The sequence below is a fragment of the Bos indicus x Bos taurus genome, chromosome 25 (genome assembly GCF_003369695.1).
Source record: "Bos indicus x Bos taurus breed Angus x Brahman F1 hybrid chromosome 25, Bos_hybrid_MaternalHap_v2.0, whole genome shotgun sequence".
Lineage (NCBI taxonomy): Eukaryota > Metazoa > Chordata > Mammalia > Artiodactyla > Bovidae > Bos > Bos indicus x Bos taurus.
Genome location: NC_040100.1, coordinates 39,174,166 through 39,318,344, shown reverse-complemented (window position 1 = coordinate 39,318,344; position 144,179 = coordinate 39,174,166). Strand labels below are relative to the sequence as shown.

Below are 144,179 nucleotides of genomic sequence, written 5' to 3'. Positions count from 1 at the left end.
GAGACCTTCACAAGGCTGCCCCTCCCCATTATTTTGAGCTCCACTCAGTGCCACGTCTTTAGAGTTCCACCCCAGGTCACATCCACTACGTTATCTTATTTCACCCTTTTTATAACCAGCTAAAGTGACCACTTGTCTTGTTTATCGCCTAAAGCCCCATATTGCTGGAGAGCAGAGCTTTGCTGTGATTATTCTAGGGGCTGGAATATTTGTGGGCCAAATGGCTTCTTGAACATCAATCAAATGCCCTTTTGAATGCTCTGCAGGCATCTTTCATGAAGAATGCTCTGGAAAACCTTCTATAAAGGGAATGAGTTGCCTCCAGACTTTCTAACAGTGGCTCATACCTGCACCATAATCACTATAATCCAGGAAGGCTCTTGTTAGGGATTTTGAAATGCCTGTGTTGTGAGAGGCAGTAAATCTTTCTCTGATTTGGTTCCAGGTAATGTACAGGGAATGAAACACCCTGATTTTTCCCCTTCGCTGGGTTTTCACATGAGTCTGCCTGGCCAGGTGTCTCTTTGCAAGGAGCAGAGGTCCAAGAACCACATGGTTTTCTGATGCAAACCTCTTACCCATCCCCCAGGAGGTCAGGGACTGAGGAAGGAGCTACCTGAAGAAGCCAGAATGTTCTGAGATTCTGGAGGTTGGAAGAAGGGAGGGCACCCATGGGGCAGAGTGGGGCAGGGCTCAGGGAGAAAGACTGGACTGACCACAGGGCCACGACCCAGCAGCTTGGACGGCCATGGCCTCCAGGGCCAACCAACAGAGGACCCTGCTTGTTCCTGCTTCCAGGATCTGGGGAGCCGAAAGGCTCATGGAAGAGCCTGGCACTAACTGGTCTCCTTGCTTCTCTTGGTACCAAGCACAAACAAATCATCTTCTATTAATACAAATGAGATCCCATCATTCCTCTGCTTGAAGGAATCACCCTCCTTATTCTCAAGGCACAGACCCACCTCCCTGCTGAATCTCCACCTCCAGCCCCAGCCCCCACTGCTGACCGCAGTCATGCTGTTCCCAACCCTGGCACAGCTGTTCCCTGAGTCTCAAGTCTGTTCCTGCCTCATCATCTTCTGAAAGAGGCCATGCAGTACTCCCACCCAATCCAATCCCTGTCCCCAAAAGCATCTCCCAGTCCTGTCCCGGGGGGCAGGGGGGCACAGCACTGCCATGCCTTCAGCTCTGACATGGGGGCTTGATTTCTGTGGTCTCTGGGGATACTGCCTGTCCTCCCCATCCCTGCACCTGGAGGTGAGCAGCCCTGGTGCTCAGCAGATACTTGGACCACACTAATTGAGAAAAGAAATGGGAAGCTCTAGGGACTTCCCAGGTGGTCCAGAGGCTAAGACTGCAAGCTCCCATGCAGGGGGCGTGTTTGATCCCTGGTCAGGGAACTAGATCCCACAGGTTGCAACTAAGAGCCCATATGCTACGACTAAATAGATCCTGCATGCTACAACTAAGATTCGGTGCAGCCAAATAAATAATAAAATAAATAAATAGGAAGCTGTAAGGACCAGGCTGTCATCTGGAAACAACTGAAGAGCTGGGTGGAGGCAGTCTGGGCGAGTCTTGGGCTGTGTCTTCCCGTGGGCGGATGTGTGTAGAGAGATGCAGATGGGACAAGGTGTATCCAGGTGTGTCCTGCTGGCCAGTACCTGGGGAAGCCACATCCCCATCCGCCCTTCATCCAGACAGCAGGGGTGGGGAAGGACTTGCTGGATCTGAAGGGAGAGAAGAGGACCAGCAGGGTCTGGTGGTCATGGTACTCAGGGGTCCCCAGCCTAGCCAGTGGGTGGGGAAGAGTTGGGGAGGATGGGGAGGATGGAGAGGATGGAGAGGATGGAGGGGTCAGGAGGAAATGTTGTGACCTAAAGGGTGTCCTGGGAAAGTGGCCAAATGCAGCTGCTTGGACTTGAGGTTTTCTGGTAGCATTTCATGTGGCTGAACACGGGGTACCCTGTGTGTCCCCACTTTTGGGTGTGAAGACAGGGTGGAAGCAGCTTCAGCTGAGAGGCATGAGGTCACGGCAGCTGCAAGGGGAGTACAGGACACTCAGGGCCAGCCATTCTGGTACCCCAGGGGGGCAAGCAGGACCTGGGCAGGTAAGGCATAGGCAGGACCAACGAGAAGAGGCCTGACTGTGGTGGGGGAACAGGATACTGGAGACTCCCTCTGGACCAAGAACTCCCTTTACTGCCTGGAGTTAGGGAGGTACAGGGGGTTCCTGGGGAGAGGAAGGGCTGGCCGAGAAGCCATGAGAATGTTCAGATTTTAATGCCTGAACCAGCCCTGCCAGTGCATGCCAGCCCAGGTCAGACCCCACCTCAGCAGATCAGGCCCAGATCCTAAGTGATTACGTGTCTTCTCCATGTCCAGCCACCCTGACCTTCCATCAGTCCCTGGAAGACACTGCTCTCTGGGGCTCTGGTCTGCACTCTCCATTCTCCCTAGAAGTTTCATGACCCCCAAACCCTCCATATCTTTTAGCTCAGCCATCTCGTCCTCAGGGGCCTTCCCTAGCTGGGAGGCCAGTCCAAGTTCCTTGGCACCCACCAAACTCACCCTTCCTAGGACCTGACTTTGCTGACATGCACCTCTGTTCTTAATTCAACAGGTTTGAGAGTTTCCCAGGGACTCAGTCCAAAGGCTCAGGATCAGAACTACTGTTGTTCCCCACTCTATATTGACATCTCATTAAATATCCACTGAACAAATGAGCAAATGAAAGAGTGGACCCAAAATGCCTGCCCTGTTGTGGATCCCATCACTCCCTTCCTTGGTTTTGAATTCAGGCAGTGGGTACCACTTGTGTGCTCAGGAAAACATGGCTTCTCTGAGGATGCTAGGATCTTAGAGGGCTCCTCCCACTGCAGCAAAGAGAGCCCACAGGGCTGGTTGCAAGGGATACAAGATCCTGCCAGAGAATATGAGAGGCAAAGCTGTACCCCTAGGCACTTTGAAGTACAGCCTGAGTGCAGTGGAAAGTTGCCCAGGCTGTGCACTGCCACACTGACAGGACCTGTGCAGCACATCTCCTCCCATGGCTCACCTGTGAGCACCTGTCTGTCTCACAGCATGTGGTGGGATCCTGAGATCCAGGTCTTTGTAACACAGTTGGCATTGCCACAAACCGAACAACTACTAAATGATTTCTCTCTCCATTCTGTTTGACTATTCTACCAGGATTTTTTTTTCCTCCCTCTAGAAATACTTAATTTTTCCCAGTGGGTTACAAATGTGGTAAAAGAAAAGGACTGATACACAGGAATTTAATTAAAGGCCTGCGCTCCATCATTAAGCAGTGACGTTTTTATTCTCTCCTTAGCCCCTACCAGGGGTTCAGAGCTTCTCTATTGTTACATATTTAATTTTATTATTTATGCATTTGGTTGTGCTGGATCTTAGTTGCCTGTGTTGCTGCTCGTGGACTCACTGTGGCACGTGGGCTCTGTAGTTGTGGCAAGCAGGTTGGTTGCTCTGTGGCATGTGGGATCTTAGTTCCCTGACTAGGGATCAAACCCGTATCCCCTGCATCGGGAGGAAGATTCTTAACCACTGGACCACCAGGGAAGTCCCTGGAGGGCTTCTCTTACTCAGCTCTTCAGTTGCCTAAACTGGGAAGGTTTGGGCCAGATATTTCCCAGAATGCCCCTTCCTGGGAGCTGAACGCAAGTCTGGAGGGGGTGAAGGCACACAAGCTAGCATTTCCTCCGCGGAATTGTCGCAATGGGCGATGCTCAGCTGCCACAAATAGCACTGGGCAGAGCCAACGGGTCCACATGCTGCCAATCACTGCACAGGAAATAAGCTTGCTGGCCGACCTGGAGCACAAGCCTGGGAGAAGTGCCAGAACCCACAGAGTGTGAGGACTGTGAGGAAGGCGGCTTGCAGAACTAGGGAAACCTGTTCTGTGCTGCACGGGGCCTTGCTCAGAGGAAGAGGAGACTCCTGTGGAGGGATGAGGTGGTCTTTGTTCACCTGGTCCACAACTATCCAGCAAGGAGATGGGTAAAAGGAAAATGTAAACTGGGTGAGAGAAATGTGCTTCGTGGGGAAAGCTGGGGAGAGACAACGTGAGCAACTCTAAGTGTTAAAGCACCACCTGTGAAAACTGCCCTTAATGGGAAAGCTGAGAGGGAGAGAAAATTCTAACAAGGATGGAATTAAGCATTTGCCAGTCTTTCTGCAGAATGAGCTCAGTGGGTTCCCCCTCGTCTGGGTGGACGAGGGTGATGGAGGGAAGCTGAAAGCAGAGCCAGAAAGAAAAACAAAAGGTCGCTTGTCATCAGGGAACACAAGTTGGAGCCACACAGAGACACACCTCACACCCACTAGGGTGGCCATGATGAAAAACACAGGTAATAACAAATGCTGCTGAGGATGTGGAAATATTGGAACCGTCACACACTCCTGGTGGGAATGCAAAATGATGCAACTGCTCTGGGAAACAGTCTGGCAGTTCCTTAAAAGGTTAAACCCAGAATCACCATACGACCCAGCAACTCCATTCCCAGGCACAGTCCCAAGAAAATTAAAAACCTTTGTCCACACAACAGCTTGTACTTGAAGGTTCATGGCCGCATTATTCACAACAGCTCAAAGTGGAAACAACTCATATGTCCATAGGCTGGAGAATGGATAAATGAAAAGTGGTCTAATCACATGGTGGAATATAATTTAGCCATAAAAAAGGAATGAAACACTGACATGGATTATAACATGGACGAACCTTGAAAACACGATGCTTAGTGAAAGAAGCCAGACACAAAGGACGGCATGTTGTAAGACTCCATAGAATGAAATGTCCAGACCAGGCAAACCCATGGAGATGGGAAGCATGTTAGTTGCTGCCTAGAGCTGGGGCTGGGGAAAAGGAGGATTAGGGGTATGGAGTTTCTTCTGGGGGTGATGAAAATGTCCTAAAGATAGCTGTGGTGATGGAGGCACAACTCTGTGAACAAACTAAAAGCAGCTGAGCTGCACACATACATGGGTGAAGAGAACAGCACGTGAATGGTATCTCAGTAAAGCTGCTGAAAGGAAAAGGCTTTTGATGGGCCAGAGCCTCTCGTCAGTACGGGGCGGTGTGGGGTGGGAGGGAATCTCCTGTAATCCCTCCAGTCTCCATGGGGTCTGTGAAATGACTGACCTAAGCCAGGCCGGGTGAACAATGAAGGATTTTCTTACTGTAAGCAGTCATGAGCTAAGGGTACAGGTTCCACCCTGAGGCCCATAGAATGTGAAGATTAGAAAAGAAAACCGCACCTTGAGTGTTCAGAACTCACGAGAATCCTCACGTAGCAAGAGTTGGTGCCTGCAGTAACGTAAGGGCCCGGCTCGTCCTGAGAGGCTCTGTCCAGCGGGTTGCATCCTCCCTCCAGCCCTCGAGGCTCCGTGTTCCCTGGGTACTCGCTGCAGCATTACTGCCCGTCCTGCTCTCTGGCTCATGGATAAGCTGAATAAGGGCATCTTCTCTGGGAGGTTCTATGCTCCTCTAAATACATCTCTCTCATTTATTTATCATTTAGTACTTGGTGTCTGTAAAAAAATAGTAACTTAGGACTTCCCTGGTGGTCCAGAGCCTGCCAATGCAGGGAATATGGATTTGATCCTCAGTCTGGGAAGGTTCCACATGCCTTGGGGCAACTAAGCCCACGAGCCACAACTACTGAGCCCACGTGCCCTAGAACCTATGCTCTGCAGCAAGAGAAGCCACTGCAATAAGAAGCCTGCGCACCAAGCTAGAGAGTGGCCCCTGCTCGCCGTGAGCAGGCGAAGACCCAGCACCGCCATAAATAAATAAAATTAGAAAGAAAAAAATCTCTTAATAAAATGGGTAGAAGACGTTTCTCCAAAGAAGACAAGCAGATGGCCAATAAGCACATGAAAAGATCCTCCTCATCATCATTAACTTTGGTTCTTGTTCAGTCGCTAAGTTGTGTCTGACTCTTTGTGACCCCATGAACTGCAGCACACCAGGCTCCTCAGTTCTCCACCAATTACTAGAGAAATCAAAACTACAATGAGGTACCACCTCACACTGGTCAGAATGGTCGTCATCAGAAAGTCTACAAATAATAAGTGCTGGAGAGGGTGTGTATAAAAGAGAACCCTCCTACACTGCTGGTACAGCCACTAGGAAAACAATAGGGAGGCTCCTCAAAAAACTAAAAATAGAATTACCACATGATCCAGCAATCCCACTCACAGGCATATATTCAGACACCCAATGTTCACAGCAGCACTATTTACAGTAGACAAGACATGGAAGCAACCTTTTGATATTGACAGATGAATGGAAAAGAATATATGGCATATATATATATATATATATATATATGAGTAATATTCTGTTGTATACATACAACTGAGCCTTAAAAAAGAATGAAATAATGTCATTTGCAGCACCATGGATGGACCCAGAAGGTAATATGCTTAATGAAATAAGTCAGACAGAGAGAGACAAATCTCATGATATCTCTTTTTATGTGGGATCTTAAAAAACAATACAAATGAACTTATTTACAAAACAGAAACAGACTCACAGACCCAGAAAACAAAGTTATGGTTACCAAAGGGGAAAGGGGAAGATTTGGGTAAATGATGAGTTTGAGATTAGCAGTTACACTCTGCTGCTGCTGCTAAGTCGCTTCAGTCATGTCCGACTCTGTGCGACCCCAGAGACGGCAGCCCACCAGGCTCCCCCGTCCCTGGGATTCTCCAGGCAAGAACACTGGAGTGGGTTGCCATTTCCTTCTCCAATGCATGAAAGTGAAAAGTGAAAGTGAAGTCGCTCAGGTTGTCTACTTGAAAGTTATACAGTCGTGTCCGACTCCTAGCAACCCCATGGACTGCAGTCTATCAGGCTCCTCCGTCCATGGGATTTTCCAGGCAAGAGTACTGGAGTGGGGTGCCATTGCCTTCTCCATGTTATACTCTACTATATATAAAATAAATAACAAAGGCCTATTGTGTAGCACAGGGAACTATATTCAATATCTTGTAACAACCTGTAATGGAAAAAAATCTAAAAAAGAAGATACATACTTAATTACTTCACTGTACATCTGAAACTAAAACAACATTTTAAATCAATTATACTTCAATAAAAAGTTGCTGGTTTTGAAAAAATAAAGCATCTAATATGGGAGAAGTGTAAATGTTCTTTATAAATGCCTTGGTTTTTCTAGGAGAGAAGAAGCAGTAATAATTCCTATTGGGTGATAAGTCAAGGCTGCCATATTGTAATTCCTAAAATAGTCACTAAATAGTCACTAAAAAGAATGATAAAATCCTGAATAAATATCAAGCCAACAGAGGAACAAAATGATAATGTAAAAATTCAACCAAATTAAACCAGGGCAAAAAAGAGATAAGGGAACAAAGAAGAGGTGAGATGAGCAGAAAGCCCATCCACAGGAAGACAGTAAGATCATCACATTAAAGGTAAGAGAGTCAACTGCTGCTGCTGCTGCTAAGTCACATCAGTCGTGTCCGACTCTGTGCGACCCCAGAGACGGCAGCCCACCAGGCTCCCCCGTCCCTGGGATTCTCCAGGCAAGAACACTGGAGTGGGTTGCCATTTCCTTCTCCAATGCATGAAAGTGAAAAGTGAAAGTGAAAAGTGAAAGTGAAGTCGCTCAGTCGTGTCCGACTCTTAGCGACCCCATGGACTGTAGCCTACCAGGCTCTGTCCACGGGATTTTCCAGGCAAGAGTACTGGAGTGGGTTGCCAGTGCCTTCTACAAAGAGAGTCAACTACTCCAGCTAAAAGGCAAAGATTATCACACTGGATAGAAACAAAATCTTATATATGCTAAGTTACAAGAGACATATCTAAAACAGAAGAATCAAGAAAGACTGCAAAGAAATGATGAAAACAATCATATACAAATGAAATACTATAAGGATAGTATGGGTCGCAATCCTGTCAAACAAACATACTTTAAGGTAAAAGCATCACTAGAACTGAAGAGCATCACTCTATAATAATCCTGATGGCTCTGCAGGTAAAGAATTCGCCTGCAGTGCAGAAGATGTGGGTTCAATCCCTGGGTCAGGAAGATCCCCTAGAGAAGGAAATGGCAACCCACTCCAGTATTCTTACTGGGAAAATTCCATGGACAGAGGGGCCTGGCAGGCAATGGTTCATGGTGTTGCAAAGAGTCAAACACAACTGAAGTGACTGAGCATGCACGCACTCTATAATATAAAAGAGTATCTCAAGGAGTCCCCTGGTGGCTTAGGGATTAGGATTTAGAGCTTTCACTGCAGAGACCTGGGCTTGATCCCTGGAAGAGATGGCAAGAATACACAGAAGAACTGTACAAAAAAGATCTTCACGACCCAGATAATCACGATGGTGTGATCAGTGACCTAGAGCCAGACATCCTGGAATGTGAAGTCAAGTGGGCCTTAGAAAGCATCACTATGAACAAAGCTAGTGGAGGTGATGGAATTCCAGTTGAGCTATTCCAAATCCTGAAAGATGATGCTGTGAAAGTGCTGCACTCAATATGCCAGCACATTTGGAAAACTCAGCAGTGGCCACAGGACTGGAAAAGGTCAGTTTTCATTCCAATCCCAAAGAAAGGCAATGCCAAAGAATGCTCAAACTACTGCACAATTGCACTCACCTCACATGCTAGTAAAGTAATGCTCAAAATTCTCCAAGCCAGGCTTCAGCAATATGTGAACCGTGAACTTCCTGATGTTCAAGCTGGTTTTAGAAAAGGCAGAGGAACCAGAGATCAAATTGCCAACATCTGCTGGATCATCGAAAAAGCAAGAGAGTTCCAGAAAAACATCTATTTCTGCTTTATTGACTATGCCAAAGCCTTTGACTGTGTGGATCACAATAAACTGTGGAAAATTCTGAAAGAGATGGGAATACCAGAACACCTGACCTGCCTCTTGAGAAATTTGTATGCAGGTCAGGAAGCAACAGTTAGAACTGGACATGGAACAACAGACTGCTTCCAAATAGGAAAAGGAGTTCGTCAAGGCTGTATATTGTCACCCTGTTTATTTAACTTATATGCAGAGTACATCATGAGAAACACTGGACTGGAAGAAACACAAGCTGGAATCAAGATTGTCGGGAGAAATATCAATAACCTCAGATATGCAGATGACACCACCCTTATGGCAGAAAGTGAAGAGGAACTCAAAAGCCTCTTGATGAAAGTGAAAGTGGAGAGTGAAAAAGTTGGCTTAAAGCTCAACATTCAGAAAACGAAGATCATGGCATCTGGTCCCACCGCTTCATGGGAAATAGATGGGGAAACAGTGGAAACAGTGTCAGACTTTATTTTTCTGGGGTCCAAAATCACTACAGATGGTGACTGCAGCCATGACATTAAAAGACACTTGCTCCTTGGAAGGAAAGTTATGACCAACCTAGATAGCATATTCAAAAGCAGAGACATTACTTTGCCAACAAAGGCTCGTCTGGTCAAGGCTATGGTTTTTCCTGTGGTCATGTATGGATGTGAGAGTTGGACTGTGAAGAAGGCTGAGCACCGAAGAATTAATGCTTTTGAACTGTGGTGTTGGAGAAGACTCTTGAGAGTCCCTTGGACTGCAAGGAGATCCAACCAGTCCATTCTGAAGGAGATCAGCCTCGGGATTTCTTTGGAAGGAATGATGCTAAAGCTGAAACTCCAGTACTTTGGCCAAATCATGTGAAGAGTTGACTCATTGGAAAAGACTCTGATGCTGGGAGGGATTGGGGGCAGGAGGAGAAGGGGATGACAGAGGATGAGATGGCTGGATGGCATCACTGACTTGATGGACATGGGTTTGGGTGGACTCTGGGAGTTGGTGATGGATGGGGAGGTCTGGCGTGCTGAGGTTCATGGGGTTGCAAAGAGTCGGACACGACTGAGTGACTGAACTGAACTGAACAACATGAAACAGAGTAAACGTAGACAGAATTATATGGAGGAACTGATTAAGTCCCTAGTCACAGTGAGATATTATAACATACTTTTTTCAGTAATTAATGGAGCAAGCAGACATGAAATAAATAACACTACAGAAGATCTGAAACATCATCAACAAATTTGATTTTATGGACATATGTGCACCCAACAACCAGAGAATATATTAGTCTCAAGAAGAGTGGATTTTTTTTAATCCATTTAAAAATTTGACTATAATGCTCAACCAAAATGCACATTCCAACAAATTTCAAAGAGCTGAACTAAAGAAGATAATGCTCTCTAACCACATTGCAAACAGGTTAAGAATCAACAGCAAAAATATAATTGTAAAATCCCTGTATCTTTGAAAGCTACACTTCTGAGTAATATGCTTCCCAAATACACTTTTAAATAATGCATAGTCTCTGAAAAAATAAAAATGGAAATTAGAGATTATTTTGAACTAAATTGTATATAATTAAAAAATACAACACAACAACATTTGTGGAATAAAAATAAAGCAATGCTTGGAGGGAAATTTATAGTCTTAATTGCATATTTTAGGGAAGAAAAAGACTGAAGTATAATGAACTAAGCATTCATTTTGAGAGGTTAGAGAAAGAATGGCAAAATAAATCAACAAAAGTAGATGAGAGGAAATAATTTAACAATATAAGTAAATAGAAAACCTACAGCAAACAGCAAAGAGAAGCAAACAAACTGAAAAGACTAAAAATATCAATAAACCCCCATTGAAAATGAAAAAAAAAAAGGTGCACAGAGAAGTATCAAAAATGAAAGAAACTTTGTTGCAAAAGTAAGAGGATATTATGAACAACTCTGTGCCAAAGACTTGAAAATGTAGGTGAAATGGACACATTTATAGAAAAAGAGCAGGGTTTCCCTGGTGGCTCAGGCGGTAAAGAATCTCCCTGCCATGCAGGAGAGGAGGTTTTGATTCCTGGGTCAGGAAGATCCCTTGGAGAAGGAAACAGCTCCCCACTCCAGTATTCTTGCCTAGGAAATCCCATGGACAGAGGAGCCTGCTGGGCTCCAGTCCATGGGGTTGCAAAGAGTCAGACACGACTGGGCAACTAACACACCCATACACATACACACACAGAAAAATACTACCTAACTGACACAAAAAGAAACAGAAAATCTTAGTTTTATAATGATTAAAAAATTAAAGCTGTAATTTTAAAATATTTGATGATGAAACTTAAAGACTCAAATGTCTTCACTGGGGAATCCTACCAAACACTGAATAAAGAAAAGATGCTTACTTATGTAGCTCTTCCAGAGAGCAGGAAATGATTCAACAGCTCACTCTCGGACACTGGTATAAATTTTACATTAATGCCCAACAAGAACAGTATAGTAGGCCCCCGTATCTGCAGGAATATGTTCCAAGCCCCCAGTGGATGCCTGAAACCACAGACAGTACCAAACTCTCTCTATATGCTCTGTTTTTCCCATCTATATACACCAATGATGAATTCTGATTTAGAAATTAGGTACAGTAAGAGACTACCAACAACAATAATAAAATTGAACAATATACTGTAATAAAGTTATATTAATGTGCAGTCTCTCTAAACATCTTATTGCACAAACTGAATGCCTTTTCCATCTTAACTAAGAACTTACCCTGCACTGTGGCTATAATTTTGCAGCCTGAGAAGTGAAAGCAAAAACTGGCACAAATTTCCTTCCCCTCCTTCACAACTTCATGGATAGAAGGTTCAGTCATATCATAGATCTTACCCACCTCAGTCTGCAATTGTCTTCTTCCTTGTTAAGTCAAGAACTTTCATCTTTTCCCTTAAAGGAAGCACTTTCTTACTTCTCTTTGGCATGTCTGAATTGCCAGCATCACTCGTCTTATACTTTGGAGCCATTATTAAGTAAAATAAGGGTCACTTGTACATAAGTCCCACGAGTCGGTGATAGTGAGTCTAATAACTGAGTTGCTACTAAGTGACTAGTGGGCAGGATCTGCTGGAAAAAGGGATGATTCACATCCCAGGTGGTAGAGAACAGGACTGCCTGAGATCTCATCACACTACTCAGAATGGCCTGCAATGTAAAACTTATGAATTGTTTATTTCTGGAGTTTTGTGGTTTTTTTTTTTTTGGCCTCATCCCTTGGCATGTGGGATCTTAGTTTCCCAACCAGGCATTGAACTTGCACCCCTTGAATTGAAAGCGCAGAGTCTTAACCACTGGGCCACCCTGGGATTTTCCATCTAATGTTTTTGGACGGTGGTTGATCCTGGGTCACTGAAACAATGGAAAGTGAAACCGTAGATACAGGCAGACTACATCACCAAAAAGAGAAGGTACAGGTCAATTGCACTCTGAGTATGGGTGTTAAAATCCTAGACAAAATAAAAGAAGTCAAGTCAAACAATACGTAAGAGGATAATGTATCATGATTAAATTGGATTTATCCTAGGAATGGATGTTGATTTAACATTAGGAAATCAATTAATAGAATTTACCACAATAACAGATTAAAAGAGAAAATTCATCAACTAAAGTCTTACAGGAAAAGTGACAAAGCTTGACATCTTTATAAAACGAGAACTCACAGGAAAGAATGAAACTTCCTGAATCTGATGAGGGACATCAATTTAAAAACCTATCTTGGGGAACTCCCCTGGTGGTTCAGGGATTAAGAATCCTCCTGCCAACATGGGGGACACCGGTTGGATTCCTGGTCCAGGAAGATCCCAAATGCCATGGAGCAACTGAACCCGTGCACACCATCACAACTGAGCCTGTGCTCCACAAGAGAAGCCACCGCAAAGAGAAGCCCGCGCGCTGCAAGAAAGGTCCAGGGCAGCCAAAAAATAAATAAATACACAAACTAATAAAATTGCTTTAGAAAAAAAAAAGCACCTATTTTGCAACCTCCCTGGTGGTCCAGTGACTGAGACTGCATGCTCCCAACATAGGGGGCTTGGATTTGACCCCTAACAGACTGGTTCAAAATTGGGAAAGGAGTACATCAAGGCTGTAGATTGTCACTCTGCTAATTTAACTTATATATAAAGTTCATCATGCAAAATGCTGGGCTGGATGAAGCACAAGGTAGAATCAAGATTGCCAGGAGAAATATCAGATATGCAGATGACACCACCCTTATGACAGAAAGCGAAGAAGGGGGCAACAGAGGATGAAATGGTTGGATGGCATCATCGACTCAATGGACTGAGTTTGAGCAAACTCCAGGGAGATAGTGAAGGACAGAGGAGCCTGGTGTGCTGCAGTCCACGGGGTCACAAAGACTCGGACACAGCTGAGTGACTGAGCAACAACAACAGGGAACTAGATTTCACATGTTGCAACTAAAAAAAAAAGACCCATATGCTGAAACTAAAGATCGCCCATGTGGCAACGAAGGCATTGCATGCTGAACCTAAGACCTGGCTGCTGCTGCTGCTGCTGCTGCTGCTAAGTCACTTCAGTCGTGTCCGACTCTGTGCGACCCCATAGACAGCAGCCCACCAGGCTTCCCCGTCCTGGCACAGCCCGATAAATAAACAAATAAAATATTTTTTTAAAGTATGGATTAAAAAAAACCCGATGTTACTTGGTAAATACCATATTTGGTAAAAAGTTGAAATGGTAAGATTTAAACTTATCCTTGAGATTGTATATAAGAAAGCTCACAACCATCATTTCTATTCAACATTTTGCTGGAGGCTTTGACCAGTACAACAGGCAAGAAAAAGAGATAAATGTTATAAGGGTTGGACAGAGGGGGGAAAAAAAAATCTAAGACAGTAATTATTCTCAGCTAATGATTCTATATGAAGAAAATCCAAATGACTCGACTGATTATATTAGAATTAATAAAATATTTTAGTAAGGTAACTGGATATAGAGTCAATGTATAAAAACAAGAGTGTCCCAGTAATAAACATAAAAGAAATTTAAAAGACACCATCTGCAATACTTTAAAAATACTCACGTCTAAAAATAAAACTAAAAAAAGTATGCAAAGACCTCCAAATAGGGAGGAATAAATTAGGAGGCTGGGACTGACACATACACACTACTCTATATAAACCAGATAATCAACAGGGACCTACTGTACAGCCCAGGGAACTACAGTCAATATTTTGTAATAATCCATAAGAAAAAAGAATCTGAAGAAGAATATACATATATGTACATGTTTATATAGGGGGCTTCCCTGGTGGCTCATTGATAAAGAACCTGTTCGCAATGCAGGAGACCTGGGTTCAGTTCCCGGGTTGGGAAGATCCCCTGGAGAAGGGAATGGCTACCTACTGCAGTATTCTTGCCTGGGGAATCCTATGGACAGAGGAACCTGGCGGGCCAGGTCCATTGGGTCACAAAGAGTCAGACAGGACTGAACACGCATGTACACACGCATGTAGATAACTGAATCACTGTGCTGTACACCCAAAACTAACATGACTTAAATCAACTATTTTAAAAAGTCTATGTTAAGTATATTCACTGAAACAAAGTGTCACTAAATGTGCAGTTTTATATACAGTAAAAAAAAAACACACACACACACAATATGAGTTAGATACCAATATTTGTCTTCCTAACTCCCAAAACTTTAAGAGAAGATCTCTAAATATAGAACTAAAAAAAATTACTTCAAATTTTAAAAGACCTAAATAAATACATTTAAGGATAAGAAGACAATAATGTTAATATCAATTCTCAAACTGATCTGTAGATCCAAAGAAATCCTAATCAAAATCTCAAAGGATTTTTTAAAAACTAGAACTTGACAAACTGACTTCAGAAAATGGAAACAATTAAAAAATAGGGAGGGATAAATAAAAAAATCCAAAAGTTTGGATTTTTGGTAATCCAAAAATTTATCAGGAGGGACTTCTCTGGTGTCCAGGGGTTAAGACTCTGTGTTTACAATGCAGGGGGCATGGGTTGGATCCCTGGTTGGGAAACTAAAATCCCACATGCTTCAGGGCACAGCCAAAATATTTTTTTAATCTACCAACAGTAGAATGGGTGAATAAGTTGGGAAATATCCAAAGGATGGGATGAAAGTGAATTAACAACGTACAGCAACATGACTGACTGAAAAAGAAACCACACACACACACAGAGTCATAGGATTTAGGAATGCACGTTTTGGTGGGAAATTATAGGTAAACACAAAGAAGAGATTAACCAAAAATCAAGATGGGAATGGAGATTTGTGACAGAAAGGGCACACGGGGGGTTCTGGACTGCCGCCAGTGTTCTACCTCTCGACGTGGGTAGTGGTTGTGCAAGTATTTGCCTTGTGATTAGCCATTGGGTAGTACATTGTTTTCTTTTGTGCAATTTTCTGTGCAGGTGTCATTTTTCACAAAGATTTTTGAAAGATATAGAATATTTGCTGTCCCCATTTCAGGGTGTCTTAAGCCTCCATCACGGAGGCAAAATGAGAGCAAATGTAAAATCAGCAGTTTTTCAATTAACTGCAACACGAGAAAGGCTATAAGATAGTGGCCTGGACTAAGTCTAGGATTGCCTAAGGCTAAGAATTTGCCATTGTTTATTTAGCGCTAACAATGGCAGAGGGACTCTGGCACAGGATCACCAGCTAGGAATGGAAAGACTCCATATTCCACCCCAGCCTGGATAAAACCAACCTAGCACTGCCCAGCTCCCTGCGCTTGGCCTCTGGGTGTGCCAAGAACCCTTTGCATGACTAACTTGGTTTCTTGAATATTGAGAGACTAAGTCAGGGAGTATGTTCCTTGAATAAAAGGCATGAATATTCAGATTTCAGGAACGGTATACTTCTATCATAAATTCATAAAAAGACACTGATCTAATCGTTTAGTCTCCGTGGGCTTGCACAGTATGATGCAATTTCCTAGGAAATTAACACCATTGGGTGATCTGATAAAGCTGAATTCTTGAACCTGTATAGGAGAAGCTCAGATCTTGGCATCAGCTTTACCCATCAAATGTATGTACTAAATGACCCAGGGGGAACTCTTAGCCAGCATATCTCATCTCACTGACACTGGCTGCTTATTAGGGCATTTCTGGGACTAGAGCCCTACCTGGAGAGAACCTTAGACTTGGAAATACCCTCTGTGGGGAGGACTTCCCCAACCCTTACATTTTACTTAAGGAGGAAGTAGGGCTCTGTAAAAGTTTTTTTAAAAAACTACGGACCAATATCGCTCATGAATGCAAACAGAAAAATCCTCAACAGAATGATAGCAAATAAAATCTAGTAATATAGTCAAAGAATCAGAACCATATGAGGTTTACCCCAGGAATATACGATTAGGTCGACATTTGAAAATCAATCAATGTAACCCACTAAAATAGAATAAAAGAAAAACCATATGATCATCTCAGAAAGTTCAGAGAAAGCATTTGATAAAATTCATCATTCATTCACGAGAAAAACTCTCAGCAAACTAAAAATAGAAGAGCACTTATGAAAAACCTACAATGGACATCAAACTTACTAGTGAAAGACTGAGTCCTTTCCTCCTATAATTGGGAGAAGAAAGAAGACATTTGCTTTCACTACATCTAGTAGACATTGTACTGCAGGTCCTAGCCCCTACAGTAAGGCATGAAAAAGAAATAAAATGAATTCAGATAATTGTTGCTGTTGTTCAGTCACTAAGTCATGTCTGACTCTTTGCTACCCCCACGGACTGCAGTACACCAGGCTTCCCTGTTCTTAACTATCTCCTGGAGTTGCTCAAACTCATGTCCATTGAGTCAGTGATGCCATCCAACCATCTCATCCTCTGTCGCCACCTTCTCCTCCTGCCCTCAATCTTTTCCAGCATCAGGGTCTTTTCCAGTGAGTCAGCTCTTCGCATCAGGTGGCCAAAGTATTAGAGCTTCAGCATCAGTCCTTCCAATGAATATTCAGAGTTGATTGCCTTTAGGATTGACTGGTTAGATCTCCTTGCTGTCCAAGGGACTCTCTGTCCAAGAGTCTTTCCCAGCACAATTCAAAAGCATCACTTCTTTGGCACTCAGCCTTCTTTATGGTCCAACTCTCACATCAGTACATGACTACTGGAAAAACCATAGTTTTAACTCTATGGACCTCTGTTGGCAAAGTGATATCTCTGCTTTTTAGGTTTGTGATTAAAAAACAAAACAAACAAACAAAAAACACCTCTGCTGTCTATGTTTGTCATAGCTTTTCTTCCACGGAGCAAGCATCTTTTAATTTCAAGGCTGCAGTCGCCATTCATTGTAATACATTAGGTAAATGACACAGCCACAAGTGCCATGACCGTTCTGAGGCTCAACTCCTGGAAATCTCCTCTGCTTTCCTAAACTAGTTGGAATAATCCTTCCACTCATTAGCCTATGAAATTACCCAGCTCATTAAAAACTAACCACCCCATATTTTGAACCCTCGTACCTTCTGAGATGGCCCACAATCAGTCTGTGCACTGTGCTTCTCCCAAGGCCATTCTTGCCTTTCGAGACAGACTGCATTCTGTCTATGGAACGCATCTCTCTCTAAATAAGTCCGCTTCTTGTGCTGTGTGTGAAGTCGCTTCAGTTGTGTCTGACTCTTTGCGACTCTATGGACTGTAGCCCTCCAGGCTCCTCTATCCATGGGGTACTTCAGGCAAGGATACTGGAGTGGGTTGCCATGCCCTCCTCCCAGGGATCTTCCTGACCCAGGGATTGAACCCATATCTCTTACATCTCCTGCATTGGCAGATGGGTTCTTTACCACTAGCGCCACCTAGGAATCCCACTTCTTACCTTTCCCTGTCTCTCACTGAATTCTTTTTGAGACATAAAGAACTTCATTAAGAACTTCATCAAGTCCTGAGACCAAATGTGTGAGTTCAATTAAAAGTGAGTTTTCTTCAATTAAAAATAAACAAATTTAATTATAAAAAAGACAGTGAGTTAAAATCCCAATATGAGTTGTGCAGTTTCACCATTTCTCTATGCCAAAGGACTCCCTTTTTAAATTAATTAAATGTATTTATTTTGAAAAAATCTAAACCCATGGAAAAGTTTTAAGTATATTACAATGAATTCTCCTATACTTATTTTCATCTATAGACTCTTTCCCTTTGTGTTGAAATTTCCAGTTACTCTTTCATTGAGATAAGATGTAGTGTAGGTTTCTTCTGGAATCTTAACATTCCTTTTTCCCATAAAAGGAAAGAAAGAAGAAAAACATAAGTTAATAGATGTGGGTTTCTTTTAAAGTGATGGAAATGTTTTGGAATTAGTGGCAATGGTTGCACAGCACAGTGAATATATTAAAAATAGTGAATTTTGTTATATGAAGTATCAGATAAGATCAGTTGCTCAGTCATGTCTGACTCTTTGTGACCCCATGAATCGAAGCACGCCAGGCCTCCCCGTCCATCACCAACTCCCGGAGCTCACTCAGACTCACGTCCATCGAGTCAGTGATGCCATCCAGCCATCTCATCCTCTGTCGTCCCCTTCTTCTCCTGCCCCCAATCCCTCCCAGCATCAGAGTCTTTTCCAATGAGTCAACTCTTCGCATGAGGTGGCCAAAGTACTGGAGTTTCAGCTTTAGCATCATTCCTTCCAAAGAAATCCCAAGGCTGATCTCCTTCAGAATGGACTGGTTGGATCTCCTTGCAGTCCAAGGGACTCTCAAGAGTCTTCTCCAACATTACAGTTCAAAAGCATCAATTCTTCGGCGCTCAGCCTTTTTCACAGTCCAACTCTCACATCCATACATGACCACAGGAAAAACCATAGCCTTGACTAGACGGACCTTTGTTGGCAAAGTAATGTCTCTGCTTTCGAATATGCTATCTAGGTTGGTCATAACCTTCCTTCCAAGGAGTAAGCGTCTTTTAATTTCATGGCTGCAGTCACCATCTTGATTTAAAAAAAAAATACTCTAAAAATGGGCAAAAGCCTTGGACACGTCACAAATGAAGAAACCAAATAAAAATCTGCATATGAAAAGATCCCTAGGTCAAGAAGAGCCCCTGGAGAAGGAAATGCAACCATTCCAGGATTCTTGCCAGGAGAATCCAAGGACAGAGGAGCCTGGCAGGCTACAGCCAATAGGGTCGCAGAGTCCAGACTGAGCAACTGAGCACTCACACACTTGTAAAAAGATGCTTAAGATCATTAATGTTTAGGGCCAGAGAAATGCAAATTAAAACTACTATGAGTAGTAGCACACACCCACCAGAATGACTAAAAAAAATTTTTTGGTCTATCTATCTCTTTTTATTGGGTAAAATGTATATAACACAAAATTTATCATTTTCAAGTGACCAGTCCAGTGGTGTTAGGAACATTCACGTGGTTGTGCCATCATCACCACCTTCCATGCTCTTTTCATATTGTAAAACTGAAACTGTCTCCATTCAACACTCACTCCCCTCCCCTCCCCCAGCCCCATCCCCCACCATCCCCCTCTATGAATCAGTCTGCTCTAGGGACCTCATATGAATGGATCATACATGCCCTGTCCTTCCGTGACTGGCATGTCCATCCATGTCCATCCATGCTGTCGCCTGTGTCAGGATTGCCTTCCTTGTTAAGGCTGGGTCACTGTCATCATATGAACTTGGCATGTTTGCTCATCCCTTCACCCACTGGTGGCTCAGATGGTAAAGAATCTGCCTGCAATGTAGGAGACCTGGGTTCAATTCCTGGGTTTGGAAGATCCCGCGGGAATGGAAACCCATTCTAGTATTCTTGCCTGGAGAATCCCATGGACAGAGGAGCCTGGCCGGCTACAGTCAATGGGATCACAAAGGGTTGGACATGGCTGAGCGACTAACACCGACTAACTCACCCATCAACGCCCCTTTGCCTGCTTCCATGTCTCAGCTCATGTGAACTGTGCTGTTAGGAACATGAGGGTGTGAATTCCTCTTGGAGACCCTGCTTTCAATTTCCTCAGGATATTCACCCAAATGTGGGATTGCTTGGGGGAGGGGGCAGTCCCACCTACTGTTTTCCACAGGCAACACACCATTTTACCTTCCTACCAACGGTGCACAAGGCTTGGTTTTAACTTCTGATTTAAAACCTTTTGCTCAGGGCGATCCACTGGTTAAGAATCCACCTGCCAATTCAGGGGACGACGGTTCGATCCCTCCTTTGGGAACTAAGAGCCCAAATGCTGTGGGGAAACTGAGCCCTACGCAGCAACTAAAACCCGACGCAGCCAAAAAGAAATAAATATTTTAAAATTCTTAAAAACAACAGCAACAACAAACCTTTGCTCAGAAGGGCTCTTCCTCAACAGTCTCTCCACTCCTTAGAGGAAAGCAAAGTCGTCTCGCCAAACACCCTGACCTACCGGGAGCGCGGGGCCGCACGCCGGGACGTCACCTCTTCGGTCGCTCAGTCTCCTCAGGACAGAAGACACGGGACCGACCCGGAGGAAGGCCTCGGAGGAGCGGGACCGTCCCCGCCTGGGCCTGCCTGCAGCGGAGGGAGGCACGGCACTTCAAGGGCAGCGGGAGGACCAGCGGTGGGCTGGGGGCACCTTCCTGCTGGAGCGACGAGACGCCCCTCTCTCCACACGCGGCGTCGGTTCCCGGGATCCCAGGGTCTCGTAATATCTCTTTTGCTGTCTCCACCCACCTGTCTCTGCTTCGCTCGCGGGAGAGCTGCTCAACTTGCACTCTGCTCTTGTGCGGAGCCTTCTGCGTCTGCATCTAAGCTCGGCGTTCTGGAACGTTCTCTCACCAGAGCCGCCTGTCCCTGCTTCATGGGTTCGGGGCTGTGCTGTTGATGCTTCCTGCTCACTGTCACTCTGCCGGATCTGGATGCTACACCTCCGTCCTCCAGACAGACTAAGGGCTGGGCCTGTACCTAGGCTTTCCCTGCGGCAGGCCTGACTCCTGGTCCTGGGCTCCTCCCTGTCCTCCTCATCACTCTCCTCCTCCTCCTCCTGGACTTACTCTTGGTTCTCCTCCCAGTCCTTCTCCCAGGTCTCTGGCCATTTCTGGCCTCGTTGGGCTTCAGAGGGAGGCAGGGGCAAGTTGTGGAGTAACCAGAACTCTCCAGCCCTACTGGTAGGAGTGTAAAGTGGTACACCACTTTTGAAAACCGGCTTCTTTTACTATTAGACATATACTTATCCATGATCAGCAACTCCACTGCTGCTGCTAAGTCACTTCAGTCGTGTCCGACTCTGTGCAGCCCACCAGGCTCCCCCGTCTCTGGGATTCTCCAGGCAAGAACACTGGAGTGGGTTGCCATTTCCTTCTCCAATGCATGAAAGTGAAAAGTGAAAGTGAAGTCACTCAGTCGTGTCTGACCCTTAGCATGGACTGCAGCCTACCAGGCTCCTCTGTCCATGGGATTTTCCAGACAAGAGTACTGGAGTGGGGTGCCATTGAGAAAATGTCCATAGCAGCATTACTCATAATAGCTAAAAAGTGGAAACAATCAGATTTCTCAACCAGATTTCAAAAGTGGAAACAAACAAATCAGTCCCTCAACTAATGAAGGAATAAACATATTTAGGACAGATCCACACAATAGAATTCTACTCAGTAATAAAAAGGAGACAACAGCTGATACAGAAAACATGGTTGGGTCTCAGAGACATTATGTTGAACCAAAGAAAACAGTACACACAGAATAATTCGAGTTATACAAAGCTCTAGAAGCAGCATTAGAAATCAGATCTATAGTTGGCTGGAGCAGAGCTTGGGGTTGGGGAATTGACTATACAGGAGAATGAGGGAATTTTCTGGAGGGCTGCAAATATCTTGATTGATTGTGACGGTGCTTATGTGGCTGTGCATACATTTGCCAAAACTCATTGGACTGTAGACTTTAAATATATGCATTTTAATAGGGAGACTGGATTAAACAAATTGAAAGGAGCATGAGTATCTGGAAATAAATGACCTGGGTTTGAGTTTTCCATCCTGGTTCCACATTTAAAAGGTTGTGTGACCTTGGACAACTTATGCAGCCTTAAGAAGCTTCAGTTTCCTCATCTGGAGAATGGGACTACAGCTCAGATGTGGGAGGGGGAATACTCCTTGTCCTACCCAGGTGTTGTGTGTTCTTAAGAATGGCTCTGTGCTTATCACGTGCCAGGTGGGACGCTGAACAGTTCGAACAAAAGGGCAACAGTTTGGACAGGAAGAAATGTGCACACCAGGCTCCTGGACTCCACCCTTGAATTCCTTGGGGCTGGGGAGAGGGGTGTGTTTGTTTGCTTGGACTGCCATAACAAATTACCCCAGACTGTATTCCTTCAACAACAGACATTAATTTTCTCACTGTTTTGGAGGTTGGAAGTCCAAGGTGAAGGTCCCCTTGGCTTTATCACTCTGTGCTCACATGGTCTGTCCTCTGTGACTCCTACTCTTCTTATAAGGACCCCAGATGGACTGGACTGGGGCCGACCATAACAGGCCTCCTTTGGAATTAACATCTCTTTTAAGATCCCATCTCTAAATGCAGTCACAGTCTGAGGGACTAGGGGTTAGGGCTTCAACATATGGATTTTGGGGGACACAATACAGCCCATAAAAGGGGTTGAATTCAGATTCAGTCCCTCTTGGATAGGAATGTCTAAGGACAGGGCCTTTACCCTTGACTCGTTGAAGGTCAGTTCAGAATAATTGGTAGAAAGAGCATATCCGTTTACTTGTTTCGTCATTTTGTAGGACGGAGGAGCCTGGTCGGCTGCAGTCCATGGGGTGGCGACTGAGCAACTTCACTTTCATTTTTCACTTTCATGCATTGGAGAAGGAAATGGCAACCCACTCCAGTGTTCTTGCCTGGAGAATCCCAGGGATGGCGGAACCTTGTGTGCTGCCATCTAGGGGGTCGCACAGAGTCGGACATGACTGAAGCGACTTAGCAGCAGCAGCAGCAGCAGGTGCATAATAGTGGTCCTGTATGGATGTGAGAGTTGGACTGTGAAGAAAGCTGAGCGCCAAAGAATTGATGCTTTTGAACTTCTCCAAGAGGAGAAGACTCTTGAGAGTCCCTTGGACTGCAAGGAGATCCAACCAGTCCATCCTAAAGGAGATCAGACCTGGGTGTTCATTGGAAGGACTGATGCTGAAGCTGAAACTCCAATACTTTGGCCACCAGCTGACTCATTGGAAAAGCCTGGGAAAATGCTGGGAGGGATTGGGGGCAGGAGGAGAAGGGGACTACAGAGAATGAGATGGCTGGATGGCATCACCGACTCGATGGACATGAGTTTGGGTAAACTCCGGGAGTTGGTGATTGACAGGGAGGCCTGGCATGCTGCGATTCATGGTGTCGCAAAGAGTAGGACACAACTGAGCGACTGAACTGAACTGAACCGAACGGGTGAATTAGGGGCTGGGAGTACACTGTGCTCTTGGACTCGGACTTTTACTGCTAGAACTCCCTGGATGGTCTCAGGGCCACTCCCTTCTGCTTCTCTAGAAGAAACAGATCCTTGAGGACTGAGGCTGGGCTAGAACCTCGTCCCAGCCCTGCTCCCGGTCCAGCGCCTTTCACTGCGCATCAGAAACCCCTGCAGGACGCGGGGCAGAAGCATCGCGAGCGCAGGGCGGACTCGCGCTGTTCCTCCTGCTTATGTTTATCCAGGGACCTGGGACTCAGGTGTTCCGGATCGGGGCCGACTCCGGGCACTGGCAGCGCTAGGTGGCGCCCGCCGGCGGGCCTGGCCCGGCTCCTGGGAATCCTTGGAGCCCCGGGGAATCCTGGCGGAGAGGCGGGGGCAGGGGGAGAGGGCGGTTCCTCGCTTCTTTAGCACGACTGTCGGGAGGATCACGTGCAAGAACTTCTCAAGACCCAGCCCTTGCCCGGCCCCTGAAGAAGGTGGACGGCATGTTAAGCTCATTTCCTCCTGCCTCCTCTTACTGCGGGGGTGGAGAGGGGGTGCGGGGGGACAGGAGGCTGTTTTTTTTCAGGTGTATTGTTCCTCTCTGTTAGCAAATCTGGACGATTCTTCCAAGTTTTCCTGCTCAACACGTGCCACAGAGGACTGCAGATTGGCAAGAAAATCACATTTTTATAACACAGGAAATTTATCCGAACCAAAGTCAAGTTTTCCCTTTCCACTAAAATGTAAGGAGAGGAGCGTTGCAATGAGGACCCTGAGACACTGTTAAGTCCCTACCCCAAAAGGATCTAGTTTTGTTCAGGGTTATTTTCATGCAGAGTGCTTTAGGTGTTGTATAACAGCTTTAGAACCAGGGAACCATCAGTGTGGTTGCTGTTAACAGGGGCCCCTCCCTAATGCAGAACATCCCAGAAAATCCAGCAGCCAAACGCATTTGAAGTAAGGTGTCATCTTGCAGTTCTGAATACTTAAAATATTTCCTTTTGAGAAACTTGAGTTAGCTTCTGTAAAATGGTCTTTCTCTATGTTACCTGTTATTTCTTTTTTTCTCCCTCCCCATTATATTTTAGGAATTTCTTCAACTAACACTTATTTGCCAATCTCTGAGTCAGACCTTGGAAAATACACAATCACAAAACAATAAATAGTAGGAAACTCACCTACTCCATCATCATAATCCAATTCTAGAACATTTCTATCCCCTAAATTTTGCTGGTGATAAATTGCAGTCTATCCTCATTTTCATCCCGAGTCCTCGGGCAGACCCTGACCTTCCTTCTATCTCTGTTGACATTTTGCGTTGATGGCAGTGCTGTATGTGTGGTCTTTTGTGTCTGGTTTCTCTCACCGAGTGTGGTGTTTTCAAAGTTTATCTGTGTTGTAGAGTGTGTCAGTGCTTCGTTCTTCTTTACGGATGAATAGCAGCCTGTTGTATGGATGGGTCCCATTTTGCTTATTAGTTGATGACACATTTAGGTTATTTGTATTTTGGGGCTTTTATGAATAACACATCTATGGGCAGTCACATTCAGACCTTTGTGTGGACAGATGTTTTCATGTCTCTTTGGAAGGCAGCTACGCTCACCACTGTACCACCAGCGCTGCACTTCATGTCTCTTTGGTAAGTATCTAGAAATGGAAATTACTGGATATTATGGTATATTTATGCTTAACATCTTTAAACACTGTCAATTTTTTTTCCCCAAAGTAGCTGTACCATTTTAAATTCCCATCAGCAATATAATTTCAGTCCTCCACATGCTTGCCAACATTGATTTCTTTTTGATGATACCCTTCCTAGTGGGTGTGAAGTGGCACCTAATTGTAGTTGTTTTTTTTTTTCAAGTCTATTTTATTTCTTTTTGGCCATGCCATGGGCTTGTGGAATCTTAATTCCCTGACCAGGGATTGAACCTGGGTCCTTGGCAATGAAAGCACAGAATTCTAACCACTGGACTGCTCGGAAATTCCCACCTAACTATAGTTTTAACTTACATTTTCCTAATGAATGATAATGTTGAGCATCTTTTCAAGTGCTTATTGGCCATTTGAATATTTTTGTTGAAATGTCTGTTCAAATCTTTTGTCCACTTTAAAAAGTAAATTTTTAGTTTTATTATAGTGTTAGATTTACAGAAAAGCTGGTGAGAGTACAGGCTGCTCATATACCTCACTTCCAGTTTCCTCTGTTACTAACATCTGACATGACTGTGGTACCTTTGTCACCATTAACTGAAGTTCACACTTCATTGTGATTTCCTTCATTTTTACCTGAACCCCCTTTTCTCTTCCAGGGCTCCATCCTGGACACCTCATTACATTTAGCTGTCATGTCTCCTCGGGCTCCTCTTGGCTGTAACAGTTTCTCAGGCTTTCTTTTTAAACCTTGATTTTTTGATACCTTAGCAGTTTTGAGGAGGACTGGTCAGATAGTTCATGAAATGTCCCTAACTGGGATCTGTCTGATGTTTTTCTTATGATTAGCATGGGGTTATGGGTTCTGGAGCCGAAGACCTTGGAGGTAAAGGGCCTGTTGCATCCACTCCGCCTGCTGAAAGAAGTACTGCAGAGCGGGAGACTTAAACAGTAGTTTATTCTCTCACAGTCCTGTAGGCTGACAGTCCAAGCTCCAGGTGTGCCCAGGGCTGGCTCCTCCCGAGGCCTCTCTCCTTGGTTTGTACACAGCCACCTTCGCCCTCTGTCCTCACTTGTTCCTCTCAGTCCGAATCTCCTCTTGTAAGGACACCAGTCATGCTGGATGAGGGCCCATCCCAACGCCCTTGTTGGTCATTTAGTTAAATTAATTTAGTTAAATTAAATAACCTTGTTGGTTATTTAGTCACTAAGTCATGTCTGACTCTTTGCAACCCTGTAGACTGTAGCCCGCCAGGCTTCTCTGTCCATGGGGCTTCCTGGGCAAGAATGCTGGAGTGGGTTGCCATTTCCTTCTCTAAGGGATCTTCCCGACCCAGGGATCAAACCCAGGTCAAATCCTGCCTGCTTGGTTGGTGGATTCTTTACTATTGAGCCACCTGGAAGCCTTAATCATCTCCTAAAAGATCCTCTCTCCAAATACATTCACATTCGGAGGTACTGGGAGTTAGGACTTCAACATATGAATTTTTAGGGGTCACAGTTGAGCCCATAAGCATGCCAGTCTCGTCGTATTGAGGCCCATGCTGTCAACATGGCTTATCACTGTCGACTTACCACCTGATCACCTGGCTGAGGTATGTTGCTCAGGTTTCCCGGCTGTATGGTTATTCCTTTCTTCCCATTTTCCATACTGTGCTCTTTGCAGCAAAACTGTGAGGCACAGCCCACACTTAAGAAGTGGGTTTATATTCCATAAAATTCCTAGAAGAAATACAGGGGCAAAGCTTCACGACTTTTGTTTCAGCAGTAGAATCTCAGGACACTAAAAGCACAAGCAACAAAAGAAAAAACAGACATGTTGGACTTCATTGAAATGAAAAATGTGTATCAGTGGACATGATCAAGAAAGTGAAGAGACAACCTACAAAATAGGAGAAAATATTGCAAATTCTGTGTCTGATAAGGCCGAGTATCCAGACTATACAAAGAACATAACAACAAAAAGTCAGAACTCTAGCTTTTACAAATAAGTGCTGTAATGAAGAACCATACACACAAGGTGTTTTGCATGTTTGAGCAGATCCGCAGAATAAATTCTCAGAAAGGTGTATGATTTTCTGATTTTTGCCCACTGTTGCCAAATTGCCATCCACTGAGGGTGAACTGTGGTTTTGGAGAAGGCTCTTGAGAGTCCCTTGGACAGCAAGGAGATCAAACCAGTCAATCCTTAAGGAAATCAATCCTGAATATTCATTGGAAGGACTGATGCTGAAGTTGAAACTCCAATACTTTGGCCACCTGATCCAAAGAGCTGACTCACTGGAAAAGACCCTGATGCTGGGAAAGACTGAGGGCAAGAGGAGAAGGTGGCAACAGAGGATGAGATGATTGGATGGCATCACTGACTGGTATCACTGACATGGTCATGAGTTTGAGCAAGCTCTGGGAGTTGCTGATGGGCAGGGAAGCCTGGTGTGCTGCAGTGCACGGGGTCACAAAGAGTCGGACATGACTGAGTGACTGAACTGAACTGAGGGTGTACCAGTCAGATCCCCACCAGAATTTATTTCCAAACCTGGTCTGACATATGCCAACACTGACAAGAATCCCAAATGAAGTGTTATTCATCAGAGCTCCAAATGGGAAACAGTCCAGTGACCCTCAGCAGGAGAATGGAGAAATAAATCACAGTCTCATCAAACAATGGAATAGTATAAAGCAATGAAAAAGGACAGAGTTCTGCTATCCACGAGGTGGAGGAATCTCACAGGCATGTCAGTGCCCAAAGGAAACCAGATACAAAGCAGTGCTTCCTGTGGGATTCCAGTGAGGTGAATCACCCGTGAAGTTGAAAGGAAGAAGCCATCGACAATGACAAGAGATCAAAACAGGGATTCCCTTGGACTGGGGGTGGGGTTTGATGACATGACATAAGATCGTCCCTTCTGCTGCTCGGAATGCCCTGTACTTTGATCCGTATGATAGTTAGGTGGGTGTATGCCTACATATGAAACTCACTGAGCTGTGTGTGCATCACAGATGCTATATCTCAATAAAAAGAAAAAGATTTATTTTAAAAAGCGCCAACACTGATATGCAAACAGCAGGGCCAGGGCCACAGGGAGGGTCTTTGGAATGGAGGGTTGCACAGAGGCCCTGTGTCTCTTTTGTCCCGTCTTGACCGGCTGCTGGCGCCAGGCGTCAGGAAGGGAGGCTCGCAGTCTCTCTGCTGCCCAGGACTCCCCCGCAGCTCAGAGGTGCAGGGGTGCTGCTGTCTCACTGCCCAGCCTCACCTCCCCCTGCCCGGACAGCTCTGCGCAGCTGTGGAGCAGCTGCCTGGTTATATATAGCCTTGGGCTCCGCATGAAAGGAGCCTCATTCAGCGGCTCCTTCCTCCTGCCTTCAACCCTGCTCCTGAGCTGCCCTCCCTGCACGGCAAGCTTTAATGTTTCTGGAACGTTCCAGGTCCCACTGCTGGGCTACACGTGGCTGTGCGGGGTGGGGGCGGGATCTCCCCCTCAGAGCCAATTCCTGGGGCTCTTCTCTCCTGACATGACCTCAGCTGTCTCAGACTCAGGCCAGGCCCTGGGGTCTTGGGTCCTCAGCTGCCAGGCTGTCTTCTGGGTGAAGGAACACTCATGGGAGGCTGGAGAGCGTTCAGTTGCTTCCTGGGAAACTTGATGGTGGTCCTGGCCCTGCCCCTTCAGGATCTCCTGAGCCTCTGGCTAAAGAGGCTGCCAGCCTGTCCCCCTCACTTCTCTTGTGCCTGGTGCAGGCCCCCGGCCCCGGAGCTCCCGGGTCCAGGAGAGCTTAGTGAGGGGCTAGACCCTCCCGCCTCACCCACCCCTCTTCCAGTGGGCCTTCTGGAGCCTTGAGTCTTTCCTCCAACCTCTGTTAGGCCCAAGTCAGTCTTGTTCCTCTAAGCCAGGGTGCTCCCTCCACCACCCCACATCCGAAGTGGGGCACCTCACCAGCTGCACAGGGAAGGAACCAACACCAGTGCCTTCCGGGGTTCAGCTCAAAACTCCATGAGAGGACCACCCCCGCCCTCCAGGACCACCCCCCAACACACACAGCAAGGTATGAACCCCAGCTCTTCTGTGCCACCAGAGGCAGGACACTGACTGTAGGAGACGTGTTCTGAAAATGGGATCCAGAAATGGATTTAAAAATCAAATCTACTTTAAAAGCAGTGAAAGTATTTGCCTTCTCTTGCTCTCTCTCTCCCTTTCTTTTTCTTTTCTCCCCTGCCCCGACTTTCCTCTTTCCTTGCCTTCTTCTTCCTTCCTTCTTTCTCTCTGAACTTCCTTCCTCCCCACTTCCCTTCCTTCCTTCCTAAACTGGAGGATCCCCTAACTGGGGGGCTGGTCAAGGAAGCCAGATGTACGTGGATGTTCCTGGGTTCAAGCTGAGTGACTGGAGGCCCCCAGGAGGTGGGATCACCCAGCTCTGTGGACTGAGCGGCCCTGACTGGGAAGGGACGGTTTGTTCTGGAGCTGAGGAAGCTCCCTTCTCCGCTGGGGGTTTTCCATGGCCTGTGTGCTGCTGACCGGTCAGGATCCCCCTCGGGCCCGGCCTGTGTGGAGCACGTGGGGGCCAAGGAGTTATTGGCAGAAACACAAGAGCAAAATACATCCTCTGAGTCTGTGGCTGCCGGCCAGCATCTCCTTCCAATGCGAGCCTTCTCATTTTCATTCTGGAAGTTTTTTGTCAGGTTTATTGCCAATGAAAGGGAGAGCAGACAGAAACAAAGTGACATTTGCTGAGCTGGCTGGATTGTTTCTAAATCTATTGTCAAGAGCACACGAGAGTGTGTGTGTGTGTACGCGCGCACGCCTTTCCCAGTCACTCGCCTTGGTGGGCACTTGAACTCAAGTTGCAGATGGGCCTTATTTTAGGACCAGCCTGGGGTCCCCGTGCTTGCGCCTGTCCCTGCGTGCATGATACATGGGCATGAGGCCGATGGATGGCGAGTGCCATTGTCAGCCGCCACTGGAAGCATAATGCAGGACAGATGGGCACTAACTACACTGGATAATGGAGAATTCTAATCAATTTCATTGGCATCAAAATTTTATGTTCCTGTAAACTTATGAAAGCCATGAAATTAAACTGACTGCTTCACAACAGACCAGAGTGAGTAATCTGACTGAGAAAAAAGAAAAAGCCCTCCAGAAAAATTAATTGATAAACCAAAACCCAAACTAATGCCCTTTTAAAAATGGAGACTGGGATCCTTCAGTCTTAACATTTATTGCCAGATCCCTTTGGCTATGAGAGATCGTTATACAAGGTCCTTTCCTGTTTTCCAGAAGAACGTGTGGCCTAGGTATTGCTGGCTGCGTCTCTCCGATTGGTGATGGACAAGGAAGGTCCCATCTCCGAGCGCGCAGGGAAGGTCTGGGGGCCACCAGGTGACAATCCTAATGTCAGGAGAGCCACCGGGCCACCAAAGGCATGCTACTTAAAGGAATGCTTTCTGACTTCCACAAGAGCCTGATAACTGGAGGCGAGAGGTGAACAGTGTTTCCTTCGTAGACAAAACCCTTCTGCCAGCAGGGCATTTGTTGATACAAAACATCTAAACACCCTTCTCCTCTCCACCCGTGCACATCACTTGCTGGCTAGGAGGGTAAGGCTTTTCTCCTAATAGATGGTTGGTTTGAATTTAAAAATGAAAGAAGAGTTCATTCGGTCTTCTCCCAGGAGGTGCGCGGCTTCTCTGGGTATTATGTTTGCTAACCAGGTTCACACATCTGTTCACCCAACGCCGGCTAAAACAAAGTCAAGCTCAGAGTGAAGAGCGACATACTCCATGGTTGGTGTAGCAACCCTGACCCCATCACACGGGGAAAGCACGTTTTATGAGTCCTCGGCTGGTGGGCTGTTTTCAGAATACTCTTACAACCCAGGGAATTGGCTGTTGTGCATCTAAGCAAAAAGATTGGGAAACTGGGCCAGTGAATAAATGCTTACTTTGGATCTGTACTACTGATCAAAAAAAAAAAAAAAAAATCGCTGGAAAAAATGAGCCCCGTTCTATTTTGGCTCAAAACCGTCCAAAGAAAATAATTTTTGTCTCCCTCCTGTCCATGAGTTCAGCTCAGTGTTGAACAAACTTCAGCAAAATCACAGCCGAAAGCTCATTCCCCACTTCCCCAACTCCTCGTATCCTTGTTTCTTACCATGGAGGCCTCCCCGGCCCTTTCTCAGCAGGAGAGACCCCTGGGCGAGGTGGGGGGCACTTCTTTGTCCTCTTTCTCTACTTGTCTGTCTGTACATGTCCTGCTGGAGGGAAGGGGCTCCTGAACCTTCTGATACTGACAATGGCCCTTGAGGCCCTGGATACTTGTAGCCACTCTGCGTTCTGGATACTTGTTCTCAAGCAAAAGGGAGCTGACGGTGGCCTGGTGGAAAGCAGGCTGGACCCAGGCTGCAGCCCCTTCTCCCTGAAATTCCTGAGTCCGGAATAAATTGGAACAACCAGATTTTGACCCCTTGGGCTGCATGGTAAAGCCACACACACTGTGAGCTCTGTGAATGGCATTGCATTAAAAAGAGATCTCAGGAGGGTGGGGAAGATCCAAGAAGCAGGGGATATATGTATATATGGGGCTTCCTGGGTGGCGCTAGTGGTAAAGAACCCACTCGCCAATGCAGGAGATAGAAGACACGTGGGTTCAAACCCTGGATCAGGAAGATTCTCTGGAGAAGGAAATGGCACCCCACTCCAGTATTCTTGCCTGGGAAATCCCATGGACAGAAGAGCCTGGTGGGCTACAGTCGGGGGGTCACAAAGAGTCGGACACGACTAAAGCAACTTAGCACCTGATTCACTTTGTTGTACTGCTGAAACTAACACAACACTGCAAAGCAATTATACTCCAATAAAAAACAATAAAATAAATCTCAGAAGTCTCACAGATAAATTCATTTTCTGGTTGATAATTTAAGGTAAGCACATTTTCCACTTGGAAATTGTGCCATGCCAAGAATAAACAAACAACAAAATTTGAGTTAATTATACTGTATTTTGAATTATTCTCCCAGCTTTTCTGAATGTATCGCATGTTTTTTCTGATACAGTAAAACATTTGAATATACAATAGATTACAAGGTCTGTAGTGATGAATTAAAGATAATGTGCTTTTTAATCTATTTACAGATACAGCTTGATAGTTCACAGATACAATTCTTCCTGTTTTTTGGTTGTTGACAGAACATAAGCAGTTTCTTACATTATTTTTAAAATTTACAATTAGGCTCCTTCCCTTTATCTGGAAGGAGATGGAGTTCCCCTCTCAGCAGTGCTTTCATCTTGTGGAAAAGAGACGACGGGAAAGTGCAGATGAGAAGAAGGTCGGGGGGGAAGAGAGGAAGAACCACGAGCAGGTTCGATAAAACGTGACGATTAAAAAAGTAAACTATCCATGCTCTGGAATGGAAGGACGGTTTACTGCCTTCCATGAGCACTGCTCTCCACAAACACGTGCAGTGTGCAAGAATGCCCAATCTAGGATGGAGCGTGCAACCACCCAAGGCCAAAACACTGCTGGAACAAAACTGCTGTTGCCCCTTCATGGTGATACAATGATGTAAACAAGGAAAACACGCCCCGGCGACCCGTCAGGACAAAGCTGTCAGGATGCGGTGACACTGCCCTGTTGCGCTGCAGAACTGGTTTTGGTAGGAGCATGAGTGCATGGATCGAGACGGTGGATGTTGATTTAGTAACTGGATCACCCCAGGGACAAGCTCCATGCTAAAACAATGTCTGTTACGAATCATGAAATTGACACAGGGTTTCCTAGAGGATGTTAAGGCTTTGGGTTTTTCACTGGTGCTTGTTTGTGTGTTATTGGTGCTTCGGTTGAATGCAGTGGCATGAAGCAGGTGTGCCCAGAGGCCTCTCCTGGCACAACCCACCCGATGGCTTATGATGTGGGGCAGCGGTGGCACCCGAGGGGCTGGGCCCCTGCTGTGTTAGATCACAGAACGCTGGAGTCCCCATGTCGCCAACATCCACTTCTCTAGGTGTTCCCAGCTGGTCCTCTTCTCTGTCCCTGACCACCTCCAGGTCCAAGAACAGCTTTGGGGACTCCAGGACCGTATGTGGCATTGGTGGGAGTCTATTTGGCTTCCACGAGGGCCTGAGAGTCTGGCTTGCTGCTGCCTGGGCCAGCCCAGGACTGGAGGGATGAAGAATCTCTTTGTGAGCCTGGATCAGGCCCCAGCTTGCTGCTCGGGCAGCTTCTTGAGGCTAAAACTGGAAAGGACTGGCAGATGGTCTTCTGAAGGGTGCTGGGTGCCACAGGCCTGCCCCAGACCTGGCAGCAGCTTGTGCTGAGGGGTTTGCAGCATCTCAAGCTGGGCCAGAGCATGGGGCTTCCTTCTTGTACTGCAGAAGGATGAGAGAGGAAAGCCAGTCTCCTCCTGGTGGCCAGACTGTCTCAGGCACGTGGGATGCTCACGCTGGCGCTACAGAGCTCCTGCCAGAGGTCACCCATGAGGCTGTTGCTATGGGAACAGATGCAGGAGGTCTTATGTTTGCGATGGTGACAGAAACCACCGGTCAGGAGGAACACAGACAAACTTTTTCGGAGTCTCGGTAACTACTGAATGGCGAGTTCACAAGAACACTCCAGGTTTTCTCTCAAAGCACACGGGTCTGAGTCTATTGTAATTCTGCCAACATAAAGGACAGCGGCAAGAGATAAGGAAATTTGGAAATGAGCTGCTGAAGGGACTGAAGTGGCACACCGTATTGGCTACATAAGAAAAGTCACTTGAAGGATGTAGATCACTGTCCATGTGATTCATGCAATAAATTCATTTTGTCTCATTTGAAATATTTTTTGCAAAAGGATGCTTTTATCCTAAAGTATCTGGATAAGTGCTTCAAATCTCTTTTTTCTTCCAAGTAATTTTACCTTATCTTCTTAGATTTAGGTTTTAGTTGAATCAATTTCCGAAAGCTCGCGTAAGTCACATTCTTCAGTATTAAAAAATAAACAACCAATGGAATCCTAAAGCTCTCTAGGTATTATGGTAGATTAGGGTCTTTAGGAGTCTCTGGAAGTCCTGGACTGAAATTTTGGGAAAGCGCAACTCGCATGCAATTAATAATACAAACAGGAGACCAACGACAACATTCAGCCATGCTCTTCTGTGCTAAGTGAACACTCGAAGTGTATCTGCGATGCCACCAGAAGTCTTTACTCTTGAGGAAGAAGAGATATCATTCTGGCAAATCAAAATTACCAAAGACAAGTTCCACCAACTCACCATTTTGCCGAGATTTGCTTCCAAAAGGCAAACTATCTGTTTCCTCTGTAAAGAGTCAACAAAGTTGGTTTTGGCATGGAAATTGTGAATTATTTTATAATATTTCAAGTTAAATGGCTAAATAATGTTTTTTTCTTTTCCCTCTAATATTTCCCTGAAATACTGCTGGAGATGTACATACAGATATATAAAGGCATTTCAAAAACAACATAACATTACATATAATAATAAATTTATTGTGTAATCAACAGTTTGGGGGGAAAAAAACCCAGATTTTGTGTTAAAGGGACGTGATCTAGTTCTGTTACGTTAGCAGGACACGCATGACACCAATATAATCTGTGTTTCACACGGACCTTTCTGAAGGCACCCACGTGTTGCAAACTCTGCCTCCATTCCCTGATGGTCTTGGTTAGCAGATGGACACAAGTCCATACAGACACTTGAGTAAGTTGAAAACTTCTCCATTCTAAGCAGACACTAGACAGTAATACCTGAAACATTCTACACATAATTCAATAGCCAGTCTTACAAAAAGAAGGGGAGGGGGAGAGAGGGGGAAACGGATTTACCTTGCTAGTCACTTGCTGACCTACTGACTAATCTTACCATTTAAATGCACAGTGTTTCACCCCACCACCTGGATTCTTTGTTCTTTTCTTGTGAAGGAAGGGGCTGTTAAGCCATGAGATGGCCTGGGTTGACAGGGTGATCTGTCTCTGGCTGTGAAGCTGGGAGTCACTGGCAAGGACTGGCTGAGGATGGCCAGCCGCTCAGAGACTGTGAACCTGAGCTTTCAAACCTGTTGGACAGAAGAAAACTCCCCCACCTTCAGTGAGGTATGGTGAGGACAGAAGGGGTTCCAGGTGCTTTGAGTTCCTTGGCAGAAAACTGTCATAGAGTGAGAGGCTGCTTTATGTGTAGAGGCACATTTGCATATGTGAGAACTTAATTTTGTGGCTGAAGAGTTACTTTCTTTAAATCAATAAAGCATCTGCTCGAAGTGTTGCCATCGGTTTGTCTGTGCTCCTGAGGTTTGGGAGTGAGGCGGCATAGCACTGAAACCTACTTGGGAGGTCAAAGGTGATGGTGGGCAGCGGGTAGGGGCTGCGGGTAGAAGGGAGGGAGGCACAAGTGTCCCTGGAGAGGAGTAGCCTCCACGAGACCGAGACCGGAGCTGGGGACTGGAGGCTGTGAAGCAGGGAAGGCTGGAGATGGAAGCCTTGGGCGCCGGGGTGTCTGTGCCCAGGGGACTCCCAGCGGAGCGTGCTCAGCCACGTCACTCCCCTTCGGCTTCCTTCCCGGAATCACATGGACAAGTCCAAACGGTTCCTGCTTTCTGCGATCACTCCTCTTGCCCTGTCAATCTACAGGGCAAGAATTTTGCTTGCTGAGAAGATGGAGGAAGTCAGAGGAAGACGGAGGAGGAGCAGCTCTGAGAACGCTGCAGCCTGCTGGAGGCCCCTCAGAAGGAGGTGGGATGGGCAGAGGCTGTGGTCCTCTGACCCCCAGCAATTCCCCGGGAGGCGGCGGGGGCATGCTTCACTGAGGGTGTGACTCCTGAAAGGCTGCCCCCAGCCTGGTCCATCCAGGCCAGTGCCTCGTCCTGCCCAGCTCCAAGACCCCAGGCGACATCCAGAGAGGCCTGTTTTAAAAATAAAATATATGACCAATGTGGAGCGCCTCCTCCCTCATGGAGGGGCCAACACAATATTGGGGCAGCTGTTTTCTCTGAGTGGTACCTCATCTGTTGCCCTTTCTTCATGGAGAGACTGAAGACTCTGTGAGACCATGAAACAAAAATCATCAGTAACAGACAACACCGTTTAAAAGTGTCAACAAGGACAGGGGTGTCTCAGAATTCTTTTCCGTTTCCTGTGGGGTTCCTAATGGGAGAGCCATCAGGAAAAGCAGTGACTGATCCCAGGGGCGCCTCAAATGGCCTCAAGTGGCAGCCACCACCTGAGCGAGCTTTGGCATGTGGCAGGTACTCAGTGCATACTGTCTGAGTGTTACTTATCTGCTGGAAAGACTGACGAGCTTCGTCTTTATACTGAAAAGTTCTTTGAGTGGCTCTTCAGATGTACTCAGGTAACTCAGACATTAAAGTCTAAAATATAGTTGGACTGGAAATGCATGTGTCAACAAGCAGCATTCATCTGTTTATTCACATTTCCAATGGAGAGTCCAGAAATGCGTGGAAACTTCACCCGCAGATGCTTGTAATGAAAAATCACCATCCAGCCTGTTATTGTAGATCACGGGTATTTTGGTTTAGATCGAGGAACATGAAGTGAGTTTATTTTTATGTGCATTTTTTTTTTTCTGGAGAAAGGAGTCACAGCTTTCATCAAATTATCAAAGGCTCTGTAAGCCCCCCCAAAAGGTTAGGAATTGCTGCTGTTGATGACTGAGATTTCAGGAAATGCTCAGATTGCTCAATGTCTGACTGCATAATTCCTTCTTCCTTCCGACTTTCAGGCCCAGCAAGGACGTGAGAATTCCCCATGCTTGGGTTACGCTGATGTAAAGTTAATAACTCTTTGGAGTTATGTTATTTAAAAAACAATTTTTACAAAGGAAGAGTATAAAAATAGACACTTGGGGAGATTTTGAGTTTACGCCTATGTGGTGTGCAAGTGTGTACTTTTTCTTAATCACTTCCTCTCACTATCTGCTGCCCCAGTCCGCTTCCTCTCCCTGGCACTTGGGATCCAACCCAGTGGCCACCATGACAGATTTCCACCAGAGAAAAGCCGCCATGTGGAGAGATTTCAGCTGAAAGAGAGAACTTGTCTCCAGCCCCAGCATAAGGTCCACATGACCACCACAGTAAACCACACCACCAGACGAGCCAGTGTGACCCAAGGCCCCCAGTTACCCAGAGACACGTATCAGGCAGGACATCCCGAGAGCTCACAGATCACTTCCCAAGAGACCAGAGAAAAGGTCAGCCCTCAACTTCGGTAAGGTCAATTCTTCGCACTTATTTCAGAACTGTCTCTAAAATGCAAGCTATTTTTTTTTTTTTTTAAAGGGATAGAATAGATGAAAAGGAAAGTGAAAGCGAAACCACAAATGGTAAGACCTGGAGCTTGCTGTGAGAATTAGAGGTTGCCTTTCGAGACTGTTAGAGAAACCTCGGAAAGTCCTTGGGGTGTCCTTTCTAAGAGAGAAACGCAACAAAGACTGCTGTTCCCTCACCTCCTGGAAAGTTCCTGAAGATGCCTGCAGTACAGACTCAGAGAAAGAGCACCCTCGTCAATGAGCGCTGTCCTCACAGGTTCCAGGATCACCTAGACGCTGGGTGCCTCTGAACCGAGGAGCAAGGCCTGGGCCATGTCTGCACCCCGCTTCCCTGAGTCGACAACAGGGTCCTTGCTTTGCAGTTGCACCTAAATACTGCCAGGAAAAACCACAGGGAAGGTGCTAACCCCCAGCAGAGCCAGCATTTGGCTCCAGGTATGGAGGTGCTGTGAGCCCCTGTGACGTGTGAAATGGCATGTGTATTTTCTGGCAAAGACACTCTGAATTTAAACAGATTCTGAACTGGGTTTGTGACCTTCCCCGTGACACAGGCCTCCCAGAACTCTGCAAGGGAGAGGCTATGTGGGCATGTCCTTTTAAAAAACTGACTTTATTTTCTCAGTCAATTGCTTGAGATATTGTGGGAGAAACTCTTTAGGAGGCCTAATAAAATCAGGATATGGTCACAAGCAAAATTTGTGCTGTAACCTGCTTCTGTTACAAGTCCCATGTAGAAATAGATACTTCTCAAAAAAAGTTTACTATAGCAAATACAGTCATTTAACACACACACACACAGTAGGGTTTTTAGTTGCCTTGTTTTCAAAGTCACAGTGTAAAAGACCCTCAAGCCCTACTTCAGCCACAGACGGCTGGCAAGGAGGCTGCTTTAATCTCGGAAGTGGCCCCAGTCTTGTCAGTGAGGAAGTACCAGGCAGCAAATGTTGAGATTTTAGAGTAGTTTAATGTTCATTGTTTTGGGGCGGTGGGGGGTGGGGTGCATTTTGAAATTATCAGGACTAACAATTTAAAAAGGGTAGAACAAAGGAAAGATGGAGAACTCAAACAGTTGGTTCTCAAGAATTTAATTTCAGATTCTAGGCATGACGTGATTTTCCGAAACCACCACCAAAAAGTGCTTACCTCGAAAACCTAGAAATGCAAACGCGGACAGACCTTTGGAAACTACAAATCACGACAGCCCACGTAACGGGAAGCACGCGGCCCTTTGGCTCTCAGTGTCAAGTGCAAATGTGCGGGCGTCTCCATAGCACGGTCAGGGTCACGGAGCCGTGGGGAGCCTCCAGGGTCTGTGAGGGTTTCATAACTGATGCTCTATGTTTGTCTGCATTGGATACAATTCTGTGTGCTTGTTTATATGGATTTGTACATGGAGAATTTGATCAGACCTGAGGCCAAGAAGAAAACAGCAATTGCAACTCAAAGCAACTATATTTACACACATTCAATTCTGAAGTATTGCTTCCTGCCCTAAGTTCACAGGAGGTATGCCACTCTGAAGGATGCCTCCACTGAATCCAATCGGGAGCGCCTGAGCCTGCTGCTCAGAAGCCCGTCTGACTTCAGCAACAGGCTGTGTCGGAGGCCCAGTGCGGCCCCTGCGGACACTCTGTGGTTCTGTGCTGAGGTACACTTCTGAGCAGCGGCTGGGAGGGACCCGAGTCACCAGTGGAACACCCAGAGGGAACACCTGCACTGGTTGCTTAGGAAGGCTCGGGGTGTTTTTTAAAGACAATTTAAACTGTCCTTTGAAGGATCCCATTTGCACAATGCTGAACTGGACCAGTGGGGGTCACCACGCTATCCCTGTATCTGCAGCCCCTTGGCTTCCTAGGAATCACAACCTTTGCAGGAGGGGAAGGAAAAAAAAGAGTTTGCAAGGGAGGAAGTATGTACAGAAATGAGCTTTGTGGAGCAGAACAGCAGAGAATTCAGCAACGGCCCAGCAGCCCCTGGCCACCACGGTAGCTGCAGAGCCTGGAGCCCAGGGGTGGGGGGGCAGGGGGTGAGGGCCTTACATGACACACACCTTAATACTGATGGAAGGAACCCCTGATGTGCCCACAACCCCGATGGACAGGCAGAGCATCAGGTAGTGTTTTTAAGAAAAAATAAAAATTCTGCGATATTTTATAAGAATACATTCTTTAGAAGCAAGAGGTATTGTCACAGTCATCCTTTCTCCGGCATTGGAAGACCAACAGTCTGACAGTAAAACCTGAAGGCAAATCCCCCTGGACGTGGAGATCCTGGCTTATGACTGCGCTGCTGGGGGCCATCCCAGGCACGTCACTGGGGAGCTGGCTGATCCAAGTCAATGCTTGATGGTGCCAGGGAGGGCAGATTCTGTGCAAGTCTGGCAAAGAGGAGTGATAAAGGGACTTGGTGCAGATGCAAAAGCTACACAGAGGTTTGCTGGGGATGAGAAAACGCACAGGGCACGTCGGTGAGGGCCTCACACAGAGAAGGAAGGACCTAGCCCTCCCCTACCGCATGCGCTGCAGCCACCTTAAGAGGGAGGTGTCATGGGACTGTGACAGGACAACTCTGGCCTGAGTTCAAGTCTACATAAACTTCAGACTCAGTGTGGCAAAACAGTTACAAGGGGGATTACGGGATTAGTAACAAAGGGCACAGAAGCCAGTTCCTTGGGTTTTCTGTACTTCCCCAGGTTCCGACGCCTCATTTACATCCAGACGATCCTGCCCCTACTGACAGTGTAAGAGCTCCACCTAAAGAGGACTGGGATCCACTCACCAGGCCCGATCCGCCACAGACAAGTGCTGCACAGGCTGAGAACGGAAAAGCTGGAGAAACTTCCCGGAAGTGGAGGCCAAGCATTGCCTGCCAGCCCTGGTACTCAGCCCAGACCTGCTTCACACCGAGCCGTTCTGACCCAGCTCCTGCCATGGGCAAGGGGGAGGAGCAGAGCTTTTGCATTCAAAGTGGTGGCCGAGGGTGCCCTGACCCAGAGCACGGGCAATGCCCACTGGGCATGTGTGGCTGGAGCTCTGATGCTCCAGCACGGCCCAGTGTGGCTGGAGCTCTGATGGCCCCATCTTCATCCTTCCGCTGTGACCTACCCCTCACTCCAAGCCTAGATCCTTTTGCTAGAGAGAACAGCCCAGCAACCCTCCCCGAGACACACACAGTTCCTGATAAATAAATAAATAAATAAATGCAACCCTCGGATGTTTATTTTGCGTTTCCCTCTGGGACGAGTCACCTTCAAAGACGAGCCCCTCCACTCCAGCTGGAAGACCCCTCAGGACAGGGGCAGAATGGAAAAGGGCTTTTAGATACCTGAGGCCTGGGTTCACAAGCTGTGAGACCGGTTGGCGTTTGGAATCTTGGCCTGCATGAGGAGGAAGCCCTAAAGCTGCTGGGTGTGGGGGGCCAGTGGGTGCAACCATAGCCCCCAAGGGCCCGATCGCCCTGGAGGGTGCGGGTAGGGGGTTGCCGGCTGCTTGCGGTCCTCAGCCTGCACCCCCAGCACCCAGCCCAGTGAGTTACTGGCACTTGATCTCATATTCATGAATACAAGTGTGTGTGCGTGTATGTGTTTACATAGAAAGGTCAGGTCACTGGAAAAAAACACTAGTATGTATACATGAAAAAAAAAAAAAACCTCAAAAACATTATATTAGCAAAAAAAAAAAAAAAGTGTCTCGTGAGAAAAAGCAATAAAAATCTTATTTTAACCACAGCTTCTGCTTTAACGTCCACCAGCATCCAGCGCCACACGCTGGCTGCGCCTCCCTGGACTCCAGGCGCGCCAGCCCCTGAAGGCACTTGTTCTCCAAGCTTCTGACGGTCACACCGAGTGGGGGAAGGGGAAGGAGGTGGATGAAAGTGAACCCTGAATGACTGTGATCCACACAGAGGTTAGGGCTGCAGTGACCACACGACACGCCGTCCGGGGACGGGGACGGTGGCGCCTGGACGGACAGAGCACCGCGGGCGGGCTGGGCCGCGTCACGCCCTCTCTGAGACGTTGAGCTTCGTGAGTTCGTTGGCTTCCTCCATCCCCACTTCTTCACAGTCGCTTTTCTCTATGGCTTTGCCGAACCGACACCTTTCCTCGGCTCTGACTGGCTCCTTCCAGGGTCTCTTAGCAGACGGGTGAGCGTCCCTGGTCTGGGCGTTGTTCTCGGAACCTGGGGGCACCTGGTCCGGGTTCTGAACGGAAGGCACCAGGCTGGCTATCTCGTCTGTGGGGGAGCGTCCGATGCTGCCATCCACCTGGACCCGGATGTCGGGTGAGATGGACAGCTGGTGCTGTGGCACCAACCCACTGTCTGTGCACTTGGGGTACAGGTAGGTCTTCATTTGGCCTTTGCCCTTGACGTTCACCGTCCCTCGGTAGTCGAACTCGTAGCCCATCTTGCTCAGGACGCGGTAGCTCTCCTCGCTGACCTGGATGCGGCACTCCACCCCCGTGGTGTCCATCCTGCTGGCGATGTTGACCGTGTCCCCCCAGATGTCATACAGCAGCTTGGTGGTGCCGATGACGCCCGCCGTCAGGGGCCCGTGGTTGAAGCCCACCCTGAGCTTGAAGTTGAACCACAGCATGTTGTTGTTGAAGTCGTCCACCACACGCATCATCTCCTTGGCGAACTCGAAGAGGATCTGCAGGTGCTCCTGCGGGTGGCTGCCGTCGCGGCACTGCGTGGCGTTCAGCCCGGACGCGGCCATGTACGTGGCCCCGATGGTCTTGATCTTCTCGATGCTGCTGTAGTCCGGCTTGCTCAGGAGCTCGTCAAAGTCCCCGATCAGCTCGTTGAGGACCCTGTAGCACTCCTTGCCGCCCTCGTAGTTCTCCTCGTAGAACTCGCTGAAGTTGACGATGCTGGCGAAGATGACGCCTCCGCTGTCGTGGTTCTTGGAGTAGGTCTGGGACACCTTGAGCTGCTCGGCCACGTGGTAGGGGATGATGTTCCGCAGCAGCCAGTCGGCCTGGTCCCTCATGCTCTGGATCTTGGTGCGGTGCAGGTCCGCCTCCACGTCCCCATGGTAGTGCAGGCGGTAGCTGACTTCGAACTCTCGGTTCAGGAACCAGACCAACAGGAGCAGGAGGAAGAAGACGAGAATCACCTCCTGGCCGATCAGGCTGGCTGGGCTCCTGCCGTCGTGAGGCAGCGAGGCGTTGCACAGCTTCCTGGTGGAGCTGGAGGGGAAAGAGAGGACAAAGGGTGTGCCTCCTGAAACGTATCTTTAAGTAAAGTTACTGCCCAGCACTTCCAGGTCCGAGCCAGCCCTGCCTAACCAGCATCCTGCACAGAGTTCTGTGCAGCTCGAACCTTCCATCACCTGCAGCTGCCAAGTGACCCGTTTCTGTTTAGAAAGATGTGGCAAGGTAGAGTCACTCTTGTAAGATTTCTATATTAAGTGCTCTGTTTTTCAGAAGTCTTTGGCTCCTTGATTTTTAAAATCTTGTCTGTTTTCCCAACTTTCTATTTTGAAAAGTCTCCACCTTACAAAAAGGTTAAGAGACTAGCAAAACACACATTTGCACACCCTTCTGCATCAAACTGTTGTCAGCATTGTGCTACTTGCTTCCCCCCTTTGTCAATACACACTCCACACGTGTGCACAGTGGTACACACGTGCGTGCACACTCACACAGGCACACTTTGCTGAACATTCTGAAAGTAAGCTGCAGACACCAGGCCACTTCAGTCCTGAACTGCTCAGGACCTGTCTCCTAAGAGCAAGGCCATCTCCCCGGGAACCACACCACACCGCCATACCCAAGATATTTCATATCCTCTGATACTTTGATACAATCTGCCTGCCCCCTCCTTCCCACCCTGCTGGGTTAGTTCTGTCTTGCCAAAGTCATTTAAGACAACTTTAACATTTTTTAAAAATATATATAAAATGTATACTTTTAAGAGTAACATTCTGTAAGAAACTCAAACATACCATAAGCAATGGAAAATAAGTGTCTTTCCTATGCGGTGCCCTTTTGCACTATTCTAACCCTTGGCTGTGCTGTCACAACCAGACGCTGGCTGAGGGTGCTTGACTTCGCCCATCTTTGGGCTTCTAGGAAGAAGGCTGCAGCAGGTATTCCCAAGTGCATCTTTGCATATATCCCGTGGGATATACTCCTGAGCATGGACCCGCTGAGTCATGTAGAATACCGCACTTAGAATTCCAGTGGAAATGTCCAAACTGCCCTTCTAAGGGTGGAACCCATTTCTCTTCCTTCTGACGACCGAGTCCGCTAGGACTGTTCTGCGGCTCCACGCAGTGTTGTGGAGGTGCTGTAGGGCCACAGCTGGCGCCCGAGGACTGAAGATGAGCATGGGCTACTGCCTCTTCTAAAGTTTATTCTTTAAATAGAATTTTTTTCCCACTTAAAAATACTACATACTCAGCATAGAAAGGTTAGGGTAAAAGTAGAAACAAAGAAAAGATTCACCATCATTGCACTATCCAGAGGCGATCACTGTTAATGCTTGTTGAATTTCCTTCTCATCCTTCTATCAGCTTACACGGCTGTGATTGCTCTGCTCATGTAAACTGTTCCCTGCTGTACTCTAAAATGCACGGAGCGAGCTGCTGGGTCACTTATAGGAATATAATTATATACAAAACAGATGGATTCTGAGTGTAGACAGAGCCGTGGCACAGAAAGCTCAATTCTGTAATCAGAGTGCTTGAAACGAGTTTTACTGTTAGCAGTAACTTAAGGATATTAAAAATAATGAAATTGACCAATCTGGCCATAATGCCTTCTGTGAAACACAGTCCCCAAAGCCCCAGCCTTGGCGTAATGGCCAGGTTGGCTCCCCCTGAAGAGCTCTGGGACCCTTGGGCAGGTCACGCCATCTTTCAGGTCTGTTTCCTCATGTGTAAATAGAAGATGGGCTGGAGTATGGCTAAGTCTCTATTGGCCCAAGGGCCTGTGCAGAAAGGGCCTGAGGCCGTGTCGTAGAGAGGCCCATGGGCAGGGTGCCCTAGGTCGGCATTGGGAGCTTGGCTCTGGGGCATTCCCACCCGTCCCTGAGGAGAGGGGCTCACTGTGCCTGGACTGTTTGTACAAACAAGAGTGTATGCTGAGCACTTGCCGTTTTTCCAGAAATCTTGGATTTTGGAACATGCCAGGCAGAGGGTGCCCATGTGATGCGCTTCCCTGTCACAGCTCATTGCTGGGGGATTCAGCACATCCTGCACAACCCCACTGGGAGCACTCTTGAACACAGGCATCTGGTTTCCTCCGGCCTTTGTCTTATGCACCTTTGCTCCCTGATGATTGTGCTTTCTGTCCTTTTTGCTATAATAAACCATGGTCATGGGTACAACCATATGATGAGTTCTGAGTCCCCCAAGAGAATGATCACTGGGGGTGCATGGTCTTGGGGACCCTTACTTCATGCCTAAGAACCAGGAACCAAAAAAGACCTCTGTGGCAAGATTCACCACACCTCACTCATTTATTTTGCCAGCTGTCACTTAAATGAATGGCAAAACATACTATGAATCACAAGCACTAAACATAACTATTTTAGGTACTGAAACAGATCCACATGCAGCCCCTTAAGCCCTCTGGCTGGCCCAGAGGAGGGGTGAGTCTGCAGGGAGGAGTCTTCCCTGCGTGAGCTCCTTTCCTTGGCTGAGGAATTGGCCTTTCCTTTATTTCTCAGAAGGGGTAACACTGAGGAACAGCGTCTTTATGAGATGTCACCAAGGCTTCAGGTCATCTTGGAACCAGGCATCGTAGAATCCAGAGGGAGAAGTGGGCAGGGTGTAGAAGTCGACTGCGCTGCGGCCAAAGCCGGCAGCGTGGCCCGAGCCTGGGACGGGCATGGGCCAGTCTGCTCTGGATGGAGCAGGGGAATGTGAGACGTGGGCAGTGGGAGAGGGAGAGGGAATAACAGCACCGCCTTTGCTTAAAAAGGAGGGAGGTTCAAAAGGGAGAGGATATGTGATTCATGCTGAGGTTTGACAGAAAACAACAAAATTCTGTAAAGCAATTACCCTTCAATTCAAAAGAGAGAAAGAGAAAAAAGGAAGGGTCCTAGTGCACAGACTGTCATGTTGTGCCCTGGGCTGCCCTGCAGCCAGAGATCTGCCACCAGCAGGTGAGAGAATTACCTCCACTCTACACCTGTGTTTCTTATTCTACTGCAGAAGGGATAGTGAAGGCAGTAGCTCTACTCCTAAATGCAAATAGTGAAGGTCAGTCCCTAAAGGAGGGATCTGATATGAATAAATGCAAGAGACAACTCAACAGGTGGACAAATGGAGGTTACAGTAAGAGAGAGTAGAGTTCATTACCATGGAAGAGAGGGATTACGAAACAGAGAGAAACAGACAACAAAGACCACTGGTCGTCCTAGCCAGCTCAACATGGGATGTGTCAACATTCTGGTGTATTTCAATGCCATTTAAAATCTACGTCTAGGACGGGTGCAGGGACCCAGGGGGAGGCGTGATGGGGAGCTTCTGGGCTGCAGTACTGTTCCACTTCTTGGTCTGGGTGGCAGTTAAATGGCTGTGTTCGCCTGTGAAAATTCACTGAGCTGTTCTTGTCATCTAGGGACTTCTGTGCATACGTATTCTACTTCTATTGTCACTTTAATTCTCCTTCCCAACATCTAAACATACACAGATATTTAATTTTTTAATTATAGAAATAGAAAAAAATTACCACTCACCATTAGATCATAAGTATTACATATATTACTTTTTAAAATATATAATGAAATACCTACCTGTAGCTATAAGACATATGCAATTTTACATAATAAATGAAAGATGAAAAAATCATGAATGCTTTCCATAACTTCCATATTTTAATGGCTGCAATATTTGGGTACATGTTTCATAACTAACTTCTTTTTTATTGACAACTTAACTTGCTGATGAACTTTCAATATTATAAAACACTATGATCAATATTTGGGGGGATGTGGCCTTTACCAAATGCTGAATTATTTCCTCAGCAGATAAGCTTAAAAAATAGAATTATTAGGCTAAAGGTGATGAACATTTTTAGGACAGTTTTTTATAGATTGTCAAGTTACTTTCCAAAACTATGGTATCATTTTGAAAAGTAATGAAGCATGGCAAAAAAGCATGGCCTGGCAGTGAGGGAGGCAAGGGTTTAAACACTGCCAGTTACTAGCTGTATGTTCACAGGCAGGTTCCTTAACTTCTCTGAGCTTCAGCTTCCTTATTTGGAAAATAGGGACAAAGTCTCCTAATATATCAGCTTATTGTGAAGATTCAACAATATTAAACACCACCATCAATTCATAAATGTGCCATACCCTGGCCTACACTGGGTATCCACATGGTAACATTTTGAAGGAAAAATTTAGATCAGGTCTTAATTAGTTCTTTATGTAACACTCTCAAAAATATTTTTCTCAGTCTGCTGGTACCATCCACTCATTCAGTCTTATTTTTTTGTGAATGTGGTTTTATTTATTATTTATAAGACTGGAAAGTTATCTCTGTCTTAGAGACTTGAGAATTCATTATTTTTATTTTTTCTTGATATTTATATACTTTTAGATAACTTTAAAAATTTTTGAGTTCAATTTATTTAGAATTAAATTTGACATTTATAGTAAGGAAAGGACCCAACATATTTTTTTTTCAAATTTCTAGTCAGTTAATTTAAAATATTTTAGTGAATAAAATACTTTGATTTGTGAGATTTCCTTTGTAACAGTCATATATAAAAGGTCGTATATAAAATTAAACCAAATCTAATACCAGAATCCTTTGCTTTTTGAAAGTTTGCTTTTCGCTGCTTTGCTTGGATGAAAGATCTATATTAGTACCTGTTTTTGCTAATGAAAGAAATCTGAAGGGGATTTTGGCCTTTAGGGAAAAAGGCAAAAGGTAAAAATAGTGTTCTGCGTCTGTCCTGCGGTGAATGTTAGGCAGCCAGCGCCACCCTGAACGGAGCGGGTTCCTCCCCAGGTATGACTCTTAGCCTCGCAGCGTCAGCCACCACAGCTCTGAGCTGTGAGCGTCAGTGCTTTACCTCGACTCATCTTTTGCCTCCGATAGCAAACTGTGTCCTAAGGTAACTGCTTCTTCACGGTGAGGGTTCGGAAGGTTTTCACAGGAATGCCCCACTATCAAGAGAGCAGGAGAAACCTGCCCACGTCTTAGCAGTCATTCATTTTCCCAATAAGGTATCTAAATACGATCTGCTATTTTAGTAAACAGACGTCTTCCGCTTACTCTTCTAAGAGTGCGTATGTTGTTCTTTTTATTCAAGACACAACTTTTTTCAGGAAGCTTAGAAATAACCAGCAATAATATAGTTACTCTCTTTTATTCAGATATAGGCACAATGTTAAAAGCTTACCTGAAATTCTGTACTGCATCAAGGTGTGAAATTACAGTGGAACTGAAATTAAAATGCAGAAAACTATGATTATAAAAAGCTAGGAAGGCAATACACAAAGCAATCTGAGAAGAGTTTAAATAAAAACAACTTTCCTATTTTCAAGGTGGAGTTCAAGGTAGTTAAGGATAGTAAATTCTAATTCTAATTTGATGTTGTACGCTAATAAAGAAAAACAAAATGGTAAAGACAATGATGTAAAAGCCTGTATATCAGGACTTCCCTGGTGGTCCAGTGGTTAAGACTCCTCACTCCCAGTGCAGGGGGCTTGGGTTCAATCCCTGGTCAGGGAACTAGATCCTACATGCCACAACTAAAGATCCCACATGCTGCAACAAAAATTAAAGATCCCACATGCCGCACTAAGACCCAGCACAGTCAAATCAATAAATAAATATTAACAACAACAACAACAACTTTTATATTAGCCATGGAAGGTATGCACAGTCAACAAAGGGCAAAATCAGGAAAGGTCTCTAAAGCCTTCATTTCGTTGCTAAGAACCCATCCACAGTATCTACAGGCTGGAAACTTTGGTCATTTTCAGACACCGAAGCCTACTGACAGAGGATCAATTTCAAAAGGCCCTGCCGGAGGTGCTGCTGAATTATTTACTCTGGAGGCTGAACTTTGCTATTGGTGGTCCCCAAAGCAATCAAATCCCAATCTTAGGGCACTGAAACCACACGTACCAAACAACCTCTCTCTTGGTGCTGCTGGGGAAGGTGCCTGAGACACACAGCCCGTCCTCTCCACGGCTTCCTTTGGGGTCACCTTAGACCCAGCATCCAGTCAGGCCCACAGATCACCTGAACCTCCCCTCTCCCCGGGGCAAGGGCCCTGACACTTCACCCTCCAGGCCCCCAGCCTTGCTTCCTGCAAAGGGGACCTCGTGGAGCACCTGGGAGCAGCTCTCCTGGGCAGCACAGGCCAGTGAGGGCTCAGAGTGGCTTACATGATTACAGAAGCTGCCTTCACAGAGAAGGAAAGTGAGAGCTACACACGAAATGAGAATTCTAAGACTTTATGTCCTCTTCTTATCCAGTCCAGACACGACCGTGACACTGCTATAACCCACGTGTTTCCCCCCTCCCAAAGCTGGAAGAGTCTCCCGTCTCCTCAAAGCTAGAAGAGTTGCCCTGCTTCATAGGAATTCAGTTCATGTTTTGCTCTCCCTACGAACATAGCTAGTGTAGATGATAAAATTCCAGTTGAGCTATTTCAAATCCTGAAAGATGATGCTGTGAAAGTGCTGCACTCAATATGCCAGCAATTTTGGAAAACTCAGCAGAGGCCACAGGCCTGGAAAATGTCAGTTTTCATTCCAATCCCAAAGAAAGGCAATGCCAAAGAATGCTCAAACTACCGCACAATTGCACTCATCTGACATGCTAGTAAAGTAATGCTCAAAATTCTCCAAGCCAGGCTTCAGCAACACATGAACCATGAACTTCCAGATGTTCAAGCTGGTTTTAGAAAAGGCAGAGGAATCAGAGATCAAATTGCCAACATCCGATGGATCATCGAAAAAGAAAGAGTTTCAGAAAAACATCAATTTCTGCTTTATTGACTAGCCAAAGCCTTTGACTGTGTGGATCACAATAAACTGTGGCAAATTCTGAAAGAGATGGGAATACCAGACCACCTGACCTGCCTCTTGAGAAGTCTGTATGCAGGTCAGGAAGCAACAGTTAGAACTGGACATAGAACAACAGACTGGTTCCAAATAGGCTGTATATTGTTACCCTGCTTATTTAACTCATATGCAGAGTACATCATGAGAAACCCTGGGCTAGATGAAGCACAAGCTGGAATCAAGATTGCTGGGAGAAATATCAATAATCTCAGATATGCAGATGACACCACCCTTATGACAGAAAGTGAAGAAGAACTAAAGAGCCTCTTGATGAAAGTGAAAGAAGAGAATGAAAAAGTTGACTTAAAGCTCAACATTCAGAAAACTAAGATCATGGCATCCAGTCCCGTCACTTCATGGCAAATAGATGAAAAAACAGTGGAAACAGTGTCAGACTTAATTTTGGGGGGCTCCAAAATCACTGCAGATGGTGATTGTAGCCATGAAATTAAAAGACGCTTGCTTCTTGGAAGGAAAGTTATGACCAACCTAGACAGCATATTAAAAAGCAGAGACATTACTTTGTCAACAAAGGTCCATCTAGTCAAGGCTATGGTTTTTCCAGTGGTCATGTATGGATGTGAGAGTTGGCCTATAAAGAAAGCTGAGCACAGAAGAATTGATGCTTTTGAACTGTGCTATTGGAGAAGAGTCTTGAGAGTCCCTTGGACTGCAAGGAGATCCAACCAGTCCATTCTGAAGATCAGCCTTGGGATTTCTTTGGAAGGAAATGATGCTAAAGCTGAAACTCCAGTACTTTGGCCACCTCATGCGAAGAGTTGACTCATTGGAAAAGACTCAGATGCTGGGAGGGATTGGGGGCAGGAGAAGGGGACGACAGAGGATGAGATGGCTGGATGGCATCGCTGACTCGATGGACGTGAGTCTGAGTGAACTCCGGGAGTTGGTGATGGACAGGGAGGCCTGCCGTGCTGCGATCCATGGGGTCGCAAAGAGTTGGACACGACTGAGCAACTGAACTGAACTGAACATGCCCCCTATCCTGGTTGGGCTCAGTAGTGACAGGGCAGATGGGCTGAGAGGATCCTGAGAGTATGGGGGTGGACCGGATCAAGCAAAGATTCAACCACCAGCCCCACTTCGAGATCTCCTGCTTGATTTCTGGGTTCCCCATAGCTAATGCTTTCCATATCCAAGTGGAAAAGGTCCATCCCTGTGACTGAATGGCTGATGGGGTAATTGTGATGGACTTAAATAGGAAAAGGAGTTCGTCAAGGCTGCATATTGTCACCCTGCTTATTTAACTTATATGCAGAGTACATCATGAGAAACGCTGGGCTGGAAGAAGCACAAGTTGGAATCAAGATTGCCGGGAGAAATATCAATAACCTCAGATATGCAGATGACACCACCCTTATGGCAGAAAGTGAAGAGGAACTAAAAAGCCTCTTGATGAAAGTGAAAGAGGAGAGTGAAAAAGTTGGCTTAAAACTCAACATTCAGAAAATTAAGATCATGGCATCCGGTCCCATCACTTCATGGGAAATAGATGGGGAAACAGTGGAAACAGTGTCAGACTTTATTTTTTGGGGCTCCAAAATCAGTGCAGATGGTGATTGCAGCCATGAAATTAAAAGATGCTTACTCCTTGGAAGAAAAGTTATGACCAACCTAGACAGCATATTCAAAAGCAGAGACATTACTTTGCCAACAAAGGTCCGTCTAGTTAAGGCTATGGTTTTCCCAGTGACCATGTATGGATGTGAGAGATGGACTGTGAAGAAAGCTGAGCGCTGAAGAATTGATGTTTTTGAACTGTGGTGTTGGAGAAGACTCTTTAGAGTCCCTTGGACTGCAAGGAGATCCAACCAGTCTCAGTCCTGGGTGTTCACTGGAAGGAGTGATGCTGAAGGTGAAACTCCAGCACTTTAGCCACCTCATGTGAAGAGTTGACTCATTGGAAAAGACTCTGATGCTGGGAGGGATTGAGGGCAGGAGGAGAAGGGGACGACAGAGGATGAGATGGCTGGATGGCATCACTGACTCGATGGACGTGAGTTTGAGTGAACTCTGGGAGTTGGTGATGGACAGGGAGGCCTGGCGTGCTGCAATTAATGGGGTTGCAAAGAGTCGGACACGACTGAGCGACTGGACTGAACTGAACTAAAAGGTTAAAAAGTGTATTACTGAATTTCATACTGTTGGGAAAGAGCTCTATAAAGACCATAATTCCACAAGGCTGCACACACCTTCAGAAAGGAAAAAGGACACTTTGTTTTGCTTAAAGTAATTTAACTGTTCATTAAAATTTCCTTTCAAATGCTGAATAGCAGTGAATTCCCTGAATAAAGTGAATACTGAATACTTTGAATTCTCTTTTTGATCTTAATTTGCAGAGAACTTGAACATCTTTCACGTCGCTATTATTTTATTAAGTAAATTGAGGAAGGACATTCACTCTGTCCATTACTGACCACTGCTTTGGTAATATCCCAAATGCACTATGGTGATTTCATCTGGATATTGAGACAAATTAGACCATTTTCTACTTTTGAATTTATGAAAGCAATGATTCTCAGTGGTAATACCACTCCTAGGGGAGCATTTTGGAGAAGGGAAAGGCTACCCACTCCAGTATTCTTGCCTGGAGAATTCCCATGGACAGAGGAGCTTGGCGGACTTCAGTCCATGTGGTCACAAAGAGTCAGGCATGACTGAGCAACTAAGCACAGCACAGCACAGGGGAGCATTTTGGGAATACTGGTGTCCCTTCTGGTTGTCATAATAATTTGGGGAGCCAGCAATGTTAGATGTCCTGCAGAGCACAATGGAGAAATGTCCCATGTAACTTTGAAATACCCTGCTAATCTAAATCCACTGTAAATATAAATAAATGGTTCTTTAATGTGTGCTAACATAAAACATTTTCATAAGCAGTTGCACAAAAAGTCCAACGTTTAGAAACAGAAGCTTAATGATTTGAGACATTCCTTCCAAATTTATGAATAAATTACTTACTACGTGCACTTTGCTGTCCAAGGTAGCATCATATTTCCAACTATATATTTAGTTGAAAAGGTTAAAAGTCACAAAGCCAGTTGCAAATGTACAACTGGTAATTTAGGAGAACCAAAACATGACTTAATTAGTAGGACACATGGAAAGTAGGAGCCTTGATGGGTTCATTAAAAGGCTGTTTTAAACATAGCACCTATCAGCGCTATCCTATATATTTTAATTTTTACATTTTTCATAGCACAGAACAGATTCTGTACCCAGGGGTCTTCACAAAGCTCCTGTTTCTTTTCCCCACATCACCAGTGAAAGAGCTTTGAAGGCCATTTGAGTAAAATGTATTCTTCAATATGTGGAAGGATTTCAAGATAAGAGATGTATTTCTAGTGATTTCTCACTGCCCTAACGTTTCATGTCATAAGGTGGAGAACTGTTATGACACAGTATTTATGAATAGGGCCAGGTCACTCGCGAGGCCATCATTCTTCAATTCCTCCACTCCGACAGTCTGTGACCTGTCTCAGCACACTAGCCCCACTACACGAGGTCAGAACCAGCTACTTCTTTTCATTTGTGTGTCACATCCACCTCTAACATTTCGTTTTCTTGATAGTCTTGTATGAAATGGCTTCTGGTTCTACTTTCTTAAATTCAAACTTCCTCATTGTAAATACAAATGGCCTTCTACATCCACAGGTTCTGCATCTCTGGATTCAACCAACCTCAGATCAAAAATCCCTTCTCCAGTGGATCTTCCTGACCCAGGAATCGAACCGGAGTCTCCTTCATTGCAGGCAGATTCCTGACCAACTGAGCTATCAGGGAAGTCCGGTAGCCACTCCAGTATTCTTGGGCTTTCGTTGTGGCTCAGCGGGTACAGAATGCAATGCGGGAGAGACCTGGGTTGGATCCCTGGGTTGGGAAGATCCCCTGGAGAAGGGAGGAGCTACCCACGCCAGTATTCTGGCCTGGAGAATTCCATGGACTGTATAGTCCATGGGGCTGCAAAGAGTTGGACACAACTGAGCAACTTTCACTTTCAGATTGAAAATATTATGAAGAAAATTTCCAGAAAGTTCCAAAAAAGCAAAATTTAAATTTGCTGCATGCTTACAACTTACAACATAGCACTTATACTGTATTAGGTATCATAAGTAGTCTAAACAGCTTTGTAGGTTATATGCAAATATGGTGCCATTTATAGGAGGAACTTGAACATCCTTGAATTTTGGTATTAGGGGAAGGGGTCTGAGAACCAATCCCCTGAGGATACCATGGGACAACTATGAATTCTAGCATGTGACTACTCCATGACGTCAGCTGGGGGTGGTCACCCCAGGAAGTCTACAGGTAAATACATATTTTGCTATTAAAAATTATTTCCTTTTTCTTTCCTTTGCATATTATTCTTTGGGCATTTCATCAAGTTGTTGACTTGATGAGGCTGAAAGCTATTTCCTGTTGAGACGTAAATGTCTGTTGGGGTGGAGGGCATTAGTACTGATGAGAAAGAACAAGTGACAGACACAATTCAATAGCAAAACCCAGAAATTTAATTGAAAAACAGGCAGAGGATCTAAACAGACATTTTTCTAAAGCAGACATAGAGATGGCTCATAAGCACATGAAAAGCTGTTCAATACCCCCCTAATTATCAGGGAAATGCACATCAAGCAAACCATCACCTCACACCTATTAGCACAGGTATAAACAAAAAAAGGTAAGAAGTAACAAGTGATGCTGAGACATGGAGACGAGAGAACTCTTGTGCACTGCTGTGTTGTGCTCAGTCGCTCAGTCGTGTCCGACTCTTTGGGAGCCCATGGACTGTAGTTTGTCAAGCTCCTCTGTCCATGGTGATTCTCCAGGCAAAAATACTGAAGTGGGTTGCCATGTCCTCCTCCAAGGGATCTTTCCAACCCAGGGATCAAACCCAGGTCTCCTGCATTGCAGGAGGATTCTTTACCAGCTGAGCCACCAGGGAAACCTAAGAATATTGGATCAAGTAGCCTATCCCTTCTCCAGGGGATCTTCCCGACCCAGGAATCAAACTGGGGTCTCCTGCATTGCAGGCGGATTCTTTATCAGCTGAGCTACCAGGGAATCCCCGGTGCACTGCTAGTGAGAAGTAAACTGGTGCAGCCACTATGGAAAACATTATGAGGGTCTCCCCAAAATTAAACATTGAACTAATATATGACCTAGCAGTTCCAGTTCAGAAACATCTGAAGGGAACACAAACAGCAACTTGAAAAGACACCTGTATCCGCATGTCCATTACAGCACTATTTACAATAGGCAAGATGAGAAGGAACCTAAGTATGTGTCGATGAATGAATGGATAAAGAAAACATGGTATATATACAACAGAATATGATTCAGCCACAAAAAAGAAAGAAATCCTGCCATTTGTGACAACATGGACAGACCTTGGAGGCATTAAGTGAAATAAGTCAGACAGAGAAAGACAAATACCATATGATCTCATTTACATGTAGACTCTAAAAACAAACAAAAAAACCACACCGTGAACTCTTTAGAGAACAGACTGGGTTGCTAGAGGCCTGCCTGGGTAAAATGGGTGAAGGTTCTCAGAAGGTACAAAGTTCCGATTATAAAGTAGTTAAGTCCTGGGGAAGTAATACACACCGAGGTCAGTTCAGTCCAGTCGCTCCGTCATGTCCGACTCTCTGCGACCCCATGGACTGCAGCACGCCAGGCCTCCCTGTCCATACCAACTCCCGGAGTTTACTCAAGCTCACACACCGTGGTAACTATAGTTAATAATACTGTACTATATATTTGAAAGTTGCTGAGAAGGTAACATTTTTTTCTTTTTTTGGCTTTACATCACGGCTTGTGGGATCTTAGTTGCCCACCAGGGATTGAACCTGGGCCCCAGCAGTGAGAGCACCGAATCCTAACCAGTGAACTGCCAGGACATTCCTGAGAGTAACTTAACTAGACTTACGGTGGTCATCATTTCACAAAGTACAGAAACAGTAAATCATTACATAGTGCACCTGGAAACTAACGCTTCTGTGTCAATAATATATCTCAATTAAGAGGAAAGGTGTGAGGGGACGAAAGCAGTGTCAGGGCGGGTGACCCCCTGCGTGGCGAGCAGGGCTCACGTACCTGTCCGGGCACAGGGAGACGTAGAGCAGCAGCAGCAGGGGCCCGGCCCCGACGACAGTGGCCAGGGAGGACCGCATCCAGGAGCTGAGCTGGCAGAAGTTGCAGTATTGCACCACGGCGGTCAGCACGGCCGAGCCCGTGAACATGGTGGACTGAAATGAGGGGAGGGCTCGTGAGGACCCCAGTGCGCCCACCAGCCTCCCCTCCACCTGGGAACCCCGAGAGCAGATGACACACTCACTTACCTGTCCTTCTGTGGAACAGAACACCCTCAGTTCAGGGACAGATCTTAAACCATGGGACTAATTAAGTTCCCACAGTTTTCTCGCTTACAGGTCTCACAGGCACTAAGATTCCTCTCCGACGTGTGGGAACCACACACGTCACCTTGGCAGGGAGGAAAGGCAGGCTGCCCCCATGAAGCCACCCGGTCATCAGTTCCCTCCCCAAAACCTGTCCTGCGGGCACCCTGCTGCATGTCTGCGGAAATGAAATCGCGGTGTGTAAGTAGCGAATGCAGCCAGCCCGCCAGCACTCTGTGCTACAGTTGCCGGCACCAGAAATACAATCTTGCAACAGCAGCGTGAATTCACTCTTTATGGGTTTAACTTGGAAGCACCTTCCATGATCAACAGCAGCCAGCTGAGGTGCCAGTGGATGGTTGGTGCCAGCTCTGCAGACTAAGGTTATTATTTTTACTTTTAAAATGAAGTACAGTTGATGGACAACAGTGTATTACCCTGTATCATTTGGATATGTGGGACAGATGCTTCCTCATAAAACATGTAAGGAAATAACTGACTTGGGATTTGGCGACACTCAGAGGGTAGGAGAGCACCCAGCCCCACAGGGCACTCTCCCCAGGCAGGCCTGCTCCTCTGTCCTAGGCAAGTCTTTTAAAAAGACAACTTCAAAGGACTAATAGGGTATGGGCCTTTGTGTTTAAATTCCTGTCCCAAGCCAGCAGACTTATTTAAAAATAAAAAAGTGATCCGTAAGCCCAGAGGAACCTGGACACAAAATCACTGCGACTCTACTTACGTGTATGTTTGTTTCAAATTCAGAGGTGACGTGTGAATACACCGCCAGGGCGGGGAGAGACACCAGGATGGCCCCGATGAAATGGCGCGGGAGCCAGCCGGCTATCCACTCCAGCAGGCGCTTCGTGCACGTCATCACGTCCTCCAGGAAGAACACCATCCTGGGGAGCGGGGAGAAAGGAAAATCAGGGTTTGGGTCTTTTTGGTGCCCCCCAGCCAAGGGCAGGCACGCACAGGGCGCAGCTAGTTTGGGAGTGGGTCCCCAGCAGCTTGGCGAGGAGCTTGGAGCCGAGACACGGAGGCAGGCAGGCCCCAGAGAAGGGCTTGCTGTGGGCAAGGCAGAGAAACCCTTTGGCAAAGAGCTGAAGGGGCCTCCTGGGAGGCTGGAGGTGAGCGTGGAGGGGAGGGGTCACGCACTGGAAGCTACAGTTTCCTGTCCTGGGATGCTGGGGAGGAGAAGAAACTCCAGGTCAGGGCCAGTCTCCCTGTTTCTCTCTGACCCCCAGTGTGGGGCCATCCTGCTGAGAGCAGCAGGGCTGGAGGAAGGGGTGGGCCTGGGGCAGCGATGGCATCGGCAGAATCACTGTGAGCTCCTGGGGCTGGGGCTGCACTTGAAGGCCAGTTGGGCGGGTCCTGAGGGCCCTGCCTCCTAGAGGGGCCCTGATGTCTCTCAGACCCTCTGTCCATTTTTAAACGGAGTGCCTTTTATTATTGAGCTAACATTCTGGACCCTTGTTGTGGACACGACTGCCAATACTTTTCTATTCTGTATGTCCTCGTTCACTTAGGGGTGAAGAGTGATGATGGTGTTCTTTGAAACATGAAAGTTTTAGATTCTAATGAAGTCTAGCGTAGCTACGTTTTCTTTGGCTGCTTGTGTTTCCGTGTCACCTCGAAGAAACCACTGCCTGACCCGAGCCCATGGACTTGGGCCTGCGCTTCCTCTGGGGGTTTAGGGCTTCACTCTTGCATCCAGGAGAGGCCCCGGTCAGGGGCACCCTGCACACTTCCTCTTCTCTCTCTCTGCTCTGCTTTCTTACCCCTTATCTTCCCACTTTCTAAGTGTCTGGTTTGGGAGCTCAAGGGACTTAACTGGTGGCATTGAGGCCGCAGAGGACACTGACCTGCAGATAAGGAGGGGGACCCCCTGTGCTGAGGGGTTCGCGAGGGAGGAGCCTGTGAAGCAGGGCTGGGCCAGGGAAGAGAAGAGGACCGTCCAGAAATGCACTCGCGGAGCCGGCTGGCAGTTATGCCAGCAGAGGGAGCTGAAGGCTAACAGCTGCGGAGCAGCCCGCAGGTGGGCCTTTACCTGACAGAGACCACGAGGGACAGGATCTCCAGCAGCAGGGCCGCTCCGAAGACTGCCAGGGCGGCCGGCGGGGGCGGCGTGGAGGCGGCCCCGTACCTCAGGAAGCAGGTGATGGAGAGAATCAGAAACACTGTTGTTGACAGAAGCACATCCAGGAGGGAGCTGAAGGTGGCACTGGCGAAAGTCCTCACGGGAGAGCTCTTTACAACCTGCTGGGAGGTGGCGGTGGGGAGGTTAACAGACGCTGCTGGGTGTGCGGCCTGGAGGAAGGCGACCCAGGTGGGGAACAGTGGGTGTCTGCTGCACACTTGCCTCCCACGGACCAGGTGCGGGCGAGAAATGCTTCACACAGCCATCTCCCTGATACTACCCCCTGCCCAACAGTGAGGAAACTGAGGCACAGAGAAGTGCAGAAATTTGTCCAAGGTCACAGAGCAGCTGAGTACAAACCAGTAAATTCTCACAGGCGTGTGACACACTGAGCCTGAAATATGCTGCTGACAGGAAAGTCGTGCTAGAAGCCAGGTCCCAGACTCGGGGCTTCCTGACCGAAGCAGAAGGCGGGGCTAGAGCAGCAGCAGGTCAGCAGTAACAGTAATGGCAGGAGTCTGTTCTGGGCCTGGGTCTGCACGGGATGCAGGGGGTACGGACAGACGGGAAACAATGCCCCTGGGGGGCTCACAGCCTAATGGTGGGCAGATGAGCGTCTCAGATGGTGGTGTGGTCAGTGTGACAAAGCGACACGCACGGGGTACTAGAGAATCACAGCAAAGGGGAAAAATGATGACAAAGCCAGAGTCCGAGAGAGAGGCCAGCTCCAAGCACCAGGTAGACCCTTGCAGGGAACAGCCGCACTCCACACTCACACAGTTCTTGAGGAGGAAATGCTCCTCGTCTCAGGGCATAGGTCAGAGGCCAAGGCGAGGGGCCACCCAAGGTCACACAGGCGAGGAGGAGCCCAGCCAGGGCTGTGGTGCCTTGACCACGTCACCCACTGTCCCTGGGCCTCGTTTCCTTATTTGGAACAAGGATGAACTCTGGACCGACACCTTGTGGACGATGGCGATGCTTCACTGGGAAAACACCGAGTGCAGTGGGAGCCTAAGTGGGGACGCCTGGAGCCTTCCGCTGCTCCTGCAGCCCTCCCCTCCTCGACCCCCTGCCCCAAGTTCCAGGGGCAGCACCCCACCTGCACCCTAGACTGCAGGTTCGTCCACTCCCGTCACCTTCTATGGCTCAGCCACGTGACCTTTACACAGCACAGTCTGATGGTGCCACCCCCTGTTCTGGATCCTTCCCAGCTCCCTTGGCCTTTGGCATAACGTCCACCGTGCAGGAAGCTGCCCACCTGCCACCTCCACCCCATCTGCCATATGGAAGCGCCCCCAGATCCCTGGAGGTACCCAGGCTCCATCTCATCTCCAAGGATTGCAGCTGTTGGCCCCTCTCGGCAACATTCCTTCACTGGGTTAGTTGCCAGCCTTCCCACTAACATGGGCTCCCTCTAGGCCCTCAACCTGGGGTCAGTGTGCTCTGAGGGCCTTTCGGGACCCAGGAGTCTGGGTTCTGACTTCTGCCAGGTTACTGCTTCCCTGAGAGCGTCTGTCATCTCTCGGCCTCAGTCCCAGGAGCAGGTGCTCAGGGAGCATCTGGTGACAAGAGGGGTGGGTAGCCCATGCCTGCTGCTAGGGAGGCTCTGCACTCAGCACCGCAGTTGGGGGATGTTCCAGTCTAGCGACGGGGTCTCAGCCTCTCAACCTTCCCTGGCCTTGGCTTTCTTTTGGCAAAATGAGGATCATCATAAACTTGCTTAAAAGGCTGCTGTGTGGACTAAATGAGATGATGTTCTGCTCTCCAGGCATCAATCAACTGACTCAAAAGTCCACATGAGGAGCCCCGCCTGGGGTATTCACAGGTATTCAGGTCCCAAGAGGCTCATGAAACCCAACCCCACAGGCATGACCTGCCCTGTCTGGTTCACCAGGACTTTCGGGCCTGGTCGGGCCCTGGATGCAGCAGACACTAAGGGGTGATCCTCTGGATGAACAAATGGAAGTCGAAGAAGAAACCCTTTTGGCTCTGGGCTGGGAGGGTATGTGTTTTTGACCTTGTAACACAGCTGGGTTAGGTCTAGGAAGACCGCAGGGGGCTGGCTGCTTGTAACTCAAACCAGGCTCTAGGCTACTGCTTCTGTCCATCGCTCCCATCAAGCCCCACCAAACGCTTGCAGGTTTGAGGACTGGACACCACATAGAGTAGAGAATAAGAGATGGGCTCCTGCCTCCCCAAGCTGAGAGTCCAGGGAGGGAGGCATATGATTCAACAGTCCCACAAGAAGAGGTTTCCATACAGGATTCCAGCTGTGAAGACACGGTGTAATGGGCAGGGGGGAGGGGTGGGGGGTGGTATGGGGTGGGTGGGAATCCAGTCTGCAGTCAGGGACTGTTTCTTGAAGGAAGTGACGTTTGGGCTCAGAGTTACAGGACAACAGGAATTAAGGCAGGGGAGGGCAGTGGAGGGGAGCTCAGCCCTGAAGCATCTGGGAAATCCCAGTGAGGTGGCAGGCCTGATTTGTGTCCCATCACAGTGGGAAGAAAGCCAACAGAGAACAGGGAGAGAAGTCCTCCTGGAGAACAGAACAGGTGGGGCTGGAGCCCCCCTCCCCATACTAGGCCTCCAGGGGCTGGAGCATGGCCGGGGAGCCTGGGCACCCACCAGCTGAAGGGGAAGGAGACCAAGAGGTGACAAGCTGAGTTGCTGTAGACAGATTTAGGGTTTTCTCCTTTGTGGGGACGAATTCACATACAGGTGAAATTCAGGGCTTACATACAGACTGTGGGAGATCAAAACGAGCCTTCAAATTCCTGTTGCTCAGGAAAATGAAAAATGGCTGCCCAAACACAAGACTGAGAACTACTGAGTAAAACCAGCACGTCTTTAGTAAAATTATGAGGAAACACACACCTCTTCTTGATAGCTGGTCCTGTAGGCCCGCTCGAGCTCCGGATCCAGGAAGTTCAAGCTGAACTGGTTAATGGGCGGCTTAAAAAAGTAGTCTTTCATCAGGCTAGAAGAGATGATAAATGCAATCAATCAACGTGCAGCACAATCGTCACACTTATTCTATCAGAGGATCACCGTTAGCTACAGAGATGCCGTTTGTGGAGCATGTCACAAAGGCTGAACCTGAAAGTCACGGCACAATAGATACTGCTCAACCACCCCTTTAGAACTCTCTGGAAAGTCCTTCGTGCTTCTACACAGAATCCCATTTCAGGCTGTACCTCCATGAAAGAATGCCTATTCACCATAAATATAACACACAGCAGTAGAACTGTGCTTTTGAAAACATCTTCTGGCATCCAGAATTAGAAGGAGGCGGCAGCTTTTTCTGTTCCATGAAACGCTCCCCTCTGAAGGACCAGCAGGTCCCTGCATGGATCGTGCTTATGTGGATTCGGAGGCTTCCTTGCACACATAATTCAGAACCGGCTGTCCTGTCACTCAGAGCACTGACAGTAATTACCACTGTCACCGCTAACAGGTTGTTATCACAAAATTGTGTTTACAGTCAGTGTAATTTTGGAGCCGTTGTCACATATGCAGATTGCGTGTGAAACCTGAAAAATGATAATGCTCGATGATTTTAATAGCAGAGAAATCAAGCCTGCTTTACGCGGTTCTCTCATTCTTTTACGGATGGCTAGCAAATAGTCATATCCGTTTTATCCTGCAGAAAATTACTATAAATCTAAGGGGATGTTAATATAATTTTTAAATGAAAATATAGCTGTGGGCTGTCTCTCTGCTTCACACAGTAACTGCCAGAATGATTAAAGCAGATTAAGTACATGAAGTGCCCATCAGGCGCCCAGCACACAGCAAGGGCCACTACACGTCGTCCTTTCCACGCTCAGACGACTCCTGGTGATAAGTGCGAGATTCCTTATGGCTCTCAGGTTCAGCAGAGGAAAAAACGCCACCCCCAAGTGTTGACTGCCCCTCCATCTTCCCTTTCACTTGGTGAGTGAGGACAGAGGGAAAAACAACAAAGCAGCTACAAGGAGGAAACGTAAGGCTGTATTTCCGCAGTCAAGAGGCAAAGTGAAAGTTGCTCAGTCGTGTCTGACTCTTTGCAACCCCATGGACTATACAGTCCATGAAATTTTCTAGGCCAGAATACTGGAGTAGGTAGCCTTTCCCTTCTCCAGGGGATCTTCCCAATCCAGGAATCAAACCCTAGTCTCCTGCCCCTGGTGGCTCAGCTGGTAAAGAATCTGCCTGCACTGAGAGAGACCTGGGTTCAATCCCTGGGTTGGGAAGATCCCCTGGAGAAAGGAATGGCTACACTCCAGTATTCTGGCCTGGAGAATTCCATGGACTGTATAGTCCATGGGGTCGCAAAGAGTCAAGAGGCAGGATCCACACTGTAAGCTGTGCTGCTTGTTTGAGATGAATACCGGGCCATCCCACTTCTGGGAACAGGGATGAGCTCATGTTGGATCAATCCTTTCTCAGATAGCGACCACACACCCTGAAGTGTTAGTCACTCAGTCGTGTCCAACTCTTGACAACCCTATGGACTCTAGCCCACCAGGCTCCTCTGTCTAAGGGATTTCCCAGGCAAGAATTCGGGAGTGGGTTGCCATTTCCTTCTCCAGGGGATCTTCCTGACCCAGAAATTGAACCTGAGTCTCCTACATTATAGGCAGATTCTTAACCATTTGAGTCACAAGGTAAACCCTGAACAAAATATAAAAACAACTGAAAACACTGGCGATTAGCCTGAAGCAGTAAGTGGAGCTACACCTGGAAGAAGTTGAATTTGGGGGTTGGGGGGGGGGGGGCGGGTTTCATCTGCAGAGAGCCATTAGTCAGCACCATGTGTAGGATAGCTACAACTCAGATAGAAAAGCTCCAGTCTCACTGACTTAGAAAACCAGGAGAGAGAGTTCAGCATGCCCACAGATGGAAAATGAGGTTGGGCATCCCAGAGGGAGAGGACCCAAGAAGGGAGAGCCCTACATTCTGCACACAGGCTCTGCTCCCATCTCTGGAAGACCCTTGAAACGCACGTGTGTACAGCCAACTCCAAGCAGCCTAATAAAGGCAAAAAGAACAGCTGCTGCCCACCTCAGGGGAGACAGAGTTTGGCATTTGAGTTCAGATCACTTATCTGGCTGCTGAAACAAACAAAAAGTTGATACTCTTCAAAGGAATGTAACAGAATGGAGAGTTTTGTATACAATGTGCACAACATAATCCAAAATTACTAGACAAGCAAGGAAACAGGAAAACATGGTCCCTCCTCAACAAAAAGCAATCAAAAAAGACCAACCTGAGGTTACCAAAAGGTTGGAATTGGAGGTTGTTGTTTATAATGTGTATATATATGTAACATGTGAAAACCATAGCATGAAGGATGAGAGGAGAGGTAATGTACCTATACTGATAGAAGATTTCTACATTTAAAGTGAAATGATACTATATTAACGATAGGAAGACTACAAAAATATAAGACTGCCTAGAGCAACCACTAAAAGAAAAATAATGCAAAGAGGTATGGCTAAAAACAAAGTATATTAAAATATAATAAAAAGGCAGATATTGTCAGAGTGATTTAAAAAGCAAGACCCACAGGAGATGTATTTCAAATAATAAAGACCCAGGTTTTAATTTTTTTTAATGGAAAATGATATAGCATGCAAACAGTAGCTAGAGTGACTGTTAATATCCAGATAATGCAGTCTTCAAGACAGAGTATTACTAGGCACAAAGATGGACACTTCAAAATGATAAAAGGATTAATTACCAGGAACATATAACACTCACAAGTGTGTATGTACCTAAAAAAGGGCTTCAAAATACTTGAAACAAAGAGACAGAGACACAGACAATTCTGTGCGATCGATACAGACAATTCCATAACCACAGCTGGAGATTATTCACTATCTCAATAATTGATAGAAATAATAATCATCTTATCAATTATCTCAATAATGGATAGAAAAGCCGCCCACATTTTCAGTAGAGAGACACATGATCTGAACACTGCTGCCAATCACCTGAATCTAATTGAGGTTTATGGATTGCAACATCCTGAGAATGCAGAGTTTTCATTCTTTTTAAGTGTGTTATCGTACGTTCACCAAAACAGACCACATGCAGAAATCACAGAACACGTTCTAATGAATGTAAAAGGAATGAAGTCACATAGTGAGTGTATGCCTTTGATTACAATCAATCGAACATTAATAACTAACATATCTAAGTACCATTTTTCAATAAAAGGAGCCAGGGCTCTTTGGAGAAATAGCTGATGCCTGTGCTGGGGCAGGGAAAATATAAACTGAGGTGTTGTGCTGGAAAGTAAGAAATGGCTCAAGACAAATGAAAGAGCTATGTCAGAAGGATGCAAGAGCCAGCCTGAACGGGGCTTCCCGGGGCCAGATTCAGGATGACCAGGGCATCACACTCTTTAGGACAGTGGTCAAGGATGCCCTGTTAAGTAAAACAGTACTCCATGCGGGTTTACATGGATCTCTATGTCCACACATGGAGAGATTAAGTGGTAAGTGGGGAGAGGCTGTTCACTGCAGAATGCCAAGTGTTAAGTGGAGAACGTGCTGTCAGTGCTGCGGCAGGACAGTCGCCATGCTGACCAGCACAGTAAGGACTATTACAGGCAAGAGTCATCAGTGGAGATGAGTCAAGTGAAGTGCGATGAAGAACAGGATCTCTACATGATGCCATGGGTGGCTGACTAGTCACAGGGAGAAAACAACAAGCACAGACTGCAGAAGCTGGCAACAGTCGCCCAGATGATCAATTGCACTGCCCGACAAAGGTCATCATAGTGGCGCCTTGGGCCTCTAGGGCTGGAGAAGACGAGTCCCCTCCATTGGGTGTGGACACACCCACAGCCCAGACAGAATCCTGAGGGATTCAACACAAATCCAACTTCAGGAAGATTTTATATAAGAGCCTGGCCTGCATGCTTCAAAAACGTCAACGTCTTGGAAGATGAAGGATGGCTGAGGAACTGCCCCCAGATTTGAAGATGGAAGAGGCCTGACAACCATGACAAACCTGACAACACAGCGCATGATCCTGGATCGGGTCCCGGACCAGAGGAGAGGACATGCTGTCAGGGACGCAGGGGGCCACCCAACAAAACCAGAACAGGAACTGCAGCCTGTAACTATGATCATATACAAGAACACCCCTGTTCTCAAGAAATACAGTCTTAAGGGGTAGAGAGCACAATGTGTCCAATGTATTGCAAATGGTTTAGAAAAAAAAAAAAAAAACACACATAACTTTCACAGGGAGAGAAAAGAGGATGAAGCAAGCACGGTAAAATGTTAAACATTGGTAAACTGGGTATAAAGGGAATAATGGGAACCCTCCGTATTATTCACTCTGTTCGTTTCAAATTATTGACACACTGACACTGGAGGGGGCAAGGGGACTCAGAAAAGCAGCGGTGGGGGCGGGGGCGGGGGCGGTGCTTCTACCTGCAAGCCTTGGCTCCCTCTTACCTGTCTTCCTTGATAACGTCGACAAAGTGGGCATCCGTTTTCTCCCGGATGTTCTTGAACCTCAGCGGAAGGAGAGCTGACTGATCCAGGCTCACGCCTGCCCACCTGCCCTTCTCCTGTAAGATCTCGCACAGGGAGGTCTGACTGTTGGTGAGCTTCTCCTCCGGGGGAGGACTCAGAAGTCCATTTTGCGTTTTGGAGCTGGGTCCTCCGGAGGCCTGCATCAGGACAAGCAGGGCAAAAGCAGAGGCTGGTGTGTGGGCTGCAGTAGCGCCGTCCCCCCGACGCAGCCACACCAGAGGCCCCTGGACTGTGCCCCACACACTGCAACCCGCACCTCCAGGTCTGTGTTCTAACCCGAGCAACCGTTTGCTTCTCCCCGTTCCCCCCAACTCCTCCAGGCAACCAGGACATGGTGGGGGCAGACTCTTCTCTCATCCTGAGGAGGCCCCTCTTCTCCTCCACATCCACCTTCCACCAGCCACTGAGTCCAGCTTCCAGCCCCAAAGAGCCTCCCAAACTCCCCTCAGCCACACGTCCTCAGGTCTCACTGCCGTCAGGGAGTCCCACCAGGTCAGCATCCATCCTGCTCTTTATCCGTCTGTCCAAAACCCAGAGGACTAGAAGGTGTGCAGTGATGTCACCCAGGAGGAGTTTCCCTCAGAACTGAGAAGCTGACCCAACAGGACGTCCCCTCTGGTGGGCACACTGAGAGAGGCGCTGGCAGGGACCAGGGCTGAGAGCCGGTACCTTGGCGCTGTTCTTGGGCTCCTCCTGACAGCCGTTCTGGACCGCTCCACCTTCTGCACCAGCTTCTGGCTTGGGAGTGAACGTGATTCCGCACGATGGGCAGGTCTACAAGAAGAGCACAGAGCATAGAGCTCACTCGGGCAACACAACCTCACTATGTGACTCAGATGAGTCGGCTGCTGTTGCAATCTGTCACACAAGAAGGGCACAACCCAACGGAAAGTTTACCAAACGTCTCAGGACAAGTTACAAAGGAACAGACAGCGTGAAAATGGAAACACATCCATACAGAGGCCTGTACGTGAATGCACCCTAACAGCGGCTACTCTTTAGCAGAAACAACTCAAATGTCCATCAGCGGGTGAGTGGATCAATGAAATGGGGGATGTCCAAAGAACGAAACATTATTCAGCTCTCCAAAGGGATAAAGCCCTAATATACACGACAAAATGCATGAACCTTGAAAACTCGCTCAGTGAAAGCAGCCAGACACAAGAGGCCACATATCATAGGACTCCATCCATATAAAATGTCCAGAAGAGGTGACTCCACAGAGACGGAAAGGAGACTACTGGTTCACAGGAATGAGAGGCACAAGGGGATGCAGAGTGACTGGAATGGGTGTGGGGTTTCTTTCCAGGGGAATGAAAATGTTCTAAAATTGACCATGGCGATGGCTGTACAACTTTACGAACATACTAAAAACCAATGAATTAGATGCTCTACAGGGTGAATTTTATTGTATGTGAGTTATATCTCAATACAGTTCTTGTTAAACTAGCCGCTAACCCACACTTGAACCCTAAGTGAAGGTTCTCAAGCTCCCTGCGAAGGTGGGCTGTTCTTGTAAAGCAGAGGGACGAGCTTACAGACCCAGCCCTTCTCACACATTTGCAGGAATTAGCTGACCTCGAAAAGACTCAACACTGCCGGGTATGATATTGATACCACACAGGGAATATAGCCTGTAGTTTACAATAACTACAAAGAGAAGATCACCTTTAAAAATGTCAACCGCTATACTGTATACCTATAATTCTTGCCTGAGGAATCCCATGGACAGAGGAGAGTGACTAGCTGCAGTCCATAGGGTCACGGAGTCAGATACAGCTGGAGAGACTTAGCATGCACAACTTATATCATATCATACAACAACTATACTTCAATTTGTAAACAAGTACTGACCGGGATAGTATTGTTGGCCAAAAGGCTTGTTTGGATTTTCATACCTTCGTGCAGAAAAACCCAAATGAACCTTTTGGCCAACCAAATAGAAAGGGCAGGGATTTCATTTCTCACAAACTAGAGTTCAAATCCCTTTTCTTTTCTGGGGGAAACTGTATTGATTCTAAGTTTAAAACAAATGAAACAGAAACCTTAGAGAAAAATGTCTGCCCTGATGGAGATGTTCTCATATCTCGACATTCCCTTGATCTCTTGGGGGAGCCCCTTGTGCTCCATGAGGGTCTCACCAGGTAACAGTGGGCGGGTTTGATCCCCTGTCCCCTAGACACACAGCAACTTGAACTATTTGCCTGCTTTGTTTTAATTGGATTAAAACACCCTACATACTGGGTTTTGTCAGGCACACAAATTCCCTCTGTGAAACGTTTGCTAGATCATTAAAGGCCTGTCTCTCCCCTTGAGCAGCTGTCGGCATCTCTGACCCCAAGAAGCCTTGGCTGGGGGCTCTGGGGGCATGCCTGAATTGAGCAGCTGACATGCAGGGCAGCCTCTCTGCAGGCGCAGTGGGTCAAAGCCACTGTTCTAATGACAGCAGCTGCCAAGACATGGAGACACCTCAGTGCCTAGGACGTGCCAGTGCACCCTGTCAGGTGCTTATCCATGCGACACCCATGATCTCATGTGCCTGATCTCTGTTAATCCTCCTGTCACTGCTGCGAGGCAGAAGTGACTGGCCACAGTGGGGGGTCCGACCATGGGGCTCCTGACCCCTGACCACCACGCAGCAGCCTCTCTCTGCCTCTTTTCTTGGCACAAAGGGGACCCAAGAATAATCCTGGCACTTTGATCTCCTCTGCCTTGTTCTCCTGAAGTGACCCGGGCAGTTATAGCCACCTCCTGGCTCCTTTAAGTGCCACCAAGGGAAGCTTCACCAAGACCTGCTAAGGTCCCCGGGACAAGGGACTGTTCGCACCGAGCAGTGTGCTGGCTGTTGCCCAGGAAACCCAAGCTCCCATGGAGAAGGCCAGGAGCAAGCTCTGCATCTTCCCAGATTACCCCTCGGCCACCCGCATCGGGACGAGAGCTCTGGAGGGAAGGTTGTAACTATTTCTCTAACACACTTGGGTGCCTCTGTATTTGTTTTTAACACATTTCACATTTCAACACACACACCTTATATTCTCTTTAGAATGAATGGCACGGAGCTATAAGATAGATTTTTCTTCAAGGCTACTTCTCTTCACAAGATAAAACCAGCTCTAAGCCAACAGCTGTCGAGGAAGGGGAAGGGGACACGGAGACCTCTCTTCTGAGAATCAAGGAGAAAACATGAGGAAAGTCCTGCTTTGCCTGCTCAGTCTCAGCAAGCCTCCTAGGACCAGGAGAAGTGTCCCTTGCCTCCTAAACTCGAGACGCAGGTAGAACATGGCAGATAGGAGCACATACACAGCAAGAGCGCACATGACCCACAGGGGCCTGTGCTGAGTCCTCCCAAGCACCTGGGTAACACTGTGATCAGCCCATTTCCCACTCGAGGGCACTGAGGCACAGAGAGAAGGGACTGGCCCAGAGTCACAGGTACAGACCCCAACCACACATGCGACACCTCTGGGTGAACAGAGGCCACCTGCCATGTGGGGCAGAGGCTCCCCAGGCTGCAGCCTGCCACTGGAGGGCCAAGGCACCCTCCCCAAGCTAGTGGGTCTGCACAGGCATGCACACTCCCAAATGGATGACTGCTGTTAACAAAATCCTAGAGAAAAGTAGAAGCCAAATATTAGAGGAAGACAGAAGCAGTAATTATTACAGAAAATGAAAGGCATCCAGAAACAGTAAGAACAGCAAGCGGACAGCCTGAAAATACTGGAGGCAAAGTAACAAACAAAACACATCTGTAAGAACCAGGCGCAAAACCTCCAAGTCATGGAGTGCAGAACCCTGGAAACCTCCTCAGGTTTCTGAGCCCTAAACAACCACTGAGTTTAATGACCGAGGCTGATAAGGCAAGAAGAGTGTCATTGTGCTATGATAAAGTTCCATCAGAAAGTCAAAGTAAGAAAATATTTGGTATTTGGGGAAATTCCCTACATGTGCGATACTCTACTACCTGATCATGTCAATTAAATGAAATGGACTAACCTTCCCATTTCAATTCATGTGTAGTGTAGTATATAACAATAATAACTATATTTATAACAAAACAATACAAACATAATATTTTATATGTGTATACTTAATGTTTTACTTTGAAACACTTTTAGACTTAGACAATTCAGAGAGTCCCATACAAAAACCCGAGCTGCACTGACAGTTAGTATCTTACATGAACCGTGGTCCAGTTATCAAAACGAAGAGCTTAACATTGGCACCATACTATTAACCACACTGCAGATTAAAAAAAATATATACTGATTTGTCAAGATTCATTCCACTATTTGCAACAGATTTGCTTTGCAATTTATGCAAATTCAAAATAATTGGGAAAAAAATACACGCAAATTCAAATATTCAAAACATTCAAATTAAAATATTTAAAATACACGCAAATTAAAAATAATTTGCATATATTTTACTTAATTGATTTATTTTGGCCATGGCACGTGGCATGTGGGATCTTTGTTCCCTGACCAGGGATCGAACCTGTGGCTCCAGCCGTAGAGTCCTAACCACTGGGAGTCTTAACCACTTTAGGGAAGTCCCTGATGCAGTTTTCATTCAGACGTTCTTTTCCTGTTCCAGGATCCCATGCACATTTAGTCTCCTCCAGTCTGGGACACTTTTGATGAGTTCTGGCCCTTGAACTTGGATTTATCTAATGTTTTCTCAGAAGTTGGTGGAGATTTGGGGTTTGAGGGAAGAATCCCATAGAGGGGATGCACTCTTCTCTGCACATAACATGCGGTAGTGGGGGTTGGTTCCATTCATCGTGATGCTAACCATCATTGAAGGTGGGCTCTGCTAGGTTTTCCACTGCCAAGTTACTCTCCTCCCCTTTATCTGTTCATTTATTGGCTGAGCTGCACAGCTTGGGCGATCTCAGTTCTCTGACCAGGGACTGAACCTGGGCCAGGGCAGTGAAAGTGCAGAGCCATAACCACTAGGTCACCAGGGAACTCCCTCAATATCCTTCCCTTTAAAATGAATAACTACCTGAGGGGAGATGCTGGGAGGCTATGCAAATGTCCTGTTTGTCCCTAAACTTTTATCCACTTCAGTTAGAACTCACCAATGGATCTTGCCTGAAGCAATTATTACTGTGATGCTCTAAAGCTGATTTTCTTTCATTCTTTTTATAATCTATTAGCTGGAGTTCTACAAGGAAGAGCTATCGATTTATACGTGATGTGCTTCCTCCTAATTGAAGGAAACATGCACACGACTAAAACTATAGATGCAACTTGAAAAGTACTTTTAAAAAAAAACAAACAAAACTTACTTTGCATCCACATTTCAGAGCCAGCATTCAGATTACTATTTACTTATTTGTACAGCAGGTTCGTGGAGGTACAATTCATGCTGTATCTATCCAACTCACCATCTAAGGTATATAATTCGTAGTCTTTAGTATAGTCACAGAATTGTGCAACCATCACCACCAATTAACTCAGACAATTATTTACAATAAATACTTTATGTCTAAACTGACGTGAGTTCGATCCCTGGGTCAGGAAGATCCACTGGAGGAGGAAATGGCACCCACTCCAGTATTCTTGCCTGGAAAATCCCATAGACAGAGGAGCCTTGCGGGCTATTGCCCATGGGGTTGCGAAGAGTCAGACATGACCGAGCACTCAGGCACAAACTACACACACAGATAAAGAGAAAAGTCTATTACTTTTTCCATCTATTGATACAATGAAATAAAAGGCCCTCACGTCGGATTGAGCCTATTCATAATGATTTCACATATAAATAACAAGGAGATAAAAGAGGCGATCATTTTCTTAGAGTCATTTAAAAAGCCACAGCAACTGAAACAGCAGGGTGGTCCCAGGTGTGTGTGTGCATGCTAAGTCGCTTCAGTCATGTCCAACTGTGCGACCCTGTGGACCATAGCCCGCCAGGCTCCTCTGTCCATGGGATTCTCCAGGCAAGTATACTGGATTGGGTTGCCATGGTCTCCTCTAGGGATCTTCCTGACCCAGGGATTGAACCCACATCTCTTGCCTCTCCTGCAAAGGCAGACAGATTCTTTACCACGAGAGCCATATAAGTATAATATAACCCTTATGAGCTGGAACAGGTCCTCTCTGAATCGCCCCTACGTGGGCAAATCCACACCACTAGCCTCATTACCAACTGCAAACAGGGAAAAAGGCCCCATGAGAACACGCCCTGGGTTCTGAATAAGGGACTGAGGCAAATGCAAGATCAGCCAAGCAGGTGCCTCCTGGGGAGGCCTTTCAGAGGCGACATAAGATGTTCTCACAGCTCATGGGGCTCAGTGGGTGAGTGCCAGCGCTCTATTGTGGGGAAGGGACAATATGGGATGCCAGAACCTTCCTGAGCAGCATCACTCACAGCCAGTCACTCAAGCCAGTCACACTGGGTGTGAAGGGTTCCCTCTGACCTAAAACCTCAGGGCCGAAGCCCTTGACCTCTGACACCACTACTGTTTCTTAGCAGGTCATCACCGTACTCAGACTATTTTATGAAATATCAGGTGGCGATTCTCTAGCTGTGAACTGGCTGATAACTTACAGACACATGGGGTATGAGTGACAGGAGCAGAAAACAAGAGCTCTGCAGGCATTTGCCTTGGTTCTGTTCAATTCTGCCCAGGCTTCCAGTGCAGCCCTCAGTCTAGCTCTGCAGAGTTACAGGTCTCTGTGCATCATCAAAAAGTTAAAAAAGCCAAAAGGAAGCTGTACTTATCTACTTCATGCTAGACACCGTGCTAGGCACTCAGGAGAAACTGAAGTTATGTAACACACGGGTCCTGCGTGCAAAGAGCTCACAGGAAGGTGCATAAGAAATGAAAGCATACATTTCAGGTTGCGTGTGTTATAACCAAGTGGTATAGACTAACTGAGCTAGACTTCAGAGACAGGGAGGTGGCCTTGCTAGCTGGAGGAATCACGGGAGACTAAGGGGGCTGCAGGGCGACAGCAAGAGGGGAGTCTGGGGGACAAGGAAGCAAGCGCATCACAGGAGAGAGGCGTGACAGGACCAGACGCGTGGATTCACTCCCCAAGAGTTTATGCAACCCCTTTCCTCTAAGTCCTTGGTTCTTCCTTGAAACTGCAGCTGAGCCACTCTAACACTGAGTTCCCCTGCTGAGTTTATGATCAATCTCTCTATCCAAAACCTTACTCCCTTTCCTGTGCCCTCTGACCTCGACGCTGGGCTAACTGAACACGCCTCAGCCAGCATCAGGAGACTAAGACGGTGTTGCCGACAGCATCATCAGCGCGTTGCGTTGCTGCTGTCGGCGTCACCGCCAGGTTGCTTTTTCCAGGGCAAGATGAGCCACAGACCCCAGCCATAGGCCAGCAGGGACCCCAGGCCAGAGAATCACGAGCCAGAGCCATCCTGACTCCTGAAACCACAGTTAAGAAATGCCACAGCATGACGACTAACTCCAGCTTCGCTAGTCTTCCTCTTCAACTCAAAGACCAAGCGGGAGTGGTCTGAGGCTCGTCCCCCACCGCATTGCTTGGCACCTGCAGATAAACCCTGACTCTGCTGCAGACACAGGGTCCTTGGGCTTGGTTATAGAACTCCTTCCACTAGACAAGCAGGCTGCCAAAAGGTGCAACTTGAAAGAAGAAATCTGTGGTGAAGAGGCCAGAGAACTCTGCATACCATTTCTGGAGACCTACCCATGCACGTTACTGTGCTAAAGCTCTGAGCAGGCCTAGAGCAAAGAGACACCTTCAGTGTCACTTAACCCACACTGACTTGACTGCAGAACACTTTTTCCATACTTGACACCTATGCCACCCTGAGAAACTACTGCTCGAGGGAACCTACTTGGGGAAACCCTCTCTCTGACAGGCCCCTTAAGCTGGGCAGGGTTTCCCATGTTGGGCAGGGGTCGGGAGATATAGGGAGACAGAAATGCCCACGGGAGCCAACTCTTGATGGCAGCAGCAACCAAGGGAAAGAAGCCTGTTGACAGAGAGAGTCTGCAGATCCTGGGAAAGGACAGGGAGGAACTTGTCTATGACCCAGCAAATTACAAAAGCTCACGGTAGTGCGGATGACACCAGCGACAGGCCAGGGACCCACGTGAGGCACTGCCCGCTCACAGGAGGAATCCTCCCAGAGGCCTGGGCCCAGTGAGTGCTCATGCACTTGTGCCTCGTTCACAAACCCCTGCTGGAGGGGAGACCTTGCCTGCCAGATCATAATCAACGTATTCTTTACAGCAGACCTCAGCTTTCTGCCTTTCAAGTCTAGGATGACAGTTCACAGGGACTCACTCAGGTCCCCGGAAGGTATGACTCTCAGTCACATGCCCTCACCCTGCTGACGCCCAGAAACCAGGGCCCAGAGCAGGGCTGTGAGGAGGGACCCTGAGTGGCAAATCCTGGCATGCAGACCAGGCCTCCTGTCTCCTCCTGCTCCTTCCACTCTGTGAATCTAGGAATGCTACCTTCAGGGTGTCCTCGTCTCAGGATGGGGATGTCCTGTTCTCTTCCCAAAACTAATTTGAGAGGACACTTCATATGCTCTCATCGTCCCCTCCGGGAAGGGGCATAGAGACCCTTCAGGGATCACAAGATTATCTGGAAAACTTACACATGGCAACAGAGTATGCTAAATTGCTTTTGCCTAACCAGACCCAAAATACGTAAGTACATAAGTAGATTGATAACTAGAATAAAAAATGTTGTCGGGAGGACGAAACACCTTCGAAAGGCAACTGAGTGCAGAACCGCTGTCACCAACGCTGCAGGCATGTGGTGCGCTGAGGGCCCCGCCTCACACACGCGCGCGCACATCATCTTAAGTGGCACACAAATGCAACGAAGCGTCTACTTCTCTGGCTTGAGCTGTTTCTCTACTTGGCTACAGCCCAGTTGGAAGCCTGAGGAAACGCTTTGTCCTCCGGTAAGAAGGCCAGGCTTGGAAGCCACGTTTCGGTCCCCTCCCTGCTCTTCCTAGCCTGGCCTGTGCTCGGTGCTGGCCTCTGAGCTGCAGGGTGGCGTGGGAAGGGGGTTCCTCTCTCTGACTCCTGGAAGACAGCCGCCCAGGCAAAGGAGCTGGCTCCAATGAGTGCAGGCATTGCGGAAATCTCTGCCACACCCACTGTGACACACTCACCAGAGAGCGTCGGGGAGGAGGGGGGCTAACACCCCCTCCTCAGCAGGAGTGACTGCACCTTTCCCCTCCTGCTAGGTGATGCGGGGCTAGGCCTAGAGGCTGGGGCTGCCACCCTGCGAGGAGGGGCTGCTCCCAGCATCCAGTAGGGGGAGGCCAGGGAGGCTGCTTAGCCTCACACAGCGCACAGGGCGCCCCCGTCCAAAGAGTTCTCCACCCAGAGTGTCGACGGAGTCGAGCCTGAAGCTGACACCAGCGGTGTCGAGACTGAGAAACCCTGCACAAGGAAGCAAAGCACACGATGAAAACGATTCGCGTGCGGTCCACGAACCTGAACACGGGAGCCACACACAGCACCTGGAGGAGAGGCACCACAGAGTCCAACACAGTGAAGCAAGCTGGACACTGCAGCCAAGTGCCACACCATGAAACACCGAGACCGCTAGCTTTCAACTGTGTTAATGGACGAGGACACGCGGGAACGGGCTGGGTCACAGCCACACCGGCAGACCATCGTCCTGACCACACATCACAGTGTTATTTGAGAGCACAAAACAGCGAAGTGAAAAGGTTTTAACTGTCTCTTTAAAAAAAAAAGAAAGAAACAGCAAATATGTAAACTGTAAAAATAAACAAAAGGTATCAGTCCGAGGAACGACTCACACATTAGAGTGACTTTGCAGGCTCCGGGCCCATTGTGTTAATTCCTTGGTGGTTTGTTAGGACAGGAATGTGTGCAGCCATTCAACCACCAGGCCATCTCTGTCCCACTGATGAACTACTAGAATGTTCTTGGCATGCCTGCACTCTTCCAGTGAGCTATACAGCACGGGCTTTACCCACACCAACAAAACTTAAAATAATTATATAAAACACGGGATTTCAGGAGACGTATGGGTACTTGAGAAAGTGGTCTCTGAAATAAGATATGAACTAGGCCTCAAAGTAAGACGCTGAGAGAATCACCTTGACTACCATCAAGTTTCGTGAGCTTTCAGAAATCCCCCCAAGACATCGTAGCTCATAGAGAAAGAAAATAGTAATTCAAGTTAGAAGCAAGTCTATGTGTAAAAAGAAAATGGGGGTGCATAAAATATCATAAAAGCAAAGATATTAAAAATGCAAAATGCTGTTAACCTTATACTAAATTTTAAAATGTTAAAAAAAAAATGAAAGGGCATTCCAAGTCTCTGCCACAGACCTGAAGGATGCTTATTATTTCACATGTTCTACTGCAGAATTAATATCATGTTTTAGAAGTAGGAAAAAAAAAAAAACTAACCTTAAGGTTATCAAAGGTTTTGACAGTCTGCGCCAAGTCACTGACACTCCCTGGCGACGCTGTCCCCTGTCCCCTAGGGCCTGAGGACACCCGCGAGCCGTCAAGGACCTCAAAGCCAGAAAGTAAGGCCTCTGAACAGCTGCAGTGAGACTCCTTCGCTCTCTGACCCGCTATCAGGTATGTCTTCAAACCTATGGATAAAAATTACAGTCAGCACAGGTGACACCAGCGGGGGTTGAAACGCAGCTCCGTCTTGCTCTCTACGCGGGACACTCTCCTGGAAAGTTGAGAGTAAAGTGAAAATGAGATAAGGTCATATTTTTACTACTGCACCCATGAGCTTCCCAGAGACACACAGCCTCACGGAGAACACCCGCCTCCAGGACACGCCGTGTCTTCCAGCTGTTTCCTCTGAGTGGTGGCAGCTCATGTCACATTCTGGGGCTGAAATGGGGGTTAAAAGTCCCTCCTTGGAAGGGTCTCATGGCCTCTTTCTGCCAGGGACAGAGCCCACTGATGGTGGACCCTCTACACTTCTGGAGTTTGTTTCTATCTGTATTGTTGCTCTTAACCTTGGCCACTCTAGACGTGAAGGTCATTACAGACCGCGCTACCTACGTCAGGGACTGCCAACCACCCTGAAGGGGGAGACCAGGATGTGCGCCTTCGGAGAACTCAGCACCCCCTCGATTCACATTCATCAAGTTTCTACGGGATCCAGACATTCATGGCAGGAACATCAGCATATGTCAAGCTGCTGTCTATGTGAATTTTATTCTCACCAAATCCTCATTTAAAACAAACAGAAAAAGCTGGTTAAGTGGACACTTAGCCTACAACTTTACAATGCCCACTAAAGGCTGTGGTAGCAGTATACACTCCCCCGGGAAGCCGCTGTGACGGGTGGTGGGCCCTGCTCTGGGTGTGCAGGACTATCTGCTGGGAAGGTAACAAGGAACAGCTTTTCCAGATGGAACCCAAGGGCTTTCTGCAAAAGAAGCAAGCCTGACTGAAAGAAATCCATTGTTAGTCCTTACTGGAATTTGACCCAGACTGTGAATTTATGAAAGGGAGTGACAATGTGATTTAGTCAATAAATATTTATTTTAGGCCTGGTGTATGCTGTACACAGAGTAAAATCAGAACAAAGCAGGGTGCCCATCTTAAAGAGTTTAAGCTGCAGCAGAAGGCGGTAAGGAAAAGCCATCATGGAGAGACTCAATCAAGAGGTGGCCAGTGTCTACACTTCTGAATCCATAGTTTCTCGCAATCAATTCATATTTAATAAATACTCTAAAATTAATCAAATGATCCTGGGACTACTTCCTCAATAATCCTTAACCATTTTATAGTTAAACCATCTTGCCACTTCACCTGTCTTTCTCTCTCTCCCTCCTTGTAAAATACTGTATGGTGTATTTTTGTTTCACGTATGTTTTTAAGTCAACTATTCTGAGAATCTGTCAAGGACACCTAAAGACACCCAGGAGTGCAGCCAACTCAGAGGTGGGAATCCAAAGACTGAGATAAATAATTTTAGATACTGACTGACTCCAAGGAGAGTGTTAAATGCTCACTCTTAACCTGAGGTCCTGAACTTCCATGTACTTTTTCCAAAAAAAATATACATCCCCAATATGTATAGGATTAGCCACAGTCCTGACTGACTGCACATAAACTAGAGAGGGAGCGTTAACTAGAATACCTCTGCCTGGGGATGCAGGGCACGGTGCCAGCTCCACAGCACAAGCTCTGACGCCTGCCTTGGGGGAGACACCCCTGAGGCTTGTTGCTGTTCTCGCTCTGAATTGTGGCTACCGAGCTGCCACTCACCGAGCAAACGTGTATCAGGAGCCTCTGTTTACGATGCACTGTGATCGTGCTGGGAGGGACAAGTGTGAACACAGTGGCCATGGCCCTCCCCACACAGGGCGGCTCCTGCAGGGGGACCTCAGCAGCGGGTCCAGGCCCAGGAGGCACGGGACGTGGTGCACCCTGCAAAGACTCAGTGGTTCAGGGAGGCCTCCTGGGTGATGTCTCCTCCACGCTGAGGAAGACACGATAAAGAGAGGCCAGCCCCATGAGAGCCTCCAGGACCAGGGGCTGGGGCAGCCGTGGTCAGGCCATGGGTGTCGACAGAAAAACTGGGGAAGTGGCCTCCAGAAAGGGAGTGTTTGGCGGGCAGAGTTGGGGGTGGAGGCTGAGTGTCGCGTGGCTGGAACAGAGGACATGTTGGGGAGAGGGGTGGTCACAGAGGCATTGGAGTCCATGCCCTGCTTTGGGCAGGCCCACTCCAGGAACCTTCATGCTGGGGCCATGGGGAGAAGGTGGAAGAAGCGGGCAGGAGGCTGAAGAAAAACCAGGGAGCCCTGGGAACATTGGCCACAAGTGGGTGTGGAGGGACTTGGGACAAGGGAGGTGGGAGACAACGGCGGGGGCAGAAATTGGCTCCCAAAAGCGTGGGGCAGCGGGCAAGGATTCAGGGCTGGCAGGTGTGACGGGTGAGGGCATGTGGCTTCCAAGGGCGGGGGAGCCCAGGGCTTCAGGCTCCGTCCCTCCAACATGTGTGATGGAGTGAGACTCTTCATGACTCTGTGTCCTGCTGAGAACAGGACTCACCCCACAGGGCTGACTCGAGGATTAAATGATTAGCACACGTGCGGCTTCACAGCAGCGCCTGGCACACGGCAAAAAGTCAGTAACATTAGCTACTATTATCAACCAGGGTATTTGGCCTGCTTATCGCTGGGAGTCTTTTTTTACGCTCCTTCTGTCTACAAAAGCATTTGGAGGACTGTTAAATCAATAACTGCTCCGAATTTGCTCCTAACTTGAATTTTCCTCTGGGGAGGCCCTAGTGACCAACCTGTATTAGTAACACAGCAGTGCTAGTATTCCAAAGGACAGACACACGGATGTGTGACCAAATCAATGACCAAGTTAGGCAACTTTCAATTTATGCTTCAATATGAAAAGTTCAAATTTAAAGTGTAACCTTCTGCTGAAACTGGAGTGGCAACAGTGTGATACAGCCAGGCCTGATGTGAACTATCCCAGGGAAGGTACTTGGGCCAGGTGACTGGGCTGCAGCCCCTTTAAAGTCTTCAGTCAGGAGAGGTCATAAGACATAAGGATTTAATGAGTAACCACACAGAGAGAACCAGGGGTCCAAGTTCGTTAGGACGGCTCTCTTTGAGCAGAAGGTCAAAATAAGGCAGCTGAATTGTTTCTTATGTACAGTGTAAACAGGAGAACAATTAATAAGATTTCTTATATTCTTTCCTGGTAATTGACTTTGAACCTCACCAGCATGGCTGCCTTCCATTGGCTTAATTTCACAGCAGCTAGAGAAGGTACCCGGAGCTTCCGACAGGCAGAAGTGCCATCTGTGGCTGCACGTGCTCAAGAGGCTGACGTGGTCAACAACCTTAACTATAGCATCAATTCTTTGAGGAGAAAACCTAAGCCTTGCACACAACTCATGTCTAGTTTTCGTGAGCTGAGTGTATTTTGAGTGAGTGCCAAAGTTCATTTTGGAAAAGAAAGATGATTCTGGCCTCTTTGTTTCGGTCTTTTTCTGCAGGACTTCTGCTCTGGAGGGCGATATCCCAACCCAAGAACCAAGGACATGAGCGTCAACCCAAAAGAAAAGAGGAGACTAATCAGGAAGGAAAGAATGCCTGGAGGCATGACCTTGGGAGTTAGAGGCATGACACAGCAGATGCCTGGGAGCTTAAAACAATAAATGTAAGGGGAGGCCATTGGTTTGGGCTAATTCACAACCAGTCTAAAAACTCACTTCACTTTGTAACAAATTTTTCCTCCTAACTAGGTCTGTGATGACAAAGTAGCACGAACATTATTTAAGTAGCACAAACATTATTTAAACTAAAATGCAGTCAGTCAACACAGAAAATAAAGATTAAAAGTGTTCAACCTTAATCTACCAAATAATCAGGGCCTACAAAATTATAGATATTTCATAACTATCTATTGCTTCTGCTTAAGAAGACCAAAAGTTTTGGTGGGGAAAAAAAAAAAGTATTTTCCATCTTGTTAACATCAAAACATTGTGGATGGGCCTAAGCCATCTCTACTCCTACATGAAACAATTAATTAATTGCAAGGAGGTGATTCATCTTGATTGTCGCAACACTTGACAATAAATCACAAGTTCTCAAGATAGCAAATGGCTATGGGTGAAACTTACCCTCTTCTTAAAAAGTGAAGTGATGGGCACTGTGCCTACGTGGCTTGATCCTGACTACACGTTTAGCCCAACCCGCAAACTCTTATAAGAACACACATGTGCACACACTTGCCCCATACCTGCTCCTGTGGCTGGCACCCCCTGTGCCAGCCTCCATTTTTTTTTTGCAGGAATGGGTACATGTAACGGCCAAAGGTGAGTGACCGGGCAATCATCTGGTGACCATGTTCCCATGAGCTGTCTTCTGAACTTTCCTACTTAGCAAGAGGAAGTGCTACCCTGCTCAATGCTGGAAACCAGCGCAGGGAGAGGCCAGTATAACCACCTTCAAAGACCTACTCCCTCCACCTCTAAGAAGCTCCCGAATTAGGGTCTTCAAAAGCTACAAAATGACTTCTTTGAAAGACAGCATTTGGCTGTTTATGGAAACAGTCTGCCAGGTACTAACCATCTCTTTCATTCATTGGCTCATTCTCACATTCACTTACCCAGCAAACAAAATATTTATTGAGTAACCTACTGAGGGCAGGGACCTGGGCTGAGTGTTGAAAGAAATGGATAAGAAAAAGGACTGCTCCAGTGTTCGCAACAGTGCAGATGAAAACCATGACCTAAAATGGAAATACAAGTCACCTAGATGACCCACTTCACAGAGCTGATGTGAGGATTAAAGGAGTCAGTGCTTCCCCTCAGGGCAGCTCCAGGAACACTCAAGAGGAAGTCAGAGTAGACCGAGGAAGGGCATGCAGTAATGCTCACGAAGAGTTAAACGGGAGGACGGGAGGCTGGCGGTGAGGGGGAGGACAGAGACCACCAAGAAGAAGAGAGAATCACATGAAGTCAAGTCTGTGCTGGCAGGAGGTTCACCAGTGACAAAAGGCATATTTACAGCTAGAAAACAAAAGGAAAGTAAGGGTCTATGATAACTATTCTGGAATACTACACATGACAGAATTTAACAAGCAGAAGAGACTACGAAACAAGACAGCTAGAAGGAAAGGTGTCAGGAACTAAGACGAACTGACAACTAATAAACTGTTATTCACCTAATGGTGACCCTGAGTGGCCATCAGACATAGGCGAGCATGTCGGGTCACGTGTGTGGCAGTTACAGGAGACACAGACTGTACTCTTCCCCCTGGAGACCTGAGAAATACTAGCTAATTCTAAGATTTTAACTTAATAGTTAAACTAATAGTTTAAAAATTAATTTTAAGAGTTGCAGATTTGCACACAGAACACAGACAATGGAAGACAGGTTCTAGAAAATAGATCAACAGAGATTTAATTTAAGATCTGGGAATAAGCTAAATAATTGAAAAATAAAACCCCAAAAGGGGAATATATTGAAATGGAAATAAAGCGATAGGACACTAAGCAAAAGAAGCCAGACACAAAAGGCCGCGTCTGACATAGTCCCACTGATGTGAAGTGTCCAGACAAGGCAAAGCCATAGAAAGTAGCCTAGTGGTGGCCAGAGGTCTGGGGGTTGAGGGATGGGGAACGACTGTTAATGAGCCAGGGTTCCTTTTGGGGGAAATGATGAACATATTCTAAAGTTAGATGGTGGTGACAGTTGCACAACTGAGAACACTCTAAAAACCACTGCCCTGTATATTTTGGAAGTGTGAACTGTACAGTATGCTAATTACACCTCAATAAGGCTGCTTCTTTTTTAAAAAACAAAACCTACACAAACATTAAGATGCAACAGTCCTGAGATCTGAAGGAGAAATGGAAAAAAAAAAAGCCAGTAAGAAATACACTGTCCTTGGGAATTCAAGGTAAAGGAGTGGGCTGTAGCAGGTGAAAGAAAAATACTACAAAGAAAGGCTTGGAAGTAGATAACACAGTAGAGCTAGGGTGGAAAAACATATAAATAAGAAATAAGGCTAAACAGCCTTGAAGAACTAAAAATTCAACATGGCAAGAGTTCAGAAGTCTAGGAGAGATTAAACAAAACACAACAGAAGTTTGACCTTCACGAGATGTCTCCAAGAATCAGCAAATTTGCAACACTCATTGCTACAGGCCAGTCCAGAAGAGCTGGGCTGACACCCAGGTTGTCTTCCTAAGTCACTGACGCAACACCCACCAGACGACAAGTGCTCACCGTGCTGCACAGCAAGCCTGCCCGAGCAGCGGGGCCACAGCCTCGCCATGCCATGGCAGATGGCAGGGCTCTGCCAGCTCCCCAGCACTGCCGCTCCCCTCTCACCCACCGGGACCTTCATCTGCAGAGGCAGGGGAGCCACCACTGAGACATTTCCTGGGAGCATCTACAGCTGGGACGGAAGGCAACGCTGACAGCTTCACCCTGCCTCACCTGGAGATTTCATCTTTTGCAAAAACAAAATGCCACAGTTCTTCCCACTCCTGACTAGCCTTTCCTAGGAGCGACGGCGTGGGGCCGTCACCACCTGTTCCTTCGTGGGAATGTTTATGCAGGCTCTGGCAGGCTCCCAGATCACACTTTCAGCACAATCACAAGCCTGCTGCGAGTGTCCTCACTTTCCAAGTCAACCAGTTTTCAGGTCACATCAAAGTCTTCTCTCTTTCGATGAGTGTTTTGCATACCAGCTGGAATGCCGCCAGAAACGGTTTCCCAGATGGCATTTTCTTGCCAGAGGCAGAGTTGCGCAAGCCCAGAACTGGGAAACCCCAATCTCTACTTCCTGATCAGGAAGCAATATCGCCTTGGACATCTCCGGCTTCTCTAATTTCACTTCAGCACTAGAGGTGGTCTTCCTTTCTTAGATCTTTCTCAGCTGTTTGTGTGGTCTGTTCTTGATAACCTGAAAAGTATTGTTGGGCAACAGAAGAGAAGTCGAGAGAGCACCCCTCCACGGGGTGGGGGGTCACCGGCTGGGGGTTCCTTCTCCCATGCTAGTCTCCCACTATAATTCCTGCCTCGAGAAAATCACAGCTATGCTGTAGACTCTCCCAGAGGCAAACTGGAAGTGAAACCAAGGCAGGGAGTAGTAAGTGCCCACCTGTGAGAAGAGGTCAAGGGACAATGCAGGGGGCATGGACACGCAGAGATGCGCCCTCCATAAAAATGTGGCCTGGTGCTGCAGGAAACAGCCTCTCATGCCCAGGAAGGGTGGGTGAACCTTGACAAGTCCCCTCGTCTAAGGGCAGAGAGTGGGGCTTTACTAAAGGAGAGGCAGATCTGGGCAGAAGGCCAGGGGCTCAGACTTCCTGGGGAGCAGGGGCAGACACTCCAGCAAGCAGGTGTAGAGGTGCTGGCCCCAAACCCCACAGCTGAGTGCCTGGACAAGAGGAGGCATGAAGAGCAGCTGGCGTCACAAGAAAGAAAAGTGTGTTATTCCCAAAAACACCAAAAAATGGGCTTTCTGGGTAGCTCAGTGGTAAGGAATCCACCTGCCAATGCAGGAGACACGGGTTCATTCCCTGGGTTGAGAAGATCCTCTGGAGAAGGAAAGGGCAACCCACTCCAGTTTCCCGCCTGGGAAATCCCATGAACAGAGAGAGCCTGGTGGGCTACAGTCTGTGGAGTCACAATGAGTCGAACACAAAACTAACAGCTAAACCACTATGTTAAAAACACAGAAATACAGTTTGAGGAGCTAATATAAACTGTGGTGACAACAGCTGACAATACCATATCATATAATTGAAATCTATTAAGTGACTAGAACATCTTACACACAAACACAAAAGATAAATACACGAGATGATGAACACGCTAATTAACTAGACGGGGAATCCTTTCACTACATATTCATATATCAAATCACAGTTTATACTTTACGTATCTTACAATTTTATTTGTCAATTATACCTCTATAAAGCTGAAAAAATTTAAGGAAAGAAAAACCCACAGAAATGTACCAAAATATTCACAGGGCAACAGAACTATGGAAAACACTCTCCATATTAGGTTTTTCTTATTTACTTATGTTTTAAATAAGCACGAGGTGTTGAATTTATGACAAAATTTCTCAGACATAGAAACATGTAAGAAAAAGCAGGCGGAAGACTTGCAGTCCCTCCAGCCCAAGGAGCACAGGGTCATCTGCAGCATCCAGGTTCCCTGTAGGCCTTTCCCCTCCAATTCCTTCCCCCGCAGAGCACAGAACCATCCTGAGTGCCAAGGTCAGGGGCTCCTCCCCAAGTGTTTCTTTAGGTTTTCACTAAGTACATATGTAATGCTAACAATACTCAGTGTTAATATATTTTTTTTGCCTTCCCCTAAATGATATTATTTTAGAAGTATTCTTCTAAAAGTTGCTTTTTTTTGGTGCAGCAATATGTTTGAGAGTCATCCATACAGTGATCCACATTCGTTTATTTTCAACACTATGAAATGTCCCACTGGATAAATACATCATTATTCAATAAAGAAAACCTCCAAGTATTACATTACCTAACACCAATGATAAATCCTGTGTTCTATTAAAAATAAAAGAGAAATATGATGAATCAATAAAGATATACTGAATGCAAAAATGCCACTGATTCAAAGAATGCATCATAAATATACATTTAAGACAGAAATGGAACTTGTGAAAAAAATGGAACTAGTTAAAAGAAAAAAAATCAGGAGAGGAGCTCAAGAATGGAAGAAAGTTTGCCCCCAAAAAGTCAAAGAAATCCGATGGCAAGCCAGGCACCACAAAACCATACTGAAACAGAAAAAAACAAACTGGAGAAATGAGAGGACCACAGAGTACCTCAGACTGTGACTTAAGGAGGCTGAGAGGTGACAACTCCATTTCCCTGGTTCAGAGACCCCCTGGGACTGCTACAGAGTTAGGTCGTGTGCCTTCCACTCTTGAGCCACACACAGCTGGGCTGGGAGGAACAGGAGAAAAAGGTCCTGGAAAACTGAAGAGGCTTTCAGGGGGTTGATGAGATAATACAGGAAGAGCACCACTGGGGTAAGAACGTAGCCCTGGCAGTCCAAGAGAACTGTCTTTGATGAAGGAAATGTCCTACAGCCATCGGTTCGGCAGTCACAAGCCACCAAGCACTCAAAATGTGGCTGCACGAGTGAAAAACTAAATTTCTAATGTTCTCTCATTATAAATTATAGACAGCTACATGTGGCTCGCTGCTACCACACCGAACAGTGAAGATCTAGATGCTTCCTTGTTAGAGAAGCAGAGTGAAGTGACAACAGAAAACTCCTTATCTTTATTAACTAGAGAAGAGGGATAAGATTTAAAAATGGCTGGAGAAAAGAGGAAAACTAAATGTGAAACCAGTATGAACTTTTTATAGATGACGTTTAGTAGCAAAGACAAGGGGCACATCACCCTCCACACCAAGAGCAGCGAGGGCAGACTGGAAGAGCAGGTAGAAACAGATACTGTATATAAACAGACGTTGAAAGCAAACAACATGGTAGGCAATCTCTAAGAACAAGGAAACAGGAGAGCTTGGAAATTGACTTCAGGATTCCTAAAAGCAGTTTGTAAAACGAACACTGAGCTCAGTGATCTTTCACACTCATTAAAAGCAACACATGTAGTAAAACACGCCCTTGAACAAATGACCACCCGGCGGGGGGTGGCTTCTCTGACTGCACTGGCCTGAATGTTGAATTAGGCACGCGGCCATGTTGCTAATGGATTTGATACAAGCAGCCAAGGCCAGGCCGGAGAAGGCGTCTCGTGAGCCATGTTGCTGACCGGCCCCTGCAACCCCAGGCAACTTGTGAGGCAGGTAAACTGACTCTGGTCACCTCGGCCAACCTCCCCTCTTTCTTGTCCTCCTGGGTCCCCTCCGTCCTGTCACCTACTGTCCAAACGGCCACTGGCGTCCAAGGGATCAAGGGTCACAGGGGGCCGTGACATCACCTGTGACAGGAGGGAGGGGGGAGCCCCGGGGACCCCACCCTTGCCTCTGCTCTCACGAGGCAGCTGCCCACAGTGTTCAAGAAACTCACCCCTGCAGCTGGCTGACCCTGCATGGTGTGCCTTCCTGGTGCAAACCTGGTGACAATATCTGGTCCCCCGTCGCAGCCCAGAAACTCTGGGGTCACCAACAGTCAGGCACAGATTCTGCCAGGCACCATGGGAAGGGACCTCCAGGCCAAGGGCAAGTCCCAGGTCCCAGCATAAAGCTGAGCTTCGTCTGGAATCATCATGAAGCACAGCATTCCCACTGGATCCTCTGAAATACTTTAAGTTCCCTGAGGACCCATACTGACACCTTCCAGAGACCGGATGGTTCTCAATCCGATCCACCCCAGTGGCCCTGTGTTAGCCCATTTTTACTACACACTTCCTTTGCAGTGCCCTCTTTACCTTCCTGAATAAAACTAAATTCATGGACAATATGCAACCTTCACCACCGAGATCGTCAGCCACACTTCTGCCCATCTCCCACCACATGGCCTTGCATCAAGCCACCTCGGGACACAGCAGGGGGTGTCCAGGAAAGCGGGTGCCAGGCCACAGCAGGGCCCCTGCCCCACAAGCTGCCAGAAGTCCTGCAGTTCTCTTCCCAAACCTCCCCCGGCCAAGAGAGAACCAGCTGAAAGGATATTAAAAAAAACTGAAAAATTCCACAATGCTGCATAAGCATCTATTACATCATTGTACATATAGTGTGTGTGTGTGTGCATGTACATGCGTATCTGCAGCAATTTTAAAAGGAAAAGATTCTGAACTTATCCTCCTCACTCCGTCAGCAAATAATGAGCTCCTGAGATCTGCCAAGCATGAGGCAAGGCCCACGACAAAGGCTCTTAATACCGTACATGGCCTCTCCCTTACTCCTCTGAGGACTGACAGCACCGGCCTGGAGGCCTGGCACACGCGGCATCCAAACGCGGCAGCAGCTGACCGCACCCCTGCAGCAGTGGTTCATTTACATGGCATGAAAATCAAGCGGGGACAGAACAAAGCACTGAAAGTCCTGTACTTGCTCTGAGCAGGAACAAGAAGCCACTTGTCTACTGATTCTATCTGAGCACCCGCTATAAGCCAGGCAAATGCTGATGACAAAACTGTGTGCAGGACAGACCACTGTCCCTGACCCCCTGGAACGGGGAGCGAAGGATGAACGATCAGCTGCTCCTCACTCGAGCAGGGTAAGGGAGGAGTGTGGCCTGGGTGAGGTTGGAGCAGCGGGCAGGGCTGGACCCTGCGGGCGCAGCCTGAGTCAGCGCAGGGGAGACCTTGGCAGAGTTTTAAGTGTGGGTGCACACAGCCATTTTCCCTGTTTTTATTTTCATTTTAATTTTTTAAAACTTTTAGTTTGAAGTAATTTTAGACAATACAGAAAAGTTACAAAAGGAACCAGGAGCTCCCTTCTATTCCTCACCCCTCCTGTCCTGGTGTTACTGTCTTATGGTGCAACGTCAAACATAGAACAAGGGGAGGGAGGTGGGACGGGGGTCCAGGATTGGGAGACACATGTATACCAATGGCCAGTTCATGTTGATATATGGCAAAAACCATCACAATGTTATAAAGTAATTATCCTCCAATTAAAATAAATTAATTTTTAAAAATATAGACCAATAATCAAGAAAAGGAAATCAACTTTGGTATAATATTGCTAACTGGACTACAGACTTTATTCAAATGAAATGTCACCAATGTTGGATCTGATTTCTGCTCCAAGACCCTACCCAGATCCTGGCTGGCTGGGACGGGTGAATGGGTGGAAGGTATTGAGAGCCAGCAGCGGCTCACCCTGACGTTGCTGCTATGACCCAAGCGGAGGGTCAGAGCGGCCCGGCCTGGGGTCACCGCTGGGTGGAAACAGGCAGATTCATGAAACAAGTTCCAGGCAGAACCAACAGGCTGGACTGGGGGTGAGGAAGGGGAACAAGGCCGACTCCCCATGTTCCGCCCTACTCATTGGCTGAGGAAAACCAGGGCAGGCAACGGGTTTGAGGGGTAACATCAGAAGCTCAGTTCTGGACCCTTTAATTGTAAGACGCTTGCGAAATCCCCCAGCGAGGACGTCAAGGAGTCAGTCACACCATCCCAAACAGAGGGGAGATCCAGACCAGAGATGGGATGTCCCTGCTACACCCATGGAGAGGATGACGAGAAAGGAGGGGCCAAGAAGGGAGCCTGAGGACCTCTGAGTCAAGAAGTGGTGGGGGAGGGAGTCCAGCAAAGAAGTCCAAGAAGACAGTCAGACAAACAGGATTCTTGAGGGAAGCCAAGCCAGAAAAAGGAACAGGCCACTCTGTCAGTTCAATTCAGTTCAGTTCAGTCGCTCAGTCGTGTCCGACTCTTTGCGACTCCATGAATTGCAGCACGCCAGGCCTCCCTGTCCATCACCAACTCCTGGAGTTCACTCAAAATCACGTCCATCGAGTAGGCGATGCCATCCAGCCATCTCATCCTCTGTCGTCCCCTTTTCCTCCTGCCCCCAATCCCTCCCAGCATCAGAGTCTTTTCCAATGAGTCAACTCTTCGAATGAGGTGGCCAAAGTATTGGAGTTTCAGCTTTAGCATCATTCCTTCCAAAGAACACCCAGGACTGATCTCCTTTAGAATGGATTGGTTGGATCTCCTGGCAGTCCAAGGGACTCTCGAGAGTCTTCTCCAACACCACAGTTCAAAAACATCAATTCTTCGGTGCTCAGCTTTCTTCACAGTCCAACTCTCACATCCATACACGACCACTGGAAAAACCATAGCCTTGACTAGATGGACCTTTATTGGCAAAGTAATATCTCTGCTTTTGAATATGCTATCTAGGTTGGTCATAACTTTCCTTCCAAGGAGTAAGTGTCTTTTAATTTCATGGCTGCAGTCACCATTAACAGTGATTTTGGAGCCCCAAAAAATAAAGTCTGACACTGTTTTCACTGTTTCCCCATCTATTTGCCATGAAGTGACGGGACCAGATGCCATAATCTTAGTTTTCTGAATGCTGAGCTTTAAGTCAACTTTTTCAGTCTCCTCTTTCACTTTCATCAAGAGGCTTTTGAGTTCCTCTTCACTTTCTGCCATAAGGGTGGTATCATCTGCATATCTGAGGTTATTGATATTTCTCCCGGCAATCTTGATTCCAGCTTGTGCTTCTTCCAGCCCACTGTTTCTCATGATGTACTCTGCATAGAAGTTAAATAAGCAGGGTGACAATATACAGCCTTGACGAACTCCTTTTCCTATTTGGAATCAGTCTGTTGTTCCATGTCCAGTTCTCACTGTTGCTTCCTGACCTGCACATAGGTTTCTCAAGAGGCAGGTCAGGTGGTCTGGTATTCCCATCTCTTTCAGAATTTCCCACAGTTTATTGTGATCCACACAGTCAAAGGCTTTGGCATAGCCAATAAAGCAGAAATAGATGTTTTTCTGGAACTCTCTTGCTTTTTCGATGATCCAGTGGATGTTGGCAATTTGATCTCTGGTTCCTCTGCCTTTTCTAAAACCAGCTTGAACATCTGGAAGTTCACGGTTCACATATTGCTGAAGCCTGGCTTGGAGAATTTTGAGCATTAGTTTACCAGCGTGTGAGATGAGTGATGAAAAGCCATCCTGGGGTGGGCAGCATGGAGACTGGTAGCAGCATGCCAAGCAGGGATGCACCTGAGTGGTTAGACTAGGTGGGCTGAGTGGGGAAAGCACATGTCAATCCTTCAGAGAGGTGTGGTCATGACGTGTGGCAGAGAACTGGGGTGATGTGGCGTTCTGGCGGGGATCTGTGCAGGGCGGAGGCACTCGAGAAAGCTCTGGCTGACGGGGTGGTCCAGGAGAGTAGGGAGGTTAAAGGTGCGGGGAAAGGAAGGCAGCTCAAGGAGCAATGCTGCTGAAAAGGGGAGAGAAGACAGAACCCATAACTCAAGTGGAGGGGCTGGGGAATTACCAGGAGGAGGCAAACGTCTTCTGTAAAAGGAAGAAGAACCAACTAGACATAACCTTTTGTAGGCTTTTCGGGAAGGAGTGGGAGTGGGTGCAGGACTCTCAAGGTTTGGCTGTGGCTGTGAGGATGTCATGTCGGGTTCAGGCTGGCATACATGCTCTCAAGGATGGGTACCTGGAGTCACGAAGGTGACAGTGCTACCAGCCAGACAAACGGCAGCGGGGGCTGGCTCTTTCAGGACAGCACTCGAGGGCAAACAAAGGGAAAGGCACGGGTGATGCGCTTAAGTACCTGATGAGTAAATACAGAAATGAAAGAGCGAACAGATGAGTTGACATGCTAATTCACCAACTGACAACCTGAAGCCTATTTGAAGGTAGAGTAAGAGATGACTGGAGAGGAGACTAGTATGATGGGCTGTGGATGACCGGAGGTGATGTGTGCAAAGGACTCTCATAGTCAACGGTGAAACAACAAATGATCTATTTTCTGTAAAGGCCAAAGGGTCTGAATAAACATTTCTCCAAAGAAGATATACAAATGACCAGTAAAGCACGTAAAAAGATGCTCAACATCATTAGCCATCAGGAAAACACAAATCAGAACCACAATGAGCTATCACGTCATACCCATTAGGATGACTATAATTTAAAAGACAGGCAATAACAAGTGCTGGCAGGGATGAAGAGAAACTGCAGTCTTCATACACTGCTGGTGGGAAACTAAAATGGGGCAGCTGCTGTGGAAAACATGCCAGCAGTTCTTCAAAATGCTAAATATTGGAGCTCCCAGTGATTCCACACCTAGGTATCAACCCAAGAGAAATGATACACATGTCCACACAAACACTCGCGTACTAATATCAGAGCAGCATTCTTCATAAAAGCCCCAAGTGGAAACAACCCAAAAGCCCATCAACTGATGGTCTAGACACACAATAAAATATTCAGCCACAAAAAGGAATGGAGTGTTGATCCATGCTACACCATGGGTGAACCTTGAATCTTATGCTAAATGAAAGAAGACAGTTACAGAAGATCATATACTAGATGATTCCATTTCTACAACATGACCTGAAGGAAAACAAGGGGGAAGGCTCGTTTTACAGGAGTCCAACAGGTCTTAAAAAGCTACATCAGTTAAGCAGAGTATCAACACAGGGGCAGACAAATATTGATAGATGAAAGGGCAAAGTGTTCAGGAACAGACTCACACATACGGACACAATTTATGGCAAAAGCAACACCGCAGAGCATGGACAAGGACGGCCTTTTCCAGAACAGTGCTAACCTCTGAGTGGGTGTCTCTTGCCTCCTTTACAGCCACCCTCGGTGTTCTAGGCTGGTAACTATGCACGTGGAAAGCTACTGAATATCATTAGCTGCTTAGGAAATGCACACTAACACCATGAGCTGGGACTTCTCTGGTGGTCCCGTGGTTAAGAATCCACCTTGCGTTCTATAAAGCAATTATCCTTCAATTAAAAAATTAATTAATTAAAAAAAAGGAATCCACCTTGCAATACAGGAGACATACTTTCGATTTTTAGTAGTGGAAAAATACAATCCCAAATGCCACGGGGCCACTGAGCCTGTGCACCTCAACTACTGAGCCCAAGTACTACAACAAAGATCTTGTGTGCCACAACTAAGACCCAGCACAGCCAAATAAACATTTTTTTTAAATTCATACTAGATTGAACCACGTGAAATTGCCAGAATTTGATCACTGTGATCTCTAAAAATGGCAATTTCATAGTAAAAGGCAAGACCATAGTGGGAGAAAGCATTCGTCTCACATATCACTGACAAAGGACAAGTAGCCTGAATATAAAGAGCTTCTAAAAATCAATATGAAAACCAAACCAAACAAAACCAGACCACTCCATGGAAAACGGGCAAGCTACTCAAGTACACACTTGACAAAAGAACAAAACCAGATGGCTGGCTGACGTAAGAAAAGGCACTCAACCAGGGAAACACGAACCAAATCAGGGAATCACAGATTAAAGCTACCAACAGAAACTCCACACACCAACCAGAGTGGCTAAAGCCAGACAGACTGACAGTGCCCGTGAAGACATGGGGCAACAGGAGCTACTAGTGGGAGGAAAAAATTCAGTAAATTAGCAGTTGGGTGTCAACTGTCTATTAAAGTTGAAGATACTCATATTCTATGACGCAAGACTCCCACTCCTGGATGACTATTTACCCAAAAGAAGTGCATGCAAGTGTCCCAGGACACAGCACAGACATGTTTGCAGAAGTTCAGCAGGAATCAGGATGGACCATCCACACGTCCATCAACAGGACAGACAGATGGCAGTGCAGACCCAGAGAGCACGTCATAGCAGTGAGGATGGACAGACAACAACCACGATGAACGTCTGGATGGTCCAACAGGGATGAGCCCTGGAAGCATAATGTGGAGTGACGGAGCAGCCCCAGAAGAGGACATCCTGCAGATTCTGTCTGTATGAAATGCAAACGCAGGCAAAACCAGTTGATGGAGCCAGAAGTCAGGATGAGGTCCCTGCAGAAGGAAGAGTGAGCAGTACTGAGGGGCGCACAAAGGGAGGTTCAGGGGGGCTGGTACATTCCATCTCTTCCAGGTGCTGGTTGTGGAGACAGGTCCACTTTGTGATAATTTTTCAAATGTACACTTACGAGTCATGCATTTTTATTTATGCAAATTATACATCAAGGTGGAAGTTTGCTTTTAAAAACAGGCATCCAAAATCTTCAAAAATGCCGATATCATTAGAAACAAAAAAGGCTAGGAAATAGTTCTGGGTCAAAGGAGGCCACACAGATGTGGAACTAATGCAACCAACAGTCCAATCCCTGACTGGACCCTGGATGGAAGTAAGAAAAGCTCTGAAAGCTACCACAGGACAACTGGGGACAACTGACGGTGAACAACACATCTGCCTGGAGCACTTCTTGATGTGATGAGTCTTTCTATGCAGGAGAAAGTCCTCGTCCTTAGGAGACACATGCTAAGGAATTTAAGGGGGCAGGGTCATAATGACTGAAACTTATTCTCCAATGGTTCAGTGGCTCAGGAAAGAATAAAGAGGAGATATACACATACACACATAGATACATATAAAGAGCGTGTGTATATACACATACATAAAGGACATACAGATATACGTGTTTGCATAAATATATACATACATACATTTATAGAGCAAAAGAAAACAAATTTGGTAAAATGTTGAGTTGGTGAATCCAGGAGAAGGGCAAACTAGTGTTCACCACACTAATCTTTCAACTTCTCTGTGGGTCTGAAATTTTTCAAAATAAAAATTGGGGGGGGAAAGCAAAAGGGAACCAAAAATCTGGCAAAACCAAACAACCTAATCCAGGTGTTTAAGGAGGCACTCTGGGTAAGAAAGGGCTTCCCAGATGGCCTTAGTGGTAAAGAATCCACCTGCCAATGCAGGAGACGTAAGAGACCTGGGTTCGATCCCTGGGTGAGGAAAATCCCCTGGAGGAGAAAATGGGAAATTCTGGAATTCTGCTATTCTTGCCTGGGAAATCCCATGGACAGAGGAGGCTGGTGGGCTATAGTGCATACGGTCACAAAGAGCTGGACACAACTGAAGCGACTTAGCACACACACACACTTGGTTAAGAAAACCACAAAAAAAGAAGTGGCCCCGGGAGAGGGCAACACCATAGTTATCTCTGGCAGGACGAGAGAGGTTGGGGAAACATGGGCAGTGGCAGAGCTCTCTTTTTTAACTTGGTCAAGAAACATAGGGTGGACACTTTAATCAGGTCGTAGGTGTATCTTATGCAATCTTCTGTAGCTGTGTTGTTTCATGATTTTCACAAAGCTGTGGTTTTACGAAAGAACAAAGAGACTGAGCAGAGTAGAGCTGTGTCTGCAGTGTGAGAAAAGCAATTATAATCGAGCTGGACGAAGAGAGACCAGCTCAGTCGCTCAGCTCCAGCTCCATGGCCTCTGCCACCACACTCTGCAGGCCTCACCGCGTAGCCGCATCTGGCGTGGCAGTTGCTGGCGTGGTTACACGATCATGATAGCATTACTGCCTCTTTGCTGCCAAATGTTCTCACAATTTGGTTGCTATGAAAACACACCTAACTTACACTGAAGGATGATTTATTAAAGGTGTTGCAAGATGGTGGGTTTTTTTTTTTTTTATTATGAAACAAAATTGTTTCCCAGCAAGTCATTTTCCCATAAATTGCAAATAAAAACTTAGCAAAACTATTTAAAGCTCCCATAGGTTTTGGTTCTTAATTCTCTTCTCCGGACAGTGCTATGAAGATAACTAGAAACAAAATGTTTATTGTTTAGAGCTGCCTTGGAATTTAACTCCAAACGAGTTAGTCAGTAGAGGAATTAACTGCAAAGCTAAACCTGCATGATTCCATGTTGAGGATAAACCCTCTCCACACACAGATGGAGGAACCCTCCACTGCCTTTCGGTGAAGTCACTTCCGACAAGTGACGACAGTACCTGTGTTCCATTTCAGCTCACAGACTCCAGCGCCAAGCCGCTTGGGTTCAGAACTCTCTACGTGCAGCCTGTGGCGTCTCAAGCAAATGACTTAAGCTACTCATGCCTCTGTGTCTTCATCTGAAAGGACGTAATACCACCTACCTGACTGGGTTGTTCTGAGAATTACAAGAGTAAATACACTCAGAGGGCTGAGGCTCATGCCGGGTACATATATCACACAAGGCTTTGACCAAAGACCATCTTCACATGAAAAAAGGCAGTGGAGGCATGTGGTAAAAAGCTGGCCAACCGTCACGCCCAGAGAATGCGGCCGAGAGCATCCCATGTGAAGGAATGGGCTCTGGGGGGGCACACACCACTCTGGAATCTGAGAACGCGGGTTCTAGCATCAGGCTCTGGCTTTAGGTACCAGGTCTCCCACCTCAAAACCACCTGTTGTTTAACACTCTTGCTCTAGTTTACTCATTTGTAAAACTGGAGCAATAAAGGTTGCAGGCTTACAGGACAGTTGTGAGGATTAAAATAATGTATGGAAAATGCCTGGCACGTAATAAGCACTCAGGAAACGTTTGTTTCCGCTACTATCACACGAGGATATCTGCAGTCTGCAGCCTGAAAGAGTACAGAGAGCTGTGCCCCTGATGCTCGCCTATTAGAAAGTCATGTTACTGTTCGGTCAACAGTGTGGATGAAGACACAGAAAAGTTGGTTATCACGAGTGCGGATGGGAGGACCAACCAAAGATGCCTGGGTGTCAGAGGACCTCCTGCCCCGCCGACCAGGGCAGCCAGCAGGTCAGGACCACACGCTCCAGGCCCTGCACTGACTGTGGATGTGAGTACAGTGTGGCCGCTGCTTCACCTCTTCCTTCCAGAGCTTGTGCAGATTGCCTCTTGTGGCCCAAGCAGCATACGCAGAGATCCAACTCAGGCAAGCTGACACGGGTCCACTACAGTCCACCTGTCGGCTTAGCATCCATATACACACATTCTGTGTGTGTGTGTGTGTGTGTGTGTGTGTACTGTGTGTGTGTGTGTACTGTGTGTGTGTGTGTACTGTGTGGCACTCAGGATGTTAGTTACCGACCAGGAATCGAACCTGTGCCCCCTGCAATGGACGTGCAGAGTGCTAACCACTGGACCACATGGGAAGTGCCAGCGTGCATCTCTTTTTAACCACAATTAATGAAGTCAATGGTAAAATTGGGCTTCCACCTGAGGTAACACAGCCATCCCTCTTACAGCCAAAACCACGCTCACCCTCTCCTCCAAAGAGAATCTAGGTTCAGGACGTTAGGCGGTGCACTTAGCTCAGACTACGGTGGTCTGTTGTCTCATTGCTGAGGCTTTCTTTCTTTTTTCATTCTTTCTTAACCAAGAAAGCCTCTTTGGCAGGAGCAGGGAAGTTACAAGGTGATACTTTCCTGCTCTGGGTATCTCTGCTTTGAAGACAAACGCCTGGTGAAGTTGCTGGGTGCTGTCAGATTCCTGGTTCCTTCCTTGAAAAGGAACTGCTCGTTAAAATGACATTCAATTAAGCAAACATTTAAGGAGTGTCTACTGAGTGTAAGATATTGATTCCAGGTTAAAGTATTAAAACAAGCCTTTCACCTGCTGATTGAATTGTCTTTAATAACTATACCTGTGTAGTACTTTTCATTTCCATTACCTCATTTGATTTTCCGATGAGATAGGTAAAATAATCCTGCCTCCAATAGAGACGGGTGGGGGGTGTTGGCAGGGGCAGTACTTAACCACGAGGGCCAGGTTTAAGCTGGAGGTAAATATCCATCCAGAATGTCAGGATGGAAAAGACCACGTAAGATAAGGCAGAAAATAAAGGCTCAGAGAGCAAAATCACATACAGAGCATTAAAGACCAGCAGTGTCGTCATACTTCTCCAAGGACAGAGGGCTCCATGAGGACCTCACTCTCACCAATAAGGGAGCTGCCTCTACTTACCATTCTCTATGTTTATATCCAGATTTTTTTCCTTCTAAATGGCTAGACTCTTATCTAAATTTTTAGATATTATTATTATTGCCAGACTCAAGGAACACTTGACTGCAACAGCATATAACTCTGATGTCACAAAGTACTAGCAAACTCCATCTTCATAGTCTATCATTTTACTGCTGTGCAAGTACCAAAAAAAGCAAATGGTGTGTAAAGGAAAAGCTAATGATGATTCATAAGTTTAAAATTTCCTTTTGTTTTTATTTATCTGAATTCATTTTATTTTTATTTTTTGGCCATACCACACAGCTTATGGATCTTAGTTCTCCAATGAGATCAAATCCACACTGCTGTATTAGAAGCTTGGAGTCTTTACCACCGGATGGCTGGGGAAGTCCCTGAATTCATTTTTAAAAAGAAAAAGGAAAAAATATAGGACCCCTCCCCACTATTTTTAGATTACTTTATAATTTTATATACAGACAAAGTATCATAAGAAAAGGAATGTACCAATGGAACAAAATCAAAATCTCATTCTCTTCTGATAATTTGGAGTCTTTGATTCTTCCCTTAGAACTTCTGCTCATTGTAAGAAGGAGCACATTAACAGTGTTGCTAAAAAACCTGTATGACCTAGGGCAGGGCACAGAGGTTCTACGGGCCTCAGTTTCTCCCTTAAAGGGGGAAAAAAAAAAAAAAAAGACAGTTTAACTAGAATCATCTGAACTACAAAACACCTTTTACTAAATCTTTTTAAAAAGGATTTATAAAACTAATAAAATTAATAATCTGATGCAGGCTTTTTTGTCCAAGACAAAAGGAAATCTAAAACAAGGCTCCTGGATAGTAAGACCTGTTTTAGAGACTTGGACTTTTCATAAACCTATGTTATCAAACTGTTCACAATGTAGCCACCAGCAACAGCACAGCTCAATGTCAACAAACATACTGCATTTAATCCTGGAAACAGAGGTATGCAGCTGTTTTTCATGGAAGTCAGCTTTGTCTCTGGCTAGTCACAGATCCCAGGTTAGAAGGCTGATCTGTGTGAAGCACGCAGAGTGTCACTTCCTAACCTTAATATATTTAAATACAATCCCTAGATTGAGCGGGCATCTAAGTCCTACCAATCTTCCAGGACCTCATCTGAGGCCACTCCAGCCCTTCAGCCAGGCAGGTGAACTCTCCATCCCGTCTCTGTCACCCCAGGAACAATCTGTTTCTCCCCAGACAAACACTCCTCTCCCCAGCATTCCAGTGACTGGCTCCCAGATGCCCTAACCGACTATAAATTCTCTGACACTGCGGTGGCTCTGCATTGTTCATGAAGCAACCACGCAATAAACATTTGTTAGAATAAACTCCTATAAATTAATACAATCTTCTTAATTTATGGGCACAAATACAAATTATAAATCTTTATAAGTAACTCTGAACAGAGCCCTGAATTGAAGAGCCCAGTTCCATCTTTTAGACCCTTTGACAATATTTGAGGGGAAGCTGAGAACAGAAATAAAACCAAAATAAAATGGTTACTGAGAAAACATCAAAGCCTAAGTAAGAAGAAGCAGTTTGGGGACTTCTCTAGGGGTCCAGTGGCTAAGACTCCATGTTCCCAATGCAGGGGGCCCAGGTTCAGTCCCTGGTCAGGGAACTAGATCCCACATACCACAACCAAAAAGAGATCCCACGTGCCGCAACTAAGACCTGGTGCAGCCAAATAAATAAATTAAAAAAAAAAAAGAATAAGCAGTTTGTACTCTTTTATTTAAGGAAGAGCCAAACAATTTGATGATGAACTGAGGCTAAGCTTTAGGTAACTGTCCAAGGTCACCTTAGTAGTAAGCGGCAGGGTTTCAGTTCAGTCGCTCAGTCGTGTCCGACTCTTTGCGACCCCATGAATTGCAGCACGCCAGGCCTCCCTGTCCATCACCAACTCCTGGAGTTTACCCAAACTCACGTCCATAGAGTGGGTGATGCCATCCAGCCATCTCATCCTCTGTCGTCCCCTTCTCCTCCTGCCCCCAATCCCTCCCAGCATCAGGGTTTTTTCCAATGAGTCAACTCTTCGCTTGAGGTGGCCAAAAACCTGAACCAAAGCACACAGGTTTTCCTGTATTTCCCATGGTTATGTTAATAGATATACTTTGTGGGGAATCATGTGTGAGCATCGCTACATTGTTTATATTAGCTTTGTAAATAAGGACAAAATTGTATCAGCCAGGCAACTTTGTTGCTTGTGTGTGTTCACAGTGCATGTGTATTTTAAGCACTAATGATACAAAGGGAGAAACCAACAATGTTTCCACCAGTGCAGGAGGAATCAATTTGAAAGGAGAGCGCTAGTGGTTATTTCCAAGGCCATGTTTGATGCCTATACTTCATGGAAAAGGGTTGAAGTTAACTGTTCTAGTGCCCTTTCACTTAAATCTAGGACTTCACTCTCTCCAGCAGAGCTGGAAAGAAAATAAGAGTCTCTAAAAATTCCAAGCAAGTCATCAGTGTACATAGTCTTAAACCAAGATTCTTTACTAGTCTCCTTATCAAGGTAGTATTTCTCTCCAGTTAAAGACCAGGGGATTTATATATCTGTTACAAAGTCACTATGTAAAAACATCAGGGTTTTTGTTTGTGGAGGGGAGGGGGAACTGGATTGACAAAGAGGCTTTCTTTGCAAGCAACTCACTTCTGTGTGGCCCCTGAGACACTGGTGTTCACTCAGGATGGAAAGGGAGATGACATGGGTGTGTACAATCACAGGTCTTTACAGCTTTGCCTGCGAGAAACTGAGAAGTTGCTCTGGGCAGGAGAGTTTCCGTGTGAGAGGAGCCAGGTAACCACAGTCCTACCCCCTCCAACACACACTTCTTTAAACATAAATAGCATTTGGACATCTTTCATTCTTAGCTTTCAACACTGCACACACGCAGGTTCCAGGACTGGCAGACGGCCTGCTTCCCTGATCAGTGGGGTGTGAGATGGGTCCAGGGCTACCCACAGACTTTGCTGACAGTGTCTGAAAACCATACAGTGTACGCTCAGAATACAGGAGAAACAGACCTTGGTTCTGGGATGAACTCACATCCCCTGGTATGTCTGCCATTGTTTAAATTGCAGATCCATCTAACCTCCCCCTGGATCACTCACTGGGTGACAAGGGGGCCTCGTGGCAGCAGCGGCTCTCAAGTCGTACTTCTGTGCTCCTCCGCCCCACCCTGACCTACTTGGACCTGTAAGGCCGTCCTCTCCTCGGCCCCAAGGGAGGACTCAGTTCTCCACCAAGCTCCTCCCGGGCGGAATCAGGTCTGAGGCTGGGGAGTACGCCAAGCAGAGATCTTTACGTGGGTTTTTATTCCCTGCCATTTTTCAGGGAAAAGGAAACACGTGACAATCAGAAACTGTCAGACAGACAAAAAGAGATTTAATTAATAAAAAAATACTCCTTTAAAGTTGTATTTGCACTGCCATTTTAAAAGGAGATAACACTAATAAGACTAGAATGAAGTCTCTATTAAAGGAGAGTGACTGCACATTGTTCAAATCTCAATTACCTCTTTGTTTGACGCTGAAGAACTGTCCTCAGTGAGTTATGCACACTTACTGAGACACACAGCAGTTCATCTTTCTGTCATGTTCTCGCCCTGCTGTAGCTTATGCAACTTCTCTCTTTTCAACAAATGGTGGTACAATGCCAGGATGGAGTTTACTATGAAAACGGAGCCATTAAAACCTACCTAAGAATAACACAACACTACCTTCCATGATCTGAAAAGGTGAAAGAGACGTCAGCATACCTTCAAGCCCAGCTCAGGCTGGCACCTCGCCCCACTTGCAGAGGAGACCAAAATGGGAGCCACAGGGCCGTGGCCACGGCCCAATCCCTGCCTTCCAAGGGCCCACCTCTGTCCTTTCGAGATACAGTAGGAATTCCCTGAAGCGAGGCACACGTGTCGTCATTCACCACCCTCTCTCCTTCAGAGTGGGACTTGGTGTCCTGCACAGGGCGCGTGTTCGGTGACGCTGGTTTCCCGTCGTCTCCACCGGCCATCCCCCACCTCCAGCAGGGCCGCTCCAGCCCCCAGACCACTCACAACCCTGGGGCTCAAGGAGCCATGTGGGCAGGGCTTCCAGTCACTCACGGGATAAAACCCAACACTGTCCCCATCAAATGAAGCCCCTGGTCTCCAGAGCATGACTTGAAGCCCAAGCAAGTAACCAAAAACTCCCCGGGGCCATCAGGACTCGAAACGACCGAGGGGCCTTTGTCAGCTATGAATCCGATAAGGAACAGTAATCCCAGATCAGAAAGGTTCAAATACACGGAAGAGGGGACCAGAGGAGCAAAGGTCAGGAGGAGGCACCACTCACCACAAGGTGTTACTGATGGGAGCAGCTGCGACAGCCGCTGCCGGCGTGCCACCCGCCATGGGTCTGCTCCCAACGCCGTGGCCTACTCAGGGACTGCTCCCCCACCTCGCACAGTTGAGGGGAACCAAACCTGGGCCACAGGAAGGGACCAGGGAAATACAGCTCCAGGCGTTCCCTGCCATGAGGGCACCGCTGAGGGCAAGCACCCAGCTGACCACTCAGCCAGGCCCAGGCACTCCGCTGGAGTTGAGCACCACCAGGCGTTCTTGACCCTATCAGGCCCAAGCCAAGCTCAAGGATATCAGCTAACAAAACACTGGACATTTTCTGCCAGATCATCCTCAAATACAGTCACTGGAATCTCTGCAGTAACTCTCTGAGCCACTTCTGTGCTTAAACTGAGTGCAGACAGAATTTTCCTCTGATGCTCCAGGAAACCCAGCCCATACTTCAGCCCAGCTCTGCCAGGGTGCTGTCATCTCCACGGGCCCCTCATCAGCAGCGCCAAGCCTGATTCTCCCAAGTGTCAGCATCTTTGGGCTTGACTGGGCTTCCCTGGTGGCTCAGATAGTAAAGAATCTGCCTGCAATGCAGGACCCAGGTTTGATCCCTGGGTCTGGAAGATGCCCTGGAAAAGGCATGGCAACCCACTCCAGTATTCTTGCCTGAAGAATCCATGGACAGAGGAGCCTGGCAGGCTACATTCCAAGGGATCACAAAGAGTCAGACACGACTGAGCGACTAGGCACAAGACACAAATACCAATAAACACCTTTTGCTGACCTTATGCTAGAAATGTTCTGTTCAGGGAACCACTATAAAGAACGTCCCTAGACTAACAATGTCTTTTTCAGGCAAGAGTTAGACTTAAAAGTATATGCAGGCAAGAGTTAGACTTTTTAAAAGTATATGTACTGCTTGCTGGCACAGGTTGGAGGAGTCTGCTCAGTACTGGAGGGACAGGTGGGTCCTGGGCTAGGGAGTAAGTGCCAAGGTCTAGATGACCCTGTCTATAAGACGGGTTATATATGAGGGACTGATCAAACAAATGTATCACAGATGATGAGAAGAGAGGGAGGACCAGGGAAATGGGGAAAGAGGAGATGAACCATGTGACCTGAACTGTAATTGTGGTATGAACACTGTGGCTCTTACAGCTACCTCAGTAGATAAAGAACTACAAATGTATGTGTGCACACATGCATGTACAGTATGTACATCCTTATGCACATGTTTGGAGGGGAGTATACACATGCACAAGTTTCCTAATTATATCCAATGAAAAGGCTTAGTTGCCATAATGTCCCTGTGTGTGTGTGTGTGTTAGTTACTCAGTCATGTCCAACTCTTTGCAACCCCATGGACTGTAGCCCACCAGGTTCCTCTGTCTATGGGATTTCCCAGGCAAGAATTCTAGAGTGGATTGCCATTTCCTCCTCCAGGGGATCTTTCCAACCTAGGGATCAAACCTGTATCTCCCATATCTCCGGCACTGGCAAGTGGATTCTTTACTGCTGAGGCACTAGGGAAGCCCCCCTCCCACCCCCTGATACTGTCCCAGTAGCAATGCACATACATAGCACTCAGAACTTGGTTTCCGAAAACTATTTTCTTCTCAAAGGAACCAGAGCTTATTGGAGAAATGACTGATTCCAAGGCTGGGGAAAAGAAAGACCAGGATCCACCTGAGTGTGTTGTGCCAGAAGAGGAAGGATGTACACTCCAGGAATGATGTAGACATGTCAAAAGGACACAGTGGCTCCCACTGGCCAAATCCGGGACAATCGCAACGTCAGAGTAAACAGTGACAGAAATGGATTATAACCCAATGAATAAAGTAAGATCTACGAGTCTGCTACTGGAAAGAGAGGGAGTGAAGAAGGAATAAGGCTTCACCTTACAGAGGGACATCAACCAACAAATGCAAGATAAACCATGAGATTAGAAAATTGCCATTCAGCCACCGTTGCACCAATTGATTCAGGTAAGAGTCATCAAAGGAAGCTAGTGGATAAAAGCTGAAAGACAGTCTCACAGCCTTACACAGCCTCAAAATATTTCTCATCAAGTAGTTATTCAATAATTACAAAATGCTAATTAATTCTGTAGCAAAGAAACCTGGCAGACACCTTCTCAACCAATGATAACTCCTAACTAACATCTGTGGAGATGGGACAAGTCAAAATTGTGTGCGCTTCCATTGACACAGTCAGGAGGACACAGCCCCACTTCTGCAGTCCTGCCAAAAAGGTACAACCTGAATTCCATCACGAGGGAACACAGACAAAACCAAACTGAGGGACATTCTGCCAAAGCAACCGGCCTGTTCTCTTCAAAAATGTCAAGGTCATGGAACAGAGACAAGGAACTGTTTCAGATTGAAGGTGACTGAAGAGCCATGACAGGTGATGTAATGTATGAGCTTAGACTGGCTCCTGGGCCTGTAAAGGAAATGACTGGACAAGTGACAAGATGTGAAGGGGGGCTGTGAAGGGTATGGTGACTGCGCATTTCCTGACTTGGTGGGTGTACGGTAACTGCACATGATGTGTCCTTGTTTTTAAGAAACACACAGGGAAGGGACTTCCCTGGTGGTCCAGATGTTAAGAATCCACCTGCCCACACAGGGGACATGGGTTAGATCCCTAGTCTGGGAAGATCCCACATACCTTGGGGCAACTAAGCCCATAGGCCGCAACTCCTGAAGCCCATGCACCCTAGAGCCCATGTTCCACAACAACAGAAGCCAACACAATGAGAAACCCGCACACCACAACTAGAGAGCAGCCCTCACTTGTCGCAACTGGAGAAAGCCTGTGTGCAGGAGCGAAGACCCAGAGCAGCCATAAATAAATAAAAAGAAAAAAAGTACACAAGGAAGTGTTTAGGGACTCTAGGGACTCTTGTCTGCAATCTGTTCCCAAATGGGTCAGAGAGGAAAAAAAAAGAATGTGTATATGTGGTTTGGAGAGAGACAAATGTGGCAGAACATTAACATTTAGGGAATCTGGGCTAAGGGCTTCAGTGGACCCCAGAGACCCCAACCATGCAGTTCTGGTCACAGCCACCAGGCACAGCTCTTAAGACAGCCACTCAGGCTGACCCACTGGACAAAAATGCATGTCAGTGGTGCCCTTCTAACTGAAAATGCTAATCAATGACATTTGATCATCGATGCCAAGAGTGGAGACTGCTGCTGCTAAGTCGCTTCAGTCGTGTTCGACTCTGTGCGACCCCATAGACGGCAGCCCACCAGGCTTCCCCGTCCCTGGGATTCTCCAGGCAAGAACACTGGAGTGGGTTGCCATTTCCCTCTCCAATGCATGAAAGTGAAAAGTGAAAGTGAAGTCGCTCAGTCGTGTCCGACTCTAGCAACCCCATCGACTGCAGCCCACCAGGCTCCTCCGTCCATGGGATTTTCCAGGCAAAAGTAACTGGAGTGGGTTGCCATTGCCTTCTCCGAGAGTAGAGAGTAGGACATCACAGACCCCTAAGAAAAAGGCTATGTCCCGTATCTCTGAACCCCGCCCCCATTTAGGGTCTCTTGTAAATGCTCAAATAGTGGGTGCTCAAACAATGCATGTTGAATGCAAGCTCCCTGTAGTGGGCTGAAAAGTGTCCCCCCTGATTCATGTCTGATTCATGTCCACCAGAACCTCAGGATATGGGCTTATTTGAAAACAAAGTGTTTGCAGATGTGATTATAAGTAATCACATAAGGTTCAAGGTGAAATCACACTGGATTAAGATGGGCCCTAACTCCGATGAGCATCCTTGCAAGAGATAGAAGAGAACACACGGAGACCCAGAGTAAGCCGTGTGAAGATGGAGAACGCTGCGTGTAGCACCGGGGAGCACCCAGAATGGTCAGTGGCCCAGGAGCCAGGTGCCCCGCCTGGGATGGGTTCTCCTGAATCTCCAGAAGGAACCAACTGCCTAGGCCCTGACTCTGGACTTCTGGCCTCCAGCACTGTACAAGTGGCACTTTATTGTAGCAGCCCTGGGGACTGAATATATGACTCCAAGAATATGTAAAATGGCTTTGTAAACAATACTAAAATCTCACTTAACATATTTATGTAATTAAGGTAAATCATTTGACATATTCATATCTCAGCTAAGTGACTATGACATAGTACCTTATGCCAAGCACTATTTCTTTATGACTCTTTATGAGCTGCTCTTAATCTGCTCTGGAAGAGTGGAGACTGTCAGAAGTGTATGCTGTATTTATTTTTTCTTAAGAGACAAACTGATTTCTAGATTACTGACAGCCAGTTTTAGACATTCTGACATGTTACAAGTTAACTACAATAAAAACTTCCTAGGATAAGGGTGAAAATGTGGGAATGAACACGATATTTAACAGCTGGGCATTCCCAGCCATGAATCACACCACACACAGCACAGTGATATGAGGACTGGAAAGAGTTAAACAACGTAGGGCTTATGCAGAAACACAGTTGCTGTCCTTGTAGTTCAGTCAGTCAAACATAAAATAATATTGATGTCTGAGAAGGGCTTTCGATGGAAACAGCGGCTCACATTCATCAAGAGAGCACTTGCCCTTCCTCGGGAGCGTTTCACGTGGGGCCGCGGGTCTATTTATAACGGCTGGCATCGGGCGCCACAATGGGCGATTGTATCGTGCAGCTGTTTGTGTGTATCGAGAAGGGCAGCCGTGGACAGCCTGCACTTTGATGTTTCCCTTTTTTGGAGATTTAAAATAACATTTAAAAAATTGCCAACCAGCAAGGTCACAAAATATTTTTGGATGGCACGGGAATGAGCGCACAGTCGTGGGCCCTTCAGACCGGCGGCCTGGGACTCGGCCAGCAAGCCTGATTGCACAACCTCCCGCCAACGCCAACTTTGCGAGTTATTTGCCTGGGAGCACTCACAGACCGTTCCTTCCTGGTAAAGAAACTGCACTGGACACATCTGCTGAGGGTCTCCCTGACAGGGAAGACCCAACAGAGCAAGGATTTCCTTGGCGGCCTTATTTCCCGCAGCAACCACCCCCTCTAAGCCTCTTTGTTGCCCTCACCCTGCAGCTCCCCCAAAGCCCGGCCCCCTGGCTGAATCTTCTCTGACACACCACGTATTTCCCTAAGATGCGTGTCCACCTTTTGACGCCCTCATCCTACATGTGTGGTCCACAAAAGCAGGGACAGGCAGAGCGTCTGTTCCCTTCACTGATGGATCTGCAGAACTGAGACGTGGGGCTGGCTCACACTATTTACTGAGTTGTGTTCCTGGGCAGTGACTTAAGTAGCAGACAATGGTTTCTGGAAGCATAATGGGAATTCTGAGGACCAGGGTCAGGTTCCAGAATTCTCCCCCAACCATAAAGATTAGGGTTTTGTTCACATACACTCACAGAATGCAAAAACAAAAATGGACTTCATACATACTTGATGTCCTCAAACTGGTAAAATGCCAAGAAAGACTAAAACCTCACAGGGTTCAATTCCAAAATCGTATTCATTCAAATTGTGTCTCTGACACTATTTGAATCACTGTTTATCCATTGGGCAAACCCTGCTGGAGGTTTCAGACTCGGGAGGCACTGGTGCTAGTGAAAAGCATGGCCCTAATTCAGCAAGTATGAAAAAACATCAACTAAGGCAAAAGGACACTCTATTGTGCACAACAAATGACTCGAGGTTTTAGTCTTTTTCGGGGTCTTACGGCAGTATGCATCTTCCCAGGTGGCGCAGTAGGGGCCAATGCAGGAAACACAAAGAGACACAGGTTTGATCCTCGGGTCAGGAAGATGCCCTGGAGTAGGAAATGGCATGCACTTCAGTATTCTTATCTGGAGAACCCCATGGACAGAGGAGCCTGGCGGACTACAGTCCATGGGGTCACAAAGAGTCGGACATGACTGAGCCACTGTGCACACACACACAGGATGGGAGACACGCTCTAGACCTGAGGTTCACTCCACGGGAAGCCAGTGTGTGTTTCTGCAGCAACATCCAGGTGGTCGCAGTCACTCCAGCACCACTCCACAGCAGTATATCATGAAAACTTGATGAAAAGTGAAAGTGAATGTCACTCAGTCGTGTCCAACTCTTCGCGACCCCGTGGACTATAAAGTCCATGGAATTCTCTAGGCCAGAATACTGGAGTGGGTAGCCTTTCCCTTCTCCAGAGGATCTTCCCAACCCAGGGATCGAACCCAGGTCTCTACCGCATTGTAGGTGGATTCTTTACCAGCTGAGCCACAAAACTTGATTTTAGGTAAATAAAATTCAAATCACCACTGGGAAATTCTGGAAGGTCAGGAAGAGGCAGAGATCAGGGCTCCAATGAAAGGGGAGAGGGCACAGGCAGAGAGGGGAGAAGAGTGAGTGGGGACATGGTGGGGCTACCCTCGGAGCTTCTGCTGAGCCTCCCTCCCTTCCACACTGTGCAGGCACGGCCAGACTCAGAAAGCTGGTTCTACTCAGCAAATTCACAGGTGAGGAAGTCTTTAGAAATCTTTTGGGGTGGAAATTCACTAGCAGAATAAAGGTATGGCTTCCTAAATGTGAGTAACTTCCTATCAAAGACACTTGAGGAACGATAAAGCCCCTGCAGGTGGTCAGCGAGATGGCTGGCTTGCTGAGGACCTCTGGCAAGTGGCTTTGAAGCCACTTCTTAAGCCTGTCGGGCACTGTTTGAAAGGCACTGGCAGGGAGCTCTCAGTCAGGGCTTGGGAATCTGAAAGTCAACAACGGAGAAGCGGGTCAACTTCCCCCACAGACTCCTCTTCCCACACCCACAGAGGTCATCTTCAGAAAAACCTATGACATCCTGGGTTCGTGAATAATTTCTTCAACATCAGAGCTCAAAACATTTATAGACCCGCTGCCTCACGCACAGCTATCTTTCTACCTTCACAAAAATTCTGCATCTCCAAAGCAAATGTAAGTTAGGGGAGGGGGGTGCGGGGGTAGGGGGGGGCACAATAATCCTCTCAGGAGTCAGAACCAGCCCTCACTGTAAAAAGCAGAATTCTAACCGCAAAATTGGTCTCCTGGGACCACCAGGAGGCAGCGTATGATTCACAAGGGCCAGACCAATAGCCACCCCAGGTGATCTCTGCATCAGCAATTTTCAGTGCCACAGCTGCACACAATGGGTCCTCGGGAAACATACTTCCTTGTTACATTTGAGCATGATGAAGGCCAGAGACGTGCAGAGCTCTACATGTGTGTTTTTATTATCGGTTCCCACTGACAAGCAGTCCACACACACACCCCCACCCCGCCCAGTCGCGACCCCTGTGATTTCTGAAGTTGCCACACCTGAGCTGCTGCAGGCCTGGGGTCAGACAAGCGTCAGTCTCAAAGCCCTGCCGTGAGGGTCACGGTCGGTGCCAGTGCAGGGCTGGTTCCAGCTGAGTTCGGCCCAAGACCTCAGTTCTTTCAGGTCACCTGCACTGGTGAAACTTACCTCAATCTTATTCTGCTACTATTTTATGTCTATCATAGGTCTTGGCAGATACAATAACATGATTTTTAAAAAAATGATGTTTGGGGCTTCTTGGTGGTTCAGTGGTTAAGAATCCACCCTGCAATGTAATGGACACCAGTTTGATCCATTACATTGTGACCGTGCCTCACAACTACTGAGCCTGCACTCCGGAGCCCATGAGCTGCAACTACTGAAGCCCACGTGCCTGGAGCCTGTGCTTCAGAACAAGAAAAGCCACCGCACTGAGAAGCCCGCCTACCACAACAAAGAGTCACCCCTGCTCGCTGCAACTGGAGAAAACCTGCATGCTGCAACAGGGACTCACCACAGCCAATAAACAAATAAATCTTTTTAAAAATTGATGGCTGTTTTCTCATTTTAAAGGCAATAAATGTACTTCTGCTGGAAATACCTTAAAAAGTGAAAAGTGTAGTGTAATGGAAAAATAAAGATGATCAGCAACCCTAACCGGAGAGATCAACCACTCTTAACCTCCTTACTTCTTTAACACCATTTTTAAATAGTAGCTTTATTGAGATAAAATTCACACCTCATACGATGTACCCATTTAAAGTACAAAAGTCAGAGACTTTCAACGTGTTCACAGAGTTGGGCGACCACAGGCCGGTCCACGGAGAACATTTTCACCATCCTGAAAACAGGCCCTGCGCCCTCCAGCAGCTTCTGTGTCCTGTGTCCTGTGTTCTATGTGCTTCTGCGTCGCCTGGCCTCGGGCCTCTGCCGTGTGCTCGCCAGCAACGGCCCGCTCCCCCACCCCTGTGCCCCTGCCACGGCACCCCCCACGCCCTGCCCGGTAGAAAAGTCTCAACTCCACTCAGGTTCAACTAAGCTGCTGCGAGCACAGAAGAGGCGCCATTTTAGATACCCTCTCCTATCTGATTCCTCATTAGTAATAAAGAACAACAACAAAAAGATGATGATAAACAAAAGGGACAACAGGAGGAGAGGCGGGGGAAGCATCTGCTGCTTGCTCCAAAGTCCCAAGCGCTGCTGCAAAGCCCGTGATGGAGAATGCTGCTACCTCCTTCTCAAGGCCCAGGACAGCAAGGACTGCTACAAGGCTCACTGCAGAGACAGGAAAACCGAGGTCACACAGGCTCAGAGGATGGAGAGCTGAAATCTGAACCTTCAGCAGCGTGATGCCAGAGCTCAGGCCCTAACCCTGCTCTGTGTCCCCTCTTCTTTCCGAGAACTCTCTAAAATGTAGTCACGCCAGAGTGACATCACAGGGGACATGACTGATGGGCACTTTCCCACAGAGCCTGGGAAGGCATGCACTCTCAGTGGGATAAAGGGCAGCGGGGCGGGGACCTGGCAGAGAGGGGACCAGGCAGGCGAGTGCCGTGAAAGGTGCAGGCAGAACTAGAGTTACTCACAAGCCACAGATCGCACCAGTCTGAGTATTCTGTCCCTGCTGGGAGAGCGGCCCTCGTCTCCTTTTAGTCCAACTAATTATTATTGATTAAGTTTATCTCCTTGGAGCTAAAAGAAGTCCCTGAGTTAAAAACCACTGTGGCAAAGGGTAAGTGAACTGTGTGGAAAGGGGATCCAACCAAACAATGGCTAAAGCAAGCCTTTGGTCTGGAAGCCACTCACTGGCCTATCAGCAGAGGCTGTCTTAATGGGAACAGGGGATGCTTTTCATTTCCATTCTATACACCTCACGCTGCTGTGTTTTTATAACTAACTTAACACCACTTAGGACGCTGCGGGGGGGGGGGGGGAAAGATACAAAAAGGCAGCTTGGTAAAAGGCGAGGGGAGGACAGAACTTCTGGAATAATAAGTGAGAAGCTTCTCCAAAAGCAAAGAGAAGAACTGGATTGTCAAAAGCAACCATTTCAGGAATGGAAATCAACCAAACAACAAATCAAGAAGTGTTCACTCAAAGAGAACTACAGAAACTTGCATTAGAGCAGTGTGGATCCATGGCATTCTAGCCCTGTGGTGCTCCCACCCCTCACCCCAGCTCCATCACGGTTTTGGATCCACGAGGGAGGGCAGGACAGGCTGTGAAAACTGGTGTCTCCACTGCTAGAGGAAATGACTGATGAGGAGCAGAGCACACGCCCAGGGCACTACCATAAACAACAGTGATCTCGGAAAGTTATACAAGGCCAACATCTCAGAGAGCCTTAGGTTGCAATACTGATCAGGGTAAGACCAGCAGATTAGCCAAAAATACATGAGATAGATGCTAAAAACAAGAGAGCTATAGTGGGCAAGGGTAAGCTCCCACATGTCCCTGGCATCCTGAAAGGGCGCACACATGCAGGAGAGACCGGAGAGGGCCCTAGTTATCTATTCCTGCCTGGCTGAAACGAGGTGGTGGCTGAAAGTAAACCAAGCTAGACCTAAATGGCCTGACTCTTGCACATGTTCCTCAGTGTACACACAGATTCACTGCAAAATGATGAAGCTCTGCCAGTTTAAGGTGTTTAAACATAACTCTGATCAATCACTGGCTGACCATTAAGCTATGCTGACACAGGGGCAACCCTTAGGAATCTGGGCTTAAATATAAAAATAAGAAAAGAACAGGATCAGCAGCAGCTGCACACTGCTAAGAAGACACACTCTACAGAATTAATCCAGGCAAGTCAAAAAAACAAAAAGCAATGAAAACAAAGCTGGATTTTTGTCAATGGTGATCAGAATCTAGAGTTGCTACATTATGTGAACTAAAACATCCAGTTTAAAAAATAAAATATGAGACATGCAAAGAAACATGAAAGCATTGTGAATAATACTCAGGAAAAAGAGCCATCAACAGAAACTCTAAAGGGGGTTCAGATACAGAACTTGAAAAAATTCAAAGGAACTACTATAAATACGGTCAAAGAAATGAAGGAATCTGTGTTCAAAGAAAAAAGGAAAATATGAACACAATGATTCACCAAATAAAGAATATAAAAAGAGAGAAAGAGAGAGAGATTATAAAAAGGAACCAAATAGAAATTCTGGAGTTCAATAAATGTAGTAGAAAATTTACTAAAGGCTCAGTGATAAACTTGATTGGAAGAAGAAGAAAAAAAATCAGCAAACTTGAAAGTATCCAATATGATGAAGAAATAAGAAAAGAATGAAGAAAAATGCACAGAGTCTCCAAGACATGAGGGATACCACCAAGAATAACAACATATATGTAAAGGAAGCCCCAAAAGGAGAAGTCAGAAAAGAGCACAAAAACTGTTTGAAAAAAAGGCCAAAACTCCCCATATTTGATATTTAAAAATTGATCTTCACATTCAACAAACTCAAAGTAAGTTCAATAAACTCCAAGAAACACAAACACAAAAAGATGCACTGGACTCAGTACAGTCAAATCTTCAAAAGCCAAACACAAAGAGAAAAGTCTGAAAAGCGTCAAGAGATAAATGTCATCATATAAGATGACCCACAAAAAGATTAACAGCTGACATCACATTAGACATGATAGAAACCAGAAGGCAGTGACAAAATACGTTCAAATGCTAAAAGAAAAAAAAAACCTGAAAATTGTTAACCAAGAATTCTATATCCAACAAAACTACACATCAAAAATGAAGTAAAAATAAGGACATCCCTAGATTCCAGACACTGAGAGAATCTGCTGCTAGCCCTGCCTTACTAATACCAAAGGATATCCTTCAGTCTGGAAGTCAGCACTAGATGGTAACCTGAATCTACACAAAGAAAGAAAGAGCACCAGTAATGGTAATTACATAGATAAATATAAAAAAAGAGTTATAAATAATAGTCTCTTGCCTTTTTCTCCCCACAGGTAATGATTTAAAAGACATGAACATAAAACAATAACTATAGACCTTTACTCCAGACCTCATAGTTCAGTTACATAAAGATGTAATATATATGACAATAATACCACAAACAGAGACACAAAGGGGGAAGAGGAAGAGATTTAATGGGGAAACTTTCTATATCTTATTGAAAATGAGTTAGTATTAATCAAAAGTAGATCATGTGAAATGCATACTGTAATCTCTAACCACTAAAAATATAACTCAAGAAAAATCTTATTAAATTTAATTCATTTAACATTAAATTTATGGATTAAAATAGAACCTTAGAAAATATCTATTTAACACAAAAGAAGACATAAAGGAGCAACAGAAGAACAAAAAAAAATTGTGAGACAGAGAAAACAAATAGCAAAATGGTAGACATAAATCCAACCATATCAATAAATACACTAAATTTGAGTGGGTTAACCACTCCAGTAAAAGGCAAAGACCATCCAATTGGATAAAAAACAAAGCAACAAGCATTTACTGTATATCACAAGGAATTATATCAAATATCTTGTTATGACCTATAGCAGAATGTAATGTGCAAGGGAAAAAAACTGAATTGCTATTCTGTACACCTGAAACTCATGCAATATTGTAAAACAACTATATTCAATAAAAAAATAAATTTTAAAAAATTAAACAAAAACAAAACCCAAACATATGTTGGCTACAAGAGACATAAACAGGTTGAAATAAAATGATGGGGGAAGATACTATGCAAACAAAACAAGAAAACTGCAGTCACTATACTAATATTAGAAAAACTAACTGTAGGACAAAAAATGTTAGACAAAGAGAAATTTTTATAATGATAAAACAATCAGTTCATAAGGGAAATATAACTAGTATATACACATAAACACTTAAAACAGAACCCCAAAATACATGGAGCAAAAACTGACAGAAGGAGAAAAAGACAACTCAAAGTAATATTTTAATTGATATAACAATTAAACAGAAAACTAGCAAAGATATATAAGGCTTGAACAACCAACTTAACCTGACATCTACAGAACACTTCCAGCAACAACAGTGAAATGCATATTCTTTTCAACTGCACGTGTTAACATTCTCCAGTGCAGACAATAGGCTAGGCCAAAAAAATAATTAACAATACATTTTAAAGGATCAAAATCATGTAAAGTGTGTTGTCTGCTACAATGTAATTAAACCCTAAGTCAAGAAGAGAAATTTGGGGGAATCTCAAATATTTGGAAATTAGAAAAATTCTTAAATAATTCAAGAATCAAAGAAGAAATCACTTCAAACTGATTGAAAATTAAAACACAGCAGATGAAAATTATGGAAGTCAGCCATGGAAAGTACTGAGAGGGAAATTTACAATTTTTATAAAAATCCTGGAGGGGAAAAAAGAAAAGTCCCAAGCCAGTAATCTAAGATGCCACCTTAAGAAACCAGAAAGAGCAAATTAAACCCCAAAGAAGCAGAAGGCAGACATGAATAAATATTAAAGTAGAAATCAATGAATTAGAAAAAAAAATAGAGAAAATCAATGAAACTGAAAGTTCATTCTCTGATCAGAAACAAAGCAAGCATGTCCATTCTCATCACTTCCAGTCAACAGTGTACTTACTGAAGGTTCTAAGCTGTGCACCATGGCAGGAAAAGAGAATTTTAAATATATTAACAGATGACTGGAAAGGAAGAACTTAAACTCTCCTTATTCACATATGCCAGGATCCTGTACACAGAAAATCCTAAGGCAACTACAAAAAAAATCTACTAGAATATGTGAGTTTTAACAAGTTCACAACATACAAGATCAATATCAAAAAAACTGTATTTCTACATACCAGCAATGAACAATTCAAAAATAAACAACTCCATTTGTAACAGCATTAAAATTAACAAGTAGTTAGGGATAAATTTAATAAAGAAGTACAAAATTGTTGTACGCTAAAAAACATACTCACCTACTGCCGGATATCCTGGAATGTGAAGTCCAGTGGGCCTTAGGAAGCATCACTATGAACAAAGCTAGTGGAGGTGATGGAATTCCAGTTGAGCTATTTCAAATCCTGAAAGATGATGCTGTGAAAGTGCTGCACTCAATATGCCAGCACATTTGGAAAACTCAGCAGTGGCCACAGGACTGGAAAAGGTCAGTTTTCATTGCAATCCCAAAGAAAGGCAATGCCAAAGAATGTTTAAACTACTGCACAACTGTACTCATCTCACACGCTAGTAAAGTAATGCTCAAAATTCTCCAAGCCAGGCTTCAGCAATATGTGAACCGTGAACTTCCAGATACTCAAGCTGGTTTTAGAAAAGGCAGAGGAACCAGAGATCAAATTGCCAACATCCACTGGATCATTGAAAAAGCAAGAGAGTTCCAGGAAAACATCCATTTCTGCTTTATTGACTATGCCAAAGCCTTTGGCTGTGTGGATCACAATAAACTGTGGAAAATTCTGAAAGAGATGGGCATACCAGACCACCTGACCTGCCTCTTGAGAAACCTGCATGCAGGTCAGGAAGCAACAGTTAGAACTGGACATGGAACAACAGACTGATTCCAAATAGGAAAAGGAGTACGTCAAGGCTGTATATTGTCACCCTGCTTATTTAACTTATATGCAGAGTACATCATGAGAAAAACTGGGCTGGAGGAAGTACAATCTGGAATCAAGATTGCCAGGAGAAATATCAATAACCTCAGATATGCAGATGACACCACCCTTATGGCAGAAAGTGAAGAAGAATTAAAAAGCCTCTTGATGAAAGTGGAAGAGGAGAGTGAAAAAGTTGGCTTAAAGCTCAACATTCAGAAAACTAAGATCATGGCATCTGGTCCCATCACTTCATGGGAAATAGATGGGGAAACAGTGGAAACAGTGTCAGACTTTATTTTTTGGGGGCTCCAAAATCACTGGAGATGGTGATTGCAGCCATAAAATTAAGATGCTTACTCCTTGGAAGGAAAGTTATGACCAGTCTAGACAGCATATTAAAAAGCAGAGACATTACTTTGCCAACAAAGGTCCGTCTAGTCAAGGCTATGGTTTTTCCAGTGGTCATGTATGGATGTGAGAGTGGGACTATAAAGAAAGCTGAGCACTGAAGAATTGATGCTTTTCAACTGTGGTGCTGGAGAAGACTGTTGAGAGTCCCTTGGACTGCAAGGAGATCCAACCAGTCCATCCTAAAGGAGATCAGTCCTGGGTGTTCATTGGAAGAAGTGATGTTGAAGCTGAAACTCCAATACCTTGGCCACCTGATGCAGAGGGCTGACTCATTTGAAAAAACCCTGATGCTGGCAGCAATTGGGGGCAGGAGGAGAAGGGGACAACAGAGGATGAGATGGTTGGATGGCATCACCGACACAATGGACATGGGTTTGGGTGGACTCCGGGAGTTGGTGATGGACAGGGAAGCCTGGCGTGCTGCAATTCATGGGGTCGCAAAGAGTCGGACACTACTGAGCGACTGAATTGAACTGAACTGAAAAAACATATTATTGTTGAGATGTTAAATAACATCTAAATAAGTGGAAGGAGACAGATACTGGTTCTTAGGTTGAAGCACTGAGAATTGTTAAGATGGATTTTCTCCCCATACATACAGATTCAACACAATCCAGTAAGTTTTTCTTATAGAAATGGACAAGAAATGACCACGAGTAGATAACTGAAGCTGAATTATGGGCACCTGAGTTCATTGTACTGTTGTCTTCACCTTTGTATGCTTGAAGTTATCCATAATATAGCGTTTTTTTATTTGTTAAAAAAAATTAACAGAACTTTTTTTCTGCTAGATGAGATGCTTCCCAATTCATGCATCATCAAACAAAGCCAATGAGATCTCAAAAATTAAGTTAAAAAATTAACAACTAATTCAGGGGCTGCCTTAATACTTGTCACTCTTCATCCTCTGCCTACCTCACTCACCTCTAGTGATTATGGCCCCAAGTCACTCTTAGTACACATGGCTAGTGGGTGGACGGGTGGGGAGAACTTAAGAGGGCAAACATACAGAATAACAAAGGAAGGATAAGGGGAAGATCAGAAGTATTAGCTACAGCAGTTCCTGAAGTCTAGTCAGTCACCAGCCTTAAGTTTTTGGCAGCTTCCAGCCAGCCACTCCACAACCTCCTGTGTCAGTCTCTAATGACCTATGTGCTGGACTGGAAGCTGCTAAAGTCTGTTACAAAACGCCCCTCTATTGTTATGTCAATTACACGTAATTTACTTGAATCTGAGCTAAGTACAAATTAGTGGTGCTCTAAGATCAAAGCATCCAGGGTTTTAAAGTTGTCATCTTCACTGCCCCGCCCCATCCCATCCTGTCTGGAACACCTGCACATGCCTTTCACTTTCCATTCCCAAGTGTACACTATAAAGCCCTCGCAGAAAGGGAAAGTAAGCTGTGTTTTAGTTTCCTCCCAAACATTTGGTGCTTTCCAATTTTCTTTCTTTCTTCCCTAATGGAATAATACTTTACATTTGTCATGCATTATTCATCTCCTCTTAAGATCCTTTTACAACAACACCACAACAGAGACAGGGAGGGCATTAAATCTGAAATAATGGTGAGGTCCAATGTCGCAGAGTAGCAATCAGCCTCCTGTACAGGCCCGTGACTTCGACAAGTGGGACGTGTTTTCTACTTCCTGCTGCTGCCTCCCAAGGCATGGGGGCACTTCCAAGCAACAGACAAGTGGCCTGTTTCAAGGATGGGTACGAATTTGCCTGAGTATCTGTGATGGGCAACTGGGAAGTTACATCTACATCTCATCATGGAACGCACTCAAATTTACAAAAATGTACACTCTTGAAGTTTGAAAAAGTATTAAGTAGCTCAATTACAATACATAGTACTACGTAAGTCTTTTGTCTGGAAAAAACACTTGGTTTTCTCATCTTGATCAACTACAACAAACTCCTCTTTCCTCCTCGACTAGATATTTTTTTATGTTTTATTTTTAGAATTTTATTTATATTTTTGGTCACGGCTTGTGGCATGTGCGATCTTACTTCCCAGGAATCAAACCAAACCCTGCATCGGAAGCTCAGAGTCTTAACCACTGGACTGCCATGGATGTCCTTTGACTATATTTTAATTTTCTCTCCCTAAGCTAGATCCAATAGTTTTACTTTTTAATGACAGAGATCATATATCCAATAACATTTCCCAAGCCCCAGGAAGAAGGTGACTATTACTCTTTAGAACAACAAATAATTCATATCAAAAAACTTAGTTTCAAACAGGAGCAATTTCAAAACTGCCCAGTTAAACATAACCTTGTCCATCCCAGCTTTCTTATTTACATACAATTCAAAGAAAGGATTTGCTTTTCCATAAATTTCCATTTTCTTTAGATGCAGGAAAGATTCTTTATTACATCAAAGCAAATGCAACTTTACTAGTTCAATTTCCTTATCTGTTATACGACTAAACTGAAAATCATCATCTGAGACAGAATCAAGAGAAAATTTTTGCTGATGCCTAGCTCTTATGAAAAAGAGTTTTTAAAACTAGCAACTTATTTTTTTAATTAGAATAATGAGTGGGAGGGGAAGGGATGAGAAAAATGCACCCCAAGTTAGAAACTTGAACTCCTGCCCTAAGGGCAGGTTTTTTTAAAAAAACTTTACGAAATAGATTGAAACAGTATTTATAACCAGCATTACTTCACAAGCAGATTAAAAACACTAATTTTTAAAATCCTTCTTCTTGTACCACGGCTATTTTTATGTTGGCCAAGCAAGTCACTTCCTCTCCCCAGGCTTCTAACAACGCACATAATCTGACAGCGTTACACACACCACAACTCCACTGCAGACCAAGATGGTTCTGGGTCAAACCCAAGCCTTATGGTTCAAATTAGGATAGTTATCAAATTAAGATAGTTCTGGCTCAACTGAGTCATCCTGCACACAGGCGGCTGAGTCAATTTCAAGGCTAAGTGCCTACTCTGGGGTAACCCTGCGCATCCCAGAGGGCTGTACCTAGGGTCTGTCCTAAACATAACTGGGTCCCCAGAGGAATTCCAAAACCAACGCAGCCTCCAGGTGACCCTGGAGAGCAGGTTAAGTCAGGGCCCAAGCTGATTGAGAGGATGGGCTCTCTGCCACCGGTAGTGAGATGTCACTTCCCAAAATGCACTCTCCTCCGTGAGCTAATGCATGCAAATATTTACTTTGTGAATTTGTACATCTTCACTAAGTGAGCTTCCTTGGTGGCTCAGATGGTAAAAGAGTTGGCCTACAATGCAGGAGAGCCAGGTTCAATCCCTGGGAGGAAGATCCCCTCCCAGGAGAAGGGAATGGCAACCCACTTCAGTATTCTTGCCTAGAGAATTCCATGGACAGAGGAGCCTGGTGGGCTACAGTCCATGGGGTAGCATAGTCAGACACGACTGAGCAACTAACACACTTCGCTACGTGAACAGAATCAAATGTCTGAACCTGTTTTTGGTGACTGAACTAACTCCACAGTTACACCTTGGGTGAAAAATTGATTCCTTCTTTCATTAAATAGACTAGAGAGAAAAAAGGTAGCAGAAACATTTTTTTCCTCTTTCACTTTTGAAATTTGAAGGTATTTAAGAAGTTTTCTATTTGTGGGGAAAACCAAGTCTTGGATATTATGATTTATAATTCAAGCTACTTAAGAAATAAAGAATGTATAGAATGTGATATTTTCACCCCAGGACAAGTTCACCCCTGATCCACACCCAGCGTACAGCCAGGGTTTATTCTGAAGTCACTTTGCCTCACCTATGCCTTCAATGCACATTTCTACCAGCTTGTGCTAAGTTGCTTCAGTCGTGTCTGACTCTTTGTGACCCCATGGAGTGTAACCTGCCAGGCTCCTCTGTCCGTGGGATTCTCCAGGCAAGAGAATCGGAGTGGATTGCCAGGCCCTTCTCCAGGGATCAAACCCAACTCTTATACGACTCCTGTGTTGGCAGGCGGGTGCCAGCCGGGAAGCCCTGTTTGGCGGCAATGAGCACTTAAAAAATAGGTCAGCATTTCCTTTATTATTATTTCCTGCACTTTACATCATCCTTTCTTTTCTTAGGGAGAGAACACACACACACACCCCAGAGCCATATGTTACAGTAACTCTAAGCAGAGAAAAGGCACATGTGGAGCCTGTACATGTCAGTTCTGTAAAAAGAAATAAGAACTATAAGCACTGAAAAGGAAGGGATTTTAAATTTATATGAATCTGTACCAAGAAAATCTAAAGACTGGGTGAGTTTTAAACATCACAACAAATAAGCATTCAGTTAAGAGGACTGTTACACAGAAAAATAGTTTTATCGTTTTAAAGTGTCATATGAAGTGGTAAAGAATCCCCCTGAAACGCAAGAGAAGGCCTGCGTTGCAGAAGACATGTTTTCAATCCCGGGGTCTGGAAAGATCCCCTGGAGAAAGAAATGGCAGCCCACTCCAGTATTCTTGCCTGGAGAATTCCATGGACAGAGGAGCCTGGTGGGCTACAGTCCATGGGGTTGCAAAGAGTCGGACACAACTGAGCAAACACACGCACGTGAAATTAAATACACACTCACCACACAATCCGGTAATTCAACTCTAGTGTATTTAACCAAGAGAAATGGAATTACATGTCCACGAAAGACCTGTGAATGTTCACAGAGGCTTTACGCATCACAGCCAAGGACTGAGAAGAACCCAAACAGCCACCAGCTGATGAGTGGGCCTTTTAATTGTGGCAGGTCTATCCATACAAGGACTATTACTGCCCCATAAAAAGGAACACACTTTGGATTCATGCAACAACATGGATGAATCTTTTTTTTTTAGTTAGTTATTTATTTTGACAGCACTGGGTCTTAGTTGCTGCATGAGAACTCAGCAGCATATGGGATCTAGTTTCCTGATCAGGGATTGAAATCAGGCCCCCCCGGCATTGGGAGCTCAGAGTCTTAGCCACTGGACCACCAGGAAAGTCCCTGGATGAAATCTTAAAAGTGTTATTCTAAGCGCAAGAAACTTGTCCATTTAACTGTGGCATACACTAAATTCTGTGATGCATCCTGATTTGAGGGATGTCTGGAAAATGCACCTCTCAGCATCACGATATGTAGTAAGACAAAACTAGAAACAATCTGAATTTCCAGCAAGGGAGATTTCCTGGACAAGTCATAGTACACCAGTGATAGAAGTTTACCGTCATTTAAGATAATGATATAGACGTATATAAAGATTAGTGGTGGAAAGACGCTCACGATCTATTAGGTGAACAAGTGAGTTATAAAACAACATGTTTACTGTGACACCATTTTGTTAAAAGATAATTATTGGTATGTATATCCGAACTGAAAAGGTCTAAAAGCTTTGTACTGAGAGGTTCACAGTGGCCATCTCTGGTAAGCATTTTTTAATCTTTTGTTTGCTTTTCTGAAGGTAGACCACAAACATGTTTCATTTTTGTTATTAAAAATATGTAAATATAAGATATCCACCCACCTGGTCATGTGTCTAAGCATAAGTCTTCAAAAGTCACACAATTCCTTAAAGATGCAATACTGACAGGAGGGGAAAAAAAAGGTGAAGCAATCTAACAGCTCAGGCGGAACACCTTCACACAAATCATGGTCATTCGTTTCAAGGGATATTACGTCCTTACAAATAAGAATATGTGAATTAAACAGATGCACAAGAAATCTAAATAAAATAGCAGCAGAAGTAGAAAACCCACATTGGATGACATCGATTTTAACCAAGAAAAAAATCACTGCCTGTACCTCAGGATGTGAAGGAGTTACAGTCTTACAAAGAGGTCACTTCAGGTAATGGGTGTTATATAATTCTTTGTTTTTATCTTTTAGTTCCGTTTTTCATATAAAATTAGACAGAGGCAAAAAATTAAGACTTTCCAGAACCACGTTAGGATTCCATAGGTCTCTAACATTACTCTCGAAAACATTCCATGTAGAAACCAACACACAGCACTCTTTCTGCATCTTCTCTAAACTCCTTAGTTCACAATTTTGTTTTTCTATAACCTGTCCAACAAAACAGCAAATCTCACACAGAAATGCCTATGCTATAGGGAAATGTACCAAGAAGTCTCCTTCATCTCTGTGTGTGCTTTTTTTTCCCCCCTATTTTCTGGTTAAAGAAAACATTTGCAAGTTCATAAAAACAAGGAACTAAAATTAGATAGACGAGAACTGAACCTTGACTCACGGTAGGGAAAACATTATTTTTAAACTGCAAAATATTTATAGGCCTGTGCTCTATGGAAAAGGAAGACAGGCGTGCTAATGTATGTCGACGGAACAGCCCGGGGCCAGGACAGGAGGCTCAGGAAAAGAAAATACTTTCACTGTGTATTTATATTCCAGGGGCCACTGGCACTTCATGTATTTTTTTTTTCTCATGGAATACAAATTAGCACCAATAATCGCAGAGAATTTGAGAACCCTGCTTCACTTAACATTAAAGAAAATGCTGTAAACAGCCCACAGTAAAACCATCTTCGCCTCCTCCTGTTGCCATCCTTGGGACCGAGAGTGCTCCCCAGCTCCGGAAGAACTAGCTTTGCTCTAGACACTTCATCATCCCTACAGAACAACCAATACTTTTCAGAGCTCCCGACAAAAGTTTAAAAAATATGTTTGTTACAGGTTTTTATTGTTTTTTTTTTTTTTAAAAGAAAAAGACACAGAGGTGAAATCCAAGACACTTAGCAGGTGACTATGGAGGAATAAATCTCTTACACATTAAAACCACATTCATTGTGACATTCACAGCATCACTCAAAACCTTCAAGAGTGCTTTACCTCTTATTACATCAAGTCTAAATGTCTTCCTTCATTCATTTACACCCACGGGGTCAATGGCAGAGCACCTGCAGTGAGCGCCCATCCAGAGGGGGAGGAGGGTGGCTATGCTGCAGGGGCCAGCGGGTCAGAGCTGATGTAAGAGGCCAGGAGAGTGGAGGAGGGGGACGTCCTTCCAGTCTGCGGCCTGAGGAGAGGGGCGGACTGCACAGGGGGCCTGCCCTTTGAAAAAACTCAACCGGTGAGGGTGTGGGCTCGAAGCAGAAAGAACTGCTGTGCCAGGTCTAGGGACTGGATCCATTTGGGGGAAATGAAGAGAAGACACGCAAAGTCTGAGTTGGTTGCATGATCCAGTTTCTCCTAAGAACAAGCACTTAAATTTTCATCTTAAAAATACTGTGTTTTCACTGAAATCACAGCCTTAATGCTGTGCATCCCTAGGGACCATTTTCTTTCTTCAGGCCCCACCTCCAACTGTTCTCAACAACAGAAGCCTGATACTCTTTGGGGGATCTCCCACTTGTTCTGGAAAGACACCCCTGGCCCCAGTTGATGAAGCAAGTTAAGTCCAGGCCAATAGGATCTCAGTTCCCTTGTGGTGACTGGTAAGATCATGGACATGCTCCTGCTCTATCCAAAGGAACCTGAGGGAGGTCTGCTTGGGGACACCAAGGAAAAGTTTCATTGCTAATAAAACAAGACATGCATGTGAGGGAAAGGCCCCCTTCCTTGATGGATGTCATGTGTCACCTGGAATGTCTGCAACCACCCTGTGCCGTGAGGGAAGACATCTCCCACACAGCAGGGACGGCAGAGCGCAAAGACAGACAGCACCTGGGCCCTTGAAAATATCATCAAACCTCTGACTTAAGCAACCCTGGAACTGTCACACTTCTCGTTCCATGAGATTGAAAAAAAATTCCACTATTTCTAGCTACTTTTAGTTGAATTTAAGTGAAGTGAAAGTCACTCAGTTGTGTCTGACTCTTTTACAACCCTATGGGCTATACAGTCCATGGGATTCTCCAGGCCAGAATACTGGAGTGGGCAGCTGTTTCCTTCTCCAGGGGGTCTTCCCAACCCAGGGATCAAACCCAGGTCTCCCATATTGCAGGCGGATTCTTTACCAGCTGAGCCACGAGGGAAGCCTAACTTTTAGTTAGGTCTTCATTAGTTCACACACTATTAATTTGAAACCATCTTCATTTTACTCGTAAGCTTTTCTACATATGTTTGCCTCCCTTATGAAGTAGGGAGCGTTCTACTTTATGGTGAAGCTTTGTTTTATTTTGCAGCATCTCCTCTTCTTTAAGGAAAGCACAGGTAAGAGCTCTGGCAGCACCTCACACAGTTCGGGGAAGGCATTCGATCTGGTGGACATGAGCGTTCCAGGTCCTGGTGAGAGGTACACTGTGATCCCCCATGGCTATGTAAAGCGTCTCATGCTGTAAGATCTTCATTCTACACTACCCTCCTTAGCAACCTTGTTCCTATTAACCAGGCCCCACATATCTTGAGTTCATGGAGGAAATGCCCTGGGCAGTAGTTAGGAATATTTTAACCCCTAGAAAAATACAGTATATTCCCCAATGTAAACCAACACATTGGCACCGAGCTTATAGATCAGTCTCATGACCAGCATGAATCAGTCATCTTAAACTTCTACAACTCAGAATGCTGATGGAAATGAAGGTTCTGAATGACTGAAATGGTGAACCAGATCCCCTTGGAGCCCACGGATTCCCCCCAGGACTGCTGGCTCTCCCAAGAGGCTGCAGCAGCACCGTCCACCTCATCTCCCTCCGCTGTGCAGAGATGAGCTACAAAACCTCTCCACTCGTGGGCATCGTAATCCAGCTGCCCTACAGGGCGTTCCAAGCCGTGCACAAGGGCAACCTCCCAGGGGGAGCAATCAACACACCTTGAGGCGGTGACACCACTTCCCAGAATGGGGGGCCGAGGTGGCACTGGAGCATCTGCCCACCCCACCTTCTGAGCAAAGGGCCTCCACCCTGACCCTCCTCACTACGGAGGTGACCCTTGCCTCTTCCTCTGCCCCGAAAAGTCGTTTTCTGATTAGAAACTCACTTGTCTCTTCTTCTGCCCTGAACAGGACTGACGCTTGGTAACACTGACAAGTTCACATACTCTTTCTTGTTTTAACTATGTAAAAACAAATACAAACGAACTCTGAACCAATGACCATGTTTGGGAGCTGAGCTCTTTCAGCGGCCAATGTTTTTTTGGAAAAACGTTCTATATTAAGGCCACACTGTGGGAACACTGCTGGCTGTGCACAGTAGTCCGCATCCCAGCGCTGGAAGGACAGCTAACAGGAGTGTCCAGACGGCACGGGAGGCCCCCGGCTCACTTGACCCGTGAAACCAGAGGGGAAGCCTGATTCTACCACGCTGTATTTAGACAATTTGGATTCATTCAAACAAGAAAGTTCCTAGAGATGTTTAGGGCTTCTTTTTTTTTTTTTTTTTTTTGGTCAATATTTAAATAGCCCTTTTTTTAAAAGCTTGCCCTAGATACCAACTGTTTATCTAACACACAATTCCAAAGTTGCTGAATCCAGTGCCAGCCCGGAGGGGACAGTTCAAACCCATATGTTTATCAGAAAGAAAAGACCTCTAAACACGTGTCATCTATGTTATCCTTTCCCTAATACCACAATACCACTCTAGCTCACAGGGAACAAAGTCATGATTTCAGTCAGGACCCCTCATTCATCACTACCTATTCCAGCTTGGCTCTCAACCTGGAGGATGTTTGCTGAGACATCTGATTGCCAGATGTGACTCATAACACAGTCCTTCTTACAAGTTTCCCACTTTAAAAAGTTGCAGAGGTTTGTCCAAAAGCTAAACATAGAGTTCCTCTATGACCCAGCAATTCCACTCCTAGGCATATACCCAAAAGAACTGAAAACATGTGCTCAAAAAATAGAAGGTTCACAGCAGCACTATTCACTGGAGTCAAAAGGTGGAAATAGCCCAGATGTCCATCAGCAGATGAGTGGATAAACAAAATGTGGTTCATCCACACAGTGGAGTATTATTCAGCCACAGAAAGGAATGAAGTTCTGATACATGCTACAACACGGATGACCCTGGAAATTATTATGCTACATCAAAGCCAGACACAAAGGCCACAGACGGTCAATTCACATGAAGTATCCAGCGTAGGCAAGTGCATGGAGATGAAAAGTAGACTGGATGCTTGTCAGGTGCTGGGGAGAGGGGGGCATGGGGAGCCAACTGCTTAATGAATGTGAGGTTTTCATCTGGAGCCATGAACACGTGCTAGAGTCGGAGGTGACGGTTGTACAACACACTGAATACACAAAATGCCACTGAACTGTCAAGTTAATTTTATGTGATGTGAATTTCATACCAATTTTTTTAAGTGAAGAGAATATCAGAAAACAGTAGGATTACAGCAAGGGGATAGGTGGCAGAACGTAGAAAGTTCTTGTGTTCAGGAAGTCTGGCATCAGTTTATAAAAGCAACAGGGGCAGCACCACCAGGCTTGGGAGCCAGTCAGGTTTAGATAAATCCCAAGTCCCCACTCAAGGACTTTCCATGACAGCCTTACAATGATTATCATTAAGAAATGTTGACCCCCTCCTCCCAGGCTCTGGGCAAGCAGCTCAGGAGGCCCTGTGGAGAAGCATGAACTGAGCACTTGATCTGTGGAAAATACCTTTTTCTCTACCTGTAAAAGAGGACAAATGAGTTGAAGAGCTGCCACCAATGGTCTTAAATCAGCCACAATATTAATGAACGTCTCTTTGGAGAGACGAATGCACCTTCCACCCACCAGACACAAAATCACTACCCGCAGTGACTACGCCCTCACCCTGCTCCGCTCATTCACGCGGCCCCACTGTGTCCAGCCTCCTGTTCTCTGGTTTACAGTCTCCCTGACTGCCAACCATCCTGATCCGCTGTGCCCAGAGCTCACGGCAGGAGAGACGCATCTGCAAAGGGCAGGCGGGCACCAAATACGAAAGGTAAGCTCCACCCAGGTATGAGGGAAGCCTGTAACCGACATTACCATCGACTGAGTGGGTTTCATCGCTGATGAAACAGGTTGTGGGGAGGGGAGCAGGGTGAAAACCAACATCTGCTGAACACCTACCAAAGAGCAGGCATTCTTACATGCACGATGGCATTGGACTGATTGAAGCTAGAACCTCTCAGGTCAGACGACACACTTCCCTAAAGAGGAAACCAGTGCTCAGATGGCATATGTTAGCACGTTGACTACCTGGACAGTTAAAACACTGACAACCCATCCTCCTACAGATGGAGTCTACCTTAGTTTTTAACCTCAGAGAAAAACCTTACTGAACCAGAGGGCAGAGACACGGGAACATAACCTGAGGACTGAGATGTGAGCATGGATCAGATAACTCTGGGGTCGCCTGGGCCTGCACTGGGCACCTGGGCCCTCGCCAGGCCCTTCAGGAAGAACAGACCATTCTAAAACAAACCACCATAGATGAACCTATATTAAAGGCCAGTCAACTAAATCTGGGGTATGTACACCTTCAGCTTAAACCAAAAAGGAAGAAAGAAGGCCTCTCCTTCCTTGGAAGTGGATTTGAGGACACCGGACACACATGGCTTCTATGCAAGGAGCTCTTCTTATCAAATGTTTCTTGGGAAAATCTGCAAAGTACTTTCTCAAAATTCTGGTAAATCTCAACAACAATCAACACTTTCCAAATTTAACATTCATGTTTTACCTTTACAATACAACCAGTTATAGAATTAACAGTTAGTGAATTCTAATGAATTCATTATTAGTTATAGAATCTAATCTATAATTCCCATTTCTATTTCTACACACTCAAAAGAAACCTACTTCAGTCTTGTGGAAAACACGCTCCATTTATGAAGGCACAGATTTGATTCAAATTTCCCTTTCTCCTCCCCTTAAAAAATATACTAAAAATAACTGTCATAACATCTTACTCATCCTGAACTCAGTACCTGGCAACTTATTCAGAATATAGCTGGCAACCAAAAAAAATCACACAAAGATGGAACTCAGTCTTTTTAATCAAAGTATATCTGCAGGGTTAATGAGTTTGGTTATTTGGGTTTTTTTTAATGGAATAAAGTGAACCAGGAGCAAACCTGTCACAGGAAAGCATACTGATAGCTACATTAGCTGACAGCAAGAGAGCAAGCAGAAAAAGTATCTAAAAACATAAGAAATGGAAAAACAGAACAATCTTAGTTTATCTAAAGTAAAAAGCAAAAATTCCTATTTTTATCGGCAAAATGCTATATCAATGAAAGCCAAACAACAAGCAATAAAAATAACTGAGTCAACAAGAAAATTAAATTTTATTTGGTATATTTCATTTTTATGAAGATTAAAAAAAGTATTTCATACATTTCAGAAACATAAAACCAAACACTTAAACTGGTTAAAACAGGAAAACATCTGACTGACTACAGAGGGAAATCCTCAACTCTTCACTTGACAAATTCCAAAAGATATACTATATTTGATATTTATATCTAACAACATATCAAATGAGGCTGGTTTCAAAGTAAACCACATGCTACTCCCAAAGCTGTCTATTTGGTAACTGGCTGGAAAAAGGAAGAGCATCAGAGAATTCAATATTTAGTAAACCCAAATCAAGCTACTGGAGAAGGAAATGGCAACCCACTCCAGTATTCTTGCCTGGAAAATCCCATGGACAGAGGAGCCTGGTTGGCTACTGTCCATGGGGTCGCAAAGAGTCAGACACGACTGAGCGACTTCACTTTCACTTAAATTAAGCTTAGAAAAGAGGAGAATTGTTTTTAAAAAAAAATTAAGCTGATTATGTGAAGCATTTACATTAAATTACAATTAAGCAATAAATCTCATTTAATCATCTTTCAGGAAAACTTTAAACACTAGTGAAAATGAAATAGCTAAATTTTAGTCGAGTTATATTATTAAATTAAAAAAGAGACTTTATCATTTCTATTTGTATTCAGTTTGTTGATTTCAAAAAAGAAATCACTTTTCCATCAACTGATGAATGGAAAAACAAAATGTGGTCTATCCATACAGTGGAATATTATATGACCAAATAAGGGGATGAAGTAATGACACAGGTACAGAACAGGTGAACCTTGAACAATATGCTCAGTGAAAGAAGTCAGACACAAAAGGCTGCATATTGCATAATTCTTTGTGTATGAAATGCCCAGAATAGGCAAATCCACAGAGATGGAAAGTAGACTAGTTGTTGCCAGGGGCTGGGAGGTTTAGGGGGGAAATGGGGATTGAGTGCTAATTTGTGCAGAGGTTCATGTGGGAGTGATAAAAATGTTCCAGGGACTTCCCGGGCGGTCCAGTGGTTAAGAATCCACGCTTCTGGGGCTTCTCTGGTGGCTCAGTGCTAAGGAATAGCAGGAGACACAGATTTGATCCCTGATCCTACATGCCGCGGAGCAGCTAAGCCCATGTGCCACAATCACTGAGCCTGTAATCTAGAGCCCACGTGCTGCAACTACTGAAGCCCATGAGCCCGAGAGCCCGTGCCTGACAACAGAGAAGCCACCACAATGAGAAGCCTGTGTACTGCAACTAGAGACAAGCCCAAGCAGGAACAATAACCCAGCACAGCCAAAAATAAAAATAAATACATAAAATTTTTTTAATAATCCATGCCTCCATTGCAGGGAGCATGGGTTTAATCCCTGGTTGGTAAACTAAGGGTCCTCATTCTGCAAGGCACTGTCAAAAAAAAATTTTTTTTTAAGTTCTAAGACTGATTATGGTGATGGTTGCACATATCTGTGAATATACTAAAAAAAAAAATCACTGAATTGCATATTTTAAATGAGTGAACAGTATGGCACAGTATATGAATCATACGTCCAAAAAAGCTGTTATTTAAAAAAAAGAAAAGCTCAAAATCATCCATCCTAATATTCCTTGTTCAGGAAAGTTCCACACACCATAAGCAATGTTGTTGAAAGAAACAGAAACCTTAGTGAAAACTGGAACGCCTCCAGGGCAGTATATGGAACTGGAAATTTAATAGCTACTAAATAAAGCAACATCATGACTAGAGCTATGAAAGCAAATATTTCCATTTGAACTTCAAATGGCAGAGGGACAAAGTTGTTATCTTAGGATCGTGGGCTCTAAGAGTGTTCATAAATCACCATTTCTTTCAGGAGCCAGAAAGAACACAGGGTTAATTAAGTTACTCCAGCTGAGAAAGTCACTATGAAATGTGTGTGAGAGACCAAAAAAGTCCTTTGAGATGTTTTGCTTGCACGGTAGTTCCACGAGTTTTTAACCTCCTGCAATGACTGACACACTGAGTCAGGCGCTTCAGTCAGTAGGAAACATATGACTCCAGCAGGCTGTGAATAACAGCTTCTCTAAGGGAAGCTACAGTTTCACAAGTTGGGCCTTTGTTGAGGTGAAATTCTCTCTCAGGTCGGATGACACATGTACTCAGTGTCAACGCTAACTTTCAGGACAGAGTAGTAGACTCTCTTTCCTTTTTACTTTGTTTCACCAACCATGCAGATCACAGAAAATGTCATATTACTTTCTATGAGCTGCTTTGCAAGGCTTTGCTATTTTGTAAGAGAGGATAAGAAAACCATTCAAATCTTTTATAAATCCTTTATAATGAAATCCAAGGGTTTCCTTTTATCACTGTGACCTGTAATTTCTAATTAACAGGCCTCAGGTAGACTCTTCCTGGGTGTATTAATTTGGGGCCTACTGAAGTCACACTAACTATAAAGTATATAGAACCCTGGCACCCTAAAAATACAGTCAGCTGATCCAGGAACCCACTTCGGGAGCAAGTGAGTCTTTTATTAATGGAATAATTGGTAAACACGTTATTAACCCAGTATTTGCTCTGTTCTATTAGGGAGAAACTTGCCAACAGAAGTGAAATTCATTTTACTGGCAACTAACCTTTCAATCCGGAGAAGGCAATGGCACCCCACTCCAGTACTCTTGCCTGGAAAATCCCGTGGATGGAGGAGCCTGGTGGCCTGCAGTCCATGGGGTCGCTAAGAGTTGGACACAACAGAGCGACTTCACTTTCACTTCTCACTTTCATGAACTGGAGAAGGAAATGGCAACCGACTCCAGTGTTCTTGCCTGGAGAATCCCAGGGACGGGGGAGCCTGGTGGGCTGCCGTCTATGGGGTCGCACAGAGTCGGACACAACTGAAGTGACTTAGCAGCTTAGCAATCTTTCAATCTCTCTCCCAAATAATGTTCGAACAGGAACTGAAGCACATTTTTTAAGTGTTATTTAATCACCTCACATTTTCTCCAAGCCATTTCCAAAGAATGTCTCAAACTTTCAAAATCAAATTGGGTTCCTCTAATGATACCCTGCTTTATACAACAATTGTGATCCAAAAAAAAAAAACCATGTGTAAATTACACTTCTATAACTCAATCTTTATTTACTTATATTTGAAGGAAGTAAAGAATCCTTTAGAACATTAAGAATTTCACCATGCCCTGCAATTTAGTGGTTAGGTAAATCTGAGTTTCCATATGCTAAATTTATCTAAATGAGGGTTCATAGTTTAAACAAGTGGATGAAGAAGAAACCAGTTCCTCATATGAAGAATGTGTACTGTGTTCCAATCACAGAAGCTCAGCTGTTCTTAAAGAATGGTGAGGAATTTAAAGCACATCTAGTTCAAACTTTACGCTTTACAAACAGGAGGAAACAGAACCAGAGAGATTATTTTCCTGAAAGTGCTTATCTAGTTAGTGGAGAAAACACTTTAAGATGAAAAGCTAATCTACTAAACAAACTTAATTTTTCAAGTAACAAGATAATTCTATAAACATACTTTTCTTTCAGAAACACTCCCCTCTCCTGGTTTTAGACAGCTCATTCACAAAACAAAAATTAACGACCACAAGAGGCATTTCTCATGTAGAAGAGAACACATTTATGAAGTTACAGAATGCAGTGTGGTCCACACTTGTGATGTTAACACTTGATAGAGCAAAACTAACTAAATTCATGTGCAATAGTCTCTTCCACTTAAAATGTCAAAGCCTTAATGGGATATTGTATGTTGATATCCATAAACAAGAAAATAAAATCAACTGCATGCGGGTTTTCTTCCTCTCTACAAACTACGTGGTAAAAAACCAAAGTTGATATTTCCCACACGATTCAAACACAAATATAAATGATCCAAAAGCTGCTTTCAGTAGCACATTTTTCCTTGGAAGGAAAAAAAAATGAATAGAATTTAATAGCATTACATAAAAATCCTGGAAATTATGTACAAAGATTATGCTGGAGCTTTGCCCAAAAAAGGATATGCTGGCTTTCCATGTGCATAAATGATAATCGAATAAGAATTTTAAGGAGCTACAGTATTATTAAAGATAAATATACTTATTGAAATCTCTGTCTTAAAAAGCTTAAAAATTATTGCCTAAACTAAGCCATTCAACCCCACATTTCCTGGGCCCTAAATAAACACTTGGGTTTTCAATCCTCTGCGCTCCTGCTTGGCAGCCTTCCCCACAGACCCAGGAGCCCAGGACCGCCCCCACTCCCCACCTGCGGGCCTTCCACACTCCCAGGCACTCTCCCATCTCGATGTCTAGGGCCTTTAGAGACCCTGCTCGCAGCCTCGACTTAATTAACCACATAGCTATTCCTGAAAGGCCAGTTGCTGCCTTCTCTCTACCTTCCATGTAGATGTCTGGGGCGTGGTTTTGCACACATGTCTGATGCTGGGAAAGATTGAGGGCAGGAGGAGAAGGGGGTGACAGAGGATGAAACAGTTGGATAGCATCACCGACTCAATGGACATGAGTGTGAGCAAACTCAGATTGTGAAGGACAGGGAAGCCTGGTGTGCTACAGTCCATGGGGTTGCAAAGAGTCAGATGCAACTCAGTGACTGAACAACACCCATCTTCATTCATTCATTTGTTCACATCACAAATATTGAGCCTCTGCTGTACACCAGTAATGTTTCCAGCACCAGGAAAACAGCAGTAAATAAAATATGCAAAAATTCCTGCTCTCGAGGCACATTCAAGTTCGGTGGATACAGATCAGAAGTCAGATGCACATTACTATACAGCACAGAGAGGGGAGTGGCGGGGCATCGTTTCAGGAGTCGCCATTCACAAGGGGCCCGGGGAGGGAATTCCTGGAGCGGGGCTGCCCAGAACATTCCACAGGTGTCCTGGGAGAAGGGGCTCGAGAGGTAGGGGGCGTGCACTTCAGTCTGCAAACAGGTGACCTACATTTTGGTCTAGGATTCCTTTCATTTTCTTGTTCTGGATCATTATTTACCAACATTCAAGGGCACCTGTCCTTCAACAAGCAGTAGTGAGAAGATACAGGAGACAGGAAGCTGCGTTGCTCTGTAATTATCAATTGTGAGAATGTAAATTAAAGCTTCTGAGGAGCTTGAAGAAGCACAAACCATTTGTTCAGAAGTCCTCTTTCTCCTATAAACAGGCATATACTATTAATTTTCTTTTCAAAAAGGGAGAGGGTAAAGCTTAGCTCCATCTCGCTCAACAAAAATACCAAACAGAAATAATGAGCTTTTCATGCCTATTATTTCTCTAATCCATAAAAATGTTATGAGGTAAGTACGAGAGCTCTCAGACACTGCCAGTTTGTATGAAAAGGACTCAGGGGCTAACTCAAAAGGGTTTTCCCAGGGGGCCAAGAAGGGACAATTTGAGCATCAAAAAAAAAAAAAAAGATATCTGTAATGGAGTGAAGAATACACCAAAGAAGCTAAAATCCAAGAGTTTACATTAATTCTAGAAAAAAAAAGCCACCAGTCCTCTTCAGAGGATGTTAAGAAACCAAGTCAGCCTGAAAACTGGTGGACAGCGGGAAGGAATCAAGCAAGTGAAACATAAACTTCTAAATATACACAGATCCCAAGATCCTAGGATTTCACAATGGTTGAGATAATAACATGCCTGAAAGCATTGTGTGAACAGGAAAGAGCTGAATGAAGAAAGGTATAGCTGTTTTTCTGTTGCTGCTGCTACTAAGAAAACATTGCCCACTTTTAGTAATGCTAGTTGCTGCTAAGTCGCTTCAGTCGCGTCTGACTCTGTGCGACCCCATAGATGGCAGCCCACCAGGCTCCCCCGTCCCTGGGATTCTCCAGGCAAGGACACTGGAGTGGCTTGCCATTTCCTTCTCCAATGCATGAAAGTGAAAAGTGAAAGTGAAGTTGCTCAGTCGTGTCCAAGTCTAGCGACCCCATGGACTGCAGCCTGCCAGGCTCCTCCATCCATGGGATTTTCTAGGCAAAAGTACTGGAGTGGGGTGCCATTAAGTTAGTGAATCTAATCTCTAATAAGTACTATGTGCCAAGTACATTTCTACGTACTTAATGTTATTTTCTCCTTTAATCCTTACAACAATTCTGTGAAGCAGGTACCAATGTTTTCTAACACAGTCCTTTGGGAATAAATACTGGCCCCACCATTTGGTAACTTCTCTAGCTGGATGGCCACCACAGGTTACTTAACCTTTAATCTCTCAGTACTTCAGTTTCCACACCTATAAGGAGGAAATGGTAAGTCTCCCTACCTCCAGACCTTTTTGTAATAAGATCAGCAAGTCTAGAATGTATTTGTTTAGGTGATTATTTGATTCGTATCTATTTTGCCTTCTAGGTTGCAGGCTGTTAAGGAGGGCATCGTGCTCTATCTCCAGAACCTAGTCGAGCCATTACAAATAGTTAAAAAAAAAAAAAAAAAGTCACTCAATGTTTATTGAATAAATAAAGGAGTTTATAGCAGAACACAGCAGAGCTGAATAACTAACTGGTACAAATCTTATCCAATATCTCCAGAGTCCCAGAGGTGAAGATTTTCCCATAATTTCTCAACTATCAAGGGTCACGTCACCTTAAGTACCTCTAAGCTCTGGGGACAAGAAGCAGCCCAAGAACAATACTGCCTGAACTCCCTTGAGCTTTCAGCAATGAAGCTGCCAAACTTGGCAGCTACAGTTTAACTAGGGCAAGTTATCCATGTTTTTGTATTTTGGACACTTGCCCTTTTTCATTCAAGAAACTGTCACAATCACAGTCCCTGGTGTGTTCTCGGTTTCAGTACCCAATTACACAAGAGCTGTACCAGATAGAGGGCAGGAAAAAACACACCGCTGACTGCAATATGGAACACGACTCCTCCTGGCAGCAGAGTTGGTTATTGTTTACTGAACGCCTTTTGCAGTCACGTCGCTATGCTAATAAGTGCTTTATCTGAATGATCAACTCGTTCAGAGTCTTCCAACAGGCCTCTGACAGAAGCACGGTCATTCGTGGCTTCCCTGTGTTCCACGGTTCAGAACTGAGAACTGATTCCAAATGTATGGGAAACCAAAACCCATGCACCGACCGCTACACTACTCCGCCAAAGAGGGAGCTCGGCAAAAATAAATCAAAAAACAAAGCTGACGTTCTTTATCCTGACCTCTAAACACCAGCAGCAGGGACTTGGCAGAGTCACAAAGGATTTTTTTTTTTTTTTTTTTTTTGAGAAAGAGGAAATGCACGAACTGAAGTCACTTGCTACTTCCACAATAAATGTCACACGTCCATCCTAATTCCAACATGAACTCTACCATCTACATGAGAATGTGTCCGGGAAGTAGGTACAAACTCTCGCTCTTCCTTTTTTACCACTCAGGGAAGCAGTTCTCAGGGCAGTGTGCAGACCCCCCAGTGGTCCCTAAGACTTCTGCAGGGCATCTGTGAGGCCGAAACTATTTTCATACTAAGACATGATTTGCCTTTCTCAGTGCTGACATTGGGCTTCCCAAACAGTGCTAGTGGTAAAAAATACCCCTGCCAATACAGGAAACACAAGAGACACAGCTTCGACCCCTGGGTAGGGAAGATCTCTGGATGGAGAAGGGTGTGGCAACCCACTCCAGCATTCTTGCCTGGAGAATTCCATGGACAGAGGAGCCTGATGGGCTTCACTCCACAGGGTCGCAAAGAGTCAGACACAATTGAGTGACTCAGCACACACGCATATGTTGATATTGGCCTTGATGATACAAAAGCAAACGTGATGATACAGAGCTGACATTCTTCATCCTGACCCCTAAAGAGAGTGCCGGTGCCTGACCATGAATCTGGGCAGTAGCACCAAACTCTGCTGGTCATTAACCAGCTCTGTCGCACCACACACTTGCAGAAGGAAAAAACAGTCATTTGCACTTAAGAATGTCCCCTGATAATGCAGTAAAATCGAATAAATGTGTTAAATGTTGAGTGTGTTCTGCGGGATGAGGTTGGAATGCACCTACAACTCTGCCCTAAGAACCAAAGTGACCGGTTGTCCCCAAAAGCGTCTATACTCCTGTTTGGGCTGCTTTTTTGATAGAACATCGTTTATACTTGATGCACAGACAGACTCTGGTCATTCACTTGAGCATCTGGAAGACTGTTCCTAAGAAATTAACGAAATGAGTCTGTCCCTTCAACGAAAACAACTAAGAGTATTTGTTGCCAAGGATAAAACTCAAACCTTTAAGGGAAAACCAGAATTTTGGAATGCTTTTATCCGCCACTGTGAAGCTGACATTGTCCTAATATTTAAAGATGTTATGCCGACATTTGGAAGATCTGCATAACTCAAGAAACCGTAATTTTCTAAATGACCAATGCATGATGTTACAAAGGCACACTTGGGTAAAAAGTTCGTTCAAAAATCCAACAGGGTTTTGACAGCAGACAAAAAACTGATTAGATATTGTAACTAACCCTCAATAAACTACCACTTCAAAAAAAATAAAAAATAAAATAAACTACCACTTCTTGGGTGTTTGTGTAGTACCAAAGAAAAATATCCACAACTATTTAAATGGCTATTAAAATGCTCCTCCACTTTCTAACTATATATCTCTGTAGAGTCAGATTTTCCACACATTCTTCAACATACTGCAACAGACAATGCCAAAGCAGTTAAGAAAATCCAGCTGACAGGCTTAAAAATGGCTCATATGGTAAATTTTTGTTATGTTGTATGTAATGACCATATTCTCACAATATCAAAATCTAAACAGAAATACCAATACTGAAATCACCCATCAGCAGAGAGATGAAAATTTAGGCCCATGTGCATACACCATAGAAAATTCACTGTGTTCTTCTTTTTAAGATTATTATTCCACAGCAAAGTCCACAGGAGACACTGACCGGTATAGGTAGAAACACAATTATTTGAAGGCTGGTTAGTAGACAAGAACCCTGAAATTTCTTTACCTATTCTATTTGCTTCTTTTCAATTTTTTCCTTTCTTAGTTATCCTGCCTGAAAAGATTACTCTCCTCCCTTCATTCCACCTGCAATTCAGTGAACCATATCCTTAACTTTCTTTGCCAGAGGCTAATTTACTCAAAAGCTGGTCCTCAGGATCAACAGCTGTGTGCTCCTTCTGGAAGCCATACAATTTGGTCTGAAGGAGTCTGAATAAACTGTCATCAGGGGCTGCTTGAGCACCAACTCCACAGCTGTTCGCCGTCTCCAATCCCAGATGTCAAGTCAGATTTTCTGCTTCATCTTATCTCTGCCTCCTTGCTACTCCAGAGGCTGTTGGCTATGTGCATGCGAGTCCGCTCAAGGATGCAGGCGAGCATGGAGTTTCTGTTCAGCAGGACTTAAGAGGGGACACCAAGAGGTCAGCCATGGGCAAGCTCTACAGTAGCAAGTCATTGTTGTTCAGTCACTAAGTTGTGTCCAACTCTCTGTGACCCCATGGACTACACCAGACTTCCCTGCCCTTAACTATCTCCTGGAGTTTGCTCAATCTCATGTCCATTGAGTCAGTGCGGCCATCCAACCATCCCATCCTCTGTCACCCCCTTCTCCCGCCCTCAATCTTTCCCTGCATCAGGGTCTTCTTCAATGAGTGGCAAGGGGTTACGGGTTAGGCTGGGGACAAGCTATCAAGTGAATCCAGGGGTACAAGCAAACTGCACCCCGAACTAGTACATAGCCAGGGATCCTAGCTGTAGCTGGCAGGGAACCAGGAGCCCAGCCTCCCAGTTTGGGACAGCTGCTGGCAGAGGCTGAAGTGCTGTGTGTCTCTGCCCACTGTCAGACTGAGGAAAGACCCCAAACAGGGTCTAGACAGGAACTCTCCCAAGTGACACCAGCACACGGTGAAGGAGTCAGTCACCGAAACGGCCAGTGGGTGACCATCTCTCCCATGCACATTAACAGATCTTTCCCCGAGCTGCTCCACAAGTCCAAAGCTTGGTTTGGAGGGAAAGTCTTATTTTGTTTAGCTTATAACAATGCAATATTGTTGGTATTCCCTCTACAAATACACAACTGTTGGTGTAGATTTAGGGTGACTGAGCACCTTCATCTTCCTAGATCAATAGCTAAGGCGGGAAAATAAGATGTCTGTAGGTATTTTCTGAGTTTCACTTCCTTTGTGACTCTGCCTATGAGAGGAAAAACTGTTAACAACTGACAATATTCCTCTTTTTCGCTTGTGGCCCAAGACGGAACACAACAGCCAGTATCCTCCTGGGCCCAGTGGAGTGGAAGGACACTTCTTCCCATCACTCAAATCAGACTATTTCTTCCTAATCTTTAATAATAATTGCCCCTCACTTCCTGGATCATTTTCAAATCCTAGTCTTCTGCTGAAAATTCTTTCAACCTTCTCTCTCAGTAACTGGCCACACTCTCTAAAATTTCACACACACACACAAACACACACACTCTCCATAGTCTCCTTCCTGCTGTATGTCTTCTCCTTAGAACTGAACACAAAACAAACTTTTACAAAGAAGAAATTTTTGTGTTCTGTTCACTGCTGTATCCGCAGCACCTAGAAATGTGCCCCAGACAAAATGCTGAATGAATGAATGGACAAGCCAGGGCTTCCTGGCCTATTTCATATTCTACAACTTGATCCTGCATTTTCCATTTACACCACAGATTTTTTCAAAGGCCTCTCACCCATTCCTGATGCCAAACGATACCCACATCAATTCCAGAAACCTGAAAAGCCTCTCAAACAATCAAGCCCCATGCCTGTCCCCGTCCTCTGTTTAAATGTGGCTGTGGTCCAATCCAGTTGATCTGACTGCTGCTCACATCGGTCGCCTCATCTCCACTGCCATTCTTGTTACCTTGGTCCAGGCCACCAAGGATTTACTGCGACGGCTCACTAATCTCCAACCCACACTCCCTAGAACTGAAAGGGTAAACTTTCTAAAACTGCAAGTTAGAGCACCTAAGCTTCCTGCCTAAAGCCCATCATGGCCCCCCATTACCTACAGGACTGAACCCAAACTCCTTCCCAGGTAATCACAGCTTCCCTTGTCCTGATGAACTACTTAAACTGCCCAGTCTGCCAAGAAATGTAACCCCAAGCCTTTGCCCAGGCTTCCCTGATAGCTCAGATGGTAAAAGAATCTGCCTGCACTGTGGTAGACCTGGGTTCGATCCCTGGGTTGGGAAGATCCCTGGAGGAGGGCATGGGAACCCACTCCGGTATTCTTGCCTGGAGAATCCCTATAGACAGAGGAGCCTGGCGGGCTGCACTCCATGGGGTCGCAAAGAGTCGGACACGACTGAGCAACTAAGCACAGCACAACAAGCCTTTGCCCACGCTTTCCCCACTGCACTGAATGTTCTTTTATCCCCTAGAGAGCCACTGCTTGACCTGAAGACCCACCCCAGGCGCGTGCACTTCTCTATCGCATTCCCAACTCTGTGGACTCGAAGAACTTTTACAATCTGCAAGCTCACCCAGCTCAGGAACCATCACAACTCCACCTGTGTGTCCACAGGGCCAGGTGCCATGAGAGAACAATAAAGATGTTCGAGGGGTGAGTGACAGTGCAGAAATAACGACAGTCCACTTTCCACAAAGCCCATTCAGACAAACTACCTCCCACACTGCCAGGCTAGCACTAGAACCCCCAGTTTATTCCACGGATCTTCATTTCTACAGAGTCCTCGACTGGGTATTTTTAGCCCCAATATCAGAAAAGGGGATGAGAAGAAAAGCTATGCATTCAGCATTGCATAGAGAAAAATACCTGCCACAAACCCAAAGATGGGCTAAAAGGAATCTTATGTATATAACCTTAACTCCTTTTGTGGAAAGGGTCTTCTACAAACTATGCTAACATCTCAGCTGAGTAGATTTGTACAGCGTCAGGAGAAGTGAACTGTGCAGTTTAAAAAAAAAAAAGAGGTCAGGAAGTTGTGTAGACATTCTCTATTACTGGGGTCCTGTCCAGAGGGTTTCAAAATGAGCTGAATAAAGCAAAAATCATGGTCTCAGGGAAACTGTTAAAGAAGAGAATATTATATTTTAAAAAATCACCAGTTTGGCTAAGGCTTCTATCTTTCCCCATCCTCCATCTAGTGCTAAAATCTTCCCTTATAAATACACAGTGCACACAAATTTAAAGGAGAAATTAATTTACCAAATTTACACTATATGGGTTTTTTAAAATTCACTCTAGCTTTTTTTTTGGGGGGGTGGGGGGTGTCAGTGTCTTTGAGACCTTTGATCTGTAAGTTAAAAATAAAATTACACATAAACAAAAATGGGTACTGCCAACGAGTCAAAGACCTGGCAATTTCCAGACACAGTGATTACATCTGTCTTTATTTTTGAAATTCAAGTAATACACTGCTCAGAGCACCACTTACAAAATTGCTATCATCGTCACACTTAATCTAACATAGCACAGTGCTGCTCCATTCTCTGGAATCTGTCCCACAGTCCCTGAGGATGGAGCCGGGGACACTCAGATCCTAAAGGTATAAAAATGTCGAGCAAGGGTTGCATCTGTACCCCACTCCACGGGCATCTCCAAACTCCAGAGCAGGGGCCACCGTCCTACAGATGAAGACACTTGTCACAGTAGAATCTCAAGCCAACTGTCAACTGCAGTTTCTGACCTCATCAGGGTAGCACTGCAAGCTCTCTGCTAGTGTTAAGTCCGACTCTGTGTCTGATTCTGTGCAACCCTATGGACTGTAGCCCACCAGGCTCCTCTGTCAAGAATACTGGAGTGGGTTGCCATGCCCTCCTCCAGGGGATCTTCCCCACCCAGGGATTGAACCTGTGTCTCTGGTGTCTCCTGCATTGGCAGGAGGGCTCTTTACCTCTAATGCCACCTGGGAAGCCCCCTTCCCTGGTCTGCAGCACTGCTAACAATGCTGTGCAAAACTAACACAAAGGACAGGCAGAGAGAAATTTGAGGACAAAAGGAGAGAAAGTATTTAGCAGAAAGCAGACACAAAGCTCTCTAGGCAGAGAGAATTATCAGGTGAAAATATTCTTCTCTTCTACCCACAAATTCCTCAACTGTTAGCAAAATTAACAGAACAAAGAAAGATCAGGATAAGGATAAAGCACCCTCACCAGATAACAAATAAGTAAATGATAGGGAGAACAAAGGAAATATTAACTGAGCACACAGGCGGTGTGACGATCCATCCAGGCCCTCAAACTCAACCACTTACAAGCGCAGATTTACACCATTACTTCTCTCTCTGATTTAAGATGTTACTTCTCCTTCTGAGTACTCCCTTTCCAGGGGCTTTTCATCATGTAATTATACAATGTGGGGTACCACAAAACACAATACAGTTTTACAAATGTTGGCTTTTAAAGATCAATGGTATTGTCTCTACATACTTCCAAAATAGATGTTCCCCTTAACCTGAAGACCTTAGTAAAACAGAAGGATTTCTTTTCTTAAAGGAGGGGAGGATGTTATTTAGAATTCTTACTTTTGATCCCAGGTACTTATAAGTAATCACTTCCCAGACCTCAAAGATTTTTGCCCTAAGTGAAAAAAAGAAAATTAAAAGAAGCAACTTGGTGAAAAAACAAGAATAGCAGTAAGGAACTTAAGACAGGGAAAATCTGAGGAGCTTGGGGAGGAGGTCTAAAGACTGCTCTGGGTATATGTCCCACTTTCAAATCACCTGGTGATTTGAGAAGTTCAACATTCTAAAATGCTGCTGTCCGTAAGGTAAGACAAATACCATGATTAGAAACCATAATGAAATATATGAAAATTGAAAGCTGAAAATGCAAACATTTAAAAAAGAGACCCAGGCAAAAGGCAGTGTGCACTTGGGGGTACATAATTTCATCTAATTCTCAAGGGTCCTACAGGGCTTAGCCGACTTCTTTATTCCAGCAAAGTGAGGCCTAGAGAGGAGAAAGGCATAGAAAAATGTTTTGATGGGGCTTATGGGCAACCTAATGGATCACAAAGGCAATTTCTTATGGTGCTTCGAAGTTCTGACCACTGAAGGGCTCGGATCCCCTCACACTCATTGGACCTGCCCCAGCATCTCAGAGACATTAACAGCCGGCTGGCAGGCAACACATTTTCAAAGTTCTCCTTCCTTCTAAAGGTGTCATCTAGGTCAACACTGTCACAGTGAACAGACCTGTGATATCTGACTCACTGGGGGAAAAGTCCCACTGGCCCTGGGAGACAACTGATCTGCCTCCAGATACTGATACTGGAAAGAGATTGTTTTGTTTTTCCAACACAAATGGGATAGGGGAGGGAGATGATGAGGCAAAGAAATGCACATACCTTTCAACTGGTCAGCAACAACACTCTGGCCAAGGCGTTCAGTAACTTTCCCATCCTCCATTTCGTACCGGTCATCTAGGTATTTTGCAGTGGCCTCGGAAATGTGAACCTTGCCAGCCACTCCCAGCTGCTCCATGAGATTGGCCAAGTTCACATCATTGGACCACACGTCAAATTTAAACCTCCTCATGCCCAAGATGCCACACAGGACGGTCCCTGTGTGAACCCCAACGCGCATGTTCACCATCTCTTTCTTCTCTTGGCAGAACTGCTCAATGGCTCTTATCATGCCCAACCCCATCTCGATGCAGCAGTAGGCATGGTCGGCCCTTGGCTCAGGACACCCAGCCACACAATAGTAGCAGTCTCCCAAGGTGCTGATTTTCTCACATTTGGTCTCCTCACACAACCGGTCAAAGCGGCCGAACAGATCGTTGAGGAGACCCACCAGGGCGTGGGCAGACTTATTGGCACTCATCTTGGTGAAGCCCACGATATCTGCAAATAAAATACTGACTTCTTCGATCTGCTGCATCTTAAACGGGCGGAAGGCGATAGGGGCTTTCTGGATGGAAGACTTCTTCTTCCTGTTCTTGGGGCTGGAGGTGGCGTGCCTTTTGACAGAATTCTCGCTCTCCTCATCCCCCTGTTTCATCAAGTCATCAGCTATGATTCTTGGCATCACAGAATGAATCATCCTCTCTTTCAGGGCCTTTTCCACTTCCAGATCCTTTCCGTGCATAATAGACTGGCCCACCTTGAGGAAGGTGCTCCTGGATCTCACCTGGGACATGATGAACAGGTGGATCCCGATGGCGTGGATGCAGAGGTGGAGCAGGGCCCGGCTCAGCAGCTCCCAGTGCAGAGCCTCCGCTCCAGGTGAGGCAAAGCAGGCTTCATCTTGGAAGTGGTAGCCAAAGGTCTCAAAAAGAACAGAATAGGCCACTCCCAAAATCAAGCTCAAGTACAAAGGTAAGTGCATGACGGTGTAGAGCAAAAAGAGCACTTCGATGCACATGGAAAAGCTCCCCACTTGAGATAAGCAAGTGTCTGTGGGCCTGGCAGCCCGAGTATGATTGAAGTTGTCAACTCGTCCTGAGAGGGGCGTCAAAACCTGAAACTGGGCAGCCAGGGTCAGGGCGAATACCAGGAGGGTGAGAACCAGCGAAGTCCACACGTAATGGCGGGCGTACAACTTGGTGAAGGTAAACAGAAAAAAGCCCACACACACCACGAGGAAGCACAGAGCAGGGGCTACCATGACAATCAGTTTCGATTTCATGTGGACCCCAAAATAGATGCTCCAGAGAAGGCAGGCGAAGCCGATGTAGAAGAGCGCATACCGGAAGCGGCGCTGGGTCTGCGGGAAGCAACGCTCCATGCAAGCCTCCTCCAGGTTCACAGAGTCAAACTTGGGGTCCCACCACCGGCTGGAGGCCCGTTCGAACAGCTGGGGCAGCTTCTTCCTCCTGCGCAGGCGGCCTCCCGCGCCCATTCTTCGGGGGACCCCTCCGGAGTCCCCGGAGCTGCTGCAGCTGGAGGAGATGCTGTACTTGCAGTGCTTCGGGTGGCTGTTGGAGGACGGCTGCTTGGGGTTGATCCTGACCCGCACGCTGTTGCTGTCTCCGCTGGAGTCACAGCTCACCTCGGTGCTGTGGTGCTGCAGCAGCTGCTGGTGGGGCGGGGAAGCCATGTTGCCGAGCTCGGAACCCTGCCGGCCGGGGTCACCGGGACCTGTCGGCGAGACAGCCAGAGTCAGTCCGGGGTCTGTTCCTGCAGGAACGCGCACCTGAAGGCCACCAGCCCTACCGGCTTCTTCAGCGGGGGCCCCGGCGGTCTACTGGGAAAGCCACCGTCTGCTCACGACGACTGGGGAATGTCTGAGTGCTGCTCCACCGTCCCTCCCTCGAGGCCGACCGCAGCCACCCGGCCGGACCAGGAGCGCCTGGGGGTCCGCGGGCGGCCGCCCCCGCACCCGTCCAGCGCCACCCGAGCCCGCGGCGCGTTTCCTCCGCGCGCACTCGCCTGCTCCGCAGCCCGCTCCTGAGGGAAGTCCAGCCGAGCCTTCTCACGCCGCGGGCCGCTCTCGCAAACACAGATCTCCCGGCTGCGGCCGCCGGCCCCTCATGCTGCGCACCGAGCGGCGCCTCAGCCGCGTCAAGGCCGGCGGCCGGACCCCCGCCCCCGCCCCCCGCGCGGCGGCCCCGAGGGCGGCGGGCCGGCGGGCGGCGAGGCCCGGCGCCCCGCGCGAGTTTGCGGAGCCCGCGGCGCTGCAGCCGCCCCCGTCGGCGCGGCCCGTCTAGCGGGGCCTGACCCGGCCACGCCGCCCCTCCCGGCCTCCGGGGCCGACGCGGCGGGCGGGGATGCCCCGCGCCCCGGAGCCGCCGGGCGCCGAACGCAGGGCGCGGCGGGCGCGGGCCCCTCAGCCGGCGGCCCGTGCGCGGCACTGCCGCAGAGCCCGCTCCCGCGACGCCGACCCGGGACGCCCGCCCGCCGCCTGGGGCCGCCTCCTGAGCTAGAGATGCCGCTCCGGCCGCGGCCGCCGCCGAGCCCCGCGCAGCCGCTGCCTCATGTCGGAAGAGCCGCCGCCGCTGCCGCTGCCGCCGCCGCCACCATCTCCGGCCCCCTCCCCCTCCCGCTGTCACTGACAGACTCGCGCCCGCGCCGCCCCTCGCCCCGCCGCAGCGCGCACGCGCGGCCCGCGCACGCCGCCGCCAGATCCGGGGCACGCGCACGGTGCGCGCGCCGGGACGACAGGGCTGCGGGACAGAGGCGGGCCGTGTGCTGAGGCCCCGCCCTCCGCCCTGCGCCCGGGGCCGCGCCGCGCCCTGACCGCGGGCTGCGCGCGATGCGGGGATTACGGACGCCGCTGAGAGACCGCCGTTCCTCGCAGGTCGGCCCCCAGACCCTCTCGGGGAAACCTGAGGGCATCTACTAGTTAAGGAGCTGCTGAGGTGCGACGTTTGGGACGT

The 144,179-nt window shown here is 46.2% G+C and overlaps 1 protein-coding gene across 2 annotated transcripts; it reads right to left on the bottom strand.

Moving 5' to 3' along the window:
- Positions 1–31,872: 31,872 nt before the first annotated feature.
- On the bottom strand, positions 31,873–143,346 carry ADCY9 (adenylate cyclase 9). Of its 2 annotated transcripts, none has more exons than XM_027528205.1 (11): positions 143,233–143,346; positions 141,208–142,941; positions 75,693–75,883; positions 65,960–66,064; positions 65,210–65,427; positions 60,633–60,735; positions 57,669–57,880; positions 56,361–56,520; positions 55,320–55,471; positions 47,531–47,572; positions 31,873–42,361 (listed from the first exon to the last, which is right to left on the bottom strand). In XM_027528205.1, the coding sequence occupies exons 2-11, from the start codon at positions 142,898–142,900 to the stop codon at positions 41,170–41,172; spliced, it is 4,068 nt and encodes a 1,355-aa protein (XP_027384006.1). In that variant the 5' UTR covers positions 142,901–142,941; positions 143,233–143,346; the 3' UTR covers positions 31,873–41,169. The 2 variants fall into 2 exon arrangements, with proteins under 2 accessions (XP_027384006.1, XP_027384007.1); XM_027528206.1 differs by having other exon boundaries at positions 57,669–57,877.
- Positions 143,347–144,179: the final 833 nt, after the last annotated feature.

Bases quoted from the DNA above. Each gene is read 5' to 3' on its own strand.
- ADCY9 (XM_027528205.1), bottom strand. From the start codon at position 142,900: ATGGCTTCCCCGCCCCACCAGCAGCTGCTGCAGCACCACAGCACCGAG. The intron at 60,736-65,209 runs GTAAGAGGGAGC...CATCTCTTCTAG, and splicing joins GACGTTATCAAGGAAGACAG to CCTGATGAAAGACTACTTTT. The intron at 56,521-57,668 runs GTAAAGGCCCAC...CCCGCTCCCCAG, and splicing joins TCCCTCGTGGTCTCTGTCAG to GATGGTGTTCTTCCTGGAGG.